Source organism: Lucilia sericata, unplaced genomic scaffold (assembly GCF_015586225.1).
Source record: "Lucilia sericata isolate MDLA Ls3-8-SP2 unplaced genomic scaffold, ASM1558622v1 Contig001102F_arrow, whole genome shotgun sequence".
NCBI lineage: Eukaryota > Metazoa > Arthropoda > Insecta > Diptera > Calliphoridae > Lucilia > Lucilia sericata.
The window spans coordinates 1,550-145,728 of record NW_023995074.1 but is presented as its reverse complement, the minus strand read 5'-3'; the positions used below and the strand labels follow the sequence as shown (position 1 = coordinate 145,728).

Genomic DNA, 144,179 nt, shown 5'->3' with positions numbered 1-144,179 from the left:
CTTGCAATCTTTGTGTTGTAAAGTCTTTTTATATTGTTCTGCACAAAAACGCTGAATAGAATGACATTATGAATATGTATGAATAGGTGAGTGTAAAAGGATACTTGCTGTTGAAGGCATCATACTTATACTGTTGCATGTGCAACACCACCATCAACTAACTAAAAATTTGTTTACTACCACTCTTCGTGACATAAGCTGATGGTTGTTAGTTAGTTATAGTCTTAAAAAAATTGCACCAACTTTTCATGTTTGTTTTTTGCTTTTATGAATGCACTTTGTTTTCCTCTATACAGATATTCAGTAGTTCTTGCTATAGGGATGTAGATGATTTGCTTTTTCTATTTACTACTTACTTGATATATGGCTGATGCAATGCCACCAAACTTGCATGTATGCCCACACTTACGGCAGCCAAGTGAAAATAATCAATAATACGGGCAAGTGATAGTGTAAACCACGTCCTGGATGAAAGTTAAGTTGTAATGTACGCGTTGATGCCAAGGATAAATTCGAGGCAGAACCATTCTGTTCAGCAAAACCACAATTCAAGTTGTAATGAAAATTCTGCACGTTCTATAGACTCTTTTAAATGACGACTGTCAACTGTTGACAAGAAAAACGAGAAAAAACAAACAAACAAATAAAAAATAATTAATATATAAAAGATTAAAAAGAGAGTTTAAGGAATTTAATGAAAAAATATAGTATTTTTATTCTTTTAGTTGCAATAAATAAATTTATTTTTCAATTTGTTTTGTGTTTTGTTGTTGGCATGTTTGTAGTTTGCATGAAATGCAATTCGTGTGATATTTTTGTGGCTTAAAGTTTTTTGGGGTTTTATTTTATGTTTTTAAAATTGTGGTAAATTGCTAGGAATTGTTGAAATTCAAGCGAATGTTGAAATAAATTGAATGAATCTGTTTGGCAAAGTAAAAATAAATATGTTTTCGAACAAGAGTTTTTGTTGGGAAAACTGATACAATATTAAGCGAAATTTTTTATAAAAAACGAACATTTTATGGAAATTTTTTCTAAAGAAATTAAAATTTTATCTAAAATTTTTCTAAAAAAAGAAAATTTTAATCGAAAATTTTTCTAAAAAAAGAAATTTTATCGAACATGTCTCTATAAAAGGAAATTTTATCGAAACATTTCTATAAAAAGAAATTTTATATCGAAATTTTTCTATAATAGGGAAAATTTTATTCGAACATTTTATATAATATGTAAAATTTATCGAAAATTTCTATAAAAGGAAAATTTTATCGAAATAAAAAGGGAAATTTTATCGAAAATTTTCTATAAAAAGGGAATTTTATCGAAAATTTTCTATAAAAGGGAAATTTTATCGAAAATTTTCTATAAAAAGGGAAATTTTATCGAAAATTTTCTATAAAAAGGGGAAATTTTATCGAAAATTTTCTATAAAAAGGGAAATTTTATCGAAAATTTTCTATAAAAAGGGAAATTTTATCGAAAATTTTCTATAAAAGTAAAATTTTATCGAAAATTGTTCTATAAAAAGGGAAATTTTATCGAAAATTTTCTATAAAAAGGGAAATTTTAATCGAAAAATTTTCTACTAATAAAGTAAAATTTTATCGAAAATTTTCTATAAAAGTAAAATTTTATCGAAAATTTTCTATAAAAAGTAAAATTTTATCGAAAATTTTCTATAAAAAGTAAAATTTTATCGAAAATTTTCTATAAAAAGTAAAATTTTATCGAAAATTTTCTATAAAAGTAAAATTTTATCGAAATTTTCTATAAAAAGTAAATTTTATCGAAATTTTCTATAAAAAGTAAAATTTTATCGAAAATTTCTATAAAAAGTAAATTTTATCGAAAATTTTCTATAAAAAGAAAATTTATTTTCTATAAAAAGAAAATTTATCGAAAATTTCTATAAAAAGAAAATTATCGAAAATTTCTATAGATTATCGAAAATTTTCTATAAAAAGAAAATTTATCGAAAATTTCTATCAAAAGAAAATTTATCGAAAATTTCTATAAAAAGAAAATTTATCGAAAATTTTCTATAAAAAGAAATTTATCGAAAATTTTCTATAAAAAGAAAATTTATCGAAAATTTTCTATAAAAAGAAAATTTATCGAAAATTTTCTATAAAAAGAAAATTTATCGAAAATTTTCTATAAAAAGAAAATTTATCGAAAATTTTCTATAAAAAGAAAATTTATCGAAAATTTTCTATAAAAAGAAAATTTATCGAAAATTTTCTATAAAAAGAAAATTCATCGAAAATTTTCTATAAAAAGAAAATTTATCGAAAATTTTCTATATAAAAAAAATGTATCGAAAATTTTCTATAAAAAGAAAATTTATCGAAAATTTTCTATAAAAAGAAAATTTTATCGAAAATTTTCTATAAAAAGAAAATTTTATCGAAAATTTTCTATAAAAAGAAAATTTTATCGAAAATTTTCTATAAAAAGAAAATTTTATCGAAAATTTTGTATAAAAGGAAAATTTTATCGAAAATTTTTAGTTAAAAAGAAAATTTTATCGAAAATTTTCTATAAAATGAAAATTTTATCGAAAATTTTCTATAAAATGAAAATTTTATCGAAAATTTTCTATAAAAAGAAAAATTTTATCGAAAAATTTTCTATAAAAAGAAAAATTTTATCGAAAATTTTCTATAAAAAGAAAAATTTTTTTTATGGAAAATTTCTATAAAAAGAAAAATTTTTTTTATGGAAAATTTTCTATAAAAAGAAAAATTTTTTTTATGGAAAATTTTCTATAAAATGAGAATTTTTTAATCAAAACGAAAAATTAACCCAAAATTTCTGTAAAATGAAAATTTGTCGAAAATTTTCTATAAAACGAAAAATTTAGTATAAAATTTTCCCTAAATATAAATTTATTGAATATTTTCTATAAAACAAAAAGTTTATTGATTTTTTTTTTAACCCAGAACATATTTTTAGAGAAATTTTTGAAAAACCTGTGTACTCAGCAGGTGACGTATGAGTATTAAAATAAAGTTCAATATCACTTATACGCCTCCTAAACAATAAATTAATAAAAATTTTCATGACAAATTGTTTTGATTAGAATTTATTATTATTATTATTATTTCTGAATTTGTATTTTACTTATTTAGCGAATTAATTAAATCATTTAACAATTCAATGATACCACAATGTGGGTGTTTTTGTCTGCATTTTGTTTTGTTTTACAAAACCAGACTACGTGCCGCCAATAAAAATGAGTGAAAAACATTAAATGAAAACACACAACACAGAAGAAAGGCATTAGCTTTCAGTTGTGTTTATTTGAAAATTAATTTACATTTTTAATCTATTTTGGTTGTTGTTGATTTGTATATATATTTTTTTCATAAAAATAAAAGTTTATTTTATTTAAAAAATAATGAGTTTTTTAATTGCAAATTGTGCAAAGTAATAGTAAATTAAATTGAATTTATTGTGAGAAATAATTTATGTTAAATAACAAGGAAAAACCAAGGTGTTAATTTTTAAAATTTCAACTTTTAAATAAGAAAAGGTGAGGGTATCTTGCATAAAGTAGTTCTTTTTGAACTCTATTAGCATTGGAATTTATTGCAGTATAAAAGTATAAATCAATTTAAAGAGTTGTCAAACTTATATTCTTTACCAAAAAATAATAATAAAATATTAAGAAAAAACCCATCAAATTGCTTGTGGCTTTTACTGTTTTTATTACAATTTAATACATTTCGGTTTATCTCCATTTTGTTTTTATGTTTTTACTACTGCTTTTGATAGTAAAGAATCAACATCAACTGTTTGTTTGCTTTACAAAATATAAATGAAATAGTATTTATACATACATACAAACACATATATTATTTTATTATTTACTGTAAGGATTTTGTACTTTTGCAAACAATGCTTGATTGTAAATAATAAAATACACTTTTATAAATATTAAATCGAAAGTATACATTTTTGATACATATAAGATTTGCATAAAATCTGCAAGCAACAACATGTCATTGCTTGCATTTTAAATACACAAGGCATACGCAGACCTGTAAAAGTTTTTATAATTGAAAAAGGTAAACTTAAATGTAAAGCTTTAAAATGTGGGGCAATATAACAGCCAGGGAGATACTAGAGAAATATACTCTCTGACGAAATATCTAGAGAAGTAGAAAATTTTAATTTTGAAATTGTACCAAGTATTATGCTAAAACTATTTCTACTCTTATTTCATTTCCCTCGGACCCCCATCTTTGGGAAAGACAACTGATAGCCAGTACATGAAATATTAAATTCTAATCTTTTACATATTACTAACTTTATCGTAAACTTTAATCTCTATAATAGTTGCTAAGGGGTGAAAGTATAAATATCAAATTGTATCTACATAAATAAATAAATGTTGTTGTCAGCAATTACATGTGTATTTAAAATTAAATAAACAACTACAACTGCAATAACAAAATAAAATAATAATAATCCTTTTTTATAAAAACTTTTTCTTAGAAAAATATAAAAAAGGATACAGTAAAAGAAACACTGAGTATATTATCCTGTCACTTAACAATGGGAAAACTTTTGCAGTTTAGAGATAAAAAGTTTGTATTGTAATAAGCATTAAACCATTGTGTAAAGTAGGAAATAAATTGAAATATTTTTCTATTAAAAAGAAAATCCTGTAGAAAATGGTGTAATTGTGTCTGAAGTCTAAACAACACAAATCCGAGATTTTAGTGATGCGCTCTTATCTATCGATACCCTGGGAAAACTAACTAACTAACGAACTAACTACTAACTACTAACTACTAACTAACTAACTAACTAACTAACTAACTAACGAACTAACTAACTAACTAACTAACTAACTAACTAACTAACTACAACTACTAACTAACTACTAACTAACTAACTACTACTACTAACTACTAACTACTACTAACACTAACTAACTAACTAACTAACTAACTAACTAACTAACTAACTATACTAACTAACTAACTAACTAACTAACTAACTAACTAACTAACTACTAACTAACTAACTAACTAACTAACTAACTAACCTAACTAACTAACTAACTAACTAACTACTAACTAACTAACAACTAACTAACTAACTAACTAACTAACTAACTAACTAACTAACTAACTAACTAACTACTAACTAACTAACTAACTAACTAACTAACTAACTAACTAACTAACTAACTAACTAACTAACTAACTAACTAACTAACTAACTAACTAACTAACTACTAACTAACTACTAACTAACTAACTAACTAACTAACTAACTAACTAACTAACTAACTAACTAACTAACTAACTAACTAACTAACTAACTAACTAACTAACTAACTAACTAACTAACTAACTAACTAACTAACTAACTAACTAACTAACTAACTAACTAACTAACTAACTAACTAACTAACTAACTAACTAACTAACTACTAACTAACTACTAACTAACTAACTAACTAACTAACTAACTAACTAACTACTAACTAACTAACTAAACTAACTAACTAACTAACTAACTAACTACTAACTAACTAACTAACTAACTAACTAACTAACTACTAACTAACTAACTAACTAACTAACTAAAACTAACTAAACACTAACTAACTAACTAACTAACTAACTAACTAACTAACTAACTAACTAACTAACTAACTAACTAACTAACTAACTAACTAACTAACTACTAACTACTAACTAACTAACTAACTACTAACTACTAACTAACTAACACTAACTAACTAACTAACTAACTAACTAACTAACTAACTAACTAACTAACTAACTAACTAACTAACTAACTAACTAACTAACTACTAACTAACTAACTAACTAACTAACTAACTAACTAACTAACTAACTAAACTAACTACTACTAACTAACTAACTACTACTAACTACTAACTAACTACTAACTAACTAACTAACTAACTAACTAACTAACTAAGTAACTACTCACTAACTAACTAACTAACTAACTAACTAACTAACTAAGTAACTAACTAACTAACTAACTAACTAACTAACTAACTAACTACTAACTAACTACTACTAACTAACGAACTAACAACTAACTAACTAACTAACTAACTAACTAACTAACTAACTACTAACTAACTAACTAACTAACTAACTAACTACTAACTAACTACTAACTAACTAACTAACTACTAACTAACTTTCAATTATATTTACATTTTCAATTACAATTACATTTGAAGTAATTGTAATTTAAGCTTTACTAATTACAATTACTTGTAATTGTAATTGAAGTTTTGCCAATTACATTTATTTGTAATTATAATTGAAGTTTTGACAATTATAATTACTTGTAATGGTAATTGAAGTTTTGCGAATTACAATTATTTGTAATTGTAATCGAAGAATTTCCAATACAATTACTTGTAATTGTGAATATTGTTCTTTATAATTACATTTAATTTGTAATTAGTAATACCTTAATTACAATTACAAGTAATTTTAATTGGAAAATTTCAATTACAATTACAAGTAACTGTAATTGGTTATTGGCCAATTACACATTACAAGTAATTGTAATTGGAAAAATTTTCATTACAATTACAAGTAATTGTAATTGGTTATTGCTCAATTATACATTACAAGTAATTGTAATTGACCATGTAATGAATTACTTTGTGTAATCATTACCCCCCATGCCTGAGTTATGAGCAGTTCGGTGGTAAGTGCCGTCTCATATTTTCCCGGGCGAGACCCTGTATCTGTGTGGAAAAGTTGGAAATTTACGTAAATTAATCCAGAAACCTTGTTACGAATCGTCCAAGGTTCCTGGCTTAAAGCTATATGTTTAATGGTTTAATTGTTCAAATACCCTGAGTTATTTAAAAAAATAGCAAAATGTCATACAACATTCTAAGACATTTTTCTCGAAAGGACTTTTTTTTGGATTATGTCAGTCTTGTAGTAAATGAGTGATATAACAATTTAAGAATTTCTTTTACATTTGTAGTAACACAGATTTAATCAAGATGCAGAAATCTCTTTAAATTTTATAAATATTTGACCTAAAAAGCACGAATCCAATATCTTTAAATAAATTTTATTAATTAAAGTAAGTTGTATGTGTGTTCTTGTTTTCCATTAATTAATTAAACATTAACACGTACAATTTTGTTTTCATGTCTAAAATGAATCTATTAATTTTCATTTTTCATTTTATTTTTTGTCATTTTACATGACAAAACATACAAACATTTCATTCATAAGAAAATTAATGACCATTTTGTGGATGCTTGCTTGTTTTTTTACACCTTCATATAAATCTCTCATTGTGTGCCACAGCACCTGCCCAGCCCGTCTGCCTTTTTAGTTTCTAGGTCTGCTGTATTTGTGTATTTCACCTTGAATCTGATATTTAAAGCATTTTTATGTTTTTGTTGTTGATGTATTTATTATTATTCGATTTTAATCAATTTTTTTTTATAAATGATTTCAAATTTTTATCATTTAACAAAAATATTGAACAGACACTAAAAAATCAGATCACTTTTTTTATGAGTGTATGGACATATAAAAAGCTGTTTGTTGTCAGCGAATAGCAGTCAATGAATGCTTGATGCCATAAAATCAGCAGCAGAATCGCTGAAATCACTTGTGTTTCTCTCAGTACGCTTGAATGCAGGTCAATGTAATTTGAATGTACATGAGCAAATAATTGAAGTATTCTTCGTTCACTGCTGCTGCTTCTGCTGTTACTATAGCTGTGCAGGTTGTTGGTTTTTGGGGCTTATGGAAAACCAATGACATAGTTTAATGACATGACAAAAAAATATGACAAATATACATTTTACACACAGTTAAATGGATTTATTTTTAAGAGGTAATGAAAAATTATGTGCATGTGTTAAATTAATGACGTCAATTTATGGTATAGAGCAAAACAACAATGTTTGGCAACATGAAAAACATTTAGGATTAAATGGACAAGTGTGTGGCATCGATGTTAAAGGTTTACATAGAAAGTTATCTTAAAATCAGCAAATATTGAAAATTTTTGAGTACAGTTTTAGAGTTCTAGTTCAGTTGTAGTTCAGTTCTAGTTCAGTTCTAGTTCAGTTCTAGTTCAGTTCTAGTTCAGTTCTAGTTCAGTTCTAGTTCAGTTCTAGTTCAGTTCTAGTTCGTTCTAGTTCAGTTCTAATTCAGTTCTAGTTCAGTTCTAGTTCAGTTCTAGTTCAGTTCTAGTTCAGTTCTAGTTTTAGTTCTAGTTCAGTTCTAGTCAGTTCTAGTTCAGTTCTAGTTCAGTTCTAGTTCAGTTCTAGTTCAGTTCTAGTTCAGTTCTAGTTCAGTTCTAGTTCAGTTCTAGTTCAGTTCTAGTTCAGTTCTAGTTCAGTTTAGTTCAGTTCTAGTTCAGTTCTAGTTCAGTTCTAGTTCAGTTCTAGTTCAGTTCTAGTTCAGTCTAGTTCAGTTCTAGTTCAGTTCTAGTTCAGTCTAGTTCAGTTCTAGTTCAGTTCTAGTTCAGTTCTAGTCAGTTCTAGTTCAGTTCTAGTTCAGTTCTAGTTCAGTTCTAGTTCAGTTCTAGTTCAGTTCTAGTTCAGTTCTAGTTCAGTTCTAGTTCTAGTTCAGTTCTAGTTCAGTTCTAGTTCAGTTCTAGTTCAGTTCTAGTTCAGTTCTAGTTCAGTTCTAGTTCAGTTCTAGTTCAGTTCTAGTTCAGTTCTAGTTCAGTTCTAGTTCAGTTCTAGTTCAGTTCTAAGTTCAGTTTGTCAGTTCTAGTTCAGTTCTAGTTCAGTCTAGTTCAGTTTATAGTTCAGTTCTAGTTCAGTTCTAGTTCAGTTCTAGTTCAGTTCTAGTTCAGTTCTAGTTCAGTTCTAGTTCGTTCTAGTTTCAGTTCTAGTTCAGTTCTAGTTCAGTTCTAGTTCCGTTCTAGTTCAGTTCTAGTTCAGTTCTTAGTTCAAGTTCTAGTTCAGTTCTAGTTCAGTTCTAGTTCAGCTTCTAGTTCCAGTTCGAGTTCAGTTCTAGTCAGTTCTGTTCAGTTCTGTTCTAGTTCAGTTCTAGTTCAGTTCTAGTTCAGTTCTAGTTCAGTTCTAGTGTCAGTTCTAGTTCAGTTCTAGTTCAGTTCTAGTTCAGTTCTAGTTCAGTTCTAGTTCAGTTCTAGTTCAGTTCTAGTTCAGTTCTAGTTCAGTTCTAGTTCAGTTCTAGTTCAGTTCTAGTTCAGTTCTAGTTCAGTTTCTAGTCAGTTCTAGTTCAGTTCTAGTTCAGTTCTAGTTCCAGTTCTAGTTCAGGTTCTAGTTCAGTTCTAATTCAGTTGTATGTCAGTTGTAGTTCAGTTGTAGGTTCAGTTGTAGTTCAGTTGTAGTTCAGTTGTAGTTCAGTTGTAGTTCAGTTGTAGTTCAGTTCTAGTTCAGTTCAGTTCAGTTCAGTTAAGTTCTAGTTCAGCTTCAGTTAAGTTCTAGTTCAGTCATAAATTATCTTGAACATATATTGTATATTTACAATTTGTGCAGATCATTAATAATTTATGTAATATTATTAATTTAATTACTTTTTTCTATCAATTTTAATAAATATTCCGTTACTCCGTCAAATTTATAAAGTTCATAAAAATACATTTGCAAAATAAAGAAGAAAACCATAAAAATATTCTGTAACAAATTTATGCACCATAAACAATTGTTTACAGTTTACTTTGAAAATTATAATTAATGAATGAAATAAATTTTTAAGTTTGTAAAAAGCTTATGAAAATAAATTGTATTACCTAATAAATGTTAAGTTTCTCATACAAGATTAAGAGCAGAGTAAATAAATTAAGTTTAAATAAATCATAAAATATCTACAAAAGGTTAGGCGTTGTTAATAGTTCTGAAAATGTCTATAAATAATAAAGTTATTGTGTATGAAACTAAGAAAATCATATTTTATTCTATGGCTAGTAAATTGAAAATAAAACACAGTGGTGTTCATTTCACACCAGTGATGCCAGGAGATTTTTTCAGAAATCCCTACGCTTATGAGAAAAAATCCCTTTTTTCCCTACACCCACTTTTTATTTTCCCTACATTTTTCCCTACACTACTTTTTTCCAAGTTTATCTTAAAAAAATACAAAAATAACATAAAAAACTAAAATATTAGCTCCGTTTTATAATATACATATATACATATATATGTATTTTTTTAATTTTAGGAATAAAATTTCTAGAATTTAAATTTTAATTTTTTTTTCTTTCAATTTTACATCATACAAATCTTCCAACCCTGACTCTTCAGTTAAGATTAAAAAACCAAGACAATTGAAAGATTTATGGCAGTATCACGATTCGATGTTAAAAATTTATTTTATGTGCCCCCAACAAAATAATTTTCATAAAATAATTATTTTAAATAAGGTTTACTTTTGCGTTTACTTTTTGCGGTTTACTTTTATAAATTTTCAGAACATTAAATCTATATGAAAGATTTTAGTATGTCGCATGTTTTGTAGACCTCAGTTCAAGAAACCCGAATTTTGGATTATGCCAGTCTTGTAGAGATATGTAGGTACATATATTGTAGAAATTACAAGCGGAATTTTTACTAACGATACACTTAAAACTGATTTCATTTTTAATTTTAAAGTTTAATACATGAAAGGGTATATTTTTAGTTGTTAAAAACTATGAAATTGAAAAATCCCTACAATTTGACAATAGTAAGAAATCTTTCCCTTTTTCCCTACACGTGAAAATTTTGAAAAAAATCCCTACAAAAAGGGAAAAATCCCTACACTTGGCATCACTGTTTCACACTTAAGTAATACTTTACATTTTCAAGATTAACTGGCTTTACAAATGAATCTTTTGTTTTTTGAAATCTAAGGTTTATTTATTTTTTAATCAATCTATTATTCAACCACATCTTATTAAATTTACCAATTCAAATGTAAAATGAAGATTGTTTTAAAATTGACTTTTGCTGCGGCCATACATAAATAATAGAAAACTAAAAATAGAAAAATTTTGTTTATTTTTCTATTTAGCCTCTTAACTTAGAGCCTGTTATACTTCTTTGTAATGTATCTCTATAAATGCATCTACAAATCCAAATTCATTTGGCCACTTTATTTTTTGGACGCTTTCAAAAGCCTAAAGTGCCAAATACTTTCGTCATTACTAAGACATCAATGTATGAATTTCATTTATAAAAACATTTTACTACTAAACTAAAGATAAACTGAAAGTCTTTAGCCATTTAAAAGAAGCCGTTTCTTCAATCCCATCATCAAATAGCCCAGCATGATGGTGGTGGGCAATTGAATTGTGGCAAGAGTTTCGAAAAAAAAATTCATACATTTTGTAAAACAATCTCAGCAATGCGGCAGTAAAAACAAACAAATCATGTCGAGACGAAAACAATTTTATGTTTAGTTTTATATTTTTCTTTTAGTTTTGGGATTTTCTATACAGTTTATGGTAGTTCAAAATGCAATAACTTGATGCCAAATTTTTTATTTTTAAACTTTGTGCTGCAGCAGCATACAAAACGACAAGTGGTTGTAAAGTGAAATTGTTTGGGGTTTCTTTTGTTTTCGGCTTTTTCCACATGAGTGAATATGTTACATGGTAAAGTGGATTTTAATTTTTAATTAAAAGCGAAATGGTTTAAAATTGAAATTTGAGGAATGTATTTATAAAGTTCACTATGATTATAATAATATCTGTATCAAATGTCTATTGACTTGTGTACAACTTATTCAATAGACCAGTCCATAGACAAGTTAATATACAAGTCCGTAGAATTAATAGACCAGTCCATAGACTGATTGATAAACAACTCCAATGACAGGCCGTAGACTAGAATTTACACCAGTCCATAAACTAGCCAATAGAGTGAACCATAGACCAGTCCAGAGATATGTATGTACATTTCACAAATGCTATACCAGTTCTAGTTTAGTTCTTGTTCAGTTCTAGTTTCAGTTCTAGTTCTAGTTCTAGTTCTAGTTCAGTTCTAGTTCAGTTCTAGTTCAGTTCTAGTTCAGTTCTAGTTCAGTTCTAGTTCAGTTCTAGTTCAGTTCTAGTTCAGTTCTAGTTCTCAGTTCTTCTAGTTCAGTTCTAGTTCTTCTAGTTCAGTTCTAGTTCAGTTCTAGTTCAGTTCTAGTTCAGTTCTAGTTCAGTTTCTAGTTCAAGTTCTAGTTCAGTTCTAGTTCAGTTCTAGTCAGTTTATTCAGTTCTAGTTCAGTTCTAGTTCAGTTCTAGTTCCAGTTCTAGTTCAGTTCTAGTTCCAGTTCTAGTTCAGTTCTAGTTCAGTTCTAGTTCGTTCTAGTTCAGTTCTAGTTTCCAGTTCTAGTCAGTTCTAGTTTCAAGTTTCTAGTTCAGTTTAGTTCAGTTCTAGTTCAGTTCTAGTTCAGTTCTAGTCCGTTCTAGTTCAGTTCTAGTTCAGTTCTAGTTCAGTTCTAGTTCAGTTCTAGTCAGTTCTAGTTCAGTTCTAGTTCAGTTCTAGTTCAGTTCTAGTTCAGTTCTAGTTCAGTTCTAGTTCAGTTCTAGTTCAGTTCTAGTTCAGTTCTAGTTCAGTTCTAGTTCAGTTCTAGTCAGTTCTAGTTCAGGTTCTAGTTCCGTTCTAGTTCAGTTCTAGTTCAGTTCTAGTTCAGTTCTAGTTCAGTTCTAGTTCAGTTCTAGTTCAGTTCTAGTTCAGTTCTAGTTCAGTTCTAGTTCAGTTCTAGTTCAGTTCTAGTTCAGTTCTAGTTCAGTTCTAGTTCAGTTCTAGTTCAGTTCTAGTTCAGTTCTAGTTCAGTTCTAGTTCAGTTCTAGTTCAGTTCTAGTTCAGTTCTAGTTCAGTTCTAGTTCAGTTCTAGTTCAGTTCTAGTTCAGTTCTAGTTCAGTTCTAGTTCAGTTCTAGTTCAGTTCTAGTTCAGTTCTAGTTCAGTTCTAGTTCAGTTCTAGTTCAGTTCTAGTTCAGTTCTAAGTTCAGTTCTAGTTCAGTTCTAGTTCAGTTCTAGTTCAGTTCTAGTTCAGTTCTAGTTCAGTAGTCAGTTCTAGTTCAGTTCTAGTTCAGTTCTAGTTCAGTTCTAGTTCAGTTCTAGTTCAGTTCTAGTTCAGTTCTAGTTCAGTTCTAGTTCAGTTCTAGTTCAGTTCTAGTTCAGTTCTAGTTCAGTTCTAGTTCAGTTCTAGTTCAGTTCTAGTTCAGTTCTAGTTCAGTTCTAGTTCAGTTCTAGTTCAGTTCTAGTTCAGTTCTAGTTCAGTTCTAGTTCAGTTTCTAGTTCAGTTCTAGTTCAGTTCTAGTTCAGTTCTAGTTCAGTTCTAGTTCAGTTCTAGTTCAGTTCTAGTTCAGTTCTAGTTCAGTTCTAGTTCAGTTCTAGTTCAGTTCTAGTTCAGTTTCAGTTCTAGTTCAGTTCTAGTTCAGTTCTAGTTCAGTTCTAGTTCAGTTCTAGTTCAGTTCAGTTCAGTTCAGTTCAGTTCTAGTTCAGTTCTAGTTCAGTTCTAGTTCAGTTCTAGTTCAGTTCTAGTTCAGTTCTAGTTCAGTTCTAGTTCAGTTCTAGTTCAGTTCTAGTTCAGTTCTAGTTCAGTTCTAGTTCAGTTCTAGTTCAGTTCTAGTTCAGTTCTAGTTCAGTTCTAGTTCAGTTCTAGTTCAGTTCTAGTTCAGTTCTAGTTCTAGTTCAGTTCTAGTTCAGTTCTAGTTTAGTTCTAGTTCAGTTCTAGTTCAGTTCTAGTTCAGTTTTAGTTCAGTTCTAGTTTAGTTCTAGTTCAGTTCTGCTTCAGTGCTTGTTCATTTAAAAATTCCGTAGACCAGTCCAGAGACTAGTCTAAAGACTTATAGATACGTCAATATCATGTGCATTAATCCGTCTGTGTACTAGTTAGTAACTAGTCCTTGTTTTAGTCATTAGACCAACTTGTGACCTAGTGAACAGGAAGAAAATTTAGTACTTTTAATAATATTTTTTTTCGAATTTGGGAGCCTTTTCGATGTCCATAATGCCAAATACACAACTATTGCCTTTAGAGGCAAACCTATTTATATTTTAAATCTCTAAGATTATTTAATTTAATAATTTCAATTAAAGCACATTTCTCCACTTCAATACTCTCCAACACAAGTTGCATTCAACACTTCTCTCTATGATCTAAATCACTACTAAGTATCTCAAATTTGGATGAATAGTACATATTGCAGCATAACGAGACTGCAAACAAAAGTACACGTTCATTCAAGCTGTGTCAGAGAAGAAAAACTTCCTCTATTAATGGCCTATAAAAGCCTTTAATTGAAGCATATTCTCCTTAATGAAATGCGAGTATGAAAGGAAAACTTTTATAATTAGAACAAACTCTTAATGCTTACGTATGTACGTATTTAGTACGTTTTACAAGTATTTGTTTAAAATAAAATAAGTAGTTTAAGTGAAGTTTTTGTTATATTTTTCTAGTCTTTTTTCCCCATATTTTTCATGACCTAAATTTTGATTTGAAAACCCACTGATACATATTTAGTCAAAAGTATGAAAGTACAAAAGGGATACGATTTGTAAAGAGATGAATTTGAGGTTTTGTTTTATCATGAATAAATTATTTGAAATCAAAGTGATTGGAAAAAGTTGAGGAAATGCAGAACGTTTGTAAAAATGGTTATTGTTTAGGAGAAATTATTAAATGTAATGTAATATCGATGGAAAATATCTTTCAATAAGAGAGAGATTTTCTATAGAAATAGCTCTCAATTAGAGATAGAGTTTGTATAGAAAATATATCTTAATTAGAGTGAAAGAGCAAGGATTTCCGAATATTTTCTGTTATTTGCGAGCATGTTTTCAAAACACTTTTCAATTCATCAAATTCTTAAAGATTTAAACAAAAAGTATTTAAGTATCCTATTGATTACTTTGTTATATCGCCAATGATATGTAGTTATTGATTGACTAAGTCATTTTGAGAGAAAGACATTTTAATTTGAATCACCTTTCTAACGAAGGAACACCTTTGATTTTATATTCATTTCATGATTTTCTTCTTTTTTCTTCTTTGTTTAGTCTGCTTGTCCATAATGACATTAAACAAACATTGAAACATGAACATAAAATCGTTCAATACACACACCATTAACCAAACTGAATGTGTTTAAATCAGATGAAAAACAAAAAGTGGGAGGTGGTCGCATCGATGGGAGGATGTTATGTGTGTGATGTCTCGCATACTTATAGTTATTACCAAGTCATTTATACTCACCTAATAAATGTGTTCGAAAGTATATTACATCACGTAATGTCACCTCTTCATTGCGATAGAGTATTTGAAAAACACGTGAGGCCCCCGCCCCATTAATTATACTGGCCGAACCTAAATTGTGCACATTATTAGGTAGTGGTGGTATATCGGAAGGTTGATGATGAAGTTGTTGATCTCTTAGGTCTGCTTCAATGCCACCGCCGCCGCCAACAACAACAATATTATTGCCATTAGACAAACCGAGAATACCACCTCCTCCTCCTCCTACTACTCCTAAACCTGCACTGTTACCACTTCCATTACTGTTGGTATTTGTATTAGCAGCATCACTACTACCTCCGCTAGCACCACTTCCATTTGATATAATGGGCTGTGCTGCTGGCTGGCCATTAGCTGTGGTTTCTGGTATTGTGGTCTCGATTTGTACCGGTAAACGGGGTGAGACACGCAGGGCACATCGTACTTGATATAAACTGTAAAGAGAAAAATCAAATGGTTTATTTTTTAAGTATTTCACTTGTCTTTTTTTCTTCTTCTTCTTTCATTAGCTTATTTAGTAATACACATAAAGGTTAATGGTCATTTTAAAAAACATTTTCATCAACTATAAGGGGAACAATTTAAAAACAATTGTCAGTTTTTTATATTTTAGTTTTCTCTATGCGATTGACATTGTGGTTAAATTAAATTTGAAGTGTCTGTTCAGTTGACTGTGAAGATGAGATTGTTTGTGTTTTTTTTGTGATTTTGTTGTTAAGTCATGCCTGAATGTCACAATAATTGAGTCCTCTTAAAAACTTAAAAGGTGGGTTGAAAAACATACGTAGATTTTGTAATTAGTTTGAAGGTGGATTTTTGTCAGGTTGGTTTTGAATCCTAGTGCAAGAGCACTTAGGAAATTTATGGGTTATAGTCAGATCTCCAATTCGTGGTATCTGACCGAATTTGAGCGAATTCTAAGAGCGTCACAAATTTTCGTGTGATTTAAGTTGTAGGAAAATATTGTCAAAATGTCTACCTATAGAAAATATCTACTTAGTTAGTTAGTTAGTTAGTTTGAAAGGAGGATGTATATACATCAAATCCGAAGAAATACACCTAGGCCTCTATCGGGCCTGTTGTGCGCTCCTTAACCAGTGCCTCAGGTGGGAATCGAACCCACCACCTCCGGTCTACCAGTCTAGAACACTAACCACTAACCTACCGGGGGCCACAAAAATATAAAATATCTACTTAATGACTCAAGAAGTTACTTTTGGATAGTATAGATGTTAGTTATCCTTACTTGAGATAAGGAGATAGTATAGGTTTAAGCTAAATATACTATATAGTCAAAAGAGTAACGATGGGAACTTTGTAGCTGTAGAATAGATCAGAAGAGAAGCTAGTAAATTTGTTTTTTTTTTAATAAATCTTTAATTCCCAAGAATATTTATATCTTATTACCAGGTCATTCTTGGCAATATACGATGTTAAACAAACTTACGCAAATAAACTCAGTGTATTGCTCTTGGTATCAGGAATCTGATCTAATAAAAAATATTTTGCAGAATTATGAGTTTGGAATCATTAAGCAATACTGTTGATCAAATTATAAATCTTTTCTGCGGTTGGGGCATCAAACCTGATCGACTAAAAATCCAATTAAGCCACATCAAGATCGACTTGATGTCAGTGTAAATTCTCATTTTCAGAAGTTGATACTCATTCCTATCTATAAAGTTCATCATTGGTCGGACTTTATATAGATATTTTTATGTTCCTTTTTGTTTACATTTCTTCTTGTCCAGTCGAACAGTCGGTATTATTCGATATAAAAGTTCCTCCGGAAACGTTAGTTAGTTAATTAGTTAGTTAGTTATTTAGTTAGCTAGTTAGTTAGTTAGGTAGTAGGTAGGTAGGTAGGTAGTAGGTAGGTAGGTAGGTAGGTAGGTAGTAGTTAGTTAGTTGGTTAGTTAGTTAGTTAGTTAGTCAGTCAGTTAGTTTGTTAGTTTAGTTAGGTAGTTAGGTAGTTAGTTAGTTAGTTAGTTAGTTAGTTAGTTAGTTAGTTAGTTAGTTAGTTAGTTAGTTAGTTAGTTAGTTAGTTAGTTAGTTCGTTCGTTAGTTAGTTAGTTGGTTAGTTGGTTAGTTAGTTAGTTAGTTAGTTAGTTAGTTAGTTAGTTAGTTAGTTAGTTAGTTAGTTAGTTAGTTAGTTAGTTAGTTAGTTAGTTAGTTAGTTAGTTAGTTAGTTAGTTAGTTAGTTAGTTAGTTAGTTAGTTAGTTAGTTAGTTAGTTAGTTAGTTAGTTAGTTAGTTAATACGGCTTTATCAGACTGTTGTGCGCTCATTTACCAATATCTCAAGTCGGAATAGACCCCACGATCTCCGGTCTACCAGTTCAGAACAGTAATTACTAACCTACCGAAGACCACTAAGTTTTGAAGTTACTTTGCATTATAAATTTGTTTTAGATAATCTGGACCTTTCACTTAAACGGATTAATCATTTCATTTTCTAGCTAATTTAATATTAAAAATATAATTTCAATGTCATTCTTATGTCAAATATCAACTAGTAATCGTAGCAGTACTCTGTCATCATATATTATTAAAGTATTAGAAATGAATTCTTAAAAATTACTTATCAAAGTTAAGTAATTTTTTCAAACATCTACTTTTAGCTACAAAAGATTTTGAAGGATTTTCTTGTACTTTGAATATAATTCCCCTTACTTTCTATTCTCAAGAAAAACTAAAATCAAAATAAATAATTCTTAACTTAAGATTAAAAAACATACGTAGTAAATACTTACCCTCTTTGAAATAAGTCGACATTAAAAATTTATACAATTCCACTGAAAATTCAATTGTTGCTTGTAAATCACCCATTACGTTGATGTATTTCGTTGAAACTTGTATTTAAAAGGATAATAAAAATACAACACTGCAATCAAAAGTCCCACCACCCAATATGACAAAGATGTCGAAGAGTAGAGTAGAGTAGAGAAAAACAAGAAATGAATGCAGAAACCACAACGGTAATGGCATAAAAACGAATCGAAAAAAAAAGTTAACAAATAAATGCAAGCAGAAACAGTCAGCCAGCCATACGTTTAGACGGTGAGTCAGTCATTATTTTCATTCATTTATACGTTTGAATAACTAGGATTTTCTCGGTATTTTTGTTGCTGTTGTTGCTTCAGTCAGGGTCTTTTCATTCACAAATATACAGCAACAAACAGCATAATGACTGACACAAATATATTTTTTTTCTTGGTCTCGTTGCTTTGCTGTTTAGTATTTAATTTTCAATGTATTTGAGTTTAACGGTACATAACGACATAATGACATCCAAATAATAATAATAATTCGTATGTGTATGTTTAAGTCCTTTATGTTTGAATATGTGGGTGAGAGTTTCGGCACACAAACGCCAGCGATGTGAAGAGACTGCAGCTACAAAAAACTGTAGTTTTATAGAAGTTTTATTTAGTAACAGTACTTGGAAACCGTTTCCTTTTAATCTTGATTTTCATGTTTGACATTTGACATTGTATTATTGTTATATTTTGTGTTAAACGGTGGCAGCAGTAGCTTTAATAGTTTGTAGTGGCAGCAGCGTTAGCAGCAATGTATTGCTACTTGGTGAATATTTTTCCTTCTTGTCTTTCATAAACTCACACACTAATTCTATTACTCATACTTATCTACTTTCTTTCTCGTTTACCCTGTCTTCTCTCTGTGTAGTCTGTCTTTTTTGGAAAAATAATGATTATGTATAATGTATGTTTAACACAACAGGATTAAACGATGTCTACAACTACACTATGTCATTTGGTATGTAGTTGCTGTTGTAGTGGTAAGATTTTCTCATTAAATGTTTAATGTTGGATGATGTTGTTAATTTTCTTTTTGCTCATTCCTCGCATTTACACACCAACGTCTTTGTGTTAACAGCAGCAGTCGATTTTCTGTGAAAAAGCAAACAAACAAACAAACAAAAAAATTGAAAAAGGAAACGGAAATGTTATAAAATGAGTATTATTTTATGTTTACCGTTAGTCTTTATTAGTATTAAATAAAACCTACATATGTGTGTGTGGGTATTTTTTCTTTATTTTTATTTAATTCCAAGAAGGAAACGGATTTTATATAACAAAATAAATAAATAAAATTAAATTTAGCTGAATTTTCTAACAAATATTTATAACTTATTTAATGTAAGAATACATATTCAAGACAAACAAAACTCCAGTAAGAAATTATAGTCGGCCCAGGCCGACCTTGTAATACCCTAGTTATGAGAATAACATGTGATTTGTTGATGAAAATCTTTGAGAAAGATGTTTTATATATAGGGGCTGGGGGAAAATATGGACCGACCCTAATAAATTTTGGCGTATGGATTAACGTTTGGTGTCAATTTGTTACCAGGCGTGTATATTTATTTTTCCCTCTGTGTACTACTTCTTCGACTACCTGAAACCTGCACGGTTCTTCAGGCAGATACAGCCGCGAGAAGAATCCGGTAACTAAATCTCGAAAATTCGACCATACATATGTATATACTTGGGCAGCTTTGCATCAATCAAGGCTCTTAATTCCAATGTTATTAAGTCGAAACTAATACAACATCACGTTGAGTTGATATGGGTTCCAGGAGATGAGGGCATAAGCGAAAGCAATTCTAAGGGTATAAAGAATAGGCCACGAGGCCTCCGAGTGAACTCTCTAACTAGCGAGCAACCCACGTTACCTAACCAGTTATCACTCATATTTTTCATTAAAAATTGAAATTTATATGAGAAATCTAAAGGCGGAAAGTCGTTTTTATTAATGACACCTGTACGTATACGCGTTAATGATTTATTCATATTACAAATATTAAGTATACGACTAACTTAAAGAAGGACTCGAAAGTAAAAAAAACGAGTTTTTAAAAGTTTTTTGCGATTTTGATCTTGAAGATGAAGTTTTTTGCGAGATATGAGCCTGAGAAAATGAGGGAAAAAGACTTTTTAAAATTATACATGCCTGGTGCCAAATTGACACCAAAGTGTTTATAATTTTTTAATAAAATCCATTGTCAAAGTATGTACAAATAGCTGTCAAACTAACAACAAAAATATAAACAATACACGACGTTATTAAATCAACAAAAAAAATAATAATGTGTTACCAAAATGACAACGCTGTGTAGTCAAACAGAACGTTGCGTTGTTGAAATGACAACGATTCGTTGTTAAAATCACAACGATGCATTGCCGAAATGACACAAAACGTAATTGAAATGACAACAATGCGTTGTTGCAATGACAACGATGTGTTGTCAAAATGATAACTGGGTGTTATTTAAATTTTATACACATCCGTTGTCTAAATGTTAACAAACGTGGTCATTTTTGACAACGGATTCCTCTGTGTATGGGCAAAACTGGGAGACACGGATTTGTTTTGGTATTTTATCACGTAGTGGTGTCCGATAATGTTATTGTGATCACTCAACTCAGATGGGGAAAATTGATAGGATTATAATTAAATACTTAGTATATAAATATATATAGTATTGTTACTCTCTTCACTTTTTAAAGACTAATGTCTTCTTCAATACCTTCATTACTTTTTACCAAAGACCTTCTTAAGAATTTTTCTTTACTTTTTTTATCACTCAAAAACCTTTAAGGCTTTTTTTGTTGTGGCTTCATTAAAACTACGTAGTAGCTAGAAAAAAGTTTTTTGTTTTCTTAAAACCTTCATTCATTAAGTTGATTTAAAGCTTTTTAATGAGATGTAAATATTCAAAATCACGTTGTATGCTGCTCTGTCAGCCATCAAGTTTGAGTTTATTAAAACATTTTTTAATAAAAAAAATTGCTTTAAATTAATACAAACATTTAAATTTCTACATAGACGTTAAACAAACAAATGTTTTAAAATATTAAATAATTTTTTTTTGCGAATTTTTTCTGTAAACACAAATTGTTGAAATTTATTTCAGACAATTTGCAAAATTGCTGTATAAGTAATAGAGAAATATTAACAAAATACTTAAATTTAAATGCTGCTAGGAGCAGTGGATTTTTCCTTTTTGTTGCTTCAAAGATTGATTCATTTAAAAAACAGATTTGCAACAAATTTGTTTAAATTACGCAGTTAGCATAAAATGGGCTACAAAGTATGATTATAACTGTTCTTATAGAATTTTGACAAAGTGGGGTTCTCACCTAGATATAAGGAGGCTGTACACTGACAAACTAAAAATACACAAAAGGACTAAGACAAATATCTAAAACGTTAAAGATCGCAAGGTCAAATTAGGTCGATCTTTGAACGATTGCTTAGACGAATATTCCAAGAAATCAGCTGCAGAAGTAACACATTTTACATTTTATTAGATTTTTTTGAACTATGGAATTATATCATATATTGAATATTCTTCAGGCTCGAGTTCGAGTCCCACTTGGGGATATATTTTTTCCAAATTGTACAACAACAGCAGAATGGAATGCATTTAAATAATTTTAGAATAAGTACAGATCAAAAGAACACATTCATTTTGAAGTCCCCAACTTACATTTTATCAATACAAGTAATTCTCATTTAGTTAAGAATATTTTGGTTACAAGAGCTTTAGGTTTGGCCGAATTAATGTAAAGAGTATAAATATTATTTGTTTAAAAAGATATTTAAATCCCAGAAAAATAAAGCCAATGCCAAGTTTTGTTTAACCATTCCCATAGTGCATTAAAAGTGGTTGCCACAGAATTAACTTAAACTTTCACTAGAAACACACATTTCTTTGTTCGAGGTTATGAGGTCAATAAAAACGAAATAAACAGGTATAAAAAATATAATATAAACCACCTTCAATTGTTGGAAAAGAGTAAAGAATAAAAACGAATTCAGTCAAAACAAGAACAAAAACAACAACAAAGTAAAATAAAATATAAAAAACAAAAACTGATTCAAGAGAAGGATTACCAATAAACGTGTTTCAATGTAAAAAACATAAACAATTACAGCGAAATAAAACAAAAAATAAATCTCAAAAATTTTATTAGAAATTTATTTAATCAAACGAAATGAAATCGCAGAACATGGAGAATAAATTAGGCTTCCAAAATCCTTCAATCTTTTATTAATGAGGCTTTTAAAAGCAAAACATTTCCAATTAATTGGAATAAATTAATTTGTCTAACACACACTTATACATACAAACAATTTACATTTAAAAAATCATAAATTTTTAAGCAGCAAACCAACAAAAAAAGTTATACTGCTTTTCTTTACTCTAAAAAAATGTTTAACTTTGTCTCCTAGTTAAGTTTTCACTCTTACTCGCACACTGTCTTACACATGGAATGAGGTCATATCACATGCTACCACAAAAACCTCATCAACAACAAAAAACAACAACTACTACAACATCATCATCAAAAAGACACTGAAAACAATAAATACAACGGATAAAAGTTTTAATCGCCTACGAACAAAACCAACAACATCAAAAGCATGCCGTGCTAATGTTTTTGTTGTTGCTAAAGTTTTTGCAAAAATAAAATATAAAAAAAAACTTGGAAAATAAAAACCAAAATAAAACGTAACGAACCCAGAGACGCTGCTACCATTACCAATCCCTACTTAACATATTTAAGTATGAATGTGTATGTGAGTGACTGCTCAACGGTATAATGAACTGTGAACCATCGCCAACACCCACATTAAGGCCCACTACTTGTCCTCATTGTCAATACTGTGTGGCACGTATTTTATACATACACTAGTGGGTTTGTATGTGTTCATGCACACTACTTACGTTTCTCAGAGAGATTAAATGATTAATTCGTTAAGAAATCTTTAGGAATGCCGATCCGTTTAATTAAAGGTTATATTATTGCAAAGATTTTAATTGAACATTTATCTCTTTTTCGATGATGTATAAGCAAGTAATTGAAGGTCAAAAGGTCAACAAAACGATTACTATGTAAAGGACTACTGTGTGTTTTCCAAACTTAACATTTCTCTGAATGATCATCACTATAAGTCTTATACCGTTACTTATGTATGTTATTGGAGGTCAAAGGTTTTAAAAAATTGATTAATCTGATAGCGGTATTCGGTTAGTGCTTTCCTAATTTATTGTCAACGGATCCATGTCACCATGTGGACGATCTTATAATACATGATAAATTTGGTAGCATAGTGAAACTATTAAATAAGATAAATTAGTGGATCTAACGTAGAAAACAACTGCCTACTAGTTCTCCATGAAAAACTTTATAACAGATTAGATGAAGATATTCTGAAGAAGAAAGAAGATATGTCAGATGTTATGGACTTTCAGCTGGCTTACAACATTTCATAAAAAAAGTTGTATTGGCGCTGTTATAACTTCTCAAAAAAAAGCCAAAAATAGGGTTTTTCAAACTTCAGGACGCGATATCTCGAATTCGGATTCAGCGCAGCCTAATCCTTTGGAAAAGTCTCTGTTATAGATATTTTGTCCTTGTAATATTTTCAGGACTCTTGTTAATAGATCAGCTATTAGATCGCTAACATTTTATTTAATATATTCGATAAATTTCAGTCCCTCAAAAGTTCTTCATACACCGGGTGGTTTTACAAATCTTATTACTCCAACTTATATTTACATCTAACAAATTTGTTGGCATATTTTTGCCACAATTCAGATCATAAAAGAGATTTGAATCATATATACCAGCTCGTAGAGTTCGATTATGTGTCCAAACATCATGAAAGCTACAATTGATTTTCTATCAATGGCACTTTTCCAGTTTTCGAAATCCTGGACCGATTTTACGGATTTTAAATTGCAAACATTTCGAAAGCATGTCTGGAAAAAATTATTCAAGAGTTGAATCTCGAAGATATCTGGGACTTTCAGAAAATTGTATGGATAAAGAAGAAGTTGAAGTGCTTTTTGTGAACATATGCCGTATTGGCTTTATTTCACGGTAGTACTTTTTCCACCACTGGGTGGGGTGATTAAATGACTCACCACTGTCCCTTTGTGCTTCATTCACGCTTGTGGAAATTTTGGTACATAATTCTGCCGGTTCATGTACAAGCACTTTGCTCAAGTACTCGAGCTATATAATTTCTGACAATTGCTGCCCCATTACTTAACTTCCGAGTTTGGATGACCTCTGTTGAGTCGGTAAAAGCACCTAAAGATGTATTCGGTAGACCGAAACACGAATCCATCAAATAAGCCGAGGATTTGTTCTTAACCACAGAACAACATTCGACACATTCACTCATCCCGTATAATATGTATACTCTTAACACCAACTCATTTCCAAGGCTTAGTCCCACATTCACTTCTCTGTAGGGTATCTGTTGCCACTGCAACAGCCCTGAACTTATCCAGAACTATAGTCTTTACCGTGCAATAGTCTTTTAACCGACATTCTCTTCCCGTTAAAACTACAGTCACAACATCCTGAAGGGTCTTCTCCAATAACCGAGACAAAACAAAGTCCGAAATTCTGACCTGGGTGCTATCGGTTCCCGTAGTACCAGATTATGTGGTTCTCTGATTCGACCACATGTCAAATCATTCCAAGGAAAGGCCGAGAATACATTTAATCATCACCAGTTTATAATATAGAGGTACTGGTAGCACTTCTTTTCTCCGAGATCGCAATAACCCCAAGATCAGGGTCTTTCATTAAGGTAAAATGCCCCCGGGGTATGAACGGATAGACTAATAAACGAACTCTAAATCGATATCGCAATATTTAAGGATTTTAAATATACATCCTTTATTCTTTAAAAAGTCTCAACATTAGAAATGTCTTTTCATTTCATTTTTGTGCGTAGGATACTGTGGTATTTTCTTTGTCAAACAATTTTGTACAATAGCCTATGGTCCAAGGAATGACAAAATTAATACAACCAACCATCTTTTTTCAGTATAAAGGAATCAATGGAATGTGTTTTTTAACAAAGAATGCTGAATAGTCGTGCTTTTATGTCTCATAATGATCTATTCTGAAATCTAGATCTATTTTGAAATCTAGATCAAAAAGTTCATCAAGGTCATCGGGAAATTACATGGATTGAAACTGCCACCATAACTGGCATGAACATTTCGTCTGATTTTCTACGCTTAGGAATTTCTATATCATAAAACGATAATTGTGTCTGCTGCCTTTAACGGGAGCACTATTTTGATCCTGTATCGGTAGAAAAACATGTATCTTATATGGTATTAGATACCTTAACTTAAGTGAATTCTTAGGCCTATTTCACAGGTTGGTTATACCCAAATGCTTATCCACTTTTATTTGATCATTATTCGGTTCAGATAGTCAATGTTATTTTACTGCGATGACGAGAAATATGCACTATGTACTTTTTCAATTTATGTCTGCTATGCTGCTTTTTCTCTTAGTGTAGATTAATCTTTATGATATCAATTAAGCATTCCATTCCTAGATGATCGCTAGTTTTATCGATTCAGCATTTTGTAGAATCAATTCATTTAAATTCTCTTTGTAATGATTTTTTTTCGGTTTGTTAGTTTTTGTTGGTTTTTTGCATTTTTTTTTTGTTTTGTTTTTTTTTTCGCTTCTCCTTCTTGTTGCTGTGTTGACACAATAACGAAATGAAGATGACAAACGAACATAAATGTTCTGCGATTAATAGTTAAACTTGTAAATGTGAATGAATGAGTCATATTAAATATTATGACTCTCATAATAATTATGAAGATGATCCTCATAATGATGTATGAATATTTGGAATTGTAATGGTTGTAATGTAGGTTAAAGAACAAGTGCTTTTAATAATACATTCTTTCGTGCAGCCAACCAAACATACATACATACTTGTATAAAATGTGAGATTGACAATAAAAAGAAATTTTAATAAATATTAACCAAAAAATAAAGGACACTCACAGAGAGAGTGAAAGTCAGATAAAGAGAGGAAACAAGGCTCCTTTAAATTAGGAGACAACACAAATATAATGTGTTTCATATTAAACGTGCAGGATATGTTGAACTGAAAAAAAAAACAATAACACAAAACATAGTTTTATTATACATATTGTTGTTGTTGCTTTACAGAATACCACAATAAATTAAAAAAAAATAAAGGACAAAAGAGAAATGAGTGCAAAAAGCGAAAGGAAAAATGTCAATGATATTCATGTCACTGACAATCTAAGTGAGTATGTATGTATGTAAGTGTGTGTGCTAGTTTGTGTGTAAACAGTGAAAGTGATGACGTGATATATTCATACACAACATTACATTATATTACATTCCTGTTCATTTAATATTATTTTATTGTTGTTTTGTTGTAATTCTTTTATTGACAAAAAAAGAAATAAAGAAAAACCCCGCTCGGGCATGTTCATTGTTTTTTAAGTGATTTTCAGTTGGTTTGGTGTTTTTTGCAAATAAATTCACACCCCCCATACATTCATTCAATCATTCACTCATCGTTTGTTATTGAGTTTTATATTGACATATCTATATGACAGTTACATATACAATCAACCAAATTATATTGTATGTGTGTTAAAATTTATTACAGAAACATATAATTGAAAGTGAAAATCGAAAAATTTAATTAATTAATAATGGCTACAGAAAAAAGAGGAAATAAAAAATTGCTATAGCTGACCATTAAAATGAAAACGTGTGAATTATTTATTATGAAACACTGATAGAAATTATTTTGTATAAACAAATTAAAAAAAAGTTAAATTGATTGTCTCTAGGTTCTAGCAAAAATAAGGTGGAGTAAAATGGGTGAGATCTGGTCTGTTGGTTAAAATTTTACATGGGATAATGAACATCATAAACTCAAAGAGAGACACCTTCGTCCTGTGAATTTTTTATTATATTGTTTATTATACCACTGTAGCGGGGAGGGTATTATGCTTTTGTGCTAATGTTTATAACACCGAAAAATATACACCCACCTAAAAATATACCAATCGGCTCAGAATCATTTTCTGTAGATGTAAATCCCTTTACCAAAACTTATAAGGATGGGACCATTTTAACCCCCCTGCACCCATACAACCCCTCTTTAGAAAATCCTTTTTGACATCAAATGGGTGAAATATTTCTAAATAAAGGTAAAAAGAAATTAAATACTTTTGTGTATTAAAAAGATAATAAAGATAAACATTGTTAACGTAATCACTAGAGTGTAGGCTATCATATGGCGGTCATGCCCCCGGAAAATGTCAACATACGTACAGATATATAGTCCCCCCCCATAGTCTATAGTCTAGTCTATAGTCTAGTCTATATGTCTATTCTATAGTCTAGTCTATAGTCTAGTCTATAGTCTAGTCTATAGTCTAGTCTATAGTCTAGTCTATAGCTCTAGTCTATAATCTAGTCTATAGTCTAGTCTATAGTTCTAGTCCTATAGTCTAGTCTATAGTCTAGTCTAGTCTAGTCTATAGTCTAGTCTATAGTCTAGTCTATAGTCTAGTCTATAGTCTAGTCTATAGTCTAGTCTATAGTCTAGTCTATAGTCTAGTCTATAGTCTAGTCTATAGTCTAGTCTATAGTCTAGTCTATAGTCTAGTCTATAGTCTAGTCTATAGTCTAGTCTATAGTCTAGTCTATAGTCTAGTCTATAGTCTAGTCTATAGTCTAGTCTATAGTCTAGTCTATAGTCTAGTCTATAGTCTAGTCTATAGTCTAGTCTATAGTCTAGTCTAGTATAGTCTAGTCTAGTCTAGTCTATAGTCTAGTCTATAGTCTAGTCTATAGTCTAGTCTATAGTCTAGTCTATAGTCTAGTCTATAGTCTAGTCTATAGTCTAGTCTATAGTCTAGTCTATAGTCTAGTCTATAGTCTAGTCTATAGTCTAGTCTATAGTCTAGTCTATAGTCTAGTCTATAGTCTAGTCTATAGTCTAGTCTATAGTCTAGTCTATAGTCTAGTCTATAGTCTAGTCTATAGTCTAGTCTATAGTCTAGTCTATAGTCTAGTCTATAGTCTAGTCTATAGTCTAGTCTATAGTCTAGTCTATAGTCTAGTCTATAGTCTAGTCTATAGTCTAGTCTATAGTCTAGTCTATAGTCTAGTCTATAGTCTAGTCTATAGTCTAGTCTATAGTCTAGTCTATAGTCTAGTCTATAGTCTAGTCTATAGTCTAGTCTATAGTCTAGTCTATAGTCTAGTCTATAGTCTAGTCTATAGTCTAGTCTATAGTCTAGTCTATAGTCTAGTCTATAGTTAGTATAGTCTAGTCTATAGTCTAGTCTATAGTGTAGTCTATAGTGTAGTCTATAGTCTAGTCTATAGTCTAGTCTATAGTGTAGTCTATAGTGTAGTCTATAGTGTAGTCTATAGTCTAGTCTATAGTCTAGTCTATAGCCTAGTCTATAGTCTAGTCTATAGTCTAGTCTATAGTCTAGTCTATAGTCTAGTCTATAGTCTAGTCTATAGTCTAGTCTATAGTCTAGTCTCTATAGTTTAGTCCTATAGTCTAGTCTAGTGTAGTCTATAGTGTAGTCTATAGTCTAGTCTATAGCCTAGTCTATAGTCTAGTCTATAGTCTAGTCTATAGTCTAGTCTATAGTCTAGTCTATAGTCTAGTCTATAGTCTAGTCTATAGTCTAGTATATAGTCGTAGTCTATAGTCTAGTCTATAGTCTAGTCTATAGTCTAGTCTATAGTCTAGTCTATAGTCTAGTCTATAGTCTATTATAGTCTAGTCTATAGTCTAGTCTATAGTCTAGTCTATAGCTAGTCTATAGTCTAGTCTATAGTCTAGTCTATAGTCTAGTCTAGTCTAGTCTAGTCTATAGTCTAGTCTATAGTCTAGTCTATAGTCTAGTCTATAGTCTAGTCTATAGTCTAGTCTATAGTCTAGTCTATAGTCTAGTCTATAGTCTAGTCTATAGTCTAGTCTATAGTCTAGTCTATAGTCTAGTCTATAGTCTAGTCTATAGTCTAGTCTATAGTCTAGTCTATAGTCTAGTCCTATAGTCTAGTCTATAGTCTAGCCTATAGTCTAGTCTATAGTCTAGTCTATAGTCTAGTCTATAGTCTAGTCTATAGTCTAGTCTATAGTCTAGTCTATAGTCTAGTCTATAGTCTAGTCTATAGTCTAGTCTATAGTCTAGTCTAGTCTATAGTCTAGTCTATAGTCTAGTCTATAGTCTAGTCTATAGTCTAGTCTATAGTCTAGTCTATAGTCTAGTCTATAGTCTAGTCTATAGTCTAGTCTATAGTCTAGTCTATAGTCTAGTCTATAGTCTAGTCTATAGTCTAGTCTATAGTCTAGTCTATAGTCTAGTCTATAGTCTAGTCTATAGTCTAGTCTATAGTCTAGTCTATAGTCTAGTCTATAGTCTAGTCTATAGTCTAGTCTATAGTCTAGTCTATAGTCTAGTCTATAGTCTAGTCTATAGTCTAGTCTATAGTCTAGTCTATAGTCTAGTCTATAGTCTAGTCTATAGTCTAGTCTATAGTGTAGTCTATAGTCTAGTCTATAGTCTAGTCTATAGTCTAGTCTATAGTCTAGTCTAGTCTATAGTCTAGTCTAGTCTATAGTCTAGTCTAGTCTATAGTCTAGTCTAGTCTATAGTCTAGTCTATAGTCTAGTCTATAGTCTAGTCTATAGTCTAGTCTATAGTCTAGTCTATAGTCTAGTCTATAGTCTAGTCTATAGTCTAGTCTATAGTCTAGTCTATAGTCTAGTCTATAGTCTAGTCTATAGTCTAGTCTATAGTCTAGTCTATAGTCTAGTCTATAGTCTAGTCTATAGTCTAGTCTATAGTCTAGTCTAGTCTAGTCTATAGTCTAGTCTATAGTCTAGTCTATAGTCTCTATAGTCTAGTCTATAGTCTAGTCTATAGTCTAGTCTATAGTCTAGTCTATAGTCTAGTCTATAGTCTAGTCTATAGTCTAGTCTATAGTCTAGTCTATAGTCTAGTCTATAGTGTAGTCTATAGTGTAGTCTATAGTGTAGTCTTTAGTGTAGTCTATAGTGTAGTCTATAGTCTAGTCTATAGTCTAGTCTATAGTCTAGTCTATAGTCTAGTCTATAGTCTAGTCTATAGTCTAGTCTATAGTCTAGTCTATAGTCTAGTCTATAGTCTAGTCTATAGTCTAGTCTATAGTCTAGTCTATAGTCTAGTCTATAGTCTAGTCTATAGTCTAGTCTATAGTCTAGTCTATAGTCTAGTCTATAGTCTAGTCTATAGTCTAGTCTATAGTCTAGTCTATAGTCTAGTCTATAGTCTATTCTATAGTCTAGTCTATAGTCTAGTCTATAGTCTAGTCTATAGTCTAGTCTATAGTCTAGTCTATAGTCTAGTCTATAGTCTAGTCTATAGTCTAGTCTATAGTCTAGTCTATAGTCTAGTCTATTGTCTAGTCTATAGTCTAGTCTATAGTCTAGTCTATAGTCTAGTCTATAGTCTAGTCTATAGTCTAGTCTATAGTCTAGTCTATAGTCTAGTCTATAGTCTAGTCTATAGCCTAGTCTATAGTCTAGTCTAGTCTATAGTCTAGTCTATAGTCTAGTCTATAGTCTAGTCTATAGTCTAGTCTATAGTCTAGTCTATAGTCTAGTCTATAGTCTAGTCTATAGTCTAGTAAATAGTCTAGTCTATAGCCTTTTCTATAGTCTAGTCTATAGTCTATTCTATAGTCTAGTCTATAGTCTATTCTATAGTCTAGTCTATAGTCTACAGATATATACATGTCCGCCCCGTCTGTCAATCTATTGAAACTCGATAGAGTCCGAACGAAAAGATTTAGATGGACGATATTTTCTACAAATATTTTCTATATATCCTGTTTGTTTGATATTAGAAATACGGTAAACAATTTTATCTAGCCCCCCATACAAGTGAATGAAATTCGACAAAGCAAAAAAGGATTGATCCATTGTTAAACCTACTGCCCATATAAGATCCATTTAGAAGATGACTGCTCATTAATGGTATAAAAAATGTCGAAATTCTAATGAAATCCCCATAAATAAATTCTACACATACCAAGATCTCTTTAGAAAAATTTAAAATGATCAGTCCATAATTGACTTATAAGGGGACAATAAGGTCCCTTTCAGAAAATGACTTTAACAATCATTAATGTACGAGTATTAAAAAATGCAATATCTGTATATCCTTTTCTTTTATAAAATGTATTGAGGAGTTGTCCTATTCCCCATATAACTCCTCTTTATTATGACCTTATTTATTATAATAAAGAATATTCTTAAAATATGTTTTTTAACTTTAATCATACAACAACTACAAAGACCCAAAAAGTTTGATTAAATAAATATAAGCATTGAAACTTTTTTCTTTAATTTATAATTCGTTTTTTTTTTGCGGAAAAACTTTTTAAAATAAATACAAATACTCGGTAATGTAAACATCCCCGGCAATAATAATATTTTGCTTGTGCTCAGACTGGATTTATATTTCTACGTTCATGGAAATAACATTTAATTTAAATGTTTATCATTTCATCATTAAAAATTGAATTCAAAAGAGATATTTAAAAGAGAATAATATCAGGTTATGGTGTAGTTCGTTGGTGTCTTTTGAATATTTCTGTATTTAGCTTTAAGCCATTTTTGTTGTTTTCTTGTAAACAAATTAATTCAAAATAAATTAGTTTTGTTTTTTAAAAAGCTAATGTATTTAGCTAAAGAAAACTTATTAAGATTAAAGAGCAAACGTGTGACAGTTTGTAATTTCAATTATTTTTCTTATAATTTGTGAGTTTTGGGAGGATACAATTATTGTTCCATAAGCTGACCATTAGACATCATAGAATAATATAAACGTTGCTTTATTAAATTTACTTCAATTTCAATATTTATTTTGTAATATAAAGTTTAATAATACTTTTGTAATTCTTTTATTTGTAATAAAATATATGTAAAATTACATTTTAACAACACACTTCCATTTACTTCTCATTAATGTTTTGTGGTTTGTCATTTGCATTTTATGTTTTCTTTTTTATTTATTTTCATTTTCTCCCCCCTTTAAAGAGAAATCCTTTAAAAAAACATATCCTTTTTACAAATGAAAACATGAATTTATTTGTAAAAATTTTTCCTCTGTTATTTAAAGTTATACATACAAATATACATTTTTGTGCAAATTGCAAGTGTATACAGTAAATATTACAACATTAGGGGGGGGGCTAATTATTTTAACTAAAAATTCAGAAAAAGACCGATAAAATCATTTTCAAATTAATCGATGAAACTTATGAATTCTGAGGTATTCGGGTCATGAAAACATTAACTAGTCTAGTCTATAGTCTAGACTATAGACTAGACTATAGACTAGACTATAGACTAGACTATAGACTAGACTATAGACTAGACTATAGACTAGACTATAGACTAGACTATAGACTAGACTATAGACTAGACTATAACTACTATAGACTAGACTATAGACTAGACTATAGACTAGACTATAGACTAGACTATAGGACTAGACTATAGGACTAGACTATAGACTAGACTATAGACTAGCTATAGACTAGACTATAGACTAGACTATAGACTAGACTATAGACTAGACTATAGACTAGACTATAGACTAGACTATAGACTAGACTATAGACTAGACTATAGACTAGACTATAGACTAGACTATAGACTAGACTATAGACTAGACTATAGACTAGACTATAGACTAGACCTATAGACTAGACTATAGACTAGACTATAGACTAGACTATAGACTATACTATAGACTAGACTTACTATAGACTAGACTATAGACTAACTATAGACTAGACTATAAACTAGACTATAGACTAGACTATAGACTAGACTATAGACTAGGACTATAGACTAGACTATAGACTAGACTATAGACTAGACTATAGACTAGACTATAGACTAGACTATAGACTAGACTATAGACTAGACTATAGACTAGACTATAGACTAGACTATAGACTAGACTATAGACTAGACTATAGACTAGACTATAGACTAGACTATAGACTAGACTATAGACTAGACTATAGACTAGACTATAGACTAGACTATAGACTAGACTATAGACTAGACTATAGACTAGACTATAGACTAGACTATAGACTAGACTATAGACTAGACTATAGACTAGACTATAGACTAGACTATAGACTAGACTATAGACTAGACTATAGACTAGACTATAGACTAGACTATAGACTAGACTATAGACTAGACTATAGACTAGACTATAGACTAGACTATAGACTAGACTATAGACTAGACTATAGACTAGACTATAGACTAGACTAGACTAGACTATAGACTAGACTATAGACTAGACTATAGACTAGACTATAGACTAGACTATAGACTAGACTATAGACTAGACTATAGACTAGACTATAGACTAGACTATAGACTAGACTATAGACTAGACTATAGACTAGACTATAGACTAGACTATAGACTAGACTATAGACTAGACTATAGACTAGACTATAGACTAGACTATAGACTAGACTATAGGTAACGTGGAGACACATAATACAGTTGACCTTTATTTTTAATATCCCAGCCATTACTCTAATTTATCACATTGAAGTGCGATTTATAGTTGTTTATCAAAAATTGTTAACCAGCTATGTAATATTTTATACCCAAGAGACTTAAACTTGACATTTGTTAACCACACGTGTGAATCCTCCTAATAATGTTTCAAATGTTTTAGAAGTTGTTGTTTGTGTTAATGAATAGGTTATGTTCCTTTGCTAAAGTACATACATACATACATATATATGTATGTACATATGGGGAATTTCATGTCAAGTGACCCTACTTTTGAAACCGATATCTTCCGATAGGGATGACATTTGCATTAATGTGAGATCTATTGAAAATTTGTTAGACACTACGCATTCCACCAAGTGGCCACTACCAAAATGCCCTTAAAGGAAAATACCTTAGCTTTTTTTTGAAAAAATTTTGGCAAAAATGTCAAAATTTGACCCACTGCAACTCAGAAAGTTCTTAACCGATTTTCTTGAAAAATTTTGTCTAAATTACTATCCAATAGGGCTAAAATTGGTGACATCAATTTCAATGGAATCCTCCATATTTATAAAATTACAAGTATTTTTTAAATTCATGTACAAATATTTATATAAATTCATTTGTATATATGTATGTACATATAAACTTCTATATAAATCTACATAAATGTACTTTAGATAGATGTATGCAAAAACAGTTTCCATTCGTCTGTCCTTTGTACTGGTATTACCATAACACGTGCTATAATTATGGTCATTAAATGTGTCTGTCTATGTGTCTGGTAGTTTGTTTCTTGTCATTATCAAATCCTTGTAACAAAATTGTAGTCAGTTCGTTTGTTTAATTTCTATACTAAAATACCAACACTGCTGCAGAAACTCAAACTGTTCGCAATTGTGAAAACTACGACCAACAACACTCAATTAAAATTTGTTTTCTGAAATTATCCTTTTTGTATCAGTAGTGTTTAAAACTATGTAAATATTTACACAAGTGTAAAAAGTAAATAGTTGCTAACATACATACATACCACTACGAATACAAGTAGTTGCTTGTTGTTTAATTTGAAGTTGTTTTTAAAACTGATTAAAAACGACAGTTTTCCATGTTGTGGTTTTAGGTGACAAAAAAAAAAAATATATAAATGATATAGTGAACTTTTTGTATTCACCTAAAAATTAATTTACTACAGTTTGGTTATTATTAAAAAAATATATACATAAGTTTCAAAGGGGAGTTTTTGTCTGCAAAAGCAAAAAAAAGGTCAAAATGTGTAAATGTTTTTGTTAATAGGTTGTCACTTAATACCCTGTAGAAAAACTCAGAAATATTAAAAAATTATAATTAATAACGAGCTATTTATTATAAGTTTAATTTTACATTAAAGAGAACAAAAAATATACATCAATCTGAATGACCTGTGATCACCATCTTAGTTTACTTTTCTGATTTTATCATGTTTACAAAAATCAAGTTTCAACTCTAAACATAAACTACCATAAATCCAATATGACATTATGAAAACCCTACACACATGACACAAAGTCACTGAAACTAAATACCGTCACCATCGTTTAAAATTAACTCCACTTGTTCCATTTGCCAAAGAGTTTCTATTGAATTTTGCCTGCCCATTGCATGTTTGCCAACAAATTTGTGAATTTAGTTTTTATCGCATTTTATACTTAAATTGTGCTTTTTTTTCTCTTCTTTACAAATGATGATGAGCATTAAACGTAACTTATGTTTTTGGTTCGGCTTCCCATTGGTGTGAAAAATACATTCATGCATGTATGCATGAGTGTGATTAAAGAAAATTCTTTATATATTTTCATAACAAATTTTAAAAAATATATATTATTTTTTTATGGCTTTATAGCATGTTAAAATGTTACATATTTGCAAAATTTAAGTTATGTACGAGGTTCATTGATTTGGTAGAAGAGTTCTTAATGAATTTATTACATTATACTTATAATAACTATTATTTACCATTGCGTATGATAAATATAAATATCATTCATACGCCCTAGAACTAAGGGCACTTGATATAATAGTAAAAAAAGGAAAATGTAAATCAAAAAGGTTAATACCAAGGGATCGGGTAATTGTTAGATTTGGTGTAGTCTATAGTCTAGTCTGGTCTGTAGTCTAGTCTATAGTCTAGTCTATAGTCTAGTCTATAGTCTAGTCTATAGTCTAGTCTATAGTCTAGTCTATAGTCTAGTCTATAGTCTAGTCTATAGTCTAGTCTATAGTCTAGTCTATAGTCTAGTCTATAGTCTAGTCTATAGTCTAGTCTATAGTCTAGTCTATAGTCTAGTCTATAGTCTAGTCTATAGTCTAGTCTATAGTCTAGTCTATAGTCTAGTCTATAGTCTAGTCTATAGTCTAGTCTATAGTCTAGTCTATAGTCTAGTCTATAGTCTAGTCTATAGTCTAGTCTATAGTCTAGTCTATAGTCTAGTCTGGTCTATAGTCTAGTCTATAGTCTAGTCTATAGTCTAGTCTATAGTCTAGTCTATAGTCTAGTCTATAGTCTAGTCTATAGTCTAGTCTATAGTCTAGTCTGGTCTATAGTCTAGTCTGGTCTATAGTCTAGTCTATAGTCTAGTCTATAGTCTAGTCTAGTCTATAGTCTAGTCTATAGTCTAGTCTATAGTCTAGTCTATAGTCTAGTCTGGTCTATAGTCTAGTCTATAGTCTAGTCTATAGTCTAGTCTATAGTCTAGTCTATAGTCTAGTCTATAGTCTAGTCTATAGTCTAGTCTATAGTCTAGTCTATAGTCTAGTCTATAGTCTAGTCTATAGTCTAGTCTATAGTCTAGTCTATAGTCTAGTCTATAGTCTAGTCTATAGTCTAGTCTATAGTCTAGTCTATAGTCTAGTCTATAGTCTAGTCTATAGTCTAGTCTATAGTCTAGTCTATAGTCTAGTCTATAGTCTAGTCTATAGTCTAGTCTATAGTCTAGTCTATAGTCTAGTCTATAGTCTAGTCTATAGTCTAGTCTATAGTCTAGTCTATAGTCTAGTCTGTAGTCTAGTCTATAGTCTAGTCTATAGTCTAGTCTGTAGTCTAGTCTATAGTCTAGTCTATAGTCTAGTCTATAGTCTAGTCTATAGTCTAGTCTATAGTCTAGTCTATAGTCTAGTCTATAGTCTAGTCTATAGTCTAGTCTATAGTCTAGTCTATAGTCTAGTCTATAGTCTAGTCTATAGTCTAGTCTATAGTCTAGTCTATAGTCTAGTCTATAGTCTAGTCTAGTCTAGTCTATAGTCTAGTCTATAGTCTAGTCTATAGTCTAGTCTATAGTCTAGTCTATAGTCTAGTCTATAGTCTAGTCTATTGTCTAGTCTATAGTCTAGTCTATAGTCTAGTCTATAGTCTAGTCTATAGTCTAGTCTATAGTCTAGTCTATAGTCTAGTCTATAGTCTAGTCTATAGTCCAGTCTATAGTCTAGTCTATAGTCTAGTCTATAGTCTAGTCTATAGTCTAGTCTATAGTCTAGTCTATAGTCTAGTCTATAGTCTAGTCTATAGTCTAGTCTATAGTCTAGTCTATAGTCTAGTCTATAGTCTAGTCTATAGTCTAGTATATAGTCTAGTCTATAGTCTAGTCTATAGTCTAGTCTATAGTCTAGTCTATAGTCTAGTCTATAGTCTAGTCTATAGTCTAGTCTATAGTCTAGTCTATAGTCTAGTCTATAGTCTAGTCTATAGTCTAGTCTATAGTCTAGTCTATAGTCTAGTCTATAGTCTAGTCTATAGTCTAGTCTATAGTCTAGTATAGTCTAGTCTAGTCTAGTCTATAGTCTAGTCTATAGTCTAGTCTATAGTCTAGTCTATAGTCTAGTCTATAGTCTAGTCTATAGTCTAGTCTATAGTCTAGTCTATAGTCTAGTCTATAGTCTAGTCTATAGTCTAGTCTATAGTCTAGTCTATAGTCTAGTCTATAGTCTAGTCTATAGTCTAGTCTATAGTCTAGTCTATAGTCTAGTCTATAGTCTAGTCTATAGTCTAGTCTATAGTCTAGTCTATAGTCTAGTCTATAGTCTAGTCTATAGTCTAGTCTATAGTCTAGTCTATAGTCTAGTATAGTCTAGTCTATAGTCTAGTCTATAGTCTAGTCTATAGTCTAGTCTATAGTCTAGTCTATAGTCTAGTCTATAGTCTAGTCTATAGTCTAGTCTATAGTCTAGTCTATAGTCTAGTCTATAGTCTAGTCTATAGTCTAGTCTATAGTCTAGTCTATAGTCTAGTCTATAGTCTAGTCTATAGTCTAGTCTAGTCTAGTCTATAGTCTAGTCTATAGTCTAGTCTATAGTCTAGTCTATAGTCTAGTCTATAGTCTAGTCTATAGTCTAGTCTATAGTCTAGTCTATAGTCTAGTCTATAGTCTAGTCTATAGTCTAGTCTATAGTCTAGTCTATAGTCTAGTCTATAGTCTAGTCTATAGTCTAGTCTATAGTCTAGTCTATAGTCTAGTCTATAGTCTAGTCTATAGTCTAGTCTATAGTCTAGTCTATAGTCTAGTCTATAGTACAGGCTATAGTTTTGTCTATAGTCCGATATATAGTTCAGGTTATAGTTTTGTCTATAGTCTAGACTATAGTTTGTAGTCCAGTCTATAGTTTATTATATGGCCATATACCCCACGACTGCTTTACAGGTATATTTAAATTTTTGTATGAAATTGTAGAAACAAATACATATTTTATAGATAATGATTAGTATAAATTAACTTTTAGTTTGACTTAAAAGCACATTAAAATCAAAAATGTGCTTTAAATTTTAGCTCTATTTTGTTAAATTTAGAAAATCCCTCGCAAGTAATTTATGTTCCAGTATAATACATACGTACGTATTCTACTTATGTATGTATGAAATGAAGTGTAATGTAGTTTATGTTTGCATGACATTTTTCATATTTCTTTAGTCATCCAAGTATTTCATTTCACATTATTTGTGTCGAGTTGTTTAAGCTTCTAAATAACATGCAACACCAACAATAATATTGTCCTCAAGTAGTTTGCCTCATTTAGTTGAAATAGAAAAAATATATGAAGAAAAAATGCATAAAATAGTTTTTCTACAGTTTTTTTTGCTTACTTTTACATTTTCCACATCTAAGAAATTTATGTTTGGTCAACATTGTTGGGAAGCCGAAAGAAAGGACTATAATTTGTAAAATGTTTTATGTTTAAACAAAGGCCGGAAGTTATGACAGCTTAAAGAAGAAGAAAAGCCAGAAAAAAAGGAAGTATAAAAGTGGTAGAAACAAATGAAACTGTAAAAACAACAACTGGAGGCAAAACCTAACGAAAACAGAAACGCAACCCTTTGTGGATTTGAAAATAAAAACATGTTAGATTTTTTTTAAATTTCGATGTATAACACGTCATAAACTGTAGACGTGGGCGAAAAATTAATATGGTCAACATGTGTCATATATTTTGAAGAATTTAGCACAATAATTACAAAAATAAAAAGGAAAAATTCTCATAAACTTTAAGTTAGTGTAAAGATTTTTACACAAAACGTATGATTTTGTGTAATTTTTAATTATCTAATATTAATCATACGTACATATGTATATCTTATACAGATACTACTTATTATTTATCATACGCATAGCAAATTGAAAACACATACACACATTTCCCGCACTAAATTTCTACTTTAGTAAGCATATATCTATAGTCTATAGTCTAGTCTATAATCTAGTCTATAATCTAGTCTATAGTCTAGTCTATAGTCTAGTCTATAGTCTAGTCTATAGTCTAGTCTATAGTCTAGTCTATAGTCTAGTCTATAGTCTAGTCTATAGTCTAGTCTATAGTCTAGTCTATAGTCTAGTCTATAGTCTAGTCTATAGTCTAGTCTATAGTCTATAGTCTAGTCTATAGTCTAGTCTATAGTCTAGTCTATAGTCTAGTCTATAGTCTAGTCTATAGTCTAGTCTATAGTCTAGTCTATAGTCTAGTCTATAGTCTAGTCTATAGTCTAGTCTATAGTCTAGTCTATAGTCTAGTCTATAGTCTAGTCTATAGTCTAGTCTATAGTCTAGTCTATAGTCTAGCTAGTCTATAGTCTAGTCTATAGTCTAGTCTATAGTCTAGTCTATAGTCTAGTCTATAGTCTAGTCTATAGTCTAGTCTATAGTCTAGTCTATAGTCTAGTCTATAGTCTAGTCTATAGTCTAGTCTATAGTCTAGTCTATAGTCTAGTCTATAGTCTAGTCTATAGTCTAGTCTATAGTCTAGTCTATAGTCTAGTCTATAGTCTAGTCTATAGTCTAGTCTATAGTCTAGTCTATAGTCTAGTCTATAGTCTAGTCTATAGTCTAGTCTATAGTCTAGTCTATAGTCTAGTCTATAGTCTAGTCTATAGTCTAGTCTATAGTCTAGTCTATAGTCTAGTCTATAGTCTAGTCTATAGTCTAGTCTATAGTCTAGTCTATAGTCTAGTCTATAGTCTAGTCTATAGTCTAGTCTATAGTCTAGTCTATAGTCTAGTCTATAGTCTAGTCTATAGTCTAGTCTATAGTCTAGTCTATAGTCTAGTCTATAGTCTAGTCTATAGTCTAGTCTATAGTCTAGTCTATAGTCTAGTCTATAGTCTAGTCTATAGTCTAGTCTATAGTCTAGTCTATAGTCTAGTCTATAGTCTAGTCTATAGTCTAGTCTATAGTCTAGTCTATAGTCTAGTCTATAGTCTAGTCTATAGTCTAGTCTATAGTCTAGTCTATAGTCTAGTCTAGTCTAGTCTATAGTCGTCTATAGTCTAGTCTATAGTCTAGTCTATAGTCTAGTCTATAGTCTAGTCTATAGTCTATCTAGTCTAGTCTATAGTCTAGTCTATAGTCTAGTCTATAGTCTAGTCTATAGTCTAGTCTATAGTCTAGTCTATAGTCTAGTCTATAGTCTAGTCTATAGTCTAGTCTATAGTCTAGTCTATAGTCTAGTCTATAGTCTAGTCTATAGTCTAGTCTATAGTCTAGTCTATAGTCTAGTCTATAGTCTAGTCTATAGTCTAGTCTATAGTCTAGTCTATAGTCTAGTCTATAGTCTAGTCTATAGTCTAGTCTATAGTCTAGTCTATAGTCTAGTCTATAGTCTAGTCTATAGTCTAGTCTATAGTCTAGTCTATAGTCTAGTCTATAGTCTAGTCTATAGTCTAGTCTATAGTCTAGTCTATAGTCTAGTCTATAGTCTAGTCTATAGTCTAGTCTATAGTCTAGTCTATAGTCCAGTCTATAGTCTAGTCTATAGTCTAGTCTAGTCTATAGTCCAGTCTATAGTCTAGTCTATAGTCTAGTCTAGTCTATAGTCTAGTCTAGTCTATAGTCTAGTCTAGTCTATAGTCTAGTCTAGTCTATAGTCTAGTCTAGTCTAGTCTATAGTCTAGTCTAGTCTATAGTCTAGTCTAGTCTATAGTCTAGTCTATAGTCTAGTCTATAGTCTAGTCTATAGTCTAGTCTATAGTCTAGTCTATAGTCTAGTCTATAGTCTAGTCTATAGTCTAGTCTATAGTCTAGTCTATAGTCTAGTCTATAGTCTAGTCTATAGTCTAGTCTATAGTCTAGTCTATAGTCTAGTCTATAGTCTAGTCTATAGTCTAGTCTATAGTCTAGTCTAGTCTATAGTCTAGTCTATAGTCTAGTCTATAGTCTAGTCTATAGTCTAGTCTATAGTCTAGTCTATAGTCTAGTCTATATTCTAGTCTATAGTCTAGTCTATAGTCTAGTCTATAGTCTAGTCTATAGTCTAGTCTAGTCTATAGTCTAGTCTATAGTCTAGTCTATAGTCTAGTCTATAGTCTAGTCTATAGTCTAGTCTAGTCTAGTCTATAGTCTAGTCTATAGTCTAGTCTATAGTCTAGTCTATAGTCTAGTCTATAGTCTAGTCTATAGTCTAGTCTATAGTCTAGTCTATAGTCTAGTCTATAGTCTAGTCTATAGTCTAGTCTATAGTCTAGTCTATAGTCTAGTCTATAGTCTAGTCTATAGTCTAGTCTATAGTCTAGTCTATAGTCTAGTCTATAGTCTAGTCTATAGTCTAGTCTATAGTCTAGTCTATAGTCTAGTCTATAGTCTAGTCTATTATCTAGTCTATAGTCTAGTCTATAGTCTAGTCTATAGTCTAGTCTATAGTCTAGTCTATAGTCTAGTCTATAGTCTAGTCTATAGTCTAGTCTATAGTCTAGTCTATAGTCTAGTCTATAGTCTAGTCTATAGTCTAGTCTATAGTCTAGTCTATAGTCTAGTCTATAGTCTAGTCTATAGTCTAGTCTATAGTCTAGTCTATAGTCTAGTCTATAGTCTAGTCTATAGTCTAGTCTATAGTCTAGTCTATAGTCTAGTCTATAGTCTAGTCTATAGTCTAGTCTATAGTCTAGTCTATAGTCTAGTCTATAGTCTAGTCTATAGTCTAGTCTATAGTCTAGTCTATAGTCTAGTCTATAGTCTAGTCTATAGTCTAGTCTAGTCTAGTCTATAGTCTAGTCTATAGTCTAGTCTATAGTCTAGTCTATAGTCTAGTCTAGTCTAGTCTATAGTCTAGTCTATAGTCTAGTCTATAGTCTAGTCTATAGTCTAGTCTATAGTCTAGTCTATAGTCTAGTCTATAGTCTAGTCTATAGTCTAGTCTATAGTCTAGTCTATAGTCTAGTCTATAGTCTAGTCTATAGTCTAGTCTATAGTCTAGTCTATAGTCTAATCTATAGTCTAGTCTATAGTCTAGTCTATAGTCTAGTCTATAGTCTAGTCTATAGTCTAGTCTATAGTCTAGTCTATAGTCTAGTCTATAGTCTAGTCTATAGTCTAGTCTATAGTCTAGTCTATAGTCTAGTCTATAGTCTAGTCTATAGTCTAGTCTATAGTCTAGTCTATAGTCTAGTCTATAGTCTAGTCTATAGTCTAGTCTATAGTCTAGTCTATAGTCTAGTCTAGTCTATAGTCTAGTCTATAGTCTAGTCTATAGTCTAGTCTATAGTCTAGTCTATAGTCTAGTCTATATCTAGTCTATAGTCTAGTCTATAGTCTAGTCTATAGTCTAGTCTATAGTCTAGTCTATAGTCTAGTCTATAGTCTAGTCTATAGTCTAGTCTATAGTCTAGTCTATAGTCTAGTCTATAGTCTAGTCTATAGTCTAGTCTATAGTCTAGTCTATAGTCTAGTCTATAGTCTAGTCTATAGTCTAGTCTATAGTCTAGTCTATAGTCTAATCTATAGTCTAGTCTATAGTCTAGTCTATAGTCTAGTCTATAGTCTAGTCTATAGTCTAGTCTATAGTCTAGTCTATAGTCTAGTCTATAGTCTAGTCTATAGTCTAGTCTATAGTCTAGTCTATAGTCTAGTCTATAGTCTAGTCTATAGTCTAGTCTATAGTCTAGTCTATAGTCTAGTCTATAGTCTAGTCTATAGTCTAGTCTATAGTCTAGTCTATAGTCTAGTCTATAGTCTAGTCTATAGTCTAGTCTATAGTCTAGTCTATAGTCTAGTCTATAGTCTAGTCTATAGTCTAGTCTATAGTCTAGTCTATTATCTAGTCTATAGTCTAGTCTATAGTCTAGTCTATTATCTAGTCTATAGTCTAGTCTATAGTCTAGTCATAGTCTAGTCTATAGTCTAGTCTATAGTCTAGTCTATAGTCTAGTTAGTCTATAGTCTAGTCTATAGTCTAGTCTATAGTCTAGTCTATAGTCTAGTCTATAGTCTAGTCTATAGTCTAGTCTATAGTCTAGTCTATAGTCTAGTCTATAGTCTAGTCTATAGTCTAGTCTATAGTCTAGTCTATAGTCTAGTCTATAGTCTAGTCTATAGTCTAGTCTATAGTCTAGTCTATAGTCTAGTCTATAGTCTAGTCTATAGTCTAGTCTATAGTCTAGTCTATAGTCTAGTCTATAGTCTAGTCTATAGTCTAGTCTATAGTCTAGTCTATAGTCTAGTCTATAGTCTAGTCTATAGTCTAGTCTATAGTCTAGTCTATAGTCTAGTCTATAGTCTAGTCTATAGTCTAGTCTATAGTCTAGTCTATAGTCTAGTCTATAGTCTAGTCTATAGTCTAGTCTATAGTCTAGTATATAGTCTATAGTCTAGTCTATTCTAGTCTATAGTCTAGTCTATAGTCTAGTCTATAGTCTAGTCTATAGTCTAGTCTATAGTCTAGTCTATAGTCTAGTCTATAGTCTAGTCTATAGTCTAGTCTAGTCTAGTCTATAGTCTAGTCTATAGTCTAGTCTATAGTCTAGTCTATAGTCTAGTCTATAGTCTAGTCTATAGTCTAGTCTATAGTCTAGTCTATAGTCTAGTCTATAGTCTAGTCTATAGTCTAGTCTATAGTCTAGTCTATAGTCTAGTCTATAGTCTAGTCTATAGTCTAGTCTATAGTCTAGTCTATAGTCTAGTCTATAGTCTAGTCTATAGTCTAGTCTATAGTCTATAGTCTAGTCTATAGTCTATAGTCTAGTCATAGTCTAGTCTATAGTCTAGTCTAGTCTAGTCTATAGTCTAGTCTATAGTCTAGTCTATAGTCTAGTCTATGTCTATAGTCTAGTCTATAGTCTAGTCTATAGTCTAGTCTATAGTCTAGTCTATAGTCTAGTCTATAGTCTAGTCTATAGTAGTCTATAGTCTAGTCTATAGTCTAGTCTATAGTCTATAGTCTAGTCTATAGTCTAGTCTATAGTCTAGTCTATAGTCTAGTCTATAGTCTAGTCTATAGTCTAGTCTATAGTCTAGTCTATAGTCTAGTCTATAGTCTATAGTCTAGTCTATAGTCTAGTCTATAGTCTAGTCTATAGTCTAGTCTATAGTCTAGTCTATAGTCTAGTCTATAGTCTAGTCTATAGTCTAGTCTATAGTCTAGTCTATAGTCTAGTCTATAGTCTAGTCTATAGTCTAGTCTATAGTCTAGTCTATAGTCTAGTCTATAGTCTAGTCTATAGTCTAGTCTATAGTCTAGTCTATAGTCTAGTCTAGTCTAGTTCTATAGTTTAGTCTAGTAGTCTAGTCTATAGTCTAGGTCTATAGTCTAGTCTATAGTTCTACGTCTATAGTCTAGCTTGTCTATTAGTCTAGTCTATAGTCTAGTCTATTAGTTCTAGTCTAGTCTATAGTCTAGTCTCATTAGTCTCGTCTATAGTCTAGTCTATAAGTCTAGTCTATAGTCTAGTCTATAGTCTAGTCTATAGTCTAGTCTATAGTTCTAGTCTATAGTCTAGTCTATTATGTCTAGTCTCTAGTTCTAGTCTATAGTCTAGTCTATAGTCTAGTCTATAGGTCTAGTCTATAGTCTAGTCTATAGTCTAGTTAGGTCTAGTCTATAGTCTAGTCTATAGTCTAGTCTATAGTCTAGTTCTATAGTCTGTCTATAGTCTAGTCTATAGTCTAGTCTATAGTCTAGTCTATAGTCTAGTCTATAGTCTAGTCTATAGTCTAGTCTATAGTCTAGTCTATAGTCTAGTCTATAGTCTAGTCTATAGTCTAGTCTATAGTCTAGTCTATAGTCTAGTCTATAGTCTAGTCTATAGTCTAGTCTATAGTCTAGTCTATAGTCTAGTCTATAGTCTAGTCTTATAGTCTAGTCTATAGTCCTATAGTCTAGTCTATAGTCTAGTCTATAGTCTAGTCTATAGTCTAGTCTATAGTCTAGTCTATAGTCTAGTCTATAGTCTAGTCTATAGTCTAGTCTATAGTCTAGTCTATAGTCTAGTCTATAGTCTAGTCTAGTCTATAGAGTAGACTATAGACTAGACTACAGTCTAGTCTATAGTCTAGTCTATAGTCTAGTCTATAGTCTAGTCTATAGTCTAGTCTATAGTCTAGTCTATAGTCTAGTCTATAGTCTAGTCTATAGTCTAGTCTATAGTCTAGTCTATAGTCTAGTCTATAGTCTAGTCTATAGTCTAGTCTATAGTCTAGTCTATAGTCTAGTCTATAGTCTAGTCTATAGTCTAGTCTATAGTCTAGTCTATAGTCTAGTCTATAGTCTAGTCTATAGTCTAGTCTATAGTCTAGTCTATAGTCTATAGTCCAGTCTATAGTCTAGTCTATAGTCTAGTCTATAGTCTATAGTCTAGTCTTAGTCTCTAGTCTATAGTCTAGTCTATAGTCTAGTCTATAGGCTAGTCTATAGTCTAGTCTATAGTTAGTTCTATAGTCTAGTCTATAGTCTAGTAATAGTCTAGTCTTAAGTTAGTTCTATAGCTAGTCTATAGTCTATTCTATAGTCTAGTCATAGTCTAGTCTATAGTCTAGTCTATAGTCTAGTCTATCTTCTAGTCATAGTCTAGTCCTATAGTCTAGTCGATAGTCTAGTCTATAGTCTAGTCTATAGTCTAGTCTATAGTCTAGTCTATAGTCCAGTTATAGTCTGGTCTATAGTCTTATCTATTCAAGTCTATAGTCTAGATCTACCACCGTATGCCTACCTAGGACTAATTCTAACCTGTTTAATTAATTAATATTTACACACGAGTTAAATACACAAGTTTTAATTAAGTCAGAATTTGAAAAAAAAAATTTAACATATAACTTCATTATCCATTCCCTAAGTACATAATTATTTAATAATTTTATTTTCATACTTTTAATTTAATAAAATTAAATCTTTTGGAAACACGTTTAACCTTTGAAACGTTAGTATGTTATTAGCAAATTGAAAGTTGTGTATTTGATATTTAAAGTTTAATCCCTAACAAAATTAATGAAGGGGATTAATGATTTTTAGAAACGATAAAGTGATTAAATTTAATTTAATATTTTAATGTAAAGTATTTAGGAAAATGTGTGAAAATATTAATTAAATATAATGTTCAACAAATATAATAATATTTGATTGTTAGTTATATATAAATTTACAGCTAATTTTCAGTCAAAATTGGCTTCATTTCATTTTTATATCATATACAAAAATCCCCTTAATAAAATTATTAAATAAATAATAAATATTTATTATAACCAACAATTGAATTTTCCTAGAACTCATTTAATTATTTATAAACAAAAGAAAAAAACACTGACCAATAAAACCTGTCAAATTTTCGGTCTAACATAGCCACTTGATATTTGAATTCTATTTTTATTTTCTCAAATTTTACATAAATTATAATTTGAATACATAATAATGATGATGAGGAGGGGGATGAAGATGATGATAACTACAATTATTGGCTACAACAAACATTTGATATTCATCATGTACATATGTATGTATATAGCTACGAGTATTGAACATGAGATATTATGATGGACGTTTAAGGTCTATCCATCTTGGTTTTTTCGAAATGTTTTCCAATTCTGTTGTATTGTATTTGTAAACAAGAGATTTTGTAAATGTTTTGTCTATAAACTTAAACAATTTGTACACATAAAATAGACATATGCCCCAGAGAGGAAGAGAGCAACAGCAGAGAGGGAGAGAGAGAGATTGTTACAGGACAAAAGGAAAGAAGGATATAAAATTGTATCATAAAATAAAGAAAAGACTTAAATACAACAAAGTTTTGTTTGATGACGTTATGACTCATACAAAAGTTTTTGTCGTTGTTGCTTTCATATTATGTTTTCTGTTTGTTTCCTTTTTGTTGTCCATAGAGAAAGGCAGGGCGAGAAGAGGTAACTCATTTTAATATACATATGTATATATATGGAGAGTTGAAAAATAAACAAGTGCCAACTGGTAGGAGTATGAGAACCTAGTATGCTAGACAGCTGCTGCTACTCATTCATTCATTTATTATTCCTCCCTCGAGTGCGGTAGTAAAATACGAAATAAAACCAAGAAAATAAATATTCTAGGGTGGTTTCTTGTATTTTTTTTCCATTGCTTCAACATCATCATCATCACCAACGTCCTTTTGACGTCTGCTACCACTTACTCACCCAGACACCCTCATTTTTATTTTATTTCTGTGAGAACCAGAAATCAAACGCTACATACAATACAACAACTTTTTTCATTACGAATGCAAGAAGAAAAATATTAAATAAAATAAAATTCACATTCAAATGTTGTTAAATAAAAATACAAAAATCAACCACATAGAGACACTCATTTACACACACACACTCACACAGACACATTGAATAACTTTCACATTGGTGTCCTTTAATATCCTTTATGTTAAGTGCTCTCCAAATACAAGTGTCTGCAATTGTATGCACGTACGTACGTATGCACATGAGTATAAACTTGATAAGAGGTCAATGTGAAAAGTTCCTAGAAAATCTTTAAAACTGGTAAAGCTTCTAGTTTTCCCATAAAGCTACTTAAATTTCAGGCCAAATTTTCAAACATTTCCGTCAGCAGTCCTGCAGTCCCAATAGATAGACGTCACAAGCTTTAACTAAACTATATGAACCGTTCGCTGTTCCGAATCCTATCATCTCAACTTGATTTAAGAACCCCGATTGCGAACCTCTTTGTGGTATAGAATATAGACTAGACTATAGACTAGACTTTAGCCTAGACTATAGACTAGACTATAGACTAGACTATAAACTAGACTTAGACTAGACTATAGACTAGACTATAGACTAGACTATAGACTAGACTATAGACTAGACTATAGACTAGACTATACTATAGACTAGACTATAGACTAGACTATAGACTAGACTATAGACTATACTATAGACTAGACTATAGACTAGACTATAGACTAGACTATAGACTAGACTATAGACTAGACTATAGACTAGACTATAGACTAGACTATAGACTAGACTATAGACTAGACTATAGACTAGACTATAGACTAGACTATAGACTAGACTATAGACTAGACTATAGACTAGACTATAGACTAGACTATAGACTAGACTATAGACTAGACTATAGACTAGACTATAGACTAGACTATAGACTAGACTATAGACTAGACTATAGATTAGACTATAGACTAGACTATAGACTAGACTATGGACTAGACTATAGACTAGACTATAGACTAGACTATAGACTAGACTATAGACTAGACTATAGACTAGACTATAGACTAGACTATAGACTAGACTATAGACTAGACTATAGACTAGACTATAGACTAGACTATAGACTAGACTACTATAGACTAGACTATAGACTAGACTATAGACTAGACTATAGACTAGACTATAGACTAGACTATAGACTAGACTATAGACTAGACTATAGACTAGACTATAGACTAGACTATAGACTTAGACTATAGACTAGACTATAGACTAGACTATAGACTAGACTATAGACTAGACTATAGACTAGACTATAGACTAGACTATAGACTAGACTATAGACTAGACTATAGACTAGACTATAGACTAGACTATAGACTAGACTATAGACTAGACTATAGACTAGACTATAGACTAGACTATAGACTAGACTATAGACTAGACTATAGACTAGACTATAGACTAGACTATAGACTAGACTATAGACTAGACTATAGACTAGACTATAGACTAGACTATAGACTAGACTATAGACTAGACTATAGACAGACTATAGACTAGACTATAGACTAGACTATAGACTAGACTATAGACTAGACTATAGACTAGACTATAGACTAGACTATAGACTAGACTATAGACTAGACTATAGACTAGACTAGGACTATAGACTAGACTATAGACTAGACCTATAGACTAGACTAGACTAACTATAGACTAGACTATAGACTAGACTATAGACTAGACTATAGACTAGACTATACTGACTATAGACTAGACTATAGACTAGACATAGACTAGACTATAGACTAGACTATAGACTAGACTATAGACTAGACTAGACTAGACTATAGACTAGACTATAGACTAGACTATAGACTAGACTATAGACTAGACTATAGACTAGACTATAGACTAGACTATAGACTACTATAGACTAGACTATAGACTAGACTATAGACTAGACTATAGACTAGACTATAGACTAGACTATAGACTAGACTATAGACTAGACTATAGACTAGACTATAGACTAGACTATAGGACTAGACTATAGACTAGACTATAGACTAGACTATAGACTAGACGATAGACTAGACTATAGACTAGACTATAGACTAGACTATAGACTAGACTATAGACTAGACTATAGACTAGACTATAGACTAGACTATAGACTAGACTATAGACTAGACTATGACTAGACTATGGACTAGACTATGGACTAGTGTTTGCTATCAGAAGATAATACTGTATGATAAACAAGCCGTTGGAGAATTTTGTCAACAACAACAGCAATATTTGGATTTGGTTCGGTTGAGGGATGGATGTAAAAGACAACAAATTCGAAAAAATACATTTTCGATCCCGTTGGGCGTTTGAGACTAATAATCACTCGATTAACACTTCATAAGTTTAATTGGACTTTCTATTCTGGCCTCGTTTTAAGTAGAAAGTATATTAGTATAGTTACATATATATGTGCATAGGATACACGTATGATTGTAAGTATGTATGACTGTCTACGCTTATAGAAATATTGCAGAATATTATAAAAATGTCTGTAAGTGATGTGTGTTTTAATGTTTTTCTTTTTTTTTTTTGTAAACATTTATATTATTTGTATAGAATCCTAGTACTTTTTTTTTTGGCTGAGCATAAAGCAATAATTGTACTTTAAATCCTTACAAACAACACAAACTCAAAATTAAACTACTTTTATATATTAAAATTGTTTCAAGTATCCACTATTCTGTTCATACTACTACTACTACTATACATACACATTTATTTACTTGAGTTCTAAGCTAAATCTATTGACAAACATGAGGGGTTTATATAGTTTTACATATTAAATATTTTTCACTTGGAAAATAAAGTGACAAAGTTGAAGTGAAATAAAAATGAATTTTACAACTTTTTTTTTAAATTGTAAAATTTTTAGAAGCATATTAAATTAAGAAAGGTTTTAGAATATTTTTAATTGAAGTTTTATTGAGATCTAGATAAAATAAACGTTTAGTTATTGGATTCAAGTAAGATTTTGTAAACTTAAGTAAATTTTTATCATAGTGTGAGATAAGTATATAATCAGACCTTAGTTGGCCGGCCCTTAGTTCGTATTAAAATACAATTTTTAATAAAAAATGCCAAAAGTTGTATAAATATATAATCTAGTTTTCCTCTAAAAAAAAACAAATTTTATTTAAATCATTCATATTAAGTTTCCTACAAGGAAACACAATGTTTATTTTATTTCTCTGTAAATAAATAATCACATATCGTCGTAGTAGTAGTATTTACTATATTTTGTGTTTGTATTTCATGCAACATCCTCAATTCAAGGGTCCATTTATGTGTTAAAGAACTTTGTGTTTTTTTTCTAAACACATAAGTTTGCCACAATCATCTTAAAAACATTTTGCAACATGTTTATGACGTTGCACAAATATACTACACAGATTGGTTGTCGTTTTCTTTCCTTCTTTCCGTTTTTTTTTTCTCTTTTATATTTTAGCCATGACACTCATATTTGTAGTTTTAAATATTTGTTTAAACACTTCAACACAAAAATTTTGTTCTTAATAGATTTTCTTTATAAAAATAAAATTTATTGCAGATTTATTTGTTTGAGTAAATTTTTTTTGGCACGTTCTCTATATAATTTGTAGTTGTGACAGGGTATTATAATAATTATTTGGGTATATATGGGTTTAAAGAAATGGTTGTAACGTGATTTCTGCTATCAGTTAATCTTTTAAAGTTACTTTTTTTCAATAAAGGGAAATAACGGAAAATGGTTAAAACTGATTAATAACTTCAATGACGTAGTCAAATCATACTAATGTTTAGTTCACATCTACCAAATATTTGACTATAAACCCAAAAGTGTATTTACAAAGTGACGACCTTACTTGTTGTACAACAAACATATATCACAATCATAGGGCCCAGACAAATAAACCTACTAGCGTTCAATAAAGGCGTACTCAGAATACTAATGGGATTACTTACTGGACATTGTGGTCTTAGATACTCTAGGCAACTCTATAATGAATCTAAGCAGATTCTGTGGCTTACAAGAAAAAACCTAATAAAATATTCTATGTAACTGCCCATTATAAGGGTTCCGAAGAGCTATGATTTTGGGTACTGCTTTGTGACCTTTCAATCTAATCTAACCACCGATATTGAAGTGATAAACAAGCAGTTCGACAAAGACTCAATGCATGTGAAAAAGACAATGATTTCCACTAACGTCTAACGACTCTAATTCGTGTTTCGTCACTGATGTACTCTTTGTAAACTAGGGTGAAGATAATCGTCAGTTTAGTGTCCCCTTTGTAAGCGAGTGAGGGGACACTTAAAAACAAACTTAAGATCTTTGTCTGTCTCTTCGTAATCTATGGGGTGACGATTGACTCCCGTGTAGAAAAGTGCATGTTAAAATAGCTAGTCATCTGGACAATCGGCGGCTAGGGGTAATCCTATTCGGGACAGTCCGACCGAACTGCTATGAACTTTAACACTAAATAAGTACCTGCATATTTATGTCATCATCATTATATCTTAAAGGAAATCAAAATAACGCATAATTGTTAACAAATATTTAACAGGTGTGATTAAGCTTTAGATATATAAAATCGTGATTCCAAAAATTAAAAAAAAATCTAATCTTATGAGTTCTTCCGTCCGTATATCAAGGTACAAATATTATATTTGGCCCAAGGACTAAGTCAATAGTTAAAATCATTCCAATATTTCACCCAGCTCCCATACAATCAGGACAACTGAATTCAAAAAAATCCATGAAATTTTCAGAGGTTGTCTTGGATTTTTGCTGATATCTTTATTATTTATGGGTTTTGTTGATTTTAAATAGCAAACTTCCCGAAAGCAGGTCTAATAGAATAATTGTAGATATGGATCCCGAAGATATCTGAAAAGATATCGAAAATTGATTTTAACAGACACACAGACGGATAGGCAGACGGACATGGCTTAATCGAATCCGCAATCTATTAAGATCCAGAATACTTTGTAGGATCGAATAATTATATTGTAGAAATTATAAACGGAATGACAAACTTATATATCTTATACCCCTCTCACGAAGGTGAAGGGTATAAAAACACATTATGGTGAACTATATACCCAGGGTGACTTTAACTTCCTAACTTGAAAGTTCTACACAATAAATACAATATAATCCTAAGAAAGTAAGTTTTGGTCTCTAGATATACAGACTTATCGTTCGTTCCGATCGAAATGGCTTCCATTCCGTGTTATTATTTCGATCGATTTTATTTTAGTTTCTCAGAAATTTTGCAATGCGAATTATTTCGAATCGAGCAGGAATATAAACTCTCCGATTTGTTTTCTTTGATTTTTATGTATGTTTCACCTTATGTATATATTGTTCGTGAGAGGTTTCTTTGTCGATAAATGATCTAGAGAGTTGTCTTTTAGGGTCAAAAACCGTGATTTAAGACTATTTCGTATATAATAAAACAAGTTTTTTAAGAATTTACATCTACTGAACATTGGTAGGACCCTTAAGATCGGAACACCGTTAAAAGTTTGTCTTCGAAACGGGACAATCTTAGTTTACACTCGAAGTAAAATAGTGGCAATGTTTTCCTTTTAGTATCTTTCAGATTTTTCAATATATTAGCAGTTTTACTTCATTGACCACGCAAGGAATTCGACGAATACCGAGACTATTAATATATATATGGATCTATTAAAGCTTTCAACTGCAAGGCCATACGTTAGCAACTATAACTATACTCTAGTTTTTCTCTTTTAATTTCCTTAATTTTAATTTTGAATATGTTTTGAAAGACTATAACAATTATAGAGCAACCTACAAAACAGGTTTAATACTGCCACTGTAGGGTGCACATAATATACTTTTTACAAAGTTGCACATGGTTTTTTCTTTAGTTTATGATTTAATTTTATATTATTTTTTTATTTGATTTCTCATCATTTAGTTTGAAATGAAAATATTTTTATTATATTTTATTTCTTTTATACATACATATATGTACATATACATATGTATTTACATATTTGTTTGTATTCAAATGAAAAGGGCGACGTGCTTTCAAAATGTTTAACATTTGCGCGTCACCCATGATATTTTGCTCGTATTAAACAAAAATTGAAAAATTTAAAATAAAATATAATGAAAGAAATTGGCAAGAGATTTAAAATATGATAATATAAATGTGGCTGTTGTTGTTGTTGTTTTAAAACTACAACACTCAAGAGAAAAAAACACACACACACAGTTTTTAAATAAAATATATATTTTTAATAAATTTAAACTTTTTAAAAAATTTATTTTTTTTTTAATTTTTTATACAAATTTTCATATCAATTTATTAAATTACCGTTGATTTTTTTTTATATCTTAATATATACAAATTTATGGGATGTTTTTGCAAATTTGTTTTCTCACAAACTTTGAATTTCCGTATCCCATTAAATTGTGCTTGATGTTGGAGATGAAGATGGAAATAATGATGATGATGTTGTTGTTTGTAGGTTTAGGGTTTGGTCGTGGATTTTCTATCTATATCTATAGAAATTTTTACTTTTTTTATCATATTTTTCTTACACTTTTCTATATGTTTAATTTATAATTTATTATATTTCTTTTCAATTTTTTATTTACTTTCTTCACTTGCAAGAGGCCTTTTTAAGCATTTTTTAAAAGACCAAATTGCTTTGCACTCTTTTTTTTCTACTTATTTAGATTTGGGTTTTTCCTTTTTTTCATAAATTTTTTTTCACTGTTCTAGTTTTTTCCGCAACACATTCCAAACACATCCGTAACCGTAAAATGTCTATAAAAAACTGCTGTTCTTGCTCTGTTTTTCGTTTCAGTACAAAAACTTTCCGTACATTTCCATCTGCTAAATTTCGTTTTTTTTTCCTTTATATTTTTGTACACTTGACATTTTTGTTCGTTCTTAATTTCACTTTACGAGTTTGTACTCTTTTTTCAGAATTTTGCGTAGAAAAAGAGTATAATCAGCTGCCCTGTTGTGTTCTCTTAAGTTTCAGTTGTTAGGGGTTAAAAAGGCGGGAGGGTATTGGTGTCGGTGTCTTTGAAATCCTTTTGGGTTAACAGGTGATTTTTTTGGTTTTTTGGAAAATAAACTAAAAGAGAAAAACACTTTTTCAATGTGCTGCTGGCATTTGTGGGAATGTATCAAGGGTGGCGTTTGAATTTAATGTGAGGAGGGGTTCAATATTTTTAAGAGGAATCTTTGTTTGATAAAAAAATTTTAAAATGATATTTAGTTAAAACTTGAGGTACAATATCTTTATATTTATATCATTAAAAAAGTAAGTTTTGGGCTCTAGATATACAAAACTTGTCACTTATTCCGATTAGAATGGTTTCAACTCTTTGTTATTATTCCGATCGATTTGTATTTTAGTTTCTAAAAGATTTTGCAATACTAGTTGTTTTGAATCGTCGAAAAAATCTATCGACCTAGAGTAGGAATGGTCGGAGAATGAACTCTCCGATGTTTTCTACATACATACATTTCACCTTATGTACATATGAAAACAGCATATTGTTCATGAGAGGATTCTATATCGATATTTGATCTAGAAAGTCGACTTTTAAGCTCAAAATGTATGGATCAAGACTCAAGGAAAAAAATCCTGATATTATCGTTCCAAAAAGTTAACAGACAATTTATGAAGAATATACAGGTATTGAACATTTATGAGACCCCTAAGATCAGAACACCGTTAACAGATGGCTGCACCACAGACCTTGGACTCCGAAACAAGGCAATCTAAGTAAACACGGGAAATTAAATGTTTTCCCTTTAGTATATTCCAAATTTTCTAATATCTTAATAGTTTTACGGTATTCTTCAAGCAAGAAATTCAATTTTTAAATATCGAGAATATTAATATACACTTGGATCTATTAAGAATTTTAACTGCAAGGCAATAGGTTGGTAAGGACTTCATTTTTTATTATATTTCCTACCAGTTCAAAATTACTTAAAAAAAAAATTAAGATGCGCGCAAAATCCCACATATTTTATTATAATTTCGGAAATATTACGAACATACAATACTTTTCCAAGACCTAGTTCATATCGTAAACAGTATCCGAAATATATCTCTGTTATTTATAAACCAATTTAGCTGATTTTCAATAGAAAACTTCTCGAAAGTATGTCTGATAGAATTATTACAAATATTGGATCCCGAAGGTAACTGGATGTTCAGTAAAATAGATTTCAGATATCGCTTAACTTAAATATAACAAAGGTGAATGTTACAAAAACTAAAAACAAATAGAGTGGGTTCCAAAATATCGGTACGATGTTGACTTTTCATTGGTTAAGATTGGATCATTGGCAATGTTATCTGTCTTTATCTGTGATTTAAGTATCTAATGTGGATCTTATGCCAAATCAAGATCAATTTTAACCAGTAAATTTATTTATATTTATACATACGTAGGGGACCCATAGTTCCAGCAGTTACAAGCCCAATAGCTTGAAATTATTGTATCTTGCTTAAATAAGAAACAAAATCGGGAAACAGTATAAACTCATTCATAAAAGAATACTTTTTATGGATTAAAAGTACTAAAGTAGTTTTTAATTTTTCAATAGTCTAACTATTAGCCATTGCTTAGTCTTTGAAGTAGTCTCTCTCTCTACCACTCTATGAACTACTATTGACTTGTCAGTAGACTAGTCTATTTATTATACTATGGACCAGTCTATGGACTAGCCAAAGGGTTAGATTATTAGTTGTAGACTCTAGGTAAGTCTATGAATTAGTCCACTAACTAGGCTTTAGATTAGATTGCTTACTAGTCCATGGACTTATATGTGGGCCAGTCTATGAACCATTCATTCTATTGACTTTGAACTATGGACTAGCCAAAGGGATAGTTTATTGGTTATACTATCGACTACTCTATCCATTAGTTCTAGACACTAGGTAAGTCCACTAATTAGGCTTTAGATTAGATTGCTTATTAGTCCATGGACTCATCTATGGGCCAGTCTATGGACAAGTATATGAACCATTCATTCTATTGATTTTGAACTATTGACACATATTTCTGTATGTGGGTATTGAAAAAAGGCTTTCAATCTAAATCATTGTATATCCATCTATAATTTCTTTCGTTCTAAAAGTTGTAAGTCTTTAAATTCAACTTAAATCATATGATCGCAGAGTCATTGAAACTCCGGCATATCGGATCTCAAACTGTGAGGGATATTTGTCTTACATATTGCAACGATCCTTTTATGTTCTACCAAATCTATTCCTTTGATCTTCCAATATCGCAGAAGTTGGCAATCACTTGCGACATTTAAATAATTTCTGCCAATTTCTCTTAATGGTCACACAATGCGTATAAACAAATTTCGGGACATGCGCAGGTGAAAAACATTCTTTATTTACGAAGAGACCAAAACGAGCGAGCCCACCAAGAGTTGAGTGTTTTTTCATAAAAAAGAACAAATGTGGCAAAAAAAAAACAACAACAAATTTAAAACATTAGAGAAGCACGTTGTCACATTGGGTATTCTCAAGAGTTTCATTGTGGCAGTCACAATAACAGCAACAACAAGAAAAACAACAATACTAAATCACATCTATAGAATTGTGTTGTACGTGAATATATTACAAGAACAACAACAACAACAACAAGAGAGAAAGTAACAATAAAAATGATTTTATAGCGTTGGCGTTTTGTAAGTTGCATGTATTTGGTTTTTTTGTTGTAACATTCGGCAAAAGGGTAAAACTTTTTTCTATATACTTTTACTCCTTATGCCCCTGTATTCCTTCTATCGTCTGATACTTTGTCGCAAGCACGCACGTTTCCTGAATGCCTGCCGGCATAGATTTGTATGACCACGATGAAATGTATGTTCTCATACTAGTACTAGTATTACAACGAACGAAGTTCCATGCCTTAAACATTTTTTTTTATTACAAAGGCTCGTTTTTGGTTGCATGCCTCCTCACACAATAGAAATATGAAAAGTAAATAAATGATTTTCATTTGGTTTAAGTTGCGCCTCTAACAAAGCTGGAGTAGAGTGAGTAAATAGGCAGTTTTGAAAAGAAAAGTTGTAAATCCCTGTTTAAGCATTTAAACTACAATAAAAACTGTTTCTGCAACATTAGAGAGTTTTCAGCTGGTTGTAAGTTTGGTTTATTGTTGTTGCTGGTTGTAGTTTTGGTTAGTGGTTTAGTATTTATTAACAACGATTAAATTTATAACAATTGTATGTTGTTGTTTAATACTAGAGTATGTTGTTGTATCTACTCCTTGTAAGTGGTTGCTGTTTTTTTTCTCCCAATTATTGTTGTTGCAACTTTTTCTTGTGTGCTGTTAGTGGCGGAACGTTCATTATTTTCCTCTTAGTTGGAATTATGAATGCAACAATGGAATTATCAAGTTTTTTTTTCTTTTTTGGCTGCTCTACTTTATAAAATTAAATAGTGTTGTTAGTTTTTAATGTTGTTGTTGCTGTTGCAGCCGCTGCTGCTGTTGCACGTGTGCTTGTGTATGTGCTACGTAATACTTTCATTTTTTTCCTTTTCATTTATGCTGCATTTTTAAAAACCGAAAAACTAAATTTAGAGATTTCTTAACATAATTACAGTGTTTCAAGTAATGAATTCATTTAATGGCGAAATTAAAGGAAACGGTTACTATAATTGTAAGAAACAGATGTTATTTTGCTGTTGTAATTTAAAATATTGCTGTTGAATAGTTGCTTTATATATTCGTAATGACGCTATAATGCGTCTAATACATAATATCTTCAAAAACTCAATTTTTTAAGAGAAATTAAGGAATTCATTGATTAAATATGAACTTTTTTTTTATCAAAGTTCAATTTGATTCCTTTAATATGCTGCTACCCCCAAAAATATTAAAATCATAAAATAAATCTAAAAAAATCTTTAATACTTAATTTGGATTTACGTTCATTGTCATGTAATCGTTTCGATATTGTTAATGTTATTTTTTTCTTTTTACTAGCGGCGTTGTTTTTTGTGTGGGTTTAATAATTTACATCGATTTTAGAAGGGATGTTAGAAAGATATTGGCAATTATATCTTAGATTGACTATTTTTGTATATTATTATTTTAGTTTGTTGTAAGTAAACAGAAAATTATAAGAAAAGTTTTCTATTCGCTTTTCATCATAAAAAGGTGGCGAACGAACGAACGAACGAATGAAACGAATGAACGAATGAACTAACTAACTAACTAACTAACTAACTAACTAACTACTAACTAACTAACTAACTAACTACTAACTAACTACTACTAACTAACTAACTAACTAACTAACTAACTAACTAACTAACTAACTACTAACTACTAACTAACTAACTAACTAACTAACTAACTAACTAACTAACTAACTAACTAACTAACTAACTAACTAACTAACTAACAACTAACTAACTAACTAACTAACCTAACTAACTAACTAACTAACTAACTAACTACTAACTAACTAACTACTAACTACTAACTAACTAACTAACTAACTAACTAACTAACTACTAACTAACTAACTAACTAACTAACTAACTAACTAACTAACTAACTAACTAACTAACTAACTAACTAACTAACTAACTAACTAACTAACTAACTAACTAACTAACTAACTAACTAACTAACTAACTAACTAACTACTAACTAACTAACTAACTAACTAACTAACTACTAACTAACTAACTAACTAACTAACTAACTAACTAACTAACTAACTAACTAACTAACTAACTAACTAACTAACTAACTAACTAACTAACTAACTAACTAACTAACTAACTAACTAACTAACTAACTAACTAACTAACTAACTAACTAACTAACTAACTAACTAACTAACTAACTAACTAACTAACTAACTAACTAACTAACTAACTAACTAACTAACTAACTAACTAACTAACTAACTAACTAACTAACTAACTAACTAACTAACTAACTAACTAACTAACTAACTAACTAACTAACTAACTAACTAACTACTAACTAACTAACTAACTAACTAACTAACTAACTAACTAACTAACTAACTAACTAACTAACTAACTAACTAACTAACTAACTAACTAACTAACTAACTAACTAACTACTAACTAACTAACTAACTAACTAACTAACTAACTAACTAACTAACTAACTAACTAACTACTAACTAACTAACTAACTAACTAACTAACTAACTAACTAACTAACTAACTAACTAACTAACTAACTAACTAACTAACTAACTAACTAACTAACTAACTAACTAACTAACTAACTAACTACTAACTAACTAACTAACTAACTAACTAACTAACTAACTAACTAACTAACTAACTAACTAACTAACTAACTAACTAACTAACTAACTAACTAACTAACTAACTAACTAACTAACTAACTAACTAACTAACTAACTAACTAACTAACTACTAACTAACTAACTAACTAACTAACTAACTAACTAACTAACTAACTAACTAACTAACTAACTACTAACTAACTAACTAACTAACTAACTAACTAACTACTAACTAACTAACTAGCTGATCGTCTCTAATTTCACCCCAGGCTCCCGTACAAACTCTACTTTAGTAAATGACTTCAAATGTCCATATTAAACTTTTTACTATGAATCACTTTCTGAATCGATTAAGCTATGTTCGTCCTTGTGCGCACGGTATGGGGCACAATTTACATGCTAATTTGATGAAATTTCGCACATACTTATATCTTGGCCCAAGGATTAAGTATAATATTGAAAAATGGTGAAATAGGTGTATTATACCTTATATCTCGTATCCCTTAACAATCGTATCTCCCGAAAAGGGCTCTTAAGCTCATAATTATATTAAATGTTTAGTTATCTCAACAAAGATTTCTTAATAATCGAGCCTCACTTGACCCTAGCCCCCATACGAAGTTCCCTTCTGAAAATGACATGAAAGTCAATAACTTACTTAAAACATACTTAAATACGATAAAATTCTGCTTAAATAAGTTTAATGTAAAACTAACTCACTCTACCAATATTTATAGGAATTGGTCCATATCTACCCATGCCCTCGTATAACCCCATCATAAAACTTAGCTTTGATATTAAGCTCTCTGATGAATGATATCATACTTCTATACTAGTTTTAGAAGAAACAGCAAATTTTTATATTTTCACAAACATTTTTATTCTTATAATTACACTTTGTTGATGATTTCTATACAAATATTACAATTGTTTAATGTGATAAAATTCCTAATTGTTTTTGTTAATTTTTTTGTTGTTTTTGTATATGCACACATACAAATATATATATATAAATAATTAAAACTAAATACAAACTAAGTAATTAATTAGTGGTGTATACTTTTTATAATAAAATTTAATAAACATACACACTTAATGAAAATTAAAATAAAAATAATTAAAAAAACGGCAGTGCTCCTTCTTCTATAAATGTAAAAATAATAATTAAAAAATAATAAGTGTTAAAAAAACGTGGTGTCTATTGTAGGCGATTAATTTCACAAATCAATGTTGCAACGCATTTTGTTGAAAAATAAATGAATTGAAACATGAGAACAGGGCGTATGAGTGATATGGAATTTGTTTAATAATTTTGTTTAACTAACTAAAAATTTCGTACTTTCAATTTGTGTTTTTTGAACTTAACTTAAACTAAAAACGTTTTTTTTTTTGTATTTGTGTATAAAATATTCAAAATATATTATTAACTAAACTACTGCTGAAAAAAAAAAACTAACAACTCAGTAAATAGAGTAGAGTAAAAGTGAATAAAGCAAAATGTTATTTGTTTTAGTTTTGGCAAAAACTGAGAAAAAGTTACAGAACGAGATAGCAGTGTTGCAAGTGGTATATAGAAGCAGAAATGGGAAATCAAGGGAAATACTTTAAATAATCCATTTAAAAATACATATTTGAATAATTGCCAAATAATTTTAGGTTCATTGCTGGAGGTTTTTTACGAAATGGTGTTTTCTTCTTCTTTTTCAATTTCTTATAATTTGTTATTCTAAGCATTTGTTTGTCAAACATTAACAATCAATTCGGTTGTACTTCACACACAAAATAAGTCTCAAAACTACAGGGAGAATCATTCCATTTCAAGCCTTTGCCATCACGATTCCACAATTCTAGACAATTTTCCTCTTCGCCATTTTCATAACGGAAATTATTTGGTTCGCCAGCATTCCAATTGGTGAAAGTGATGGGACGACCGGTAGACATCCAAAAGAAGTTGCCCTCATCAGCCAAATCAGTGCCAGAAGTCCAAAAGTGTTCATGACCCAAACCTGAAATTACAAAAAAAAAAAAAACAAACAAAAAACGTAGAGCGTTATTAAATTTCAAACAAAATTACATTGATGTAAATTGATATCGAACAAAACCACATTCACTTTTTCTTGCCTTTTTTTCTCTCTCTCTATTTAATGCTGTTCATTTCAAACGATTCCATGTAATACTTTCAAAAACATAAAATGTTTGTTTCAACCATGTTCATAAGTTTATTGATTAGAGTGGTTCATCATAGTTTGAGATAAACAACATCAAAAGTTATTGTACTTAATTTTTACTTAAGGTCAAATTACAACATTTTAGAGATTTATAAGAAAATTTAAAAGTATTTAATTATGTTTAATAGGTTTAACTTTTGAAATGTTGTGAATTTGAACCTCTCTAATCTTTATACGTATGCATGCATGTATTAGTTAGGGAGTGGGTTTACATGTTAGTTTAAACATTGTCCAATGCACCCAGTTACATAAAATTGGAAAAATGCAAAGAAAAACATTGTAAAATTTATGGTAACAATTGAATTAGTTTGTTTTTTTTACAACCTACACCATTTCCATTATAGTGGGATGGTGATTATGCGTTTGTGCTGTATTTGTAACTTTTAAGTATAAAAATCGGCTCAGTAAACATTGTAAACAAATTCAGAATCCTATTGAGCTCAGCCCCCATAGACGACTTATATCAATTCTAATCTTCAAAAGTTTTTCTATAGAAAACTAGTTCCATTCTAAGCTGTTTTTTCAATAAAAAAGTTGCCTCTTTCTAAGCAACATAGAAATGTTGTCTCTTTCTAAGTAACTTTTTCTATAGAAAATTTGCCTCTTTCTAGGCAACTTTTTCTATAAAAAACTCGTTCATTTCTAAGTAACTTTTACTATAGAAAACTTGTCTCTTTCCAAGCAACATTTTCTATAGAAAAGTTGTCTCATTCTAAGCAACTTTTTCTATAGAAAAGTTATCTCATTCTAAGCATCTTTTTTTATAGAAAAGCTGTCTCTTTCTAAGCAACTTTTTCTATAGAAAAGTTGTCTCTCTCTAAGCAACTTTTTCTATAGAAAAGTTATCTCTCTCTCTAAGCAAATTTTTCTAAAGGAAAGTTGTCTCTTTCTAAGCAACTTTCTATAGAAAAGTTGTCTCTGTCTGAGCAACTTTGTCTATAGAAAAGTTGTCTCTGTCTGAGCAACTTTTTCTATAGGAAAGTTGTCTCTGTCTGAGAAAAAGTTGCTCAGACAGAGACTACTCTTTCATTTCTAAACAACTTTTACTATAGAAAAGTTGTCTCTTTCCTAGCAACTTTTTCTATAGAAAAGTTGTCTTTTCTAAGCAACTTTTTCTATAGAAAAGTTGTTTCATTCTAAGCAACTTTTTCTATAGAAAAGTTGTCTTTTCTAAGCAACTTTTTCTATAGAAAAGTTGTTTCATTCTAAGCAACTTTTTCTATAGAAACGTTGTCTCATTCTAAGCAACTTTTTCTATAGAAAACTCGTCCCTTTCTAAGCAACTTTTTCTATAGAAAACTCGTCCCTTTCTAAGCAACTTTTTCAATAAAAAAGTTGTCTCTTTCTAAGCAACTTTTTCTATAGAAAACTCGTCCCTTTTTTAAGCAACTTTTCTATAGAAAAGTTGTCTCTTTAAAAGTAAATTTTTCTTTAGAAAAGTTGTATCTTTCTAAGCAACTTTTTCTTTAGAAAGTTGTCTCTTCCTAAGCAACTTTTTCTTTAGAAAAGTTGTCTCTTTCCAAGCAACCTTTCCATAGAAAATATGCCTCTTTCTAAGCTTTTTTTATAGAAATGTTGTATTTTTCTGAGCAGCGTTTTTTATGGAAATGTTGTCTCTTTCTTAGCAATATCATGTCTCCTTACAAAAGATTCCTTCTTCTATACTTCTTCTATAGAAAATGTGTAGTCAAGATATGATCGACTCAGATACAGTGCCTGCGGTTCCAAGAAATTACATATACCAAACGCAACAAAAGTTATCGCATCTTATTCACTTTCTCCGACATTCTGTTGTCTTAAACAAGTACATTTTAAAATATTTTCATATTTTAGTTAAAAAAAATTCTCTAATATTGTCATCAACTTCTTTTACAAACTTAAATTCTTTTTTCTTCCTCCATTTTTGTAATATTAGATGTATAAAATAAATAAGTTGGTTTGGTTATACATTTTACTCTATCAAATTATATTTCCGGGTATTACTATAACTATTCATTCATGTAAATTCCCTGCTATGCACAATTCTACAAATATTTAGATGTAATGTATATTGTTGGAGTTTGTTTGTTTTATTTCGTTGCTTTTTTATTTATTTAAAGTTCGCTGTAACTATATTAACTAAGTATCCATTCAACTGTATTGCAACTGCTGCTGCAGACGGACAGCTAGAAATTCATATATAACTGTAATGGCAGTTAGTATGAATATTTGTATGAATGTAGAGGAATGTAGGTTAAATGTTGCCTGTATGTTTCTATGCACATATAAATACACAGCTGTGTAACCTATTTTAGAGCATTGACTTTATAACACCATTTATCTGTGAGAAATGAGGAGGTTGAAAGTGGGTAATGGAAATGAATGGTGTGGAGTAATGTTGTAAAATAAAAATTGAATTCAAAGAAAGTGGTGTATGGATATGTCTATGAAGCTGTGGGGTGGGATCTAATGATTTAGTAAGTTATAGTAAGTCAATTAGTTAGTCTATAGTCTAGTCTATATAGAATATGTCTATAGGTCTAGTCTAAGTCTAGTCTATAGTCTAGTCTATAGTCTGTCTAGTCTATAGACTGTCATAGTCTAGTCTATAGTTATCTATGTCGTATTAGTTATCAGTCTATAAGTCTATAGTCTAGTCTATAGTCTAGTCTATAGTCTAGTCTATAGTCTAGTCTATAGTCTAGTCTATAGTCTAGTCTATAGTCTAGTCTATAGTCTAGTCTATAGTCTAGTCTATAGTCTAGTCTATAGTCTAGTCTATAGTCTAGTCTATAGTCTAGTCTATAGTCTAGTCTATAGTCTAGTCTATAGTCTAGTCTATAGTCTAGTCTATAGTCTAGTCTATAGTCTAGTCTATAGTCTAGTCTATAGTCTAGTCTATAGTCTAGTCTATAGTCTAGTCTATAGTCTAGTCTATAGTCTAGTCTATAGTCTAGTCTATAGTCTAGTCTATAGTCTAGTCTATAGTCTAGTCTATAGTCTAGTCTATAGTCTAGTCTATAGTCTAGTCTATAGTCTAGTCTATAGTCTAGTCTATAGTCTAGTCTATAGTCTAGTCTATAGTCTAGTCTATAGTCTAGTCTATAGTCTAGTCTATAGTCTAGTCTATAGTCTAGTCTAGTCTAGTCTATAGTCTAGTCTATAGTCTAGTCTATAGTCTAGTCTAGTCTAGTCTATAGTCTAGTCTATAGTCTAGTCTATAGTCTAGTCTATAGTCTAGTCTATAGTCTAGTCTATAGTCTAGTCTATAGTCTAGTCTAGTCTATAGTCTAGTCTATAGTCTAGTCTATAGTCTAGTCTATAGTCTAGTCTATAGTCTAGTCTATAGTCTAGTCTATAGTCTAATCTATTCTCTAATCTATACTCTAGTCTATACTCTAGTCTATACTCTAGTCTATACTCTAGTCTATACTCTAGTCTATACTCTAGTCTATACTCTAGTCTATACTCTAGTCTATACTCTAGTCTATACTCTAGTCTATACTCTAGTCTATAGTCTAGTTAATAGTCCCGGCTATAGTCTATACCACAGTCCCTTACTTCTTCCACTTTTCGCAACACCCTGTTGACATATCTATAACTATCATTTATTGTTGCTGCTAGCAAAATGTTGCATTTTCTACATCTTTGTCTTCTTTTCTTTCAATTCACTCTCTCTTTTGCTCTCCTTTTCCAAATGTATGTGTGTGTTTTTGCTCCTTCTTGTGTCATTTCTAACCTAATTTATTATTTTTTTTTGCTAAAATAACATTTATATTGATAGCATTTTTCAAATTGTTGCACGAAAAAAAGCTAAAATTTCACACAAAAATTAAATGTTTTTGTTCACCGTTTTTTTAAAGCGAAAGTTGTTAAATTGTGCAACTAACAAAAAAACGTTTGTTCAAATAGATTTTTTTGATATTTAACCAATGGCATTTTGCAACGTATTGTTTGTTGCACAATCAAAAATTATTTTTTTTTTGTAATTTTAGTTTGTTATAGTTTAGTTAATTAATAGAAAAAATTTTGTTATGTTATATAAACAAAATTAAGGAGTTATGTTAGCTGTAACATACCAAAGTCTCTTATGTGCTTTTCCAGTCTATCGTTCTCTTCTTGTGATGATATGCTGGCCAAATGCATGCCATGGTAGCGACAGTATTGTGTGGCCTTAAACCAATTTGCCTAAAAGAAAGAAGGAAACAGAAATATAGTTTTAGTTGTGATAAAAGTTTTATATAATAAAAGTAACAAAATTATGTATGTAAAAAAGTTTGTGGGAATATTTTTATAACAATATAAATAAACCATAAAAATATGCAAAAAATAAGTACTGCCTCTACTTTTGAGTTTTATTACAACTCAGCTGTTAAATTATGTCAAAATATTGACCAATTTTTATATATTAGCTAGTAACCTATTTTCAATAGTGTAATATATAGCAAATTTTTATATTAGTTTACGTTATAACAAATTTGTTAACATTAATTATTCACATTTTATTTATGCAACCATTTGCCAATAAAATAAATGTAAAATATGTGCTAAAACTAAAAACATTATTCATTTATATTTTATTTGAATTTTATGGAATTTCTGTTGTAAGTTGTAATAGATTTTACCACCATTTAGAACGTATCAATTAGTGATATGAAAATTGTCAATATTCAGGTCATACCAAAATATTTATTAAAAATATATATATATTTTAAATGTTGTAGACCTTAAATATTGTATTAGTATGTGTTTTTAAATGTATGTCTGTTTAGGTGCAAATATTTGTTCATACCTGTCAATATTTATTTGATAAATCATATACATTAGGCATTTGGAATAATATATAGACATGTTTAATTAACCCTCGTTTAGGAAAATGGGGACTTTAAAATCTTTTCATTAATTCAATTAAATATTTTGTTAGACTTTGATTAAATTAAACATTTCATCTTTAAACTTCTTTTAGCTTAATAAAATTCTATTCAGAATATGTTTTCTTCAGAATTGTTTATTCGAACTATATGCTCCTTAAATTATATATAGTCTCTTTCGAAAGAAGCCTATTCATAGTTAGGAGTACATAGAGGGAAAAATGCGTTTTAAAATTATACTCCCCTGGTACGAAATTGACACCAAAGTGTTTATAAGTTTTCAATAACACCCGTTGTCAAAGTATGTACGAACAGTTGTCAAATCAATAACAAAAATATAAAAAATACACGACGTTATTAAAACAAACAAAAAATAATAAAGCAGAACGTTGCGTTTTCGAAATGACAACAATTCGTTGTCGAAATCATAACGATGTATTGTCGAAATGGCACAAAGCGTAAACGAAATGACAACAATGCTTTGTTGCAATAGCAACGATGCGTTGTCACAACTACAACGATGGTTGTCAAAATGATAACTGGCTGTTATTTAAATTTTATACTCATCCCTTGTCTAAATGTTAACAAATGTGGTGAGCTCACTTTTGACAACGGATTGTATCAATTTCCGTATTTTTCTACCGGTTTTTCCCTTAGTGTATATATGTTACATAAGATCTGAAAAAAAAAATAGTCTAGACTGTAGTCCGGAATGTAGTTTAAACTGCAGTCTAGTCTAGACTGGACTGTAAGCTTGACCGTAGTCAGGTCCCTGACTAGACTTTAGTATGCACTGTACTCTATAGAATAGTCTGGATTGTAGTTGTAGTTTAGTCAAAAATTCTAGAGAAAAGTCTAGTATATAGTCTAGACTACAATTTGGACTAAAACCTAGACTTTAGAGAGTACTCCGGCCTATAGACTATCTTATAGTTTGGAATATGGTCAAGTCTATAATCTTGACTTTACACTTCTTCGTTTTTTTACAGTAGATTCGAAAAAATACACCTATAGGTCCTTTTATTTGTGCGCTCCATTACCGGAATCTCTTGTGGGAATCGAACCCATGACCGTCGTACTGACAAACAATTCATAAGAAAAGTATACATTGGTCTCTGCGCTATATCTTTTATGGATTGTGTAAACTACGAGTGGTAACTCTATACCATCCAAGTTTTGCCTGTTTTATCGTACATGAACACCACTTCTTAGGCCAAGATCGACTAGTTTATTATACATTTTACGGTGATCGTTTCAGCCTTTGAATCATATATAAGTGTACATGTAAATGCAATGGACAAACGGAAGTCAATCGTCATGCATCAGAGGGTTAAATATTTGTACACACATTCGGTAAAGATCATATTATGAACAAGTAGATAAACTTGTGTCACAATAGTAACAGCAAATAATAATTATTAAATATGTATTAATAATGATCTGTAAACAAAATATCAATATTGCTTAATAAGTGTTTTTTTCGTTTTTGCATGACATAAATGTGTGTCCGAATGTGTTAATTATTTAATTCAACATACAAGAATATTCGTACAATTGCAGACAGCAATTCAATCGTAAAAACTTGATTTATTCTCCAGCTGGGCTATTGACTAAATTTTTTTATTAAAAATTTTAACAAACTTTTTTGCTACCAAAAAAGCTACACATTACAGATTTGATTGTAAAATAGGCTATATGTATGTATTTTTTTTTTTTTTTTTTTTGAAAAATTGTTTTAAACCGATATTTTGGAGTTTATCCAAATATCTATATAATTTAAATATTACCTAATTATTAACGAATTTCGCACAAATATCTTAATACAAAGCTTGTATTAATTAAACATTTTTAAATGTTTTCAGTACCTAATAATATTTTTAAATATATTTGACAGTTAAGGCATTTAGATTAATTTCTGTTTTATTTTTTTACACACCACCACGAAAAAAAAACGCTGTATAATTTATATGGGAATTTTAAAGCCAACAAAAAAATTTGTAAACAAATTGAAATTTACATATTAATAATAAACAAAATAAATTTATAGTGCAAATGCTTTAAATGATAATAAAAACAATTTGTTAAAAAGTGTTAAATTTTAGATAAACTAGGTCGCTGTATTTGATTTATACGCAGCTAATTTTTGAGAGTAAATAAATGCGTTTTTTAACACCATTTTAAAAAAGTACGATTGACCAAGGTCAGGATTTGTTGCTTTTTTTAAAGCGGGATTATGGACATCATTTTGTAGAAAAAATTGTCTTTAGATAGGACTTTATTTAGTCTATTTTACAGTCTAGTCTACAGACTAGACTCTGTAGTTTGGTCTACAGTCTAGTCTACAGACTAGACTCTGTAGTTTGGTTTATAGTCTAGTCTATAGTCTATAGTCTAGTCTATAGTCTAGTCTATAGTCTAGTCTATAGTCTAGTCTATAGTCTAGTCTATAGTCTAGTCTATAGTCTAGTCTATAGTCTAGTCTATAGTCTAGTCTATAGTCTAGTCTATAGTCTAGTCTATAGTCTAGTCTATAGTCTAGTCTATAGTCTAGTCTATAGTCTAGTCTATAGTCTAGTCTATAGTCTAGTCTATAGTCTAGTCTATAGTCTAGTCTATAGTCTAGTCTATAGTCTAGTCTATAGTCTAGTCTATAGTCTAGTCTATAGTCTAGTCTATAGTCTAGTCTATAGTCTAGTCTATAGTCTAGTCTATAGTCTAGTCTATAGTCTAGTCTATAGTCTAGTCTATAGTCTAGTCTATAGTCTAGTCTATAGTCTAGTCTATAGTCTAGTCTATAGTCTAGTCTATAGTCTAGTCTATAGTCTAGTCTATAGTCTAGTCTATAGTCTAGTCTATAGTCTAGTCTATAGTCTAGTCTATAGTCTAGTCTATAGTCTAGTCTATAGTCTAGTCTATAGTCTAGTCTATAGTCTAGTCTATAGTCTAGTCTATAGTCTAGTCTATAGTCTAGTCTATAGTCTAGTCTATAGTCTAGTCTATAGTCTAGTCTATAGTCTAGTCTATAGTCTAGTCTATAGTCTAGTCTATAGTCTAGTCTATAGTCTAGTCTATAGTCTAGTCTATAGTCTAGTCTATAGTCTAGTCTATAGTCTAGTCTATAGTCTAGTCTATTGTCTAGTCTATAGTCTAGTCTATAGTCTAGTCTATAGTCTAGTCTATAGTCTAGTCTATAGTCTAGTCTATAGTCTAGTCTATAGTCTAGTCTATAGTCTAGTCTATAGTCTAGTCTATAGTCTTGTCTATAGTCTAGTCTATAGTCTAGTCTATAGTCTAGTCTATAGTCTAGTCTATAGTCTAGTCTATAGTCTAGTCTATATTCTAGTCTATAGACTAGTCTATAGTCTAGTCTATAGTCTAGTCTATAGACTAGTCTATAGTCTAGTCTATAGTCTAGTCTATAGTCTAGTCTATAGTCTAGTCTATAGTCTAGTCTATAGTCTAGTCTATAGTCTAGTCTATAGTCTAGTCTATAGTCTAGTCTATAGTCTAGTCTATAGTCTAGTCTATAGTCTAGTCTATAGTCTAGTCGATAGTCCAGTCTATAGTCTAGTCTATAGTCTAGTCGATAGTCCAGTCTATAGTCTAGTCTATAATATAGTCTTTAGTTTAGACTATTCTATAGTCTAGTCTAGTCTATAGTCTAGTCTATAGTCTAATCTATGGTCTAGTCTATAGTCTAGTCTATGGTCTAGTCTATAGTTTAGTTTATAGTCTAGTCTATAGTCTAGTCTATAGTCTAGTCTATAGTCTAGTTTATAGTCTAGCCTATAGTCTAGTCTATAGTCTAGTCCATAGTCTAGACTATAGTCTAGTCTATAGTCTAGTCTGCAGTCTAGTCTATAGTCTAGTCTAGTCTAGTCAATAGCCTAGTCTATAGTCTAGTCTATAATCAAGTCTTAAGTCTAGTCTACAGTCTAGTCTAGTCTATAGTCTAGCTTAGTCTATAATCTGGGCTATACTCTACTCTATAGTTTGAACTATAATCTAGTCTACAATTGTGAGCTTTCCGGATGATTAATTAATACTGAAAGATTCTACTTTTTATAGCTCCTTCATTAAATTACTTTAAAATTCATTAAAAATAAAATAAAATTTTATTTTTTAAAAATAAAATAAAATTTTCTTGTAAGGAATTTTAATAGAACATTTGTAAAACATAATTGTTTCATTTATGTTTTGACTAAAAGATATTTAAAATGTTTATCAATGTCAATCATGTTCCCGTTATAACTTTGCAATTAAACATTCTGTCAACCTTCGTTATGTTTAATGTGGTTTTTCCAAAGAAATTTCATAAAATCTTTAACATTGTTTAACTCATATGAATATTAAACACCTTTTCATATAATTGATGTGGTTTTCCTTTTACACAACCTGTGTGTTGTGTTGCTTATTTCTATTAATTTTTTTTACATTTTACATTCTATTCTATCTGTTTTATTATAGTTACATACATAATTTTATTTATTCAAGTGAAAATTTAATATAATTGCTCCTGTTACTCCTTATCTTATTTGATTTGACTAAATAGTCTCATGTCACAGTCTTTTAGTTCAACCATTAAACAACTATCTATTCATCATTCTACTTTAGAACACATGGTCTGGTAGTTTTTATTCATTAACTTTTACTTATATAATTCTAACTGATTTCTTCTCCTTTGCAATTTTAAATACCATTGAAATTTGTGTTGTAATTCACTTTTAGTGGTATAAATATTTAAAATATACTTAATTAAGGTGAAATGTATTTGAACACCAAAAAACAGTGACAGTTGCTAAGTTGTTAGTTGAAATAGTTATTTGAAGATTTCAATGGGCCTTATTAAAAGAAGTTGTTGGAAGTACATATAATAGGGAAGGAATAGTTATGTTTTAAAGCATTTTTTGTTAAAATGGAAAATTTGTTAACTGTAATTAATTATTTTATGTTATATAACACTTCTTTTTTTAATTTTATAGAATTTTTTAAACTTTCGTTTAAGTATAAGATATTACATTTACCATTCCTCGTTGGGTTTTTACTAAACCTAAATATTTTGACCTTTACATATTTAATTATTTTCCTCTCTGATTTTCTAATTAACTGTTCAATAATATATTTAACAAATAATTATGCTTATTAATAGATTGAAATTGTAATTTATGGTACAGTTTTATAGCTCAAACGCTGAGAGCAAAATGTTAAAATAACAACAAAAAAAGTAGAAAAATAATAAAATAGTAAATTTGCATAAAAATAGATTTACATACCGAGATATAAAGTAGCAACAACAATAACAGCAGCAGCAAATATGTTTAGTTTTTATTTAATGGATATTTTAATAATTCAATATCAAGGTAATGGTAACAAAACAACAAATATTTACTATTTACAATACGTGTTAATCGAATATTTGAAATTTATTTTATAAAAACAGGTAAAAAATTAAATAATTATTAAGTTGGGGTCGAATTTTACATGAGCTGTATTAAAAGAAGTACAACTTTGGGAAATTCATTCTGAAACGTTGTAATGTACAGTTACGAAAATCAACCCCTCGCCTATAATGCTTTCAAAAGGAACTTGTTCACACTTAATAATTCTCAAAGAGAATACATTAAGAAGCCATGGATTGATGTCTCTATATAAGGTTCATATTGAAACAAGTAGTGGACCGATAGCCGAAGCGTTTATATCTTATAGAATTTTAATCATTAGCTAAAATCAGGTTCATTTAGTTGATATAAATAGTAGGTAGTAGATATCCGGTAGGTTGTTAGACGACAGGTCGTAGGTTGGATTCTCACCAAAGGCACTAACTAACTAACTACTAACTAACTAACTAACTAACTAACTAACTAACTAACTACTACTAACTAACTAACTAACTAACTAACTAACTAACTAACTAACTAACTAACTAACTAACTAACTAACTAACTAACTAACTAACTAACTAACTAACTAACTAACTAACTAACTAACTAACTAACTAACTAACTAACTAACTAACTACTAACTAAACTAACTAACTAACTAACTAACTACTACTAACTAACTAACTAACTACTAACTAACTAACTAACTAACTAACTAACAACTACTAACTAACTAACTAACTAACTACTAACTAACTAACTAACTAACTAACTAACTAACTAACTAACTAACTAACTAACTAACTACTAACTAACTAACTAACTAACTAACTAACTAACTAACTAACTAACTAACTAACTACTAACTAACTAACTAACTAACTAACTACTAACTAACTAACTAACTAACTAACTAACTACTAACTAACTACTAACTAACTAACTAACTAACTAACTAACTACTAACTACTAACTACTAACTAACTAACTAACTAACTAACTAACTAACTAACTAACTACTAACTAACTAACTAACTAACTAACTAACTAACTAACTAACTAACTAACTAACTAACTAACTAACTAACTAACTAACTAACTACTAACTAACTAACTAACTAACTAACTAACTAACTACTAACTAACTAACTAACTAACTAACTAACTACTAACTAACTAACTAACTAACTAACTAACTAACTAACTAACTAACTAACTAACTAACTAACTAACTAACTACTAACTAACTAACTAACTAACTAACTAACTAACTAACTAACTAACTAACTAACTAACTAACTAACTAACTAACTAACTAACTAACTAACTAACTAACTAACTAACTAACTAACTACTACTAACTAACTAACTAACTAACTAACTAACTAACTAACTAACTAACTAACTAACTAACTAACTAACTAACTAACTAACTAACTAACTAACTAACTAACTAACTAACTAACTAACTAACTAACTAACTAACTAACTAACTAACTAACTAACTAACTAACTAACTAACTAACTAACTAACTAACTAACTAACTAACTAACTAACTAACTAACTAACTAACTAACTAACTAACTAACTACTAACTACTAACTAACTAACTACCTAACTAACTAACTAACTAACTAACTAACTACTAACTAACTATCTAACTGACTGACTAACTAATACTCCAAAATTTTCCCCATTTCAAAGACACTTGCTAAAAAACTGCCTCTGGCTTTAGCACAAACCCTGACCTCTTACCTAAAAATGCACTTTTGCATATTTAACGTATTTCTATCTTAAAAATATTTTCCAATTAAGTGAAATTAGTTTCATTAAGATCATAATTATAGCATTAAGTCCTACTTTAATAACCATAAAACCAAAAAACCTTAAATTTTAAAATATAGCGTGTTTGAAACTAAGAAATAAATATCTTTTGAAACATAAAAAATTTTTATTACAGATTTAATGACCCTAAAAATATAAACAAATTCAGTACATTTAAATTTTGAAAAAACACCTTGTATCTAACTCTGTGTAGGGTGTTTTTTTCTATACTAAAGGTGTTAAAACTAATTCATTCAATTAAACAGATTAAAATTCAACTTTTTCAATTTTGATATTTTTTTTTCGCTTCATTTTTGGCTGTTTTACAAAAAGTTTTATTTCGTATACAATGAATTGCAAACAAGTTCAGACTGGCTTAACACTATAGTTTTTTTTTGTGATTTTGAGTTTAAAAATAAAAATTCAGTTTAAATTTGTTGTCTATATATTTTGTTGGACGAGTAGTATTTGATTTTTGAAATAAAACCTAACAAACCGCCAATAAATTATGGTCAATGAAACCAATAAACCGCTTTTTTCACTCTAAAATACTAGTTGTATTGGTATAAAATTGTTAGAAAAATAGATACCAGAGATACCTGAACAGGCACATCACCGTAATCTAGTTTAATAAGGTGGTACTTTTTATTATAGGGTGAGTTTATGTTTCAGATTTCAAAATACATTGCTGTATTTTTAACATTAAATTTTAGTACTAAATTAAAATGTTTAGTACTTTATCAGGTTTCAAATTCCCCTGACAAATAGCTCTATGACTGAATTTATTAGTTATTATACTTGGGATGGGAAAGTGCCGTTGACCTATATCTGTTCTAATGCAAATATTAACCATTTCGCTACAAGTTCGAATAAACTTCATTTAAAAATCTAGGGCAGACTAATACAAAACCAGAACTTATCTAATATAAAGATTAGGACGTAAATAAATTCTCGATATTCTATAAAATTTTGAAACTGCACCTATTTTTTTTGGATATTTGAGCTCTCACTTCTTATTTGTTTAGAATTATCACTGAACTTAATGTGATCTTTATTATCATACTTCTTATATGAATCCGCCCATTTTTTAGTATATGAAATACAAACTTCCTGAGCAGTGCCAATCTAGGGTCGTAGTATGCATATCGCAAGCTAAAGCAACTAGAAAACTCCTTTAAATGTTGGACCAATTTGACCTAGAACACTGTTATCCTCAGCCTTCTCAGAACCCACAATGAAACTCAAAAGTTTCACTTTAAATGTTGGGCTCATTTGACCTAGAATACTGTCATCCTCAGCCTTCTCAGAACCCACAATAAAACTCAAAAGTTCCACTTTATCATGCTCGATGTGATCACAGTTCTCATGCAGGAATAAGGAGTTCTAAATTTCAATATAGGTCCACACATAGTCCCATTTTGTTCTTATACATATATGTTTGTTTCCATATATTGGGAAGTTTTTAAGTTTTGTTTTGAAATACAAATATTTAAAAAATGGGCGTACTGGTAATACAGGGCGTGTCATCTTCCCTATAAAGTAAATAATAAAATTTGTATATCTAAGAAACTATAACAACTAGTGATTTACTTTGCGAATGTCTAAAACAGATATGGACTACGCAAAGTGGGCGGGGGATCACCCATATAAAGTAAGTACAAAAATTCATATATCTCACATCCATATGAACCATATTTGAAAAATAAATGGTTAGATAAGCGGTAATGAAAACGGGTTCTCAGTTGCCCGGCTCGGACATAGACCATTTTTGTGGTACTCCGATACGAGTATGCCAAAGATTCATAGATAACATGTTATCTATGAATGATAGCTGTCATCACAGGGCACTGTAAATTTTGTAATCACAATGAGACTTGGATTCTACTCCGATATCTAGGACATCGATTTCTGGAGGACACCTCAGAGTTATCTGGGTTTAGAATAGATAACCTAAACGCCTTTATAAGGCATTAGTGGCATTTTCGAGTCCAAGACTCTTTTTTTGTGTTTTTTTATCGCTCTCTGTCTGTCTTAATATCCATCTCTCAGTCTCTATTATTAATCCCTTTAATTTCTCTTTTCAATGCCTCTTACTATAACTTCCAATTATTTCAATATACTAACTGGTATAACAAGGGGAACAAAAGGACCCACTTGTTGCAGCCTGAATAACCACCCAACTAAGCAATAGTGGGCGTGACACTTCCCGTATTAAGTAAATTCCAAAGTGAGTATAGTATCAATATTTATACTTATTTAGGACACAAGTTGCTGCACTAGAAATAGTAGGCGTGGCACCACGCATTTGAATAAAAAAAATTGGTGTATGAGGGAATTTGTAAATTTTGACTTGTAGAACTATTAAATATCAATAGTGGACATACCACACCTTTTACAAATTAAACAATTAAGAGTGTTATATTCGGCTGTGCCGAATCTTGTATACTCACCATCAAAACATTCCCGAAAAGGAATGCTTCCTTATAAATAAACTTTTATATTTAAGAATTGATTTGGTCAATTATGGACCGATCCTCGTCAAATTTAAGCGTTAAAGCCATTTCTGAAGGGACCTTATCTGGGGGTAGGGCAATTATGAACCGATCCTTATAAAATTTTACAAAGCGTTTTAGGTTCCTATAAAATATGTTCATGTCGAATTTCATCGCTATAGATGTAAAAGAAGCATATATAGCGATGTTATGAGCGTTAAAGCCACAGTTATGAGCGTTAAAGTCATTTTCAGAAGGGGTCGTTATAGGGGGGGTAGGGTCAATTATGGACCAATCCATATAAAATTTTACAATCATATTATGGTTTCTATAAAATATGTTCATGTTGAATTTCATCGCTATAGGTGCTTCTTTTAGTCGGTTATGAGCGTTAAAGTAATTTTCTGAAGGGGACCTTATATGGGGGCTAGGCGAAATCGTGGACCGATATTGCCCATTTTCCCATTTACGAAACAAAATGCATCAATTAAAAGTATCTATGCAAAATTTCAGTTCTCTAGCTACTTCCATTTGGGTTCTATCGTGTTTTCGACAGACAGACAGACGGACGGACATGGCTAGATCGTCTTAGAATCTAATAAGGACCCAGAATATATATACGTTTATGGGACTTAGACGAATATTTCAATGTGTTACAAACGGAATGACAAAAACAATATACTCCCCATCTTTTTTGATGGTGGGTATAAAAATTTGTATATCTGGGAAACTAAAACGGAGTGTTCAAAGTATGTGTGGCTCATTATATGTATACATATGTACCTATGCCGAAAACGGAACCTATCGGGGAAACAAAAGGGGAACTTTACTGTCTATGTAAATATATATGTGGGACGACTAATGGTAAAACTTTTATGATGGGTCCAATAGAAATTTTGCTACTCTGAAATAAGTCTCCTTTGTAATGCTAGATTTCTGGTATATTTTATTTCAATTAGAAATTTCGAATTGGGTGTTCGAAATTAAACTTAAAAACTAATTAAAATTTTCAATAACATTTTATTATAACCTACCACAAAATTTAAACATTAATTAATTAAACAAGCATAAAAACATATTCAAAATTGCATAAAGCAACAAAAACAACAACAACACAGAACACAGCAGGTGAAGACTAACTTCAAAATATTCGAACATCACAACATAAAAGCAACAACGCCTTTATTTCGAAGCTTGATTTAAGTTGTCAGTAGACAATAACATTTTAATTGGAATTTTATTGTTGTTTCAGCTTTGTGTTAAAAACTAAATTTGAAGTTTTTTCCAATTTAACAAAAAAGATACAACATTTCAGAATATATCAGTAGTAGCACGTCAAAATGACTAACAATGGCTAAAAACCAGAAAATATTGCATAGAAGAAACATAAAGTTTTTTTTTTTTTTTTTTTCTCTCAAAACAAGAAAATTTTTACTACAAGTTATCAAGAGACACTAACGCGTTTGAAATGTGACCATGAACTTAGATATAGATCGTTTAATTGCAGCCAGTCGGGCAATGAATGGTAAAAATTTTAACAGGTTTAGAAAAAAAATATCTATTTTATTATTGACGTTAGAATAGAAATCTAGTTTTGTTGACATTTTTTGCATAAATTTTAATATGAAATCCAGAAATAAATAAATATTAGATTCTTATAAATTCTTCTATAAATTCTTTTTGTTTATTTAAAAGTATTTCATATAAATTTAAATAAAGTTTTGTTTTCCACTAGTAAGCCAACAAACCAACTGTTTGAATTTAAATATTTAGCCCCGTATTCATAAACATACAATAAACCTTTAATAACTTTATTAAGCACTTATGAATACATGGTTAAAAATGTGTTTGTTTCCCACAAAACCTACTTGCAACGAAAACGAAACATTGCATCTTTAAAGTTCAATTATTTAAATTAAATTCAAGTTGTTTGTTCAAGATCCGAGATACTGACTACTGCACTTACTGTTGCTGCTGCTTGGTAATATTATTTAAAAATTTATTAAATTTGGTTCTCTAGACATTTTGTGGGGGGAGGGTGTGTGTCTGTTTATTGGAATATCAATTAATGTAAAACATGTTGTTTGTATTTTTTTCCTTCATCGTTTTGTATTGTATTTTTCGAATAATGGAATGTTGCTTACCTTGAAGAAGATACCAAGATAGTAACGTTTTTCGCCCAGCTTTAAGAGTGGCATTGTCCATTTGTTCATGTACTGCATTTCATCTACACAATTTGGACAGTCTGTAAAAAAAAAAATTTAAATAAATATTTAATAAATTATTTAAATAATGTTATTGGTTTTAAATGGAGTCATCTCTAGCAGCTTTTGTTGAAACGTGCAAATATATAGATATACTTTACAATTAATGAATAAACCACAAAATTAGCAGCTGCTTCAAAAAATTACCCACTCATTAAGATTTTAAAATAATTACAGTAACGGGACTTAAATTGTTTTCACACTTATACGTTTTTTTTTTATTAGTACCATTTGAGGTACAAAAAAAGTACCACAAAGTTTTCTTTTATATACAAACGATATACATTTGTTTAATTTTATGTTTCTACGCAGAGGAAAAAGAATTTATACACGTCTGGTATCAAATTGACACCAAATTTTTCAATAACATCCGTTGTCAAGTATATACATACATACAACAACAACAACATGTAATGTAGACCACGCAACTTTGTCAATATTGCAACAATTCGTTGTCGCAATCTAAACTTTATGCACATTCGTTGTCTAAATGTTAACAAACGTGGTAAGCTTACTATTTACAACACATTTTGAGCTTACCACGTTTGTTAACTTTTAGACAACGGAAACTATGGGAAACTCCTCGAAAGCATGTCTGACAAAATTATTGAAGATTTGGATCCCGAAGACATCTGGATTCTTCAGACACACTTTGTATAGACTTTGTATGGGAGCTAGGGTCAAACGAGGCCCGATTTCTATGAAATTTGGCAAGGTCATCAAGGCTTGTATAAAACTTAGTTGTGCCGCTTTTTATCAATATACTACCTGTATATTTAAATATTTAACATAATTATGAGCTCAGACGTCCTTTTCGGGTTCTGTTGTATGGAGGCTAGGTGAAATAATGGACCGATTTTAACTATTTTCAATAGGCTTCGTCCTTGGACCGAAAAAGTAGTGTGTGCCAAATTTCATCCAATTATCTAACCTGCACCTTGAGCACAAGGTTTACATAGACAGCCAGCCAACCAGTCAGACGGACGGACATAGCTTAATCGACTCAAAAAACGATTCTAAGCCGATACTTTAAGGCGGGTATAGGACGAATAGTTTTGTATGTTACAAACATCAGCACAAACCCAATATACCCTCCCCACTAAAGTAGTGTAGGGTATAAAAAAAGCCTCAATTTATTTCAAGCTTTCTTAGAGATTGAACTTAAAGAGTTGTCATATATAGATGAGATTTCATCAAACAAATTTAGGAAAATTTTAGGGCTACAGCAAGGCACCGACTATCTTTATCAAATAGAGTGTGGCATGGTGCACTTTAAGTATTGGTAATAATTTCACTCACTTTATTTCGATTATTCTTAGAGATCAAACTTTAATAGTTATCGGAAGTAGATGGAATTTCATCAAACAAATTTAAGAGAATTTAAGGGACTTTGAAGTTCATTTTGGTGCTACTCAATTGCGTACTGGAGAGGGCGACTCTAGGGTATCCAACTCTATTGACTCACTAGAGAAATGTCGCAACATGTAGCAAAGTCGCACTGCTGTATCGTTACTTCAATGAAGGGTGTTCCTCCGATTTTAGGGAACTTGTTCTCGATATCCAAATATTTTCACGCAATAAACGTCTTTCATCAAGAAAGCATTAAAAGGGAAAAATTCATTCATACAGAATTATTCCACGATCTTTTCGATGAAGAAAGATCCTCAAACATATATCCGTTTATCCTCTCTCATAAAAACTATTTTTTTTAGTTCTAACACGTACCTTAAGAAAACTGGCTTTCATAAGGTTCTCAACTTGTTCTTTTTTATACTTTTTCTAACAAAATTCTTTAATGATATGTTCACACCAAAAAATATTTGTATGAAATGTCACCTAAACACATTTGAAGTATATAAATCTTTTGATTCTCATGATTTTTATAATTGCAAATATTTTTAGATAATGTAAATATTATAAAATAATTAAAAGTTTAGATTTTTAGTGGTCATGTCACTACATTAAATATTGCATTCGTGTGAACGTAGTTAAATCATTATATGCCAATGTTATGCTAACAAATATGTCTATTGTTACAGAAATTTAATATTCTATCAGGATATAAGAATGAACTAAGCTATTTGCATAAGTACTTTTTGAATTTTAAAAAATATATATTTTTTTAGTACTTTATTTTTTTTTTTTTATTATTTATTTTGCAAATTTTATATTTCATGTAGGAGTACAAACTTGACATTTATTTTATTTCTTTACTTAAGAAATATAAATCATTCTTCAAGAACGAAATAATTTTGTTAAAAATCATGTTTTCTTAAGTATTATTATATAATTTTAAGACAAAAAATATTTAAGACAAATAAATATTTTTTATTAAGAATATAAACATTAAGCTCTGTTAAGACGATTAGTTAAATAGTCCATACTGTGCTTTTAAAGAGTATTTTACAGCAACAATTGAAAAGAGACCTTAGATTATTCTACAAAAATGAATATGATTTTAATACTTTGACGTCATATATTCTACAAAAAAAAAAAAGAATATGATTATGGTACTTTGACGTCAAAGTGTTATTTAAATAAATTAAAAACTTGATTTATCAAAAAATTCATACATTTAAACTAATTCGCCAAAAATTTAACATATTGTTAGTTGGTTTATAAAACATTTTTTTTATAAAACAAATAATTTTTAGATTTACTTTAAATCACAATGAAATATTGAACACTTAGAGAATGAAATCATCACTATAATATACAGAAGCCGGTAACTACTTTATACTTTTTAAACAAAAGTAACGCTTTAAACAAAAGTATAGCTTTTTGCTACGTTCACACCTATCAAATAATTGACGAAAAAGAAGTAACTACAATTTTTTATAAATTTTGTTTTGATCTTACGTGGTTTTAGTAAAAGCAAATTATGTTGAAGTGATAACTCTAAAACTTTATTTGAAAAACTCAAATTTTGCTTATGCTACGTTCACACCAAATGAAATAATTGACGTAAAACATGTGACCACTATTTTTCTTTTTGTTTTTTTTTATCTTACATGATTTTAATAAATGCAAATTATGTTGAAACAAATAATAAAGATGTTCTAAAGTGATAACTTCATTTACGTCAAATATTTGATAGGTGTGAACGTAGTATCTTTAAATTATTAAAGTACCAAAACGTAATGTAAAATTCTTTAAAATCTTATAACTCTGACGTAACATATTTATATAACATAAGCCATTTAAAATAAAGCTTAATAGAGTAAAAAGCTTAATTTTTTGGTTAATTTAAAAAAAAGTTAAAAATGTTATTTTTTTTTATTTGCCATTTACTTTCATAATTTTAAGTTAGTGTTTCTTTTTTTTATATTATTAAATAAATCAAAATTTTTAAATACTGGTTTTATATAACAAAATTATTTTTTTATTATTTTTTTTAATTTAAACAACTTTTATATATAAAAAAAAACGAACTAAACCTGAAGTACTAATTAAATTAGCAGTTATTTAAAAAAAAAAAACAGAAACCAAATTTCATAATTCTTAATAAAAAGGAAACTAATTACAATTTTTGAAATTAGTTTATGATAAAATGAAATAATATTACAAATTAGTTTTTATGTTAACACTAAGTGACCGGTTTATAAAAAAATGTCTGAAATAAGCAACTTTTTTGATTTCAAAATTAAGTGTTTATATTGCAATTGTCATTTGTAACTGTGGTATTTAATGTTTAAATGCAGTTTTTTTGTGATAGCATTAAACACTGTGACATGTAGTAATGGTTACCATGTTAAACAAAAAATGCGTGTGAGTTTTCATAATAGCTGGTATTAATGGCAAATAATTTACCAAACTTGTAATTACCTAAAGTTTTACAAAAATTCTTTAAAATGTTTAACAAATACTTTAGAAATAATTGACGTAACTAGTGATCCCATTGTTTAAATATTTTACGTTAAAAATATAACTTCTAACAACATAAAAACATTTAAAAGATTTTTAGTTAAAATTAAACACATGCGTTATACATATATCAGCAGAAACTACATTACAAGAGAAAAATTTTCATTTCAGGCATGAATTTCTACATGGTTTTAATGAAAATTTTCATTAAAAGTCAGTCATTCATTTCATTAATGGTGAATGTTTCATTAATAATATAAATTTTCATTCCACACCACCTTTATGAAATCACATCATTAATGTAATGAAATTAAACATTATTTCAATGAATATATTTCATAAATTTAATAAAACATGTTCATAGTAATAATGATTATTGGCTTATAATTTCTACTTTAATGGCATGACATGTTTGCATTAATCGTATGAAATATTTCATGCATTTCATAATTATTTTTCATATATTTTCAGTGCATACATGAATGCAGTTTTTTTGTGAAATTTTAAGAAAATCGCTAAATAAATGCCATATTATTAAAGAATTATTTCATTAGATGAGCAATTAAAGTTAATTGTAGAATATTTCTAATGAAAAGTTCATTACTAGTGCAATGAAACGCAAAATTTTCAAAAAAAATAAAAAAATGCATAATGAAACTTTTCATTCCACACATGAAATTCTGTATTGTATTAATGAAATTTTACATATTTCTAATGAAAAACTTTTAAAGAAGTTTACTCACTAACCTATGGATAGTAGACTAGTCTATGGATTAATCTATTGACTAGTCTTTGGATTAGTCTATTTACCTAATCTAGTTCATAGTCTATGAACTAGTTAAGGCAATGCTATTGACTACGCTATGCGCCAGTCTATGGTCTAGTCTATTCATAGTCTCTGCCGGTGCTTCGACTAATCTATTTACTGGTTTATTGACTAGTTTATGCACTATTCTGTTGACTATCCTATATACTAGTCGATTGACTAGTCCATGGATTAGTGAACTGACACTACTATGATCTAGTGAACTGACTGTACTAGGATCAACTCGATTGACTGTACTAGGGACTAGTCGATTCCTGATTCGAATTGCTGCACAGTTGAAGAATATCTAAGTAAAGGGAAACAAATCTGTCATTTCTAAATGTTTGGTCCGATGTATTACTCATGCTTTAACGGGAAGTGTTTTAAAGTTTAGGTTTTCAATTGATACTTTATAAAACCACAAGAAGCGGATCCATAGATCCCTAAAGTAAAGCTATGAAATATTTAAAACGATTTAAATTGTTCATTTCTTAGCCGAGGTAATTGAAACTTTAAAGAAGAAGTTTCAAAAAAATCGGCAGATGTTTGGTTTAGTTTGATCATGTACTAGATGTTATATATAGTAAAATCTTTTAAATAAGAACAGAACACTTTTAATAGTTCACATTCCTACGTTAAAGGTTCGTTATGAGTAAGTTAAGTAAGTATCAAATTCACAGTTAAGTAAAAATTTAAAAGACTTAATCTCTAGGCATATGAAATCGTCGGACTAATCGTTAAGAAATTACAAATGTCTTTCCCGTTTTCTTGAAAACTCTACTATATTCGTTAGAACCTGATAAGTCCAATCCAATTTTGTAGACTTCATGCGAAAGTGAAAGACAAAAGTATTCGATATAACATATAGAAGACAAGTTTTAAAATGATTCATTAATTTGTACAATTTATCGAAAGTTTATAATCAAAATATTCAATACAAAATGAAATAAATGAATGCTATAAAGAAGGGCTTTCAATTTTTCGTTATGGTATTTCCCATACGTAGGCGTTTAACAACTTTTACCCTTCACTTCACACCTATAGGTAGTTGTCAAGCCTACTTTGGCTTTTTTTCTATTTTTTATTGGATGCATTAAAACCTCTAAAATATCATTAGTTTATTTAAAAGGCAGTTAGTAAATAACTTTTTATATAAAAAAAATAATTTAAAACTTCATAGTATTCAATCAAAAAAACACTTTGACACATGACCTTGTAAAGCAAACGGCCAAAGAAGTTGAAAAAAAAAAAAAAAAAACACAAAATTTGATTAATTGCGGTCATTATGAGCGATTGGCGTAACAAAATTATTTAATTACGTTTATTTTTTTCACATTATTAAATATTTCAAAATGTTCTTAGTTTTTCGTTACATTAAAGCATATGAAGGTTAATATTAAATATATTTTTTAAATTATGAGTTTTAAGCTTTTTTTCTTCGACTTTGTTCACATTATTTCATAAAAAATAGAAATAAATAGAAAAATTTGACAAAATATTTCCTTATTGCTTAAGAACAGGCTTTAAAATGTATTTTAAGAACTAAGAATTGTTGAAATAACATTTTTATTTGAGAATTTTTGGCAACATTTTATAGTTGCAGTTTCCGCAACATGATTTGTGTCTGAGGAAATGTTGCACATAAAATAAGTTATAAGGAAGTAGAGGGAAAACTTTATTATAGAAGTTATTTCTGGAAAAGAATGCTAGACAAATTGGAGAAAGAAACAATTTGATTTTGTACGAAAACAGTAGTAATCATAAAAGATTTTGTCTCTTGCTATATGATTTATACAGTCGAAATCAGTGATTGGCCCCCATAATAGGCAGGAACCGAAGATTACTTAAGATTACCCTTGATTTGATTTTTATAGACATTTTTTGGTCTTTTACACTTTGTACTAGGCCACAGCTACTTACTCTTAGAGCCGGGCAAACTATCCCCTCCTGCCTATCTCGGGTTTCAGCAGATCTTTAATAATGTTTCAGTTACATATCCACTGCTTCGCTTAATTGCGTGTTGACATATTTTGATACAAATATGTATAACTTTTTTAAAAGAAATAACTTAATTTATATGAAATATACAATTAAATGACATTAAGTAGTTTTAAGTATATAATTAAGAGTATTTAAGTAATGTATAAACAATTTATTTTATAAAATCATAACACTTACTATATAATTAATTCAAAGGGTAATGGAATTAAAACTCAACGTGAAATTGATACTTTAAAACTGCATATTTAGTAATAAGAATTTCAATACTACTATACAATTTGGATCATAAATTGCTGTTATTAAAGAGTAATGGAAAAGGTGTTGAAATTTAACATAATAATAACAAAATCTGTTAATAACACATTTGATATTATAACAATATTATTAAGAGTGTTAAATAAATATATATTAGGGTGTCCCGTGGACCAAATTCTTTTGTAGGAATACCTCTATTAAATCCGAAGAAATACACCTAGGCCTCTATTAGGCCTAAGGACTAGACTTTAGATTGGTCTGGGGACTAGACATTAGACTAGTCTAGCCATCAGGTGAATGTTTCTTTTTATTTTTAGGCAAAAAAGAGGAAATAATATAGAATACCATCGAGAAATCGGTTTAGCTGCTGTTATAAGTGTTGCATAAAGTGGGCGTTTAAAAAGGGGCGTGTCATCAAAATTGTTTCATTGTTTTGTCTATCCTGCAGATATATAATTTGAGACTTGTAGATTAGTCTGGGTCTTTGACTAGTCTGGTGACTAAACTTTAGATTAGTCTAAGGACTAGACTTTAGATTAGTCTGGGGACAAGACATCAGGTGAATGTTTTTTCTTATTTTAAGGCAAAAAGGAGGTAATAATATCGAATACCATCGAGACTAGACGTTCATTGAAATCGGTTTAGCTGCTGTTATCAGTGTTGCATAAAGTGGGCGTTATAAAAGGGCGTGTCATCAAAACATATCGTTAAGTTTTATTAAAATCGTTTCTGCATTTTGTCTATCCAGCAGATATATAATTTTAGACTAGACTATAGACTAGTCTGGGGACTAGACTGTAGACTAATCTGGGGACTAAACTTTAGATTAGTCTAAGGACTAGACTTTAGATTAGTCTGGGGACTAGACATTAGACTAGTCTAGCCATCAGGTGAATGTTTTTTCTTATTTTTAGGCAAAAAAGGAGGAGGTAATATCGAATACCATCGAGACTAGACGTTCATTGAAATCGGTTTAGCTGCTGTTATCAGTGTTGCATAAAGTGGGCGTTAAAAAGGGGCGTGTCATCAAAACATATCGTTAAATATTATTAAAATCGTTTCAGCATTTTGTAAATCCAGCAGATATATAATTTTAGACTAGACTTTGACTAGTCTGGTGACTAAACTTTAGATTAGTCTGGGGACTAGACATCAGACTAGTCTGGGTTCTAAATTATTGATTTGTATGGGAACCAAACTAAAAACTAATCTGGAGGCTAGATTGTCAACTAATTTGCGGACTAGAGTGTATATCAATCTGGGATCCAAATTAAAAGCTTAGATACTAAAAACAGGCAAGAATATAGACCTATAAGAGGCCTAGACTATTAAGTAGTCTGGCATAGGTTATAAACTAGGCTTTAGGCTACGGAGCAGGCTATAGACTAAGAGTTTAGGCTATATAAATAGTGTAGGTACTAAGCTCTAGACTAGTTTATGAACTAAACTATTAACTCATATATTAGGCGACGGGATTATAAACTACTTAGTATAGGAAATAAACTTTAACTACTAATGGAGGCTAACTATCATCTATCAGGGAGGGACTATAGACAAGTTTGGCAACTAGCCTATAGACTAATCTGGGGACCATACTGTAGACTATAGACTACTAGACAGTTGATTTCCTATGAAATAGGCTAATCTATGCATTAGACTATAAACTACTATGGGTCTAGGTTATCAGGAGACGGGACTATAAACTAGTCCAATATTATCAACTATTCTACAGATAAGTGAGCGGACCCATCTTTAAAATTTTTCACTAAAAATTGTATTTTTCACTAAAAATTAAGATTTCCACTAAAAATTTAAATTTTCACTAAAAATTTAAATTTTCACTAAAAATTGAAATTTTCACTAAAAATTTAAATTTTCAGTAATAATTGAAATTTTCACTAAAAATTGAAATTTTCACTAAAAATTGAAATTTTCAGTAATAATTGAAATTTTCACTAAAAATTAAAATTTTCATTAAAAATTTAAATTTTCATTAAAAATTTAAATTTTCATTAAAAATTTAATTTTTCACTAAAAATCCAATTTTTCACTAAAAATTCAAAGTTTTGCTGAAAATAAAATTTTTCACTAAAAATCCATCTTTTCACTAAAAATTTAATTTTTCACTAAAAATTAAACTTATCGCTAAAAATTCAAATTTTTCCTGAAAATAATTTTAAATATTTTACAAAAAAATGGGCATAAACTGATGTGCCAACCAATATCTGATATATCTCAGAATGCATTCTAAGGATACATAAAGAATGGTGCCAAATATTAGGTAAATTGTTGTGTGTTGCGTAAAAATTTGGTTTTATAACTGTTTAAAAGAAATTTCGAAAAAATTGCATTGTGCAAATGAAAATATGAAGGAAAGTGTAAAATATTTGCATGCCAGGTCAAAGGTTAAACTATAAAATGTTTGATATTTAACATAAAGAAGTAAGAAGTCTATATACGACTTTGCCGAAACAAAACTTCAAAAAAATAAAACAAAATATGCAAAGCAATAAAACCAATACACATCCAAACATACGTATAAGCAATGTTGTTGTTGCTTTTTTATCAAAGAATGCAAAAAATTGTCTATTTTCGAAGAATTTTTCAGAGATTGTCTCGAATTTTTGGTGATATTTCCGTTATTTATGGACGGACTTTGCTGATTTTAAATAGAAAACTTTTCGAAGGTATGTCTGACAGAATTATTGAAGTTTTAGATTCCGAAGATATTTGGAAATTGATTTCAACAGACAGACAGACGGACATGGCTAAATCGACTCGGAACATTATATTGTGGAAATTACAAACGTAATGACACCTTCTCACGAAGGTGATCTGATTCCTTAATTTCAGTGATACACTTTAACACCAATTCTCCTATAATTTCGCTTTAATAAATTTACATTTTAAAGGTAGTCGACCTTGCATTGTAATCTTTATATTTTATACCTAAAACTGCAAAATTCACAATTTAAAATCACCGTCATTTCCCATCAATTCAAGCGTATAATTGTTGGTAACGAAAAAAAATTCACATTTAATCTTCTCAGACCATTAATTCATATAAATATGATAAATTATATTAATTTTCCCGCCATTTCAAAAACATTTGGAAGTCATACTCATCATGAAATCGCTGCATAAGATCTCGATGTGTCAGGGCCAACAACAAACATGTTGCAAGCGAAAAATTGTTTGTGCCATGTATGGAGGTATGTCTGTATGGAGTGAATCTTACCTGTAGTTGCTATTTGTTTTGGTGTTGCCGCATAAGCACCCATCATCAGCCATTGCAGAGCTATTATCACAGTTATTAAGAAATATTTTTGCATTTTGTTAGGATTTTAGTTTGTTGTTTTTTGTTAAATTTGAAAATAGAAAATCTAAAAATTTTTAAAAATTTATGCAAAAAGAAGAAGAAATTTATTAAACACACCACACTTTTACTTTTTGTTTAAAAAAAATTAATTTTGTTTTTTTTTTTTCTTTCGGGGAGATTTATTTAATTAATAGCTGTAACAGCAGCCGCTGCAGGGGTTTTTTGATAATTTGTAAAAAAAATCAATGAATATTTATAAGAGTCATTTTATTATTACAACAACAATGTAATATTTATGTATTTTTTTCGTGTTCAAAAATATTTATGCATAACTGATTTATACGGAAATAAAACTAAACTTTAATGTTAAATATTCAATTTTTTTTTCTCCGTTGTTTTTTGTGTCATAAATTTTTGATGTTGCAACAAAAATAAAAGTGAAACCAGCAGCAGACGCCGAAGATATAAAGAAAATATTTGTATTTAAAATGTAAATGAATAAATTTGATCGATAAATCGTTTGATCGTTAGTTGGTTGTCTGGTTAATTATGAATGTTTTCGTATTAATATTTTAAAACGAGATCGAAAGTTTTTTCTTTGGATTATTTTTTTTTATATTATTTGATTTCTTTTATTTCGTTTACAACAACACTATGAATTAAAATAAAAAATACACAAATCTCGTATGGGGGGATTTTGCGCATGTGCGCCTAAACTGACCGTCAACGAAGAACTAAACACAATTATTAAGTCTCCGCTAAGACACCACACACTCAAACTCTCAACTCAAGAAATGTGGCTGGTTTTAAGACCAGTCTGCCGGTCTAGCTGGCTGGCTTACTCTTCATGGATCATTAAACAGCATCTTAAGGTTTAGTTTTTTTGTATTCATTTTAATCAAATTTAAATTAACTGCCACCAGCACCATCGTCGTCATCACACCTTAAGAGTGTGTTGAGTGTTAAGTTTGTTTAAAACTCTTTTTTGTTGGCAGAGAGTTAAACACAGACTCTTTTAAACTGCTCTTGTATATTGGAGAGAGCTTTTTCTGTTCAACAATTTCCAGATTAAGATTCCAATTGCAAACTCAAATTAATCGGAGTAACTTGGCTCTTTGTATTGCAGTAATCAACCCGACCAACTGGTTATTATTACTCCTCTTAATGAGGAGCATAAGTATGTATGTTTTGTGAGGCCCCAAAAACCAAAAACATCACATTTAAGAAGCCATCAAATGTTACACTTGTATAGATTCCTCTACTGGTCACTTTTAATGGAAAACATTGAACACTTAACCCTCTCGCAATAGGCAAAGTTTTCTGTTAACTGCAAATCTGGATTATGACTCAAACTGTTTTCATAATAATTTAAACTCGAGTAATTAAATTAAACAAATTTTTGGATGTCTTCTTTTAGTCGTTAAAGATGTTGGTGGTTTAAAAGTGGATTTTCCACTATTGTTTAAAAATAATTTTTAAGTTAATAAAAATTTACCCAAGAGTATTTTTAAATTCAAAACATCTTTTTTTCTTCTTAAATATTCCTTAAACCTGTATTATCTAACGGTGAATTGTTTTGAAAATAATCTTCACTATAGTTAATACTAGTATGCTATAATCGAGGATATAGTTTATGCTATAATAGAGATTATATACTAGACAATATTCGAATCTATATAAAATGGCATACTGAAGACTATAGACTATAGTTAAAGCTGCAAACTAGACCATAGTGGGTACTATATAAACGAACTAGTATACAGACAGGCCACATTGAAGAATATAGTCGAAACTAAACCATAAATTATAGTCAAGGTAAAAGTCGAGACTATAGACAATAGTCGATATTATTAACTATATAATGGGCTTTTGTCTGGTCTAAATTGCAGAATAAAGCCTAGATAACAAGACTATAGAGTCGTCTATAGTCCAGACTATAGAGTCATCTATAGTCTAGACTTAGAGTCATCTATAGTCCAGACTGTAGCGCCGTCCAAAGTCCAGACTATAAAGTCATCCACAGTCCAGTCTATAGAGTCGTTCATAATCCCGAATGTATAGTCGTCTTTTGTCCAAACTATAGAGTTGTCTATAGTCCAGACTATAGAGTCATCTTTAGTCCAGACTATAGAGTCGTATTTAGTCCAGTCTATAGTGCACACTATAGAGTCGTCTATAGCGCAGACTATAGAGTAGTCTCTAGATTAGTCTATAGTCCAGATTATAGAGTCGTCTATAGTCCAGACTATGGAGTCGTCTATAGTCCAGACTATAGAGTCGTCTATAGTCCAGACTATAGAGTCGTCTATAGTCCAGACTATAGAGTCGTCTATAGTCCAGACTATAGAGTCGTCTATAGTCCAGACTATAGAGTCGTCTATAGTCCAGACTATAGAGTCGTCTATAGTCCAGACTATAGAGTCGTCTATAGTCCAGACTATAGAGTCGTCTATAGTCCAGACTATAGAGTCGTCTATAGTCCAGACTATAGAGTCGTCTATAGTCCAGACTATAGAGTCGTCTATAGTCCAGACTATAGAGTCGTCTATAGTCCAGACTATAGAGTCGTCTATAGTCCAGACTATAGAGTCGTCTATAGTCCAGACTATAGAGTCGTCTATAGTCCAGACTATAGAGTCGTCTATAGTCCAGACTATAGAGTCGTCTATAGTCCAGATTATAGATTCGTCTATGGTCCAGACTATAGAGTCGTCTATAGTCCAGACTATAGATTCATCTACAGTCCAGACTATAGAATAGCCTATGGTCCAGAGTATAGAGTCGTCCATAGTCCAGAATAAAGATTCGTCTATAGTCCAGACTATAAAGTCGTCTATAGTCGAGACTATAGATTCATCTACAGTCCAGACTATAGAGTAGTCTGTAGTCCAGAGTATAGAGTCGTCCTTAGTCCACACTATAGATTCGTCTATAGTGCAGAGTATAGAGTAGTCTATAGTCCAAACAATAGAGTCTATTCCAGACTATAGAGTCGTCTATAGTGCAGAGTATAGAGTAGTCTATAGTCCAGTCTATAGAGAATCTATAGTCCAAACTATAGAATAGTCTATAGTCCAAACTATAGAGTAGCCTATAGCCCAGTCTATAGAGTAGCATATAGTACAAACTATAGAGTAGCCTATAGTCTAGACTATAGAGTAGCCTATAGTCCAGACTATAGAGTAGCCTATAGTCCAGACTATAGAGTAGCCTATTGTCCAGACTATAGAGTAGCCTATAGTCCAGACTATAGAGTAGCCTATAGTCCAGACTATAGAGTAGCCTATAGTCCAGACTATAGAGTAGCATATAGTCCAGACTATAGAGTAGCATATAGTCCAGACTATAGAGTAGCCTATAGTCCAGACTATAGAGTAGCCTATAGTCCAGACTATAGAGTAGCCTATAGTCTAGACTATAGAGTAGCCTATAGTCTAGACTATAGAGTAGCCTATAGTCTAGACTATAGAGTAGCCTATAGTCCAGACTATAGAGTAGTCTTTAGTCCAGACTATAGAGTAGTCTTTAGTCCAGACTATAGAGTTGTGTATAGTCCAGACTATATACTTGCCTATCGACTATCGAGTTGTAAATACCCAAATCTATAGACTCTTTGGTTCAGAATATAAAGTACTTTACTCCGTCATATGAGTTCGAGGTGCCACCAACACTGACTTGTTCTTTTTAAGATGGGTTCGTTCATAATGCGTACAAACACTTACTGTCTAACTAGTCAGTCAATATTTCAAAAAAAAAAAAAAAACTTACAACTTGTTTCTTCAAAATTTTTAAGCTGTTGTTGTTATTGTTTCTTTAAACATTTTGTGGTAGGCTCATAATACTTGTTGTCTTGTCAAAAATCTTCAGTCGTCCATTGGTCTAAATCGTTTTGAAATTTGTTTACTTTTCTTTTTTATGTTCATATGTATGTTTGATTGATTTTATTTTCAATAAATATCTCTATGTATAATTTTATTTGATTATGCAAAGTAAGTGTTTTTTTAATTAATTTTTTTTAATATTTTTATGGCAGGTATTTTTAACAAATTCATGTTTATTTTAAATAAAATCAATAGTTATTATTTACTAACAAATATCCATTATTTAACATACAAATTAAATAAAATTTGGCAATAAATTTTTTAGACAAATATTTAAATGACTTCATGACTTAAAGTCGAGTATTTGTGTAGTTTTGCAATATTAAATTAAACAGTAAATAAATTGAAAAAATTTATTTTAATTAAACTACATTTTTATTTACATTAAGCATATTATTATTTTCATGACTTAATCCTGACTTTCTTTAAAAGTACTGTAGCGTTAAAGCACTAGATTACTGCTGACATTTAACCAAATATCTCAGAAAAGATTCATCAAAGTCTTAATGTTTCTTTTTGCAAAATAGTTATTTTTTTTTTCTTCTTATAATTGTACAATTAGCAAATTGCATAAGAATTTAGTTAATTTAATTACCACCATCATATTTAATTTAAATTTATTAAACAAATAATATAATTTTCTTTAGTTTTGTGCTAATTGATTTCAAGGTAAAAAATTAAATTCTTTAAATATTTATTTATTTAATACAATTGGCAACTTTGCGCTTAATTTGACAGTTGGCATTTTGAATGATTAATTAAGTAGAAATTTGCTTACAAAATTTCAAAACTTTTTTCCAAAATTCCAAACAAGAGTTTGGTCAAAAATAAAACTGGTCGTAGTTAAAACTAAAACAACTTTGATTTTTTTTACAAACGCCAATTCTACACACACATTTGGACAATAATTGATTAACTTTTAAAATCAGTTTTCAGATATTGTTTTTCAATAATATTTTAAATGATAAAAAGTACTTTAGTTGTTAAGATTGACTGCAATGATAAATAGTACCCTACGCTAGGAGTGAACATATAAATACATAAACCATTTCATGCAAATAATATATAGCTCGAACTATAGAGCACTCATTAAGTAGCACAAATTGCAGAGTAGTGTAAGGTCCAGACTATGCTATATACTAAATAGTAACCTATAGAGTAGTCTATAGTCCAGACTATAGAGTAGTCTATAGTCCAGACTATAGAGTAGTCTATAGTCCAGACTATAGAGTAGTCTATAGTCCAGACTATAGAGTAGTCTATAGTCCAGACTATAGAGTAGTCTATAGTCCAGACTATAGAGTTGTCTATAGTCCAGACTATAGAGTTGTCTATAGTCCAGACTATAGAGTTGTCTATAGTCCAGACTATAGATTAGTCTATAGTCCAGACTATAGAGTAGTCTATAGTCCAGACTATAGAGTAGTCTATTCCAGACTATAGAGTAGTCTATAGTCCAGACTATAGAGTAGTCTATAGTCCAGACTATAGAGTAGTCTATAGTCCAGACTATAGAGTAGTCTATAGTCCAGACTATAGAGTAGTCTATAGTCCAGACTATAGAGTAGTCTATAGTCCAGACTATAGAGTAGTCTATAGTCCAGACTATAGAGTAGTCTATAGTCCAGACTATAGAGTAGTCTATAGTCCAGACTATAGAGTAGTCTATAGTCCAGACTATAGAGTAGTCTATAGTCCAGACTATAGAAAAGTCTATAGTCCAGATTATAGAAAAGTCTATCGTCCAGACTATAGAAAAGCCTATAGTCCAGACAATCGAGTAGTCTATAGTCCAGACTATATAAAATTCTATAGTCTAGACTATAGAAAAGTTTATAGTCCAGCCTATAGAAAAGTCTATAGTCCAGACTGTAGAAAAGTCTATAGTCCAGACTATAGAAAAGTCTATAGTCCAGACTATAGAAAAGTTTATAGTTCAAACTACATACTCTATAGTTCAAACTATAAAGTAGTTTATACTCCAGACTATGGAGTAGTCTATGGTGCAGACTATAGAGAAATCTATAGACTATAAACTACAGATTAGTTTATAGTCCAAACTATAAAGTAGTTTATAGTGCAGACTATAGTGTAGTCTATGGTTCAGACTATAGTGTAGTCTATGGATCAAAATATAATGCAATTTATAGCCCAGAGTTTAGTTTATAGTCCTATTCAATATCGGAAAAAATCTGGGATCAAAGAAATTGTTTAATAATATTTTGAATTTGTACAAATCTTGTATATTTCTTTTTATCTATTCGATAATCTGTTTTTTAAATTTTTTATTGTTTCAACAAAATTGAAAGATTTTTATATGTTTTCTAGTATTTTTCCATAAATTATTGTACATTTATAGAATGACAAGTTAAAAAGAAATTGTTTAATTTTAATAATATACTAAAATACTTTGGAATTTGCTAATGCCAAACCTGAATTTGAAACATTAAAAAAGTTTAACAATTTGAAATTTTAAAGAAAGAAATGAGAGTAGAAACGAAGTAGATATGAGCTTCTGATATTAAATCAAATGAAGATTTAAATTAGTTCTCTTGAACGCTTGAAAAATTAATGAAATATTTCATGGTGAGTAAGTCTAATAAAAACTTTAATAAATTGTAAAATAGATCACCTTCCGGTTTTAAAAGATAAATAAAATAGTTTTTGTTTGAATTAATGGTTTGTATTATGGAACTTGTTACATTGACTAATTTAAATATTTATGGGAAAATTTAAAGGAAAACTAAAGATTTTATAATGCGATAATTTAAAATTGATTAAAAAAATGTTTTAGTGAGTAAAACTATAAAAGAAAAACAACGGAACTCTATTGTTTTCCCTTTCCGTTTTATATTATTAGACTAAAGCATAACTGTAGGGTATCAATATTTAGAACATAAATTATAATTTAAACTCTTGAATGCACTTTTGTGTTTTTATACTTAAAATATATTCATAGAAATTGTTATAATTTAGAAAACAACGCAAACAAATTGAAGTTTTTATTACATTTTCAAGGTGAAGGTCTTTAGTATTTTAAAAGAATTTGTATAATTTCTTAATAATTTTTTGAGTAGCTTTGTTAATTTTATTGGATTAAGAATTGTTCGATAAGATTTTAGAATAAATTATAATTTCAAATAAGCACTTAATATTTTCAATTATTTATTATTTAATGTCTAAACGTTATAATTTTAAGAGACTTTTTAACAATTTCAAATTAAATTTATGAAAAAACAATACATTCTCCAATTTAAATCTATTCTTCAAAGAGTCCAATGACCGTTTTTGTTTTTGTAATTAAAATCTTGATTCGATTAAAAAGTTGTATTATGTATTCGATTATAACACATTAACGGTATTTTTTTACTAATGACTGTTATATAACCAAGAAAGAGGTCTCCATTTGAGCAACAATTTGTCGAAAATATATTCATATATAGAAACAACAATTAAGATTTATGGGTTTTTTTACCCACGACGTTAGAATTTGTTAATTTTATTCTAAAAATATTTACACTGTTCACATTAAAAGATTTTTGTGTTACAAAAGATTTTAGCAAATGGAATAGAAATTAATTTATTCAAAATATTAATCTATTTTAATAGAATAAGTTAACTTAAAAAAAAAAAAAAACTAGAAATGAACCAAATGTTCTTTCCTAATTATGTTCTAATAGTTAAATTTTTAATAAACTTTGAATTTTTTAAACTTTGGTTAATAATGACTGATATACTATTAGTTTATTCCAAGAAGAAACTTAAAATATTTTTGCGTACAGTCTAGTCTATAGTCTAGTCTACGGTCTAGTCTAGTCTAGTCTATAGTCTAGTCTATAGTCTAGTCTATAGTCTAGTCTATAGTCTAGTCTATAGTCTAGTCTATAGTATAGTCTAGTCTATAGTCTAGTCTATAGTCTAGTCTATAGTCTAGTCTATAGTCTAGTCTATAGTCTAGTCTATAGTCTAGTCTATAGTCTAGTCTATAGTCTAGTCTATAGTCTAGTCTATAGTCTAGTCTAGTCTAGTCTATAGTCTAGTCTATAGTCTAGTCTATAGTCTAGTCTATAGTCTAGTCTATAGTCTAGTCTATAGTCTAGTCTATAGTCTAGTCTATAGTCTAGTCTATAGTCTAGTCTATAGTCTAGTCTATAGTCTAGTCTATAGTCTAGTCTATAGTCTAGTCTATAGTCTAGTCTATAGTCTAGTCTATAGTCTAGTCTATAGTCTAGTCTATAGTCTAGTCTATAGTCTAGTCTATAGTCTAGTCTATAGTCTAGTCTATAGTCTAGTCTATAGTCTAGTCTATAGTCTAGTCTATAGTCTAGTCTATAGTCTAGTCTATAGTCTAGTCTATAGTCTAGTCTATAGTCTAGTCTATAGTCTAGTCTATAGTCTAGTCTATAGTCTAGTCTATAGTTAGTCTATAGTCTAGTCTATAGTCTAGTCTATAGTCTAGTCTATAGTCTAGTCTATAGTCTAGTCTATAGTCTAGTCTATAGTCTAGTCTATAGTCTAGTCTATAGTCTAGTCTATAGTCTAGTCTATAGTCTAGTCTATAGTCTAGTCTATAGTCTAGTCTATAGTCTAGTCTATAGTCTAGTCTATAGTCTAGTCTATAGTCTAGTCTATAGTCTAGTCTATAGTCTAGTCTATAGTCTAGTCTATAGTCTAGTCTATAGTCTAGTCTATAGTCTAGTCTATAGTCTAGTCTATAGTCTAGTCTATAGTCTAGTCTATAGTCTAGTCTATAGTCTAGTCTATAGTCTAGTCTATAGTCTAGTCTATAGTCTAGTCTATAGTCTAGTCTATAGTCTAGTCTATAGTCTAGTCTATAGTCTAGTCTATAGTAGTCTATAGTCTAGTCTATAGTCTAGTCTATAGTCTAGTCTATAGTCTAGTCTATAGTCTAGTCTATAGTCTAGTCTATAGTCTAGTCTATTCTAGTCTAGTAGTCTATAGTCTAGTCTATAGTCTAGTCTATAGTCTAGTCTATAGTCTAGTCTATAGTCTAGTCTATAGTCTAGTCTATAGTCTAGTCTATAGTCTAGTCTATAGTCTAGTCTATAGTCTAGTCTATAGTCTAGTCTATAGTCTAGTCTATAGTCTAGTCTATAGTCTTGTCTATAGTCTAGTCTATAGTCTTGTCTATAGGTCTTGTCAATAGTCTAGTCTATAGTCTTGTCTATAGTCTAGTCTATTGTCTAGTCTATAGTCTAGTCTATAGTCTAGTCTATAGTCTAGTCTATAGTCTAGTCTTAGTCTAGTCTATAGTCTAGTCTATAGTCTAGTCTATAGTCTAGTCTATAGTCTAGTCTATAGTCTAGTCTATAGTCTATAGTCTTGTCTATAGTCTTGTCTATAGTCTTGTCTATAGTCTTGTCTATAATCTAGTATATAGTCTAGTCTATAGTCTTGTCTATAGTCCAGTCTATAGTCTAGTCTATAGTCTAGTCTATAGTCTTGTCTATAGTCTAGTCTATAGTCTAGTCTATAGTCTAGTCTATAGTCTTGTCTATAGTCTAGTCTATAGTCTAGTCTATAGTCTAGTCTATAGTCTTGTCTATAGTCTAGTCTATAGTCTAGTCTATAGTCTAGTCTATAGTCTTGTCTATAGTCTTGTCTATAGTCTTGTCTATAGTCTTGTCTATAATCTAGTATATAGTCTAGTCTATAGTCTTGTCTATAGTCTTGTCTATAGTCTAGTCTATAGTTTAGTCTATAGTCTTGTCTATAGTCTAGTCTATAGTCTAGTCTATAGTCTAGTCTATAGTCTTGTCTATAGTCTAGTCTATAGTCTAGTCTAGTCTATAGTCTAGTCTATAGTCTAGTCTAGTCTAGTCTAGTCTTGTCTATAGTCTAGTCTATAGTCTTGTCTATAGTCTTGTCAAATAGTCTAGTCTATAGTCTTGTCTATAGTCTAGTCTATTGTCTAGTCTATAGTCTAGTCTATAGTCTAGTCTATAGTCTAGTCTATAGTCTAGTCTATAGTCTAGTCTATAGTCTAGTCTATAGTCTAGTCTATAGTCTAGTCTATAGTCTAGTCTATAGTCTAGTCTATAGTCTAATCTATAGTCTAGTCTATAGTCTTGTCTATAGTCTTGTCTATAGTCTTGTCTATAGTCTTGTCTATAATCTAGTATATAGTCTAGTCTATAGTCTTGTCTATAGTCTAGTCTATAGTCTAGTCTATAGTCTAGTCTATAGTCTTGTCTATAGTCTAGTCTATAGTCTAGTCTATAGTCTAGTCTATAGTCTTGTCTATAGTCTAGTCTATAGTCTAGTCTATAGTCTAGTCTATAGTCTTGTCTATAGTCTAGTCTAGTCTAGTCTAAGTCTAGTCTATAGTCTTGTCTATAGTCTTTGTCTATAGTCTTGTCTATAGTCTTGTCTATAATCTAGTATATAGTCTAGTCTATAGTCTTGTCTATAGTCTTGTCTATAGTCTAGTCTATAGTTTAGTCTATAGTCTTGTCTATAGTCTAGTCTATAGTCTAGTCTATAGTCTAGTCTATAGTCTTGTCTATAGTCTAGTCTATAGTCTAGTCTAGTCTATAGTCTAGTCTATAGTCTAGTCTAGTCTATGTCTAGTCTATAGTCTAGTCTATAGTCTAGTATATAGTCTAGTATATAGTCTAGTCTATAGTCTAGTCTATGTCTAGTCTATAGTCTAGTCGATAGTCTAGTCTATAGTCTAGTCTATAGTCTAGTCTATAGTCTAGTCTATAGTCTAGTCTATAGTCTAGGCTATAGTCTAGTCTATAGTCTTTTCTATAGTCTTGTCTATCGCTAGTCTATAGTCTAGTCTATAGTCTTGCTATCGTGTTAGTTTATAGTCTAGTCTATAGTCTAGTCTATAGCCTTGTCTATAGTCTAGTCTATAGTCTAGTCTATAGTTTAGTCTACAGTCTTGTCTGTAGTCTAGTCTAGTCTAGTCTATAGTATATTCTATAGTCTAGTCTTTATTCTAGGCTATAGTCTAGTCTTTATTCTAGGCTATAGTCTTTTCTATAGTTTAGTCTATAGTCTAGTCTATAGTCTAGTCTATAGTTTAGTCTCTAGTTTCGTCTATAGTCTAGTCTATAGTCTAGTCTATAGTCTAGTCTATAGTTTAGTATATAGTGTAGTCTATAGTCTATTCTAAAGTCCAGTCGATGGTCTAGTCTATATTCTAGTCCATAGTGTAGTCTATTGTCTAGTCTATAGATCCGAGTCCCAAATAAAAATTAATTCCAAAATGTCGAGACTTAATTTCAAAAATCAAAATTATTTTACATGCTTGGTTATAGGGTATTGTAATTCTTCATTTTAAATTTGTTCATCTTCTTTATTTTAACACCAAATACATATCTTTAAATATTATTTTGGGTGTCTTCATTGAGCCACAAAATTACCTGTCAATCCAAAAGTATGTCCATTAACTTGTTTACAACATTTGCAACAAATAACTTGTCCAAACAAAAAATTCAAATTACTAAATACTACAAGAATTTTTTTCCAGTATTCTTATAAGTCTGACATTGAAATTATTCAATTTATCATAATCCAACAAACAGAACAGCAGAAAACAAAACACTTTAATTACGTGTTACCAGTGCAAGTTTTATTTTTATTACGTTTAACAAACAACTTAAAAATTCTTAAGCTATTTTTATAGAAAAAAAATAAACAAAATAATAGAAAATAAAATTGAAATTAAAGTATGTTAAAAACCTAGATTTTTTTCCAACAGCAGCATGACATGCATACTTGCAACCTCATTTACTATTTTGAATTTTGCATTTGAATTTGCATTTTATAACAACAACAACAACAACCAACCACAATAATAAGAACACGTTGACCTACGTTAACACCAATTACATTTATACTTAAAGTTTAGTATGAAAAAACTACAACAACAAATTTACCCTAATCCTCTCCAAAACCTCTAGCTGCATTGTAATATGAGTAGGTAAACATTAACACCTGCCCGTCCTCCTCATTAGTAGTTGATGTAGAGGGGACATTATGGAAATACCGAGAAGTGGTAAAACACATTTTGTTTTTTCAATTTGAAAACCAGTGCAAAAAGGAATGCCAGCATTTTACATTACACTACTACGTGTACTCGTAGCACTGTGCATAATAATAATTTTGTTGACAATTCGTTGTTGCATTAAAAGAGTACAAAATTTATATTTTTACATTTAAGACGGATGTAGTCGACCGAGTGTAATGATGTCAAGTATAGATGATCAGATCTCTAATGATAAATATATGCAACCAATCACATTTCTTAACACGTGAAACTTTACTTGGGCCTCAGTGTGTATAGAAGATTGACATCGCATTATATATAAGTTGAGAAATATAACATTTCGGAACAAAATATTCAAATGATGTTTCACGTAATCATACTACTTTGACTCTATAAGATCAAATGCCGAATTTTTAAATAATTGGAATAATTTCAATTAAATCATTTGAAGGATTTTGATGAAACCAGAACTTGGGTTCTATAAATCGACTTTAAAATAAACGATGTCGACTTGTTTGTCCTAACAAAGTCGGTAAGTCGACTATATTGTATGAAAAAGTCAAAGAATCGAGTTTGCAAATAAAAGTCGGAAAATGTTGGGAAAAGTCGAAAAGTTGAAAAGTCAGAAAAGCAAAGTCAGCAAAGTAATGAAATCGTTATCTTAGTAAATATTTGAAAGACTGAGATAGAATGCTGATCAAAGTACTCCCGATATTAACGGATGATAACAAATTATAAGAAGAAAGAGATGTTTTTGAAGATCTTTGTTATAGGTTCTGTCGTCACTTTATTAATAATTTACCGATCTGATCTACCCCTTAAACTGAATAGCTTTCATAAAGTGTCTGAGAAGGCTATATGCATTATTTTGAATAAAAATTGAATGGGTATGTAAATGAGTAGGGAGCCCTTTTGACATTTAACCGTGACTACCTCCAGATCACAATTTTGGAAGATATCCAGTATATTGGAATATAAAGAATAATAGTTCTCAATCATTCAAAGAATGTCAATTCAGTAACATCTGAATGAACCGATATTTTTATCTATCATGACTTTAGGGTATTGTTCAGTTCATAACAAGTTTTTTGATTTATAGAGTTAACATCTCTGTTATGGGAAATGTCGATTTTTATAGAATATTAAATCGGGAGACTCCGCAAGGAGGATACTTTCATCATTAATTAGATATCTCATTTCAGTCATTAGCTTCAGTCTAATGGAACTTAATCTAGTGTAGAAAATGTCCCAGTTGGGCATGTCTTTAAGACATCCTCAACGATGGGTACACGACAATGTAAAGTCCTGGAAGACAAATGTAGGACAGGCGGAACAAATCGTCAACGATATTTTCGAACAAGTTTCGCGAAAATCGTGGACGACTCAATGAGAGACAATATCGCTCAGCAATAACAGTGAAAACGTCGGCTATATATTCACTGACAACATTATAGAGGATTAAATCCACCACTTGATCGTCAAAGATTATATAGATAACAATGTCCCCACCATTGTCGTTAACGAATATATAGGCGACAATATCGTCAACGATTATATTGACGACAATGTCGTCTACTTTATCGTCAACGACTTTATGGACGAACATTGAAGACATTAATAGGGTTTTAAAGATGACAACCTTGAGGTCTATGTCGCTAATCTTGTCGTTAATGAAGATATCTTACACGTTGTCTATCAAAATGTCTTGCATGAATCGTCAAAGACAATGTCGTCTACGATGATTTTGCCAACTGGGGTGTTATTTTTTTGGAAAACTCATAAAACAAACAATCTTAGTGGTAAAATTAGATAAAAAGACCTAGAAATATTCTCTAGGAACGAATGGATTAGACTCTTGAAGAAGTATTTTTGACCTGGAGATACCTCCAGAAGTTTAGTTGACAGACTTCTAGGTGTTGGGTTCGATTATCACCAAACAGTCTGGTATAGAAGCGTACAACAGTCTCGATATTGAACTATTGTTCAATTCACAATCAAGTTGTATATTGTACCTACTAAAGTGTAGTAACAGTGATTGTGAACATATATTTGCAGCAAGTCATAAGTTTGTGTTCTCAATGAAAAAAAAAAACAATCAAGACAAATATAGATAACAATGCCAAAAGTTAAAAAAATCAAAAAATATTAAATTAATTAAACATGCGAAATAAACCAAATTAATTTCTTTGAATTTTCAATTCTTTTATTTTCTTTATTCCACATTTTAAACTAATAAATAAACTGTTTTTAATAAAATTTTAATTTTTTTGTTTTGGTAAACAGCTGTTTGTTTTTGATTTCAGTGTTACCACTTTATCGTTTTTTGTGCTAAAATCGTTTGAATTTTTTGTTTATATGTTGAAATAAACAATTGGCAACACTAAACTTTCTTACAACATTCGAAAAACATATGAAAAATTGTCGTAGGAGTTGTATAGAGCTTTTGCATAGAAAATACCAACAACGTTGTTATGACTATTGTAGCAGCTGCTGACATACAACGCATACAACGCTACAACATCGATTGTGAATTGAACATATATGTATTTCTTCGGATCTAATAATAACTAGTTCAAGAAATTTCTATTATTTTTTAGTGCAGATTGTATGCTATGCCATTTAAACTGCTTCTCTGTAATTGAAAAGTAATTTGTACAAATCGAAAATATGACTAAAACTTTTTCTATATGTGCAGTAGGGTGACAAAACCACATAGTCCAATGCTTTAACATTTTATATGTATTCCAAAATGTCGTTGCATTAGCCTAAAGTGCAACTGCCACCACGGCTAATACTTCACTAACACTTGTAATACCTACATACATACATATGTACATGCGTACCTGTGTGTAAATTCACACGTACACACACATTTGTAACTAAAAGTAATCATTCATAGCGGAATGTTGTTAGATGTTTTAAGGTTATTTTAATTAGTCTATTTAATGAATATTTACAGTAAATATTTAAATAATTAAAAAAACTAATTTTCAAAATTTATTAAAATAACAAATTAAATTTAAACAAAATTCTGAAATAACTTAACTGATAACTAATTACCTAAAATAAACCACTTTTTTAAAATTATATTCATAAATTTAATGAAAAATCCTTAACACATAAACCAGAATTTCCATTAAATAATTAACTGTTCACATAAGTATTTCCTCATTTAATGTTTTTTTATCAAAGCAACAAGTGCAATAGACTCAAACTATATCCGGTACATGTTCTTTTAATTGCTAACTAGACTTGCGGTAGACAACCAAATTTGAGCGTGATCTGTCAACATGTCTAAGATCATTTACCAAAATGGACGTTTAAAGACAAGTTAACATAGTAACATGTTAATTTTTGCAATTGAAAAAATGTCTGTGTTTAAAGAATTTGTTGTAGTTTTTTTAAAAAGTATGACCAAAGTTGTTTATAATATTTAACGAACTTTAATAAGGTTTAACCAAGGTTTATCAATGATTTAAGCCATTCATTATATTTCCATGAAATACATACATTTCGTGTTAATTAAATCCTTCAATTACTTAATGCTTTTAGCATTTCCGAATAACAATTTCTTAATAATTATCGTTTTTATTCCATATTTACTTTCAATGCTTTTTTCTGGTACTTGTGGTATAGAAATTAGAATGCTGTGTAGTATTTTTTTTGTCATCCACTGTTTAGTATGTATGTAAAGTATATCTCACCATATTTGTAAATTTATGTTATGTATTAAGAAGATTTAAAGACTAAACACTTGTTTACATAGATTTGTGGTTTAAACATTAATTAAACCCAAAACAAACATTATTTGTTACACAACCCTATATCTAAACTTACACCATTTCCATATTAAGTTTTATACATATAAAATTTTTTTATTTAAATTAATTATAGATTAGTTATTAATTATACAGATAGAAAATATAAGATGAAATTTCAAAATCCGTTCGGAAATGTATAGTTTTTGTATATATAGCAATAATTTTTATCGAATTTTGTGAATTCAATTGGAAATGCGGTTGTATTATAAAGTGTTTACACTAACACTATGAAAAAAGTATTCAACAAATTTTTGATCGAAAGGGCAATCAGAATGACAGGGGTGAGACTTTTCACCAGAAAAGTTAAGAAGATTTTGAATTTTTTTTTTTATCTAAAATGAAGAAAAGTGTGTGAATAACTTTTTTGAAGGCAATTTGATCAGAACTTTTTAGTTTATAAGTTAAGGAAGATTGTAAGCAAGTTGTTACTATAAAAGTTGCTTGTTTGCCCAGAAAACTGATAAAGTGTGAGCAACTTATTACTAGAATTCTTGATCGTGAGCAACTTTTTACTAGAATAGTGAATCAAACAATGAACAACTATTCACCAAAAAACTTTAAAAGATTTTGGAAATGTTTTATCTGAAATGGTGGAAAGTTTATAAACAAGTTTTTAGGAAGCAATTCGATCAGAAAGTAAGCAACTTTTTAGTTGATATGTAAGGAAGATTCAGAACAAGTTTTTACTAGAGAAGCTGCCTATTTTGTAACAATTTGTGAGCAACTCTTTGTTAGAATTGTTAGTCAGATAGAAGATAGAAACTAATCAGAGTGTGAATAACTTCTTACTAGACAACTTGGAACGAAAGTGAGCAACTATTTACCAGAAAAGTTAACCAAATTGTTGGCAACTTTTTACTAAAAAAGTTGATCAGATTGTAAGAACTCTTTTTAAGAAAAATTGCTTTAATTGGGAGCAACATTTATCTATATTCCGATTTTGAGCAATTTTTTACAAAAAATATTGGTCTCATTTTAAGCAGTTTAAGTAAGCAACTATTTAGCAAAAAAGTTGACCAAATTGTGGGCAACTTTTTACTAAAAAAGTTGGTCAGATTGTGAACAATCTTTGTCAGAAAAATTGTTGTAATTGGAAGTAAAATATGTAGATTCGCCAGATTCTGAGCAACCTTTTACATGAAAAGCTGGTCTGATTTTAAACAACTTTTAGCTGAAAAAACTAATTCTGAGCAACTTTTTACTAGAATAGTTGAAAATATTGTTTAGTAGATTATAAATTGTGAGCAACTCGTTCTTAAAAATGTTGGACGAATTAAGAGCAACATTAACGTAGAAAGATTAATATTACTTGAAAAGTTGATCTTTGAATTTAAGCAATTTTTAGATAGAAAAACTGTTCAGAGTGTGAACTACTGATTCTGATCTGTATAGAAGACCAGATAGCGAGTATGTTCTTGAGTACGAACAAGTCACTGTCATCGTTGGTAGTGTAAATGCTGCATGAGGAAGTTGTCGACATCAGCCATGTCATGTTGTTGTATGTCAGTTTTACGTCTAATAAACAAATTATATGTAACAAATTTATTTACGAGTACAGCTCATACATAAAACTGGTGTTAAAATTTGTTTAATTTTTATTTTCCACAAAGTCATTTTTACTCTGGTATAGTACATATTTGAAAAAAAAAGAAATCTAAAATATTTATACGGATATTCATATGGAGTAATATGAGTTTGTATATGTATATACATAGTTTCAACACAAAAATGTTTGGTCATTCTACCGGTGCTAGTACATACCTAATGCTATTTTATTTTTCTTAACTCTTTACTAAGCCAAAAATTGTGTCAATTACTAACAAGGTTTTTTAAGTCTATTAGTTAAATGTGTATTTATTAGATAGATTTTATTTTGCCTCAGCACGCATGTAGCTTTCGATTACAATTTTAAAATACATAATAATTTAAGATTTTTTTTCCTATTTTTTGAGAAATAAAATTATCAAAATTGCTTTAAGGAAACAAGAAAATTACAAAATTTTTAACTGTTGCAATATTACATTTAAGAATATATTATTTATGAATATTTGCTATTAAGAAAATGATAAGTTTTTAATGATATGCTATACGCAAAACTGCATTTAACTCTATTGCAGAGTAATTTTTTATATTATATTTAAATGTTGTGAATTGAAAATTAAATAATAGATTTGATTTTGTTTTAGTTATATATAGAAGAAGATCTTTGAAAACAAAAAATCTTTACACATTATTTGTTTAATCCATGAAAAATGGTTTAAGTTTATAAACAAATTTCGACCTTCAAAATAAGTTAACAAACCTTTAAAATGTATTTTTATTAATTATTAAAAAGATGGTAACATTTTGTTTTACAAATATTAATAAATGTTTAATGTGTTTAACTAGCATTTGAAATATTTTTTAATTATATTTGGCAAACTTTTTTTTTTATACATATACCGAAATTATGAAATCAATGTAATGCGGAAAAGTTATCTATCGAATGTTAAATATTTCATTATTACAAAAATTGTTAACTGCTTTTAAACGGTTTTATAAGTGAAGGCTAAATTTTGTAGTAATTGTTTTCTTATAATTACTTAATTGTTGCAAAAGTCATTTTTAATGCACGCAACTTCCAAATAATATACATCGTCCGTTATAAAGCTAACCAACCACTAACCAACCACTAACAAAGTAACTAACAAAGTAACTAACAAAGTAACTAACAAAGTAACTAACAAAGTAACTAACAAAGTAACTAACAAAGTAACTAACAAAGTAACTAAAAAAGTAACTAACAAACTAACTAAATAACAAACTAACTAAATAACTAAATAACTAACTAACTAACTAACTACTAACTAACTAACTAACTAACTAACTAACTAACTAACTAACTAACTAACTAACTAACTAACTAACTAACTAACTAACTAACTACTAACTAACTAACTAACTAACTAACTAACTAACTAACTAACTAACTAACTAACTAACTAACTAACTAACTAACTAACTAACTAACTAACTACTAACTAACTAACTAACTAACTAACTAACTAACTAACTAACTAACTAACTAACTAACTAACTAACTAACTAACTAACTACTAACTAACTAACTACTAACTAACTAACTAACTAACTAACTAACTAACTAACTAACTAACTAACTAACTAACTAACTAACTAACTAACTACTAACTAACTAACTAACTAACTAACTAACTAACTAACTAACTAACTAACTAACTAACTAACTAACTAACTAACTAACTAACTAACTAACTAACTACTAACTAACTAACTAACTAACTAACTAACTAACTAACTAACTACTAACTAACTAACTAACTAACTAACTAACTAACTAACTAACTAACTAACTAACTAACTAACTAACTAACTAACTAACTACTAACTAACTAACTAACTAACTAACTAACTAACTAACTAACTAACTAACTAACTACTAACTAACTAACTAACTAACTAACTAACTAACTAACTACTAACTAACTAACTAACTAACTAACTAACTAACTAACTAACTAACTAACTAACTAACTAACTAACTAACTAACTAACTAACTAACTAACTAACTAACTAACTAACTAACTAACTAACTAACTAACTAATTAACTAACTAACTAACTAACTAACTAACTAACTACTACTAACTAACTAACTAACTAACTAACTAACTACTAACTAACTAACTAACTACTAACTAACTAACTAACTAACTAACTAACTAACTAACTAACTAACTAACTACTAACTAACTAACTAACTAACTAATTAACTAACTAACTAACTAACTAATTAACTAACTAACTAACTAACTAACTACTACCTACCTAACTAACCAACTAACTAACTAACTACCTAACCAACTAACTAACTAACTAACTAACTATACTAACTACTACTAACTAACTAACTAACTAACTAACTAACTAACTAACTAACTAACTAACTAACTAACTAACTAACTAACGAACTAACTAACTAATTAACTAACTAACTAACTAACTAACTAACTAATTAACTAACTAACTAACTACCTACCTAACTAACCAACTAACCAACTACCAACCAACTAACTAACTAACTAACTAACTAACTAACTAACTAACTAACTAACTAACTAACTAACTAACTAACTAACTAACTAACTAACTAACTAACTAACTAACTAACTAACTAACTAACTAACTAACTAACTAACTAACTACTAACTAACTAACTAACTAACTACTAACTAACTAACTAACTAACTAACTAACTAACTAACTAACTAACTAACTAACTAACTAACTAACTAACTAACTAACTAACTAACTACCTAACTAACTAACTAATAACTTACTAACTAACTAACTAATTAAAGAAATTGTTACATTAATATAATAAAACGATTCGTTAATGAACGAATTTTCGCATTATAGTTACGAAAGTTAAGGTATTCTGTTTACAAGAAGTATTAGTCAGCTTTTGAATAACGTTTTACTTGAATAACACAGGCCAACCTGACCTAAGAATTTCTCTATTAGTTTTTCGGTATATCATGTCCTACATCTACTTCTTTCTTCAAGATATCTTAATCTAATGTTTACTTTGGTTTATGTGTTTCGATAATTTTTAACTTATTAATCGAGTTGTAACCTCTATCTTACTATGACAGTTAATAAGATTATTACACTGAAAAAAATCCATGCCTAATATATACAAAAAATGTCGTACATTGTACGAATATTTCGTCGTTTCGCACCAAGAAATTCTTTCGTAATATATACGAAATTGTACGAAATATTTTAGTATAATGCAAAATAATCTTGGAAAAATTAATTTACATAAATTGAAAAAAGGGAATTTTGAATAAATATGGTAAAATTTACGAATTCAAACATTAATTATTTCAAAATTTAATTTATTCAAACATTTTTGTTCATTTTAAAATAATTTTTCTAATTTTAGTTCAAAATTATTCTCCACACGAATTTTTAATTTTTTTTTAAGAAAATAGTTCGTCGATTTTTCTTAAATTTTATAAAAATGTTTTAGTTTTATTTAATGATAATATACTTAATATCATTATGTTTAATTTCGCTAAAATTTAAGAAAAAATTATTACGAAAGGTTTTTGTACTACCGTAAAAATAGAAAAGGGGTTTATTAAGTAATATTTCGTATTATACACGAAATTTTTGTAAATATTATGAAAATATAAGTTACGAATTTTTTTTTCGTAAAGTGGATTATTTTCAGTGTAGCAATTTTTGTTAGAGTGCAAGCATCTTTCTGTTCGAAATTTTTGAACAATAAACTGAAAGAAAATCGCTTAGTCACCCAAATGAATGTTTACATTAATACAACAAAAAATTTTATTTGCTGGAAAAATTCGAATAACTCTTTACTAGAAGAATTTATCAAATTGAGAGCAACTTTTGATTAGAAAAGTTTGTCATATACAAAATTGAAATATTTTCTGTTCTTTTTTTAAAAAAGTCGATCAAATTGTGAACAAATTTTTTGTGAAAGAAAAACTCTTGTCACCCTAATGAAACTGTTACATTAATATAACAAAAAGTTTCGTTAAAGCTACGAAATTTTACATTATAGTTAAGAAAGTTACGTTAATATTGCGATTCAGCTTAAACGTGTATTTTGTACAGTATACAAGAAATATAAGTCAGATTTTTATTTTACGTGAATAATAAATTGATTTGTGTAAGCAATAAACTGAATGGATAATGTTTCGTTACCCAAATGAAATTGTTACATTAATACAACGAAACGTTATGAACAACTTCTTGCTGGAAGATTGCGTGCAACTATGTAGAAAAGTTGATCAGATCGAGAGCGACTTTTAGTTAGATATATTTATCAGATCTATTGAATTAAAAATTTGGTAAAAAATTTTGTGAAAAAAGTAATTAAGTATAAAATGTAATACTATATATTTTTAAAAAGTCACAAATTTTGATTATAATATCAGTAGTTAAATACTGTCACTTAATCGTCTGATAAAAGGCTTAAAATATAATTCCCTTTTTGAACACTATATCCTATAAAATTAAATTAACACCATGCAAATAATCGTTATTAAATATAAAAAAAAGCAATCAAGGAAAATATTAAAACCATTTAAAATTCCTTAGCTTCATTGGAGCCTAAGGCTTAAAAAATTTACTTTATCATTATCTTGAGCCTTAAATGGAAAAAAAACTTCCGCATTGTTTGCAATCAACTTATAGCAGGGTGCCAACGAAATAATTTATTTATAACTTTCGCAATAATCCTAGTACGCCTTAAAACTTTAGGCCTAAAAAAGGGTTGCAACTTGCAAAAGTGCAAAATTACCTTGAAGGACACCAAGTGTAAAAAAGTCCATAAATTTAAGTTATTTTTAGATCTCATCATAAAATCAGAGTTATATATTTTTTTACTCTTTACATTTATTTTATTTAATTATCCAAAGAGTTGGTTTTACGAATCCGGTTTGACCGCAAATATGTTAAAAATTCATTGTTTATAAAAAGGGTGTTGTACACAATGAATTGCTAAAGTTTGGAACAATGAAGGTTTAAGTTTTTTCTGTAGAAAAACAAAAACATGTTAACAGCACGAGATATATGTAGAAATTTTTAATATAAATTTGATTTTTTTTTCTTTCGTATTGGTTCGAAAAGGTCATTTTGCTCATATATTAAAAACAGTAAAACTGCCATTAAATAATGGCCTAAAGGTATTTTGTTGTTATTTTTTTTGCCATTTTTTAGTTCATGTTTTAGCAGATATAAAAATTTATTTATGTATTTTTTTAAATTTTTTTCGTTTAATTTTTCAATCCGTTATATGACTGTAAACAGCATCCAGCCCATGATTGTCATTATGTGTAATATTGCGTGTGTTTTACGGCCTGTAGTTCAGTTGACAATGGTTTATGTGTGAGTACATGAACTTGTCAGAGCTTTTGTAACATTTGGAATTCTGATCAACTCTAATTCAGATAACTATAGTCTATTCTATAGTACAGACTAAAGTCGAGTCTATAATCCAGACTATAGTATTCTTAGTTCATAATATAGTCCAGACTATAGTCTAGTTTATAGTCCAGGCAATAGTATAGTCTATAGTCTAGTATAGAGTCCGCACTATAGCTTTATCTATAGTCTACACTATAGTCTAGTCTATAATCTAGTCTATATTCCAAACTAGTCTAGACTATAGTCCAGACTATAGTTTAGCTTATAGTCCGGACTAGTGTAGTCTACAGTCCAGAGTATAGTATATTCTACAGTCCAGACTATAGTATATGCTATAGTCCAGACTATAGTCTATTCTATAGTCCAGACTATAGTCTATTCTATAGTCCAGACTATAGTCTATTATATAGTCCAGACTATAGTCTATTCTATAGTCCAGACTATAGTCTATTCTATAGTCCAGACTATAGTCTATTCTATAGTCCAGACTATAGTCTAGTCTATAGTAATCTATCTATAGTATAGTCCATAGTCTAGTCTATAGTCTAGTCTATAGTCTAGTCTAAAGTCTAGTCTACAGTCTAGTCTATAGTCTAGTCTATAGTCTAGTCTATAGTCTAGTCTATAGTCTAGTCTATAGTCTAGTCTATAGTCTAGTCTATAGTCTAGTCTATAGTCTAGTCTATAGTCTAGTCTATAGCCTAGTCTATAGTCTAGTCTACAGTATAGTCTATAGTCTAGTCTATAGTCTAGTCTATAGTCTAGTCTACAGTATAGTCTATAGTCTAGTCTATAGTCTAGTCTATAGTCTAGTCTATAGTCTAGTCTATAGTCTAGTCTATAGTCTAGTCTATAGTCTAGTCTATAGTCTAGTCTATAGTCTAGTCTATAGTCTAGTCTATAGTCTAGTCTATAGTCTAGTCTATAGTCTAGTCTATAGTCTAGTCTATAGTCTAGTCTATAGTCTAGTCTATAGTCTAGTCTATAGTCTAGTCTATAGTCTAGTCTATAGTCTAGTCTATAGTCTAGTCTATAGTCTAGTCTATAGTCTAGTCTATAGTCTAGTCTATAGTCTAGTCTATAGTCTAGTCTATAGTCTAGTCTATAGTCTAGTCTATAGTCTAGTCTATAGTCTAGTCCTATAGTCTAGTCTATAGTCTAGTCTATAGTCTAGTCTATAGTCTAGTCTATAGTCTAGTCTATAGTCTAGTCTATAGTCTAGTCTATAGTCTAGTCTATAGTCTAGTCTATAGTCTAGTCTATAGTCTAGTCTATAGTCTAGTCTATAGTCTAGTCTATAGTCTAGTCTATAGTCTAGTCTATAGTCTAGTCTATAGTCTAGTCTATAGTCTAGTCTATAGTCTAGTCTATAGTCTAGTCTATAGTCTAGTCTATAGTCTAGTCCTAGTCTAGCTATAGTCTAGTCTATAGTCTAGTCTATAGTCTAGTCTATAGTCTAGTCTATAGTCTAGTCTATAGTCTAGTCTATAGTCTAGTCTATAGTCTAGTCTATAGTCTAGTCTATAGTCTAGTCTATAGTCTAGTCTATAGTCTAGTATAGTCTAGTATAGTCTAGTCTAGTCTATAGTCTAGTCTATAGTCTAGTCTATAGTCTAGTCTATAGTCTAGTCTATAGTCTAGTCTATAGTCTAGTCTATAGTCTAGTCTATAGTCTAGTCTATAGTCTAGTCTATAGTCTAGTCTATAGTCTAGTCTATAGTCTAGTCTATAGTCTAGTCTATAGTCTAGTCTATAGTCTAGTCTATAGTCTAGTCTATAGTCTAGTCCTATAGTCTAGTCTATAGTCTAGTCTATAGTCTAGTCTATAGTCTAGTCCTATAGTCTAGTCTATAGTCTAGTCTATAGTCTAGTCTATAGTAGTCTAGTCTATAGTCTAGTCTATAGTCTAGTCTATAGTCTAGTCTATAGTCTAGTCTATAGTCTAGTCTATAGTCTAGTCTATAGTCTAGTCTATAGTCTAGTCTATAGTCTAGTCTATAGTCTAGTCTATAGTCTAGTCTATAGTCTAGTCTATAGTCTAGTCTATAGTCTAGTCTATAGTCTAGTCTATAGTCTAGTCTATAGTCTAGTCTATAGTCTAGTCTAGTCTAGTCTATAGTCTAGTCTATAGTCTAGTCTATAGTCTAGTCTATAGTCTAGTCTATAGTCTAGTCTATAGTCTAGTCTATAGTCTAGTCTATAGTCTAGTCTATAGTCTAGTCTATAGTCTAGTCTATCTATAGTCTAGTCTATAGTCTAGTCTATAGTCTAGTCTATAGTCTAGTCTATAGTCTAGTCTATAGTCTAGTCTATAGTCTAGTCTATAGTCTAGTCTATAGTCTAGTCTATAGTCTAGTCTATAGTCTAGTCTATAGTCTAGTCTATAGTCTAGTCTATAGTCTAGTCTATAGTCTAGTCTATAGTCTAGTCTATAGTCTAGTCTATAGTCTAGTCTATAGTCTAGTCTATAGTCTAGTCTATAGTCTAGTCTATAGTCTAGTCTATAGTCTAGTCTATAGTCTAGTCTATAGTCTAGTCTATAGTCTAGTCTATAGTCTAGTCTATAGTCAAGTCTATAGTCTAGTCTATAGTCTAGTCTATAGTTTAGTCTATAGTCTAGTCTATAGTCTAGTCTATAGTCTAGTCCATAGTCTAGTCTATAGTCTAGTCTATAGTCTAGTCTATAGTCTAATCTATAGTCTAGTCTATAGTCTAGTCTATAGTCTAGTCTATAGTCTAATCTATAGTCTAGTCTATAGTCTAGTCTATAGTCTAGTCTATAATCTAGTCCATAGTCTGATCTATAATCTAGTCTATAGTCTAGTCTATAGTCTGGTCTATAATCTAGTATATAGTCTAGTCTATAGCTTAGTCTATAGCTTAGTCTATAGTCTAGTCTATAGCTTAGTCTATAGTCTAGTCCTGTCTATTGCATAGTATGGTCCATAGTATAGACTATAGTTTAGTCTATAGTCCATACTACTGTGTAGTCCAGACTATAGTCTGTTTATAGTCCAGACTAGTCTACAGTCTAGTCTATAATCAAGACTTCAGTCTAAACTGTAGTATAGTCTATACTCCAGACTATAGTGAAGACTATTCTATAGTCCAAACTATAGTCTAGACAATTTCTCTAGTCCATATTACAGAAATAGTTTATAACATGGACTATTATCCATGACTATCAGACTATAGTCTTTATCCCAGTCTATAATATTTAATAAGATGTCATTGATCTATTTTAACACAATTCATGGTATTAAATTCCGAAGCAATTGGTCTTTAACTAAGCTAATTCCATATATAGAGCCACTACCAAACAGAATATATGTATTAAACACTTACCGCTATCAATTTCATTTTCACTAGGATCTCTAGCAAATATATCTCCACTACTGCCGTTACTGCTATAATATTGATCATGCTGCTCGGACTCTACACTCTGTAGCGATTCTCTATCATCCGGTTCAGGATCATCGCTATCTTCTAAATATCTATAATGATGACGAAGCAACTGTTGGCGAATGCGTTGTTGCTGATGATGATTACTATGATGATGCTCTGTTTCAGGTTCTTCCTCTTCCAAAGGTTCCTCTTCAACATCCTCTACTATGGCATCATCAACAAACTCATCATCAATATTTTGCTCTCTACTGTTATTATTGTTTTTTTGACGTTTACGACTGTTATTTTTTTCGTTTTCCACCTCTTCGTAGTCATCTTCAAAATCTGGTTTTACTGTCGTTTTATATTTATTACGTCGAAACAGAGAATTCCTATTCTTATGACCATTACCATAAGTTTTACGTTGTTGCTGCTTGGCAGCTCCTTTTCGATAGGAAGCAGATGAAGCAGCAAAACCTCGCGGCCTTGGTCGTACCGTTGAGGTTGTTGGCTTTGGTAAGATTTCCTCAATGGTGGGAATTTTCTGATTTATACTGCGGTGTGGAAAGAGTCGTCGCTCTAAGTAATTGGATAAAATTTGTTGGGTAATTTGATTTTGTCGTGCTATTTCCGACGGATCTAAGGCAAAATTTGTACCTAAGAAAAATGGATAAAAGAGATGATATGTTAATGACTTTATATTTAGATAATAATGATATGTTTTTGTATATTATCACTACGTAACCGTTAGTTTGTTTTAACGCTTCTTTTTCTTGTTTAAATGTATATTTTCTTTAATTATTAAAAATTAATTTATAAAATTACAAATTAATTGTTTATAATTTTATGTTATAAAAGCCTAAGCTTGTTTATATGAAATCATAAACCGCTGATCATTTAAATCATACATTATGATTTGCATAAAGCTTTTTTCATTTCTTAAGTTTAAAATTTATTTAAACAACACCTTATGGACGTTAAACAAATATGTTTTTAATTTTAATAATTTTTTCATTTGGTGGCTCTTCATCATATTTTAATGACCCTGAATAATTATAATTTTGAAATTTTTGTTTTGGGAGGGGATTTTTTTAAAATTTTAAAACTTGCTCTCTCTGTAGCTCTTATTTGCAATACATCAAACTTTTTGAAATAGCTTGATTTAACAAGAAACAATTCATAGTAGATGTATTGGCGATATTGGCTTAGACAGTGATTCCCAAATGATTTTTGATTAGATTTTTCTAAGCTGAATATTGAAAGTCATATTTTCACAAATATGAAATAGAATTGGAATGAAGGAGTATTGGCATAACAGTAAGATAATATTATGGACCGAATAATATTATGGACCCATGATATTCAGATACCAATCGATATTCAGATATAGGTCTTTACAATGGTGAATTGTTTGACTTGACGTATCTATTTGTTTTCATACATGTCCATTATATACTTAAGACCCAGGCTAAACAAAACCAATTGATAGAGTATAACGCAATTAAACGTTATTCTTGATGGTCAAACAATTCTCTGAAAAAAAAATATTTCTATCTACAGAACAAACACGTGACCTCATGCATTCAATTTGTAAACACATATTGTTTCTATTAACAAACAATTTAAGATATGTACCATTTCAAGATTTTAATATAACAATATTCTGTTTGCACACACCTTGAATATCCAATGACTATAGTAACTATTGTTAAACATTCCTTGATGGCAATGAATAAATTTATAGTTGTCTTAGCAAAGCTAGTAAGGAAATATAGAATGTATAAGCAAACAAATATATGCATATTTCTAAAATTCCTTATATCTTATGAGCAGATTTTTTATAAAATTTTTTTGAAATATTTAAAATATTTTATAGGAGGGACATGTTGCAAAGTGTTTTGAAAAAAAACGTGGCTATTGTACAAATAATTAGATAGATCACAAATACCATGACATGGATCAGACAATATAACAGACCAGAGTCCAGACAATTCACAACACTATTGACCTGACCTACACTAGACCATAGACCAAATCAAAGATCAGACAATAAAACATATCATAGACCAGACCATAAAACAGACCAGACCATACCATACTCTATGGTCTATAATCTAGACCATAGGGCAGACCATACACCAGGCCATAGACCAGAACATGGATCAGACCTTAGACCCGAACATAGAACCGACCACAGACCAGACCTTACACCAGACAATAAACCAGACCATATATCAGACTACTGACTAGTTCATAGAATATACCATAGACCAGACAATAGATCAGATTATAGACCAGACCCAAAAAAATACTACAGAGTGGACCAGACCATAGATTATAGACCAAACTAGACCATAGACCCGACCATAGATCAGTCCCTAGAGCCGACCATAGACCATACCATGGATCAAACCGGACCAGACCATAGACCAGACCTTACACCAAACAATAGAGCATATAACAGACAACTTACCAGTTCATAGAACATACGATAGACCAGACCATAGATCAGATTATAGACCAGACCCAAGAACATACTACAAAGCAACCCAAACCATTATAGACCAAACTAGACCATAGAGCAGGGCATACATCAGACAATAGACCCGACTATAGATCAGACCTTAGACCCTAGCGTAGACCTGACCATAGTCCCAACCGTAGACCATACCATAGATCAGACCAGACCATAGACCAGATCAGATTATAAACCAAATCCAAGAACATACAACAGAGCAGACAATACCTTAACCATACACCAGACCAGAGCAAAGACCAGACCATAGATCAGACTACAGGCCAGACCCTAAGACATAGCATAGATCATACAATAGCTCTGAATATAGCACAGACCAGAGACCAGATAATTGCCTCAACCATAGACCATACCATAGGTAGACCGTAGAGCAGATCATAAATCAAACCAAAGACCAGACTTTAGACCAGATCCTAAGACATACAATAGATCATACAATAGGCCTGACTACCGAACAGATCATATATCAAATTATAGACCGGGACATAAACCATACCATAGGCAGAACCGTAAAGCAGATCACAGACCAGACCAGAGAATAGACTATAGATCAAATATCAACTTCCGAACTTCCGAAAGTCATTGTATCAGAGTATAACATGACCTTTTTTGAACCAAAATTTTATCATCTTTATCTTCAATAAAATAACTTCATTTTATTACTACCTCAACAAGAAAAAAATTTGCAGACAACTGACCTACATATTATTTAATCGATTCCCTGAATTAAAATACTCATTATACTTTTAACAACATCTTCAAAAAACCAATGATAAAAAATAAACAATTCCATCAAACAACACATTAAAAATAACTTTATTAAATGCAAATTTAATTTGTATTTTTAAATCATAAAAAGATGTTTAAAAATATATCATTTTCTCAATCACATACACAAATGCAGACATAAATCAATGAGCAAAGCGTATTTATGGCAGTGATCTGTATCTAATCGATTTTTCATGCGATCACATTCATCATTTATTTAAACTATAAAGTAAAATTGAAATTGAAATGCTTTTAATTCGTATTTAAATCAGTTTTCGTAGATGTGTTGAAATTCGCATAACGCTAGATGGTTTCAATTATATAAAAATTCAAATAAATGAATGAATGCATGAGACGAGACGAATAGGAAAATGAGAAAAAATAATGAATTTTAATTTTGATTTAAAATAATTGAATTTTAAAGTCAATTCGATCAATCTTATTGTTGGCTAAATAAAGCTAATTGAAAAGCAAGTGATTAAATTTGTTATGGGTGTTGAAAAGATTGTGGGAAAGAAATCTTAATCAATATTTAACTGTTTCATATTTCTTTAAAAATATATAAATAATCATTAGTTTAACAAATTTATATTTTTTAGGAAATTCCCAAATTGTTTTTAATAGTAAAATAAAATTCTTTGAAATTTTTTTACAACCATAAATAACAACATGATACAATATTTTGTTTTTTTAATAACAATCATATCTAATTAAAATTTATTTATAACTCACGGATAAACTGGCCCTTTACATATAGATCTTTGTTTGAATATTTAGTTTTAAAACCTAAACTAAAATTTTGAAATCATGATCACAATAAATCTAATTGACATTACCAGACCATAATAAATCATTGCAATGCCTGTACTGTAGTTATCTTTTTGCTTCATGCTGAATCTTAAATAGATTCAATAATTTAATAAAATGTTTTATGGTTGTTGTCATTTGCATTGAAGTTTTAAACATAAAGAATTTAACGTTTATCGTGACAATTCTATTTTGAACAACTGCCGAGTCGAAACTAATCGTTGTAATTACTTTTGATGTAAAAAATTATTTGTAATGTTGTTGGTCAGAGTGAATTCTGTTTGGACTGTATCGTATTCAGGTCTTTGATCCAATGATGAATCATAGACCAGACCATAGACCAGACCATAGACCAGACCATAGACCAGATCATAGACCAGACCATAGACCAGACCATAGACCAAACCATAGACCAGACCAGACATATACCAGACCATGGACTAGACCATACACCAGACAAAACACCAGACCATGGAACATACATGTAACCAGACAATAGATCAAACCATAGACCAGACCATAGACCAGACTAAGTATAGACCAGACTAAGTATAGACCAGACTAAGTATAGACCAGACTATAGACCAGACCATGGATAAGACCATAGATCAGACGCTAGACTAGACCCTAGACCAGATCATATACCAGATACCAGACTATAAGCCAGATAATAGACCAAAAAATAGACCAGACTATATACCAGACCCTAGATCAAACCATTCACCAGACCATATATCATAGACTAGACCATTGGCCAGACCATTGACCAGACCATAGACCAGACCATAGACTATATCATAGACCAGGTAATAGACCAGATCATATACCATACAGTATACCAGACCATATGCCAGACAATAGACCAAACCATAGACCAGACTTGATAAAACTATACACCAGACCATATCATACACCAGACCCTAAACCAGACAATAGGCCAGACGATTGGCCAGATCATAGACTAGACCATGGACCAGACCATTTACCAGACCATAGACTAGACCATAGACCAGACCATAGACCAGACCATAGACCAGACCATAGACCAGACCATAGACCAGACCATAGACCAGACCATAGACCAGACCATAGACCATAGACCAGACCATAGACCAGACCATAGACCACACCATAGACCAGACCATAGACCAGACCATAGACCAGACAATAGACCAGATCATAAACCAAAGACCAGACAATTGACTATATCAAGCCCAGATTATATGCCAGACCAAACACCAGACCATAGACCAGACCATAAACCAGACAATAGACCAGATCATAAACCAAAGACCAGACAATTGACTATATCAAGCCCAGATTATATGCCAGACCAAACACCAGACCATAGATGGGACCTTAGCCCAGACTATAAACCAGAACATAAACCAGACTATAGGGAAGACTATAACTATAGACAGACCAGATCCCTGATGTATAGCAGACCGTAGACCAGAGCATAAACCAAACCCAAGAAAAAATCATAGACAAAGTCTTTTCATGAGGTTCGAAGTTAAAATTTTAGTAATAATAAACACTGTTTACCTTTAAAATATAAAAATAAAAAAGTAATAGATTTGTTTTTGTACTGAAGTCTTTAAATTTTTTATTATACATTTAACCAAAATTAATGTAGCCAAACGAACTGACAAATTTAATTACCACAACATAACTCATTGTCATTGTGAAAATCTAAAATAGAACATGATTTCACAATAATAAAATAGCAATTTAAACACCAAAACGACAATTTTCTAAAAAAAAAAAAAAACTGAAAGATTGTCAACTGATTAAAAACTATAACGAATATTGAAAGAGCATGCAAACGATAACTTTAACAAACATTAATCATTTTAATTGTCTTGTGAGCAAGAAAAACCGCAAAACAAATTAATTATTTCTTTTAAAGCATTTCCTTTAAAAACTAATTGTTAATGGAAGCCTAAGAAAAAAAGTCAAAGTTTTATAATTAATTTTCAAAACCTACAATTAACACCTTGATCTCACTTTGTTTCCAGAAAATAAATAAGTCCATTACTGTTATGTGGGAAGTAATTATGTCTTACACAAGAACCTTGAAAATTCCAAATGATTTTCGTATAAAACAATTTCAATTGTAATTTATTGATTTTCCTCAGTCATGGCATTTATTTTATTTGTTCATTTAAACAGATCTTTAAAATTCTTCATTTTTGGGGTAAAATTGTAAAAAAGAAATTAATTTATTATAACGTTTAGTAGCAGCTTGTTTTGTCTATTGTTTTCAACAGGTTTATTAGCTCTAGAGCAAAAAAAAAACTTGCAACTCATTAAAATTTGATTTTTATAAACTGTTAATAAGAAAAAAGCAGCAGCCAACGATGCGATTGCAACATCAATCTTAGTTGCTCTACTTTTTTTCCCCTTTATAGCAGAAAAGTTGTACTAATTTACAACCATGTCAATGTACAGATCAAAGGCCAGATCACAGACAATACTATTGACTACTACGCACTGCAAAAATAAGATCAGACCATAGACTAGTCTATAGACTAAAGACTATAGACTAGACTATAGACTAGACTATAGACTAGACTATAGACTAGACTATAGACTAGACTATAGACTAGACTATAGACTAGACTATAGAACTATAGACTAGACTATAGACTAGACTATAGACTAGACTATAGACTAGACTATAGACTAGACTATAGGACTAGACTATAGACTAGACTATAGGACTAGACTATAGACTAGACTATAGACTAGACTATAGACTAGACTATAGACTAGGACTATAGACTAGACTATAGACTAGACTATAGACTAGACTATAGACTAGACTATAGACTAGACTATAGACTATACACTAGACTATAGACTAGACTATACACTAGACTATAGACTAGACTATAGACTAGACTATAGACTAGACTATAGACTAGACTATAGACTAGACTATAGACTAGACTATAGACTAGACTATAGACTAGACTATAGACTAGACTATAGACTAGACTATAGACTAGACTATAGACTAGGACTATAGACTAGACTATAGACTAGACTATAGACTAGACTATAGACTAGGACTATAGACTAGACTATAGACTAGACTATAGACTAGACTATAGACTAGACTATAGACTAGACTATAGACTAGACTATAGACTAGACTATAGACTAGACTATAGACTAGACTATAGACTAGACTATAGACTAGACTATAGACTAGACTATAGACTAGACTATAGACTAGACTATAGACTAGACTATAGACTAGACTATAGACTAGACTATAGACTAGACTATAGACTAGACTAGACTAGACTATAGACTAGACTATAGACTAGACTATAGACTAGACTATAGACTAGACTATAGACTAGACTATAGACTAGACTATAGACTAGACTATAGACTAGACTATAGACTAGACTATAGACTAGACTATAGACTAGACTATAGACTAGACTATAGACTAGACTATAGACTAGACTATAGACTAGACTATAGACTAGACTATAGACTAGACTATAGACTAGACTATAGACTAGACTATAGACTAGACTATAGACTAGACTATAGACTAGACTATAGACTAGACTATAGACTAGACATATCTAGACTATAGTCTATCTATGACTATAAGGACTAGACGATCGACTAGCTATATACGAGACTATAAGCTAGACTTAGAGACTAGACTATAGTACTAGACTATAGACTAGAACTATAGACTAGACTATAGACTAGACTATAGTACTAGACGATAGACTAGACTATAGACTATACTATAGACTAGACTATAGACTATGACTAAGTAGACTAGACTATAGACTAACTATAGACTAGACCTATAGACTAGACATAGACTAGACTATAGACTAGACTATAGACTAGACTATAGACCTAGACTAATAGCTAAGACTATAGACCTAGACTATAGACTAGACTATAGACTAGACGATAGACTATAACTATAGAACAGCCTATAGATAGACTATAGACTAGACTATACTAGACTATAGACTAGACTTAGTACTAGACTATAGACTATAGCGATAGACTAGACTATAGACTAGACTATAGACTAGACTATAGACTGGACTATAGACTAGACTATAGACTAGACCTATAGACTAGACTATAGACTAGACTATAGACTAGACTATAGACTAGACTATAGACTAGACTATAGACTAGACTATAGACTAGACTATAGACTATAGACTAGACTATAGACTAGACTATAGACTAGACTATAGACTAGACTATAGACTAGACTATAGACTAGACTATAGACTAGACTATAGACTAGACTATAGACTAGACTATAGACTAGACTATAGACTAGACTATAGACTAGACTATAGACTAGACTATAGACTAGACTATAGACTAGACTATAGACTAGACTATAGACTAGACTATAGACTAGACTATAGACTAGACTATAGACTAGACTATAGACTAGACTATAGACTAGACTATAGACTAGACTATAGACTAGACTATAGACTGGACTATAGACTAGACTAAACTAGACTATAGACTAGACTATAGACTAGTCTAGACTAAAGATATTTGAGAATTTGATTTTTGATTAAGAAATGGTGTAGCATCATTGCATCTATCTTCGTTATATTTTTTCTTCTTAAAATCCGAATATCTATAACACAAAGTTACCGCACACACATACATACATATACATACAACATTATACCACATCTAACCTGAGCAACAACATCAAAGTAAATCAACATCTTGGTACTACAAGTGAATACTCGTACATCGTAAGACAATTTTGTATGCGGTTACCAAGCAAATCATTAGGTTTTTTTGTTTCATTTAACCGAACTTTTGGTTCCATTTAGTTTCTTTGGCAATTACAACATTTCAAATTTCAATTCATCTGAAACGTTGCATTACAATGCATTTTTTTTTTTTTTTTGGAGTTAAATAATTTGTTGGCATTTTTGTTGCTCCTTTTTTCGGAGCTTTTGGTTAATTTAAAGATTATGTAAATCTTCGAAGAGGTATTTCAGTGTTTAAATTTTTCATGAATTTTAATTGAAACACTACTAGCAAAACTTAATGACAAGAAAGGGAAAATGATTTCGAAATAAAACACTTGTTGTTTCTTAAATTTAATTTACAATTAAAAGTAGACAATTAAAAAAATGTTGTATTACTGTTAAAAAAAAAAAAAAAACAGTTTTTAACAACATTGTTCCATGTTTAAAACCAAATAAAAAGAAGTTTAAGCAACAATATTTAAGATTAATGCAACTCTATTTTAAGCCCCACAGATAAGAAGATCAAGGCTGCATCTGTCTTTAAGTACGAAAGACTCTGAATGCACGACGTGTATTAAAACTACATTTGTAAGATCATGTCATGAAAATCCAAAAAAAACACAAAGAAAAATGAGAACGTTATTTAAACATTTTTATTTTTCTTTATTTAATGACAACATCCAGCTGGGGATTAAGAGTCAATACAGTCCAAGGACGTTGCTAGTGTTTAAAAGGTTTGAATAAAAAATAAATGCAGCTGATTTCAGAAATTTTTCAGGGTATGCTACATTTCTAGTTTTTATTGATTTCTTCCAAAGTGTTTAATCTTTAGTCTTAATAAAATAAGAATATGATAAAAAAAGTAATTAATTATGAAGTTTTATATTAGTGACATCTTATAAATATGTATAATTTTCCGTTGCAAGATGTTAATCTGAATCATCTGAATGTGAGTATTTAATTTATTTTACGAATTTCTTTTAGATATTTAAAAGAATATTATTTTGTAAGTAACGTTTCACCTATTAAATCACTTTTTATTAAGAAACATTTCGATCAGTATGTGTTAGTTTAGTTTAACATAGGTTGAGAGGTGAATTTGTTATACATCGGCCCCTGATGTGCGCCTCTTTACATGGAAAATGTTGGGGAAAAAACAACAATAGCCTCTTGTTCAAGTTTGTTTAGTCTAGCCTCGTATCCAATTCCAATTCCATTACAGCAATTGCATTCTCTCTTTTTTTACCGAATAGACTAACTAACTAACTAACTAACTAACTAACTAACTAACTAACTAACTAACGAAACTAACTAACTAACTAACTAACTAACTAACTAACTACTAACTAACTAACTAACTAACTAACTAACTAACTAACTAACTAACTAACTAACTAACTAACTAACTACTAACTAACTAACTAACTAACTAACTAACTAACTAACTAACTAACTAACTAACTAACTAACTAACTAACTAACTAACTAACTAACTAACTAACTAACTAACTAACTAACTAACTAACTAACTAACTAACTAACTAACTAACTAACTAACTAACTAACTACTAACTAACTAACTAACTAACTAACTAACTAACTAACTAACTAACTAACTAACTAACTAACTAACTAACTAACTAACTAACTAACTAACTAACTAACTAACTAACTAACTAACTAACTAACTAACTAACTAACGAAACGAACGAACGAACGAACGAACGAACGAACGAACGAACGAAGAACGAAACGAACGAACGAACGAAAACAACGAACGAACGAACGAACGAACGAACGAACGAACGAACAACGAACGAACGAACGAACGAACGAACGAACGAACGAACGAACGAACGAACGAACGAACGAAAGAACGAACGAACGAACGAACGAACGAACGAAGAACGAACGAACGAACGAACGAACGAACGAACGAACGAACGAACGAACGAACGAACGAACGAACGAAAGAACGAAGAACGACGAACGAACGAACGAACGAACGAACGAACGAACGAACGAACGAACGAACGAACGAACGAACGAACGAACGAACGAACGAACGAAACGAACGAACGAACGAACGAACGAACGAACGAACGAGAAACGAAACGAAAACGAAACGAACGAACGAACGAACGAAACGAACGAACGAACGAACGAAGAACGAACGAACGAACGAACTAACTAACTAACTAACTAACTAACTAACTAACTAACTAACTAACTAACTAACTAACTAACTAACTAACTAACTAACTAACTAACTAACTAACTAACTAACTAACTAACTAACTAACTAACTAACTAACTAACTACTAACTAACTAACTAACTAACTAACTAACTAACTAACAACTAACTAACTACTAACTAACTAACTAACTAACTAACTAACTAACTAACTAATTAACTAACTAACTAACTAACTAACGACTAACTAACTAATAACTAACTAACTAATTAACTAACTAACTAACTGACTAACTAAACTGGAATCTGTGTGTTAGAGTTCCCGTCTATTCTGTGTCTAATAAGTTTTACTCCTTTGGTAAATTCGTCTAAGTTTTACTCCTTTGGTAAATTCGTCTAAAGGTTTACTCCTTTGGTAAATTCGTCTAAAGTTTTACTCCTTTGGTAAATTCGTCTAAAGTTAAGAGCCGTTCGGCTGTAAGTGCAGCTTCGTATTTACAAATATACTTTTAAATAGGGGGAATATCCACCAATGTTTCTGGAGGCTTTGTTGCCTTTGTGCTCATGGTCCCATGTAAATATAATGGTTTCATACTACGCTCTTTATGAAAAGAAGTCCAGCAGAAGAAGACGTTATAACATCCCAAAGGCATCGTTATTTATATAATAGTTGTTATGTCGTCCAATATTTCAACTTTAAAATAAAGGTTTAACATCCTTTATATCATCTTCCTTTTCGTCTCAAATATGGAGACGATAGGTGGAAATTCTGAGGATTTGAATCCAACGCTGTTCAATCCTTTAGAAAAGTATAATGTGGACTCTGGATTTCAACATCTTAAAAAATGTATTCGCCTGTGTAATTAACCAACTTTCGAAGGCCATTGAGATGTTCTGCAAACAACAACATTTCCTCTGAATCTCTGTCAAAAACTAAGCTATAAATCATTATTTTTAATGACTAAATGTAAGCTGCTATTTAAGGTATTTTTCCAATTTATTAAACTAAAACCACTTTTGTGATCTAAAGCTCATGTTTAATAGATAAATAGTGCAAAGAGTACTTCTCCACATAAATCTATAGATGGAAGGTGTTTTTTCACTTTTGCAAGTTTAATTTAATGACTAGTACATTTATCATCTTGAAACCTTCATATTTAAAAAAAAAAAATACATTTTTCGATTAACAACAAACGTGTTCACATTACAAGTACATACTCTTATATATCGTTACCCTATATTCAAAAAGTGCTAAATCAATAAAGTCTAGTTTTCAGGAAAGCAAAAAAACTATTTAATTCGTGAAATATTGCACTAAAAGACAATATTTCTTCCATAATACGTTTTTAACATACTTACTAATTCTTACCTATAAAAAAATTTTAATATTTTGCACATTTTAGCGACTTATTTAAGATAGCACTTTTTGGTCGACAAAAAAATAAATATTTGTTCTAAGTTAGCATGTTTTGTTCAAAGAATAGAACAAAAATTTCTTCTAATAATATGCGTTATTTTATAATTTTATGAAATGTTTTTTTTTTTTTTTTTTTTTTAAAGGGATATAAGTCAAACCAATAAGTCCAATAAGATGTATTTACACCATTTAAGTAGAAAAACTCATGGCATATCTGCTTGTTTACTATTCCTTATTCTCAGTACAAATATTTTAAATTATGAAAAGTTTTTGAATATAAAAAGTACCAATATTTTTTGAATAATACTCCATAATTTGCACATTTAAAGACTTTTTTATAATAAAAATTATAAATTGCAACCATAGAATATTATAGATCTTAATGTTATAAACGATTTCTGAAATAACTTTACATTTTTCGGAAAAACATTATTTAAAGTCTAAAACTGGCTTTATATACAAATATATAAATGATAATATCTTAAAAACTATACATTAAATTTATTAATCTTCACCTGTTTTGTGTTCAGCATGTTCATCTTGTTAATATACAAAATAAATTTTAAATAAATTTGAAGTTTTAAAAAATTTTTTAAAATTTGTATGGAAGTTAGCACTTATTTTCTTCAATAAAAATTTAACTTTGAGATAGCATATTAACAAAAATTGTTGTTAAAAGTGCAAAAATTACTTTTTTGGTTTCAAATTTATACCAGACGTGGATCATGCATTGAGGAATCCTTTTGCATCAAAAACTCACTTTGCCCAAAATTGAGTTCGCACTTTTTGAATATAGGGTCACGATATATAAATTGTATAAAAAAAAACTATAATTGAATATTGATTTTTGTTGTTTTAAATAAATATTTAAACCAGATTTACAAGTAGACCACATGTATGCAAATTTCAAACCCTCTACGTTATTAAACTACTAGAATGATGTTCATATTCAAGTTTTAATTTATTGATAAATTATCTACCATCATCACCATCATGATCGTCATGTACAACATCATCATCAACGTCACACTCAAACTTATCAGATACTTTAACCAATAAGGTGGATAAACGTTGGTGTTGTTTTAATAGTTTGTACCGCTTTCAACGATATTGGCGATGATGTAAAATCTCAAGAAGCACATGCGTGTTTTGCTTAAAGGTAGAAAACTATATGTTAAAGCTCTCTGAGAAGAGCTTAGGGCCAATTGCAAGTTTATTTTCTAAGCGTGGTTGGCTATTTCAATGTTTCCAAAACAACTTAACCAAATGACAATTGATGAGTGAAGTGACAGTTGGTGGTGTATGTCAAATAAATAAATCTGCATTTAAATATTTTAATATAAGAATTTGTATTGTCATTTAATGAATAATTAGTTTTTTGCTTTGTTTTTGTGTCAAGGGTATTTGTTGCTTAAATTTCTCACAATTTTAACCAAAACTTTAATAATATTTTATGTAAAACCAATGAATATTTTTTGTGTGTTATTAAGCCCATATAAAGTATTTATTGTTATTGAAATGATATAAAATGTAATTAAATTTTATACATAAACATACTTATGCGTTAATATTTTTTTCAAGTTTTTATCTTTTTTTATAAAAATATATTTTTTTGGATTTTATCAAAAGTCCACTCGAGTAAATACACAATTAATGTTGGAGTCACTTTACGATTTAATTACACAAGCAGACACAGACCGTCGGACATCATGTTTTGATATGCATCAGTTTTAAATCAACAAAAAATTCCACCGAATTATTACACAATTAATTTCTGTTATGCCATTCAATATTTAAAAAAATAATAATAAGTAAAAATATAATTTTTATTAAATCCTTTTAATTAAAGTCTATAGTGCGTGTGATAGTGTGATAACTTCAAAAATGAGAGAATAAAATGGAACATTTTGAAGAGTTTAAACCACGAAAATCCCCGAAAAAAAAAATTCTAATAACTAATCTCCTAAGTTACAGTCTAGTCTATAGTGTAGTCTATAGTCTAGTCTATAGTCTAGTCTATAGTCTAGTCTATAGTCTAGTCTATAGTCTAGTCTATAGTCTAGTCTATAGTCTAGTCTATAGTCTAGTCTATAGTCTAGTCTATAGTCTAGTCTATAGTCTAGTCTATAGTCTAGTCTATAGTCTAGTCTATAGTCTAGTCTATAGTCTAGTCTATAGTCTAGTCTATAGTCTAGTCTATAGTCTAGTCTATAGTCTAGTCTATATAGTCTAGTCTATAGTCTAGTCTATAGTCTAGTCTATAGTCTAGTCTATAGTCTAGTCTATAGTCTAGTCTATAGTCTAGTCTATAGTCTAGTCTATAGTCTAGTCTATAGTCTAGTCTATAGTCTAGTCTATAGTCTAGTCTATAGTCTAGTCTATAGTCTAGTCTATAGTCTAGTCTATAGTCTAGTCTATAGTCTAGTCTATAGTCTAGTCTATAGTAGTCTATAGTCTAGTCTATAGTCTAGTCTATAGTCTAGTCTATAGTCTAGTCTATAGTCTAGTCTATAGTCTAGTCTATAGTCTAGTCTATAGTCTAGTCTATAGTCTAGTCTATAGTCTAGTCTATAGTCTAGTCTATAGTCTAGTCTATAGTCTAGTCTATAGTCTAGTCTATAGTCTAGTCTATAGTCTAGTCTATAGTCTAGTCTATAGTCTAGTCTATAGTCTAGTCTATAGTCTAGTCTATAGTCTAGTCTATAGTCTAGTCTATAGTCTAGTCTATAGTCTAGTCTATAGTCTAGTCTATAGTCTAGTCTATAGTCTAGTCTATAGTCTAGTCTATAGTCTAGTCTATAGTCTAGTCTATAGTCTAGTCTATAGTCTAGTCTATAGTCTAGTCTATAGTCTAGTCTATAGTCTAGTCTATAGTCTAGTCTATAGTCTAGTCTATAGTCTAGTCTATAGTCTAGTCTATAGTCTAGTCTATAGTCTAGTCTAGTCTAGTCTATAGTCTAGTCTATAGTCTAGTCTATAGTCTAGTCTATAGTCTAGTCTATAGTCTAGTCTATAGTCTAGTCTATAGTCTAGTCTATAGTCTAGTCTATAGTCTAGTCTATAGTCTAGTCTATAGTCTAGTCATAGTCTAGTCTATAGTCTAGTCTATAGTCTAGTCTATAGTCTAGTCTATAGTCTAGTCTATAGTCTAGTCTATAGTCTAGTCTATAGTCTAGTCTATAGTCTAGTCTATAGTCTAGTCTATAGTCTAGTCTATAGTCTAGTCTATAGTCTAGTCTATAGTCTAGTCTATAGTCTAGTCTATAGTCTAGTCTATAGTCTAGTCTATAGTCTAGTCTATAGTCTAGTCTATAGTCTAGTCTATAGTCTAGTCTATAGTCTAGTCTATAGTCTAGTCTATAGTCTAGTCTAGTCTAGTCTATAGTCTAGTCTATAGTCTATAGTCTAGTCTATAGTCTAGTCTAGTCTATAGTCTAGTCTATAGTCTAGTCTAGTCTAGTCTAGTCTATAGTCTAGTCTATAGTCTAGTCTATAGTCTAGTCTATAGTCTAGTCTAGTCTAGTCTAGTCTATAGTCTATAGTCTAGTCTAGTCTAGTCTAGTCTAGTCTAGTCTATAGTCTAGTCTAGTCTAGTCTATAGTCTAGTCTATAGTCTAGTCTAGTCTATATTCCAGTCTATAGTCCAGTCTATAGTCTAGTCTATAGTCTAGTCTATAGTCTAGTCTATAGTCTAGTCTATAGTCTAGTCTGTAGTCTAGTCTATAGTCTAGTCTGTAGTCTATAGTCTAGTTTGTAGTCTAGTCTATAGTAAAGTCTGTAGTCTTGTCTATAGTCCAGTACATAGTCTAGTCTATATTCACAATTTCTTAATAACTTAATAACTAAGCCTATTTAAAACCTATTTTACATTTCACAAATTTTACTTAAGTTTGAAAATCTAATACTCCTCAAACAATTTTAAACTTGATCATTTAGATCACATGAAAGAAATAAAAAAAAAAAACAATTTTTAAAAAACATCATAATCATCATAACAATCAATAAAATTCATTAACAATAAACGTTATTATTTAATACATATTTGCTTTTTAATTTAGAAATTCTATTCTATTTCAAAAAATTAATACAATATACTTAATAACAACTTCTTTTCTAACAAAATAAGAAATAAATATTAAATAATTTATGATATTAACCGCTTAATTTATTCGCATACCAAATGAGATTTGAATTTTTTTTCTTCATAATACAATTTCAATTGAAATTATTACTGTTAATTTGAAATCATTTACCTAATTTTTTTTTTTAATTTTATGATTTGTTTATTTTTATGGAATTTGTTTGTTTATAAAACATTTTAAATAAATATTTATAATTATGCAAAATTCTTTTAAAAATTTCTTTAATTAAGAAAAAAAGTATCAAAAATGCTTGTATTAATTGATGTGATAATCCTAGTTAGGAGCAGTCACATGATGATGTGAGAATTATCAAGTTATCGTCTACATATGGTAAATTTGGTTAGAATTTATAGGAAATACGTCAAATTTTTAATTCTTATCAAGTTATAGCCTGCACATGGTAAATTTGATTAGAATTTATACGAAAGACGTCAAATTTGTAATTCTTAACAAAATTAAATGTAAATTTAGTTAATTTTACATTGAATAACACTAAATTAAACACTTTTAAATATGATATTCTGTCATAGAACTGGTTTTTATAATTATAATAGAATAAATATAGATACATACTTTGATCTTTATAGGTTAACTATGTCATATGCATAATTAAATAAAAATTTTAATTTTTTGATGACGTCAGTAAGAAATACCGAGAACCTATTTTGAAAACGTGTTATTTAACAAATCAAAAAGATTTTTTAGTTACAAATTCAAAGAAAACTGATCTATGATACATATGTAAGTTCTAAAAGTATTTTTTGTTTTTTTTTTTACAAAATAGAACAATTTAGTAGAAAACAAGTAAGAAGCTTATATTCGACTTTGCCGAATACGCAAAGCGTAACACACATCCAAATGGACGAATTTTGCTGACGGATTACTTCGCTGTACTTACAGCACTGAAAACAATATATTTTTTTCAGTTAAAATTTTTTGGATATAAACACTCGTTATAGGTAGATGTATGAAAAAGCATAGATCTTCTAAATTTTAAGTCGCAAATATTCCAAAATATTTAATTTTTATTATGATTCAACGGTTTTTATACAATTATATTAACCGTTATATTTTACTAAATTTAGAAAGAAACAATAAAAGAAATTTGCATACATAATAGAATGATGATAAAATGACATAAGAAAGTATTTAAGCATTGTTATTCTTAGACAAGTTTTTTGTTTCATAAACGATATTTTAAAATGGAATAAAAATATAAAAATTGACAGGTTTCCACATAACTAATGTCACAATATTATTTAAAAATTTGTTTTTATGTTCTAAATAATTAAGCTAACACTCTTACTGGTATGGCTTTCCAAAATAACAAAATCCGTCTTAAAATAGATCAACCCTATTATACCCTAAATTGAAAACTTATTAATATTAATGCGGCTGTTTTACAACACTACAGTTATAGGGAATCCTGAAAATGAAGTGATCTAGGATTTGAACTGACTAGAAACTGAGATAGATTTGAAACTTGACCTGAACTAGAATGAACTAGAACTGAACTAGACTGAACTAGAACTGAACTAAAACTGAACTAGAACTGAACTAGAACGAACTAGAAATGAAATAGAACTGAACTAGAACTGAACTAGAACTGAACTAGAAACTGAACTAGAACTGAACTGAAACTGAACTAGAACTAACTAGAAACTGAACTAGAACTGAACTAGAACTGAAACGAACTGAACTAGAACTGAACTAGAACTGAACTAGAACTGAACTAGAACTGAACTAGAACTGAAACTAGAACTGAACTAGAACTGAACTAGAACTGAACTAGAACTGAACTAGAACTGAACTAGAATGAACTAGAACTGAACTAGAACTGAACTAGAACTGAACTAGAACTGAACTAGAACTGAACTAGAACTGAACTAGAATGAACTAGAACTGAACTAGAACTGAACTAGAACTGAACTAGAACTGAACTAGAACTGAACTAGAACTGAACTAGAACTGAACTAGAACTGAACTAGAACTGAACTAGAACTGAACTAGAACTGAACTAGAACTGAACTAGAAGTGAACTAGCACATTAGAATGTCCTAAATAGGCAGTAATCGAATTCTCAGTTTGGACTTATATAAAACACAAAAGTAAATTTCAACTAAATGCATTGGTGTAGGGTACAAAAAGATGCTTTATTCTACAATCACTTATTTATACTATCTATGGATTAGACATCATATGTATGCACGTATGAACGGAAGTGGATATACTACAAGTTTTTTTTTTTTTTGGAAAAATTTTAAATTGTGAATAAATAATCTTTCTTCTTATATTTTTTGTCACTTAAACAAATATTTATAACTTTTTATAGAAATAAAAAAGAAATAGACTTATCAACTATTTCTAAACTAGAATTCTACGCAAGTTCCATTGATAATATTTGAGGGAGTTAAAAAACAAGTAATCCATTTCGCACGAAAATTAGTTCAGTGACTTTTGCTTACGTAAAACCATAGTTTAAATAAAACAAATTTATAATATTAGTAATCATTTCATTGGAACTGTATAGGAAAGATTTTAGTGAGATATTAAAGATTTTTTTTGAACTTTTTAAGTTTAAAATTTAAAATTTTTATTTGAATGTAGCGTTTTGATTTTTTTTAAATGTTTAATTTTGTATAAATTTTAGTAAGCGTAAAGCTTATCAAGATTTTAATCAAAATATTGGCATAAGATTGAAATATAATTCTAACTTTCAATACTTTCATTCTCTCAATTAAAATTCTACTTAATTTGATTGATTATTGTTTTATGCTAATACAAATCACATTTCATCCGCCTTTTGTCTATTTATTTCAATAAAAGAAATTTTAATCATGGATTAATTTTCGACATATGTATGATGTCTTTATTAAAATGTTATTCACCCTTTTAGGCCTAAGATTTTTGTTTGTTAATAAAAGTACGAGTGCTGTTAGATAATGTTTCTTTTCTAGGCACATAAAGATTTTAAAAATTAATTTATTTAAAAGTATGTTTTCTATTGTTTAAGAACATTAATAATTTTTCTATACACTATAAAAGTTTAATAAACTTTTAACCTTTATTAATCCTTAGGTTTACTACAGAGTGGGCGCTTGTAGATGCAAAGCTTCGCATCGCTTGTAGCGCCCACTCTGACATCATCCTTAGACTGTACCGAGTTTAAAAAATGAATGGTATTAATGAGCATATATTCCTAATCTTTTAAGCTTTATTCAAACTTTATTGGTTCTAATAACAGGCGTCTGAACTAGAACTGAACTAGAACTGAACTAGAACTGAACTAGAACTGAACTAGAACTGAACTAGAACTGAACTAGAACTGAACTAGAACTGAACTAGAACTGAACTAGAACTGAACTAGAACTGAACTAGAACTGAACTAGAACTGAACTAGAACTGAACTAGAACTGAACTAGAACTGAACTAGAACTGAACTAGAACTGAACTAGAACTGAACTAGAACTGAAATAGAACTGAGCTAGAACTGAACTAGAACTGAACTAGAACTGAACTAGAACTGAACTAGAACTGAACTAGAACTGAACTAGAACTGAACTAGAACTGAACTAGAACTGAACTAGAACTGAACTAGAACTAGAACTGAACTAGAACTGAACTAAAACTGAACTAGAACTGAACTGGAACTGAACTAGAACTGAACTAGAACTGACTGAACTAGAACTGAACTAGAACTGAACTAGAACTGAACTAGAACTGAACTAGAACTGAACTAGAACTGAACTAGAACTGAACTAGAACTGAACTAGAACTGAAGTAGAACTGAACTAGAACTGAACTAGAACTGAACTAGAACTGAACTAGAACTGAACTAGAACTGAACTAGAACTGAACTAGAACTGAACTAGAACTGAACTAGAACTGAACTAGAACTGAACTAGAACTGAACTAGAACTGAACTAGAACTGAACTAGAACTGAACTAGAACTGAACTAGAACTGAACTAGAACTGAACTAGAACTGAACTAGAACTGAACTAGAACTGAACTAGAACTGAACTAGAACTGAACTAGAACTGAACTAGAACTGAACTAGAACTGAACTAGAACTGAACTAGAACTGAACTAGAACTGAACTAGAACTGAACTAGAACTGAACTAGAACTGAACTAGAACTGAACTAGAACTGAACTAGAACTGAACTAGAACTAAACTAGAACTGAACTAGAACTGAACTAGAACTGAAGTAGAACTGAACAAGAACTGAACTGGAACTGAACTAGAACTGAACTAGAACTGAACTAGAACTGAACTAGAACTGAACTAGAACTGAACTAGAACTGAACTAGAACTGAACTAGAACTGATCTAGAACTGAACTAAACCTGGTATAATAATATTTTTGTCCAGTGAATAACATTGAAAATAATTAAAAATTATTATTAACTTATAATCATAAGTATAATCATTTTAAACTAATTATTATCTAAAATTAAACTTTAAACTCTTTTAAGCTTTTCGTAGTAGTTTTGAAAATCATTATTATTTACTTGTGTGTTAATAGCAACTTAATGGATTTTGGACCGGCAAATGAATCATCAAAGAAGATCTATTATGGTTAAAACTGACAACATAAGGTCAAATGAAATTTAATAACTTAATTCTTTTGTTTACAATTGAAGAAGAAGAAGAAGAGAAAAGTACAACAAATGTGTAAAGTTTTTGTAATTAATATGAAGAGTAGTTGGTGTTGAACTGAAATTGTATGTATGAATGTAAATTGAAAACAAAACTTACCTCTTTTATCACGAAATGTTGCTGATGAAGATGAATCGCCAACTAGGGAGGTGTTAAAATTATGAAAATTTGTACTAAATGTGTTTTTGGTAAATCTACTGCTGCTGTTGATGATACTGCTGCTGTTGTTGTTGTTGTTATTGTTGCCGCTGTTGCTGTGGGCATCAGAGTCAACACTGACCAATGTTAAGAAGATTAACATTAAAATTGTATATGATTTCATTATAAATGATGCTGCGAAAATACTATTATGATGTTTTATTTGTTGCTTTTGAATATTTCAATAAGAATTCTAAAGATGACACTTTAAGCTGATTTTACAAAAAGATCGTGCACACTCAACCACGTTTGACAAAGACCACCCGACCTTGCATTTAACAAGGTTGTAATGACAATAGTAAAAAATAAAAATAAACACTCAAAAAAACAATTCACCGGTTTCTCACTTTTTTCGTCTTTTTTTTGGAATCTTGAATTGTATATCGTTTCTTTCTGTAACCCGACAAAGTAAACCAATCTGGTTGGTTGTTGGTTATAGTCAAAAATACACTAGTTGTACATAAAAGAAATTCAATATTTTTAAAAATATTTCTTTCTTTTTTGAATAAATTTATTTATTTTCTTTTCATTAGTGGTCATTCACTTAGAGTAGGTTTTCAAATCGTATTTTTTTCTTCTTTTTCAACTTATAAAACTTTCTTAAGTTTAAAAATAATATTATGTAAATTTTTGTTGTTGTTTTCTTGTCACACACTCTTATAACCAGTATCTACGCTTTCTAAAAATTCTTTATTTTGTTTATAATATTTGTTTAAAATTTATTAATTAATAATTTTCTGTTGATTTGTATTCAGTTGGTGAATAAGCAAATAATAAGAAGCAGCATTTAAATGTTAATCCCTACAAGAGTGCTTTTTACAGTAACTTCAAAGTACATTGACGTATCGTCACACAAATGGCCTTGTACTTTGGCAAGAGTCAAATTACCGCTGAACACTAAAACCACGTTACCATCATGTATTATCAAGTTTATACATGTTGATGATGATCCACTTGGAAAAACTTTTGATCTCTGTTATATTTTGCTTCAAATGTAACGGTAAAAATGTAATACCACGAGCACTTGGCTTAAAAGTCACCACCACTTTAATAATTTTCATATCCCTCTATGCCCAGACTCACAGTTACAATATTTTAATAACTCAACATTTTACACCATACACAAACTTTCTTTCGCGTTCTCACCAACTCTCGAACTAGTTTACACTCTTTCTTTCTGTTTCTCTTGTTATTTAAGTTCAAAATGCTCAATTTTCAATTTAAAGCTCTTTTTCTTTTGTTTAATATTTCTAAAATGTTCCTCTAAAAGATCTTTTTCGAAAACTAGCTTTCATTCGTTTATTAACTGTCGTTCGTTTCATACCATATTAACGCTTGAGCGATCGTTTAGTTTTCATTTTTAGCCGTTTTCTTAACTAATGCTACACGATTTGTCTTGTTATCATCTCTCCACACCAAAGACTAAATTTTCAAAATCATTTAGAGACTGGTTTTTTTCACACACTGTACTACAGCTGATCATTCCCAAAGCTGGTTTTCATTGTGTTTTATTTTTGCTAACAAAATGATCAACTCTCTTTTTTGTAGCCAACAATTTCAAGAGTTTCTACTCTTTATACGATCTCTCAGTTTATAAATTTTTTCTCTGAGCCCGCTTTTTACCACTTTCCTTAAGTGGTTTTCTGTTGGATTCGTTAAACGTTTTTTAATAATAGCAGTAATTTGATTGATTCATAAAAAGTGATGTCAACTTGTTTATGATGCTAATTAAACAAAATTTTAAAAACGTTAAAAATCAAATTGCAAAAGTTTATTGTATTATAAAAGCAAACAAATGTTACGAAATTAGAGAGTAAACATTGAAAGTGGGTAGGTTTAGATAAATAATAGTTGAAAAGACTTTTGTCCATTTATATCGTATTGAAATGAAAGGCTTTGCATAGGTCTTGAAAAGTTTGAACGAAAATATTTTGTTTTGTGTTAATTTGGAACTAGATAATCTTTAGGAAAATCTCAAGAAATAACCATTAGTTATATCAGATTCGAAGAACTCTGGTCACTATCGGTTCTGTTGTGCGTTTATTTATCACTGTCTCCAATGAGAATCGAATCCACGACCTCCGGACTGACAGACTACATAGAACACTAAACTTCCAGAAGTTAAGTTGGAACTAGATAATCTTTAGGAAAATCTCAAGAGATAACCATTAGTTACATCAGATTCAAAGAAATCTGGTCACTATCGGGCCTGTTGTTCGATACTAAACGTCCAGAAGTTAAGTTGGAACTAGATAATCTTTAGGAAAATCTCAAAAGATAACCATTAGTTACATCAGATTCAAAGAAATCTGGTCACTATCGGTCCTGTTGTTCGATCCTTTATCATTGTCTCCAATGAAATGTTGAAGGAGTGTTTCAATTTCACACCAATTCAAGAAATGTTAAAAAAACAAAATGCACACTCAATGAAAATCCCTTATGTTTATAGGAAAATTTTCATGGTCCGGCATTAAAATTGCTGCTAATGTAATTAGCCCTTTAAGGGGAGAATCTGAAATCATTCTTGAATGCCATAAAAAGATATTAGGAAGCTTCGAATCATGGCAGACGATAAAATAAGGGATCCATTACAATATTCCGAAGTGTAAGGAATCGTATCTATCAAGGCATCAAGTTAATGCTCTGCCTTTTTTGGGATCAGAGGGGTATCATTTATTAAGAACTACATAAAATGGTCCAAAAAAAAGCATTAACTGATAATGGTCACTTATGCAACTAGACATGAAGCTCTGCAAGACCAGTAAATAATTTATTAAATTAAGTTAGACTATTTAGAAAATCTGGTTCAGTTATGATCCGAAACTTACAAATATCTTTCAGAACGACAGTGAGTTGGTAAAAGTCTCATACATAGAGGACTTTTGTTTGTTTCAGAATTATGTTGTTGATGCTGACGGATACTTTATACTTATACGAAATTTTTATGGAACTGATCTACAAATACACATTCATAATGATATGTATCGAATTGCATAAAGCATAAGACCATTGATACAGTTGTGAGAGGAATCCGAGAACTAAATTTCGAGACTTTTATCAGTATTGTATCTATCATAACATTGTCATAATAACGTTTAAATGTTCCATCAATTGCATTCACTTTTCCATTAACTCAAGCAACACACTGTTGAATTATAATAGTCCGGAACCCTGGCTTTTAGTAGTCCATGCTGAAAGATACATATGCATACATACGTATATAATTTATATCCAATTTTGGTGGAACTGATCTATAAACATATAGATCGATGGTGTGTATCGAGTTGTCGCATTTTTCAGCTAAAATTTTTGACCATTCTCGAGAAGAATCCAAGAACTAAATCTCGAGATGTTGATCATTCTTGTATATATCTCTAATTGCATTCACTTTTCCACCAATTTAGGCAATACATTATTGAATTATAATCGTTCTTAGGATAAAAGAAAATTTGGGAACAGAAGAGATAAATAGAATCTATTAATAATTATTAATTCCCTTGAACTCGGAAATGAACGTAACGAAATTATGGAATCGAATTAAGTCCGTAAAAATAGAATTATAGAGATATTTAAGGGTATCACACGGAATCAAATGGACTTTTTTACTGATCAGAAAAACAATATTTAGGATAAAAAATGTGCAATATCGATTAAACATAAATATTTTTACAAATTTTAATAATTGATTTCAAACCGATTTCTTTGATATCGGTAAATTATGAGTTCTTTTAATTCCTAATTAATATTAAGTATATTCAAGAGTTATTACTGATAAGGTACTTTAATATTACAGCCGCTTTTAGCATTTGGACCTCTTAACCTCTTAATCAAAGCTTAAGAAGATGGTCTATACAAAATAGAGTAAATTTCAAAAATTTTAGCCATATGTAATAAATATTGACAACACTCTTTAGCAATATTTTTCATCTCATTTCAATATGTTTTGAAAAATATTTATGCTGCATACATACATACATATGTATGTAATTTACACGATGTTATTGCTGCACCATCTAACTTTGTAGGGAGGTGGTGCTCAACATATCGTTGCATCACTTCACACGGCAGAAAATATGAAATATTTGTAAACAAAAAATACAGGTGTCTTAACCATAAGTAGTTGGTTATTAACAGCTGAGTTATTTTGTTTTTGAAGCTCTAATTTTTTGGAATGTTTTCTTTTCCTTCAAAAATCATACATATTAAGCATGTTTAGGAATAACTTTGATTTTTATTTTTTGCTAAAAACTAGTTTTTAAAAGAAATGCTTTAATGAAAATAAAAAGAAATTACGTTTGATTAAATATTTGATTTTAAAAAACTAGAAATTCGTTGGATTTTATTAAGTCATATAATTAAGTAATATCGAATGAATAATTAAGCAACGTCTATGTAATTTAGGTAATCTACATATTTGTGGTCAGAAGTAATAACAGCCTAATTGGAAAGTCCTAATTTTTATACAGACCACAGATTGATTTTGTCATTACGTGTGTAACACATCGAAATATTGGTGGTAGACTCATAATGGAATATATGTATATTCTGTACCTCGTTTCTATAATTTTCTCGAATCGAGAAAAAACTTAAAATATAGTAGTCTTCCAGTTTTTAACAGTGTGACTCAGATTATTTTTAAACTGTACTCATTAAAATTTAATAAGAAATTTTTATACCCTACACCACTTTAGTGGGGAGGGTATATTGGATTTGTGCTGATGTTTGTAACATACAAAAATATTCGTCCTAGACCCACCTTAAAGTCTACCAATCGGCTTAGAATCGTTTTCTGAGTCGATTAAGCTATGTCCGTCCATTATTTCACCTAGCCCCCATAGAACAGAACCCCCGAAAAGGGCTTCTGAGCTCATAATTATGTTAAATATACAGATATATCGATAAAATACGGCACAACTAAGTTTTATAGAAGTCTTGATGACCCTGCCAAATTTCATAAAGATCGTGCCCCATTTGACCCTAGCTCCCATACAAAGTCCCCTTCAGAAAATTACTTGAATGTCCCAAATTAACTTATAAACACAAATATCGCGATGAAATTCAGCACAATAAAACATTATGTAAATATAAATATATTCACAAAATGTTATCGGGCTTGGTCCATATTTGCCCCTAGCCCCCATATAAAGCCTCTTTCAGAAAATTAGTTTTTCATCCATAAATTGCTTAAATGTATCGGAACAAGGGAATATTGAAGATAAATGCTATATTATGAAAAATAAATCACATTTAATATTCATAACTTGTGTAGAGTATCATATGGTCGGCCACGCCCGACTATACTTTCTTACTTGTTTAATTTCTTTTATTCACCCTGTTTTATACAAGATGATCATGAATTTTTCGACAGATTTTCACGATGCGAGAATTACAGAAACGGGGCACTGGGTCGTTATTATATTCCAAAATAATCTAGCTATGTCTGTTGAAAGCACGAGTTTTGATGCGATATTGAAGATAGACATTTTAACCCCTTCAGAATAAAATTTCAACGTTTATAACTAGCTTAAAAATACCGATAAATCGGTTTAAAATTGAGGTTTTAAAAGAAACTCATATAGAACAATGTTGTAGAGATATTTGCATATTTAACATAATTATGAGTTTCTAACCCCCTTTGGGGTCTAGGTACCGATTTTTGTAAACATTTAAGATAATTAATTATGAGCTCAAAGCCAATTCTGTGGGTGCGGTAGTGTGAGAGCTAGGCGAAATAATATACCGATTTCAACCAAAGACTTCGGCTTTGGGCCAAGGGAAAACTATGTACCAGATTTCATCAAATGATCGTGAAAATTGCAAAATGTAACGGGACGGAGATAGCTTAATTGACTCAGAAAGTAATTCTGAAGCGATTGGTAAGCATTAAGGAGGGTATCAGCACAAACGCAAATATCAATAGTGCATTTGACGTATCATATATTGTGGGTGTAGATTTCTGAAGGAAAGTGTTTTCAACAGTACCACAAAATACCCTCCCATAGACATTCCAATTTGTATATTTTTTTAGAATTATAAACTAAATAGTTCATTACCAACCTTGACCAATAATGTTCAAATAAAACCGCTCGCTGCCTTCAATACGTTCCAGTGATGTTAGTATTTAAATATTTATTTAAATGAAGGTCAAAAAAGATTCTCTATACCTTAATGCAACGTAGTCAACAAATACCACTATATTATAATATATGTACATACGAGTACTTATTGCACAAATTATACACATGTTAATTATTTAAACCATTTTACACGATTCTTTAACATGCTAGAAGACTAAAGACAGAAATCCCTTAGAAATCTAGGTTCTGAGATAAAGTAAAAATTTCATAATTAAAGCAAACAACTACTTGTATCAAAATATTTGTTAAAATTTTTGGTAATAGAAGTTTAGTTATCTCTGATTAAAAAGGGATGACTGTATTGCAAATTTGCAAGAACAACTCATTTCGTAAATTAAAAAAAAAAATAAATATTCCAGCAAAACTTGTCCGTTTTGGCAGATGCAGCATGTATCTTTCATAGCATCAATATATATATATAGTTGTCTCGATGACCAACCATCCTCCGTTCAGCTTCGATGAATTTTACTAGATATTAACAAAAAACAACCACAGCAACAATAGCAAAAAAACTATGTACTTGTGATTGCAATTTGTTTAAAATTGTTTACAAAAGAAATGAAGAAAAAACAAAACTGATGCTGTTGTACACATACAACCATAGAAAGACTGTCAAGTTTCTTAAATTCCATAAAATTGAATGCAATAGCCCAGCAAAAAATAATTGATGTCATACTTTACAAACTACATCTTAATCACATCTTAAAATGCGATTACATATTTTTCACTTTTATAAACCAAATATTTCCTTACAAATGAAACCCCAGTTAAAAGTGAGGAAAGAGATGTGGAAAAGTCATTACAAATAACATATTTGAAGTACATCAAGATTTGGTGAAAAAGTAGTGAAATTTGCATAAGCGTGTCATTAAGAGAATGTTTTTATTTTTGACATCCAAATATCGGACTTTTACTGCTTCTAAAAATAAGATCAGATGTAGTTCAAAGTTGCCAAAAATGAACAACATCCCTCCAATGACACGCTAATGTAAAATTCATAGGTTTTACACCCGAATTTGAAGCACTTCGGGTTACTAGTTGTGATGAAAATTCTACATCTTTTTCCACACTTTTTTTGCTGGGTATTGCAGCAGTTGATAAATGACCTCAGTTCAAAGATGCGTAAAATGAAACTGATATCGATGAATGAAATGTTAGCAACACCGACATA

The 144,179-nt window shown here is 30.0% G+C and overlaps 2 protein-coding genes across 2 annotated transcripts; both read right to left on the bottom strand.

Annotated features, from left to right (window-relative positions):
* Positions 1 to 352: 352 nt before the first annotated feature.
* On the bottom strand, positions 353 to 54,475 carry LOC119610000 (protein FAM135A-like). The gene is given in 8 exon segments (XM_037965060.1): positions 353 to 432; positions 435 to 540; positions 542 to 606; positions 15,193 to 15,366; positions 15,478 to 15,665; positions 17,983 to 18,010; positions 18,013 to 19,140; positions 54,024 to 54,475. Coding segments are annotated over 7 exon segments (687 nt in total). The 5' UTR covers positions 18,059 to 19,140; positions 54,024 to 54,475.
* A 6,386-nt stretch (positions 54,476 to 60,861) lies between these two features.
* Positions 60,862 to 138,290, bottom strand: LOC119609999 (putative uncharacterized protein DDB_G0289963). Its single transcript, XM_037965059.1, has 5 exons — positions 136,773 to 138,290; positions 115,329 to 116,024; positions 78,920 to 79,020; positions 66,286 to 66,394; positions 60,862 to 62,005 (listed from the first exon to the last, which is right to left on the bottom strand). The coding sequence occupies exons 1-5, from the start codon at positions 136,993 to 136,995 to the stop codon at positions 61,755 to 61,757; spliced, it is 1,380 nt and encodes a 459-aa protein (XP_037820987.1). The 5' UTR covers positions 136,996 to 138,290; the 3' UTR covers positions 60,862 to 61,754.
* Between the last annotated feature and the right edge of the window lie 5,889 nt (positions 138,291 to 144,179).

What these genes read in the sequence shown, in the direction of transcription:
- LOC119609999 (XM_037965059.1), bottom strand. Translation starts at nt 136,995, where the DNA reads ATGAAATCATATACAATTTTAATGTTAATCTTCTTAACATTGGTCAGT. An exon ending in AACATTTCGTGATAAAAGAG is followed by an intron (nt 116,025 to 136,772) that starts GTAAGTTTTGTT and finishes CATTTTTCTTAG; the next exon opens with GTACAAATTTTGCCTTAGAT. An exon ending in AAAGCACATAAGAGACTTTG is followed by an intron (nt 62,006 to 66,285) that starts GTATGTTACAGC and finishes TTGTAATTTCAG; the next exon opens with GTTTGGGTCATGAACACTTT.